Source organism: Lithobates pipiens, unplaced genomic scaffold (assembly GCF_037356315.1).
Source record: "Lithobates pipiens isolate NorthernLeopardFrog02 unplaced genomic scaffold, aLitPip1_a1.2 Scaffold_8, whole genome shotgun sequence".
In the NCBI taxonomy this organism is placed as follows: domain Eukaryota; kingdom Metazoa; phylum Chordata; class Amphibia; order Anura; family Ranidae; genus Lithobates; species Lithobates pipiens.
Window position 1 is genome coordinate 642,956,351 of NW_027507903.1, and position 144,179 is coordinate 643,100,529.

Below are 144,179 nucleotides of genomic sequence, written 5' to 3' on the forward strand. Positions count from 1 at the left end.
CGGTTCGCGGCGAATTTTGCGTGTTCGCGATTCGCCAAACCGGCTGACTTTTGGCGCTGTTCGCCCGACGGACATATGCGTTTACATTGTGAAAATACTTTGACCCATGATGACACATCCATCATGGGGTACAGGAAAGACAATTGAGACATTTCAGCACATGGACAATTGGACATTCCCCCTACCTTATAAATAGACCCGATCAGGCGGCCATTTTACATTCTGTCTTATGTCAGTGTAGGGACAGGATGCTGTGTGGAGCAGGGACAGACTGTAGTGACACAAATCACTAGCTATTAGGTCCACAAAAGTCCTTTTAAGGACTGGTATAGGTGTAGTACAGTATATAGGGTTAAGTGCACTGCTGTGCTGGTGATTGCTGAGTGCACTGCTGACTGATTCTGCTGCTGTCTTTTGTCAGTGTAGGGACAGGACGCTGTGTAGAGCAGGGACAGTCAGGTTAATCACTAGCTATTACTATTAGGTCCACAAAGGTCCTTTTAAGGACTGATATAGGTGTACAGTATATAGGGTGCTGGTGCACTGCTGCTGACTGCTGTGCTGGTAATTGCTACCCGATTCTGCAGCTGTCTTTTATCAGTGTAGGGACTGAGGGACAATCTGCAAATCACTAGCTACTGGGTCCACAAAGGTCCTTTTAAGGACTGGTATAGGTGTACAGTATATAGGGTTGTACACGTATAATATACTTTCTTCCAAATATAGAAAGAATATTATACTTGACTGCTGCCCGATTCTGCAGCTGTCTTTTATCAGTGTAGGGACTGAGGGACAGTCTGCAAATCACTAGCTACTAGGTCCTTTTAAGGACTGGTATAGGTGTACTATTTGGTGTGCATTATATAGGGGTGTATTACACGTATAAAATACTTGCACATATAGAAAGCATAGTATAGTACATTTCCACTGTGCAGCATTGTGACTGCTGAGTGGTTCTAAGTTATAAAAGTATTGTAACTGGTGTGATAGACCAGTGGCCCCCAAAAATGACAGATTGAAGCAGGGTGTTATATACCTTCTTCCACATACATACTGCACTTCTCTAGAGACTTTTGTCACAGGGTCATTTAAAAAAATTACAGGCAAAGGAAGAGGCAGGCCCTTCCGCAGGGGTGGTAGGGGTAGGGCAGGAGCAACAGGCTTGAGCCAAAGTGGGAAATTGCAGAAGGTGCGTGCGATTACGTCAAAGGACGCACCAGACTTGGTTGAGTGGCTCACTCAGCCTTACTCTTCTGCACCCTCCTCATCCTCTCGATCTGCACCCTCTTCACTCTCTGCTGTGTGCACCCCCAAAGACACTATCTTCTGCTTGAGTCACAGGAATTATTTTCCGATCCATATCAAGACATTTCCGATGCGCAGCCACTCTTGGCATTGGATCAGGAAGAGGAGGTAGCAACAACTGCCACTTAGCAGTCTGACGACAGTACCCAGATCAGCCCAAGGAGGAGGTTGGTCCCGGTGTTGCTGCCTACTCTGAGATCTCTAATTATAGCGGTGGGGAAGGTGACGTCGATGATGACGTGTCTAGTGATGTCACGTGGGTGCCCACAAGAGAGGAAGAGGATGGGAGTTCAGAGGGAGATATGGACCAGCAGATAGGGAGGAGAAGCAGGTGGAACTTAGAGTGCACAGGAGGGACAAAGCAGACTGCTAATGTATCAGGAGCGAGGCATCAACCATGTACGGTCACATCTGGCACTCCCAGGACACCGGCACATGGCTCCGCAGTGTGGGCTTTTTTTAACGTGTCCACTGCTGGCAATAGTGTTGCCATCTGCAATCTTTGCAGTCAATGCATAAGTCGCGGTAAGCCCAACACTCACCTAGGGACGACCGCCTTAAGAAGGCACATGAGCTGCCATCACCGAGCCCAGTGGGAGCAATGGAACCGACAAAGCCACACTCCAGGCTCTCACCGTCCAGCCTCGTCTTCTAATTCTCCTTCTCCTCTCTCCTCACAATTGTCCTCCACTCCACCTTCCATCATGCCATCCTCATGTTTTTCTGGAAAAAGGCAGGCTTCCATGGGCCAAATGTTTGAGCGTAAAAAAAAGAGAACGCCGGATAACTCTCTTGCCCAACGGTTGACGGCTGGCTTGTCAAAACTGATAGCCCGCCAACTACTGCCATATAAACTGGTGGACTCAGAGGCCTTTTGAAAATTTGTGGCCATTGGAACACCACAATGGAAGGTCCCAGGAAGGAAGTATTTCTCACAGAAGGGCATCCCAGAGCTATATGGCCATGTTCAGCAGCAAGTGAATGTATCTCTGGCACACAGTGTCGGTGCCAAGATACATCTGACCACAGACACGTGGTCTAGCAAACACGGGCAGGGAAGATATATCACTTTTACTGCCCACTGGGTGAACCTTCTGACGGCCGTCAAGCATGTAACCCGTGGCACCCGTGTAGATTTGGTTTTACCGCCACGGATTCCATGCAGGCCTGCCTCTTCTTATCCTCCTCCTCGTCTGACTCCTCTTTTTCCGCTGCTAGCGTCTCTTCTGCTGCGCCGCCCAAGCTCTCCAGAACCTATTCGACATGCCAGGTGAGACATTGCCATGCTGTGCTGCGTCTGTTGTGCCTGGAAGCCAAGAGCCACACTGACCCTGCACTCCTTTCAGCTCTGCGTTCACAGGCAGATCAGTGGCTAACACCACTCAATTTGACAGTTGGTAAAGTGGTGTGTGACAAAGGTGCCAATCTGCTTAGTGCATTGAAACAGGGCAAAATTACGCACGTGTCATGCATGGCACACATCTTAAACTTGGTCGTGCAGCGATTTGTTGTCAAATACCCTGGGGTACAGGACATCTTGCGGCAGGCAAGGAAAATCTCGGCCCATTTCAGAAGATCTTACACGGCCATGGCTCGCCTTGCTGACATTCAGCGGAAACACAATCTGCCGGTCAGACGTCTTATTTGCGATTGCCCGACACGATGGAACTCAACCTTCTATATGCTTGATAGGCTGCTCCAGCAGAAACACGCAGTTAACGACTACCTGTACGAACTCTGCGGCAGAACAGGTTCTGGGGAGCTTGTTTTTTTTTTTAACCATGCCAGTGGCTGCTCATGTGTGAAGCATGCAGAATTCTGCATCAATTTTGATGAGATCACCAAACTGGTCAGTCGCAGCCATGGCACCATCAGTGACATGGTACCTTATGCCTTCTTTATGGAGCGTTGTGTCATTGATCAAGCCGTGGAGGAGCAGGAAGATGAGGAAGTTGCAATGCTGGATGAATTCCCAGGGGGGGCTACTCTATCTGAGACAAGTCAACAACAGGAGTCTGAAGAGGAGTCAGAGGAGGATGGTGCCAGGGCGGATGAGGAGGAGCAAGAAGAGCATGGGATCCCTGTTGTGCGTGGATGGGGAGAGGAGAACAAGGAGGATGACATTATCCTGGATGATGAGCAGGAGCCAGGCCACCACATCGCTTCCAGTTTAGTGCAAATGGGAGCCTTCATGCTCCAGTGTTTTAACAGGGACCCCCGTATAAAAAGCATAAAGGTCAAGGACCAGTACTGGGTGGCAACCTACTTAGACCCCTAGTACAAACACAAAATGGCGGAAATGTTACCACCATCACAGAGGGCTGTCAGAACGGAGCACTTACAGGCCTTTCTTCGAGAAATGCTGCATTCTGCTTTTGCGTGCGCTGGCAGAGGAGGAATTCCCACTCCCAGAGAAAGAGTTGCGGGTACCAATCCAACAGCGCCTGCAAGAAGAGGGCGGTTTGAAGATGTGTTGGTGACTTCTGATATGAAGTCATTCTTTCAGCCGACCCATCGACAGGTGTCATCTGGATCCAGCATCAGGGAACGCCTAGATCGACAGGTGTCCGACTACATCGGGTTAACGGCCGATGTGGACGCTCTGAGGAGTGATGAACCCCTGGACTACTGGGTGGGCAGGCTTGACCTCTGGCCAGAGCTTGCCCAATTTGCAATGGAACTGTTGGCTTGCCCCTTGTCCAGTGTCCTGTCCGAAAGGACATTCAGCGCAGCAGGGGGATCGTGACCGATAAGCACACTCGCCTAGCTCACGACAGTGTTGACTACCTGACATTTATAAAAATGAATGAGGCATGGATCTCAGAGGAATTCAACACATGTGACCAGTAGACCATGTATATGCATAACGCTATAAACTATTTATTTAATCGAGCACACGAACCTTTTTTCTACCTTTGGCTCACTTCCTTGTACAAAAAAAGCACACCGTACTATATGCCCGTACCCTCCTGTTTGAAGAGGTTGAGCGGTGTCATATTTTTGGGTCCTACAGCGAGTTGCTGGTATCAGTGCTGCTGTCAGTGCTCTCTATCTCGGTGCTGGTGTCAGTGCTCTCTCTCTATCTCGGTGCTGGTGTGGTGTCAGTGCTCTCGATCTCGGTGCTGGTGTGGTCTCAGTGCTTTCTATCTTGGTGCTGGTGTGGTCTCAGTGCTCTCTATCACGGTGCTGGTGTCAGTGCTCTCTATCAGGATGCTGGTGTCAGTGCTCTCTATCTCGGTGCTGGTGTGGTGTCAGTGCTGTCTATCTCGGTGCTGGTGTGGTCTCAGTGCTCTCAATCACGGTGCTGGTGTGGTGTCAGTGCTCTCTAACTCGGTGCTGGTGTCAGTGCTCTCTATCTTGGTGCTGGTGTCAGTGCTCTCTATCTCGGTGCTGATGTCAGTGCTCTCTATCACGGTGCTGGTGTGGTGTCAGTGCTCTCTATCTCGGTGCTGGTGTGGTGTCAGTGCTCTCTATCATGGTGCTGGTGTCAGTGTTCTCTATCTCGGTGCTGGTGTCAGTGCTCTCTATCTCGGTGCTGGTGTGGTGTCAGTGCTCTCTATCTCGGTGCTGGTGTCAGTGCTCTCTATCACGGTGCTGGTGTCAGTGCTCTCTATGACGCTGCTGGTGTCAGTGCTCTCTATCTCGGTGCTGGTGTGGTGTCAGTGCTCTCTATCTCGGTGCTGGTGTGGTCTTAGTGCTCTCTATCACGGTGCTGGTGTGGTGTCAGTGCTCTCTATCTCAGTGCTGGTGTCAGTGCTCTCTATCAAGGTGCTGGTGTGGTCTGAGTGCTCTCTATCACGGTGCTGGTGTGGTGTCAGTGCTCTCTAACTCGGTGCTGGTCTCAGTGCTCTCTATCTTGGTGCTGGTGTCAGTGCTCTCTATCACGGTGCTGGTGTGGTGTCAGTGCTCTCTATCACAGTGCTGGTGTGGTGTCAGTGCTCTCTATCTCTGTGCTGGTGTGGTCTCAGTGCTCTCTATCCAGGTGCTGGTGTCAGTGCTCTCTATCAAGGTGCTGGTGTGGTGTCAGTGCTCTCTATCTCGGTGCTGGTGTGGTCTCAGTGCTCTCTATCATGGTGCTGGTGTGGTGTCAGTGCTCTCTATCACAGTGCTGGTGTGGTGTCAGTGCTCTCTATCACGGTGCTGGTGTCAGTGCTCTCTATCTCGGTGCTGGTGTCAGTGCTCTCTATCTCGGTGCTGGTGTGGTCTCAGTGCTCTCTATCACGGTGCTGGTGTGGTCTCAGTGCTCTCTATCATGGTGCTGGTGTGGTGTCAGTGCTCTCTATCTCGGTGCTGGTGTCAGTGCTCTCCATCTCGGTGCTGGTGTGGTGTCAGTGCTCTCTATCACAGTGCTGGTGTGGTGTCAGTGCTCTCTATCTCGGTGCTGGTGTGGTGTCAGTGCTCTCTATCTCGGTGCTGGTGTCAGTGCTCTCTATCAAGGTGCTGGTGTGGTGTCAGTGCTCTCTATCTCGGTGCTGGTGTGGTCTGAGTGCTCTCTATCATGGTGCTGGTGTGGTGTCAGTGCTCTCTATCACAGTGCTGGTGCTGGTGTCAGTGCTCTCTATCTCGGTGCTGGTGTGGTGTCAGCGCTCTCTATCTCGGTGCTGGTGTGGTCTCAGTGCTCTCTATCACGGTGCTGGTGTGGTGTCAGTGCTCTCTAACTCGGTGCTGGTGTCAGTGCTCTCTAACTCGGTGCTGGTGTCAGTGCTCTCTAACTCAGTGCTGGTGTCAGTACTCTCTATCACGGTGCTGGTGTGGTATCAGTGCTCTCTATCATGGTGCTGGTGTGGTGTCAGTGCTCTCTATCACGGTGCTGGTGTGGTGTCAGTGCTCTCTATCTCGGTGCTGGTGTGGTATCAGTGCTCTCTATCTCGGTGCTGGTGTCAGTGCTCTCTATCACGGTGCTGGTGTGATGTCAGTGCTCTCTATCTCGGTGCTGGTGTGGTCTCAGTGCTCTCTATCATGGTGCTGGTGTGGTGTCAGTGCTCTCTATCACATTGCTGGTGTTAGTGCTCTCTATCACGGTGCTGGTGTCAGTGCTCTCTATCTCAGTGTTGGTGTCAGTGCTCTCTATCATGGTGCTGGTGTCAGTGCTCTCTATCATGGTGCTGGTGTCAGTGCTCTCTATCACGGTGCTGGTGTCAGTGCTCTCTATCATGGTGCTGGTGTCAGTGCTCTCTATCTCGGTGCTGGCGTCAGTGCTCTTTATCAAGGTGCTGGCGTCAGTGCTCTCTATCATGGTGCTGGCGTCAGTGCTCCCTATCACGGTGCTGGTGTCAGTGCTCTCTATCATGGTGCTGGTGATCATCTCCTGCACCCTCTTCATAGCCTGCCCTGAGCTTTCCTCTCCTCCATGGCCTTCATGCTCTCCTGAATTGTCAAAATTTCACACATAAAAAAAGAATGCTTGTCGTTGTCGATCCCAAATTCACTTCATACATGTGTTATGTCAGTGTCCATGTGGTGGGACTATGTGTGCACAGCTAGTAAGTATTTTGTGGCTGAAAATATGACCTGTAGGTTTTTAAGGTTCGCCTGCCATTAAAGTCAATGGGGCCCGCCGCGAACTTTGCGGTTCGCAAACTTTTGGCCGTGTTCGCGGTTTGAGTTCGCGAAACGTCCCATCGGAAATACGTCCATCTCTATTCAAGACAAGGGACTGTAAAGACCTTCATCAGACCTTTCACGGAACTTAGGCCGCGTACACACGGGCGGACTGTTCGCCCAACTTAGTTCGTCAAACAATCCGACAAACAGTCCGCTCAAAATTTGAATGAACGGACTTGACCACACACGATGAGCAGACAGTCCGCTGAAAGCGTGCACGATGACGTCTACAGCACGTACGACGGGACTAGAAAAACGACGTCCTATACACTGCAATGCAACCTTCGCCCGTGTAAATCCTTTCTGAGCATGCGCGATACTTAGTCCGTCCAACTTGCCTACACACGAGCGGACTGTCCGCTGAAACCAAGTTTGGACGGACAAAACCAAGTTTCAGCGGACTGTCTTACGGAAATTCCGAAAAACTTTGTTCGTCAGACTGTCCGCTGAAACAGTCCGCTGAAGCCCACACACGAGCGGACTGTCCGCTGAAACACTGTTCAGCGGACAAAGTTGGGCGAACAGTCCGCCCGTGTGTACGCGGCCTTAGTCTGCTCTTACCCTTTGGAGAATTAACTTGTTTGCCTGCGCTGCTGGATCCTACCTGTGACTTCAAGAAGAAAGTGTCTTGGACTTAAGTTGACGTAACTTGAAGACTTAATTCAAGAGTTATTGTTATTGCATTATATGCATGTTCTTTTTATGTCTTTCAGGTCTTTAAGACATCTAGCAAATTACACTGTTTGTTTGCAGTTGCATAACTACTGTTCTGATGTATATAGTGACATTTACCATGCCAGACGGGGAGTGTGCTGCCCCAACAGGGCATAGAATTTATATAGATTGTTCCTTAACCATTTTCTATGGACGTTTATATTCAGTTCACATGCCATCTAGTGACCTTTTGTGGTAATGCACTTGTTTTCTCAAGTTTATTTTTCCCTCATGTTATGACATACTTCCTTTATATGTAATGCTCCACCCTTCTTCCTGTGTTTGTACTTCCTGTGTAATGGATACAGCTACAAGCCACATGTAGCAAGGCACATGTATTCTGCATTGTAAGCTACAGACAATATCATCTTTTGACCACATAAATACTAGAACCTATTCATCTGTTTGTATCCTGTCATCTGCTGTAACCCGATGTTCAGAATAAAAGCACCTCTGTGGATGGAATCGGTATTTGGTGAGTTCAAACTATCTGATGAGTATTGTCCTTAGTGATTATATCTTATACAGGCCAAGCATAGAGGTCTCACAAGGAATAAATCACTTCACAACAATCAGAGTCAGAATAATATGTTCAAACATTCCCCACTAAAGACCAACAAGCTTCAACCATAGCCAAAGTCCTGTCCATTATAGATTGCCTCAATGCATCCATTCAGATCAAGGGAGAGATTTTGAGAGATAACTTATCAAGGAGCTGATAATAATGGTACATATCCAAAAGAATGATCCCTTTATTACCCCAAAGGGTACCCCAAGCCTGAATGCTTCAGTCGAACCTTGTTAGATATGCTTGGGACACTCTCTATGGAGAAGTAACAGCACTGGAGCCGTCACATTGCAGCAGTAGCCCATGCCTACAACAGTATGGAAAATGATGTCACAGGCTTCTCTCCTTATCTGTTAAAGTTTGGGACAGAGGCACCACTACCAGTTGACAAAATGGTATTACGTAACATGGGCCTACCCAGCAAACACAAAGTTACTGACTGCTGGAAGTCTTCTTTCTGGTTTGCAAGTAGGTACCAGGGATGCCTGCATACCAGATTCATCCTGAGGCATAGGCGAGCCTTTAAAGATTTGACATTAAAACCACCTTTTGCCAATCGCACATGCAGTACGGGTACCACAGCCACCAACCAATGGCACTCCACAGAGGAAACCCAGAGAGTCCTTCCTATGACCTAGTCCCCTTGAGGCTGTTTTGGAGTCTGGGGACAGTGATGATGAGAAGGCCCATTTAGACTGGCTGTGGCCACTAAAGCCTAAAAAGACTAGCCCTTCCCAAGAGGTACAGTAGGGCAAAAAATTATTTAGTCAGCCACCAATTGTGCAAGTTCTCCCACTTAAAAAGATGAGAGAGGCCTGTAATTGTCATCATAGGTATACCTCATCTATGAGAGACAAAATGTGGAAACAAATCCAGACAATCACATTGTCTGATTTGGAAAGATTTTATTTGCAAATTATGGTGGAAAATAAGTATTTTGTCAATATCAAAAGTTCATCTCAGTACTTTGTTATATATCCTTTGTTGGCAATGACAGAGGTAAAACGCTTTCTGTAAGTCTTCACAAGGTTATCACACACTGTTGCTGGTATGTTGGCCCATTCCTCCATGCAGATCCCCTCTAGAGCAGTGATGTTTTGGGACTGTCGCTGGGCAATACGGACTTTCAACTCCCTCCAAAGGTTTTCTATGGGGTTGAGATCTAGGGACTGGCTAGGCCACTCCAGGACCTTGAAATGCTTCTTACGAAGCCACTCCTTCATTGCCCAGGTGGTGTGTTTGGGATCATTGTCATGCTTAAAGATCCAGCCACGTTTCATCTTCAATGCCTTTGCTGATGGGAGGAGGTTTGCACTCAAAATCTCACGATACATGGCCCCATTCAATCTTTCATGTACACAGATCAGTGGTCCGGTTCCCTTTGCAGAGAAACAGCCCCAAAGCATGATGTTGTCACCCCCATGCTTCACAGTAGGTATGGTGTTCTTTGGTTGCAACTCTGCATTCTCTCTCCTTCAAACATGATGAGTTGTGTTTCTACCAAACAGTTCTACTTTGGTTTTATCTGACCATATGACATTCTCCCAATCCTCTTCTGGATCATCCAAATTCTCTCTAGCAAGCCTCAGATGGGCCCGGACATGTACTGGCTTAAGCAGGGGGACACATCTGGCACTGAAGGATCTGAGTCCCTGGCGGCGTAGTGTTACTGATGGTAGCCTTTGTTACATTGGTCCCAGCTCTCTGCGGGTCATTCTCTAGGTCCCCCCCCCCCATGTGGTTCTAGGATTTTTGCTGACCGTTCTTGTGATAAATTTGACCCCATGGGGTGAGATCTTGCGTGGAGCCCCAGATCGAGGGAGATTATCAGTGGTCTTGTATGTCTTCCATTTACCTAATTATTGCTTCCACAGTTGATTTCTTCACACCAAGCTGCTTGCCTATTGCAGATTCAGCCTTCCCAGCCTGGTGCAGGTCTACAATCTTGTTTCCGGTGTCCTACAACAGCTCTTTGGTCTTCACCATAGTGGAGTTTGGAGTGTGACTGTTTGAGGTTGTGGACAGGTGTCTTTTATACTGATAACAAGTTCAAACAGGTGCCCTTAATACAGGTAATGAGTAGAGGACAGAGGAGCCTCTTATAGAAGAAGATACAGGTCTGTGAGAGCCAGAAATCTTGCTTGTTTGTAGGTGGCCAAATGATGAACTTTTGATATTGACAAAATACTTATTTTCCACCATAATTTGCAAATAAATTCTTTCAAAAAATCAGACAATGTGATTGTCTGGATTTGTTTCCACATGTTGTCTCTCATAGTTGAGGTATACCTATGATGACCATTACAGGCCTTTCATCTTTTTAAGTGGGAGAACTTGCATAATTGGTGGCTGACTAAATACTTTTTTGCCCCACTGTATGCTCAGAGATGTCTGACACACCCCGTTGGACCATATCAACGTTAGTGGCCCATCAATACACATATCCTACCTCTTCCTAGTGGGGAGATCCTCTATCAATGGTGAGAGAGTATGAGGATTATTGATACCTTTGTGTCTGATTAACTTTGTGAATAATTGCTATGTTTCCTTGTAAATTCTACCATGATAAATAATTATCATAGAATTATGTTTATCTTTGGGGACCAAAGAGATTTAGTGGTTGGAGTATGTATCCAGGTACTGGCACAAAGGTTCTTAAGAAAAGACTAATTGTTTATATCAACCACTATGTCTCAGTATGTCCATATATTAAGTTTCTATTCGCTTTCATTGCCCCCCTTCTGATTGGCCCAAACCCAGTGTCAGGGAGTACAAAAGAGAAGGATCATGGGATATGTATTTTCATCGCCTCCAAGCAGAACTACTTTGTGTTGAAAAAGAAACTACAGCTGCCAAGGGTACCTGCAGAGAGAGAATACTTTTACAACACTGCCTGGGAAAACCAGGGGAACTTGGTGCCAGACCAAGAAAGGAGACTGAGTGCTGAGACTGTAGCACTTGTGTGTCTGTGTGGCCTATCCTCAGTGCTCCAGAGACACCAAGTGCAACCTGCCTTTAGCTACACAAGAGGCACAGAGTGGAGCCGCAGGTCCAACTTCTGTTAAACCTAGCCTGTTCGTCACGGGTCACGTGACTTCATCAGGGGATCCCCTGATGAAGTCACGTGACCCGTGACGAATACGCGTCAGGACCGCTTACCGGAAGGGATGTTTACCTGAGCTCAATATTCGTTCATACACTGCTCTGTTACAAATACTTGTATTGTGAGTACCTGTCTGCTTATTTTAAATTAATAAATATTCGTTTTAAACTACTACACAATGAGGCACCCATCCTCTTTGCTCTAATCCTTCCATGTCATACTTTGGTGAGCCTTCCCATCCTGAGCAGCCCTAGATCACTCTTAAAGGGGACCACACACCACCTGTAATAGGCAGGGTGAAAACGCCAACCAGGATCTGGGGGACCCTAATAGGAAGCTAAGGACCACCAAGGACCCTACAAGTTACATATATTTATGCTGTAACCTTACAGCTGTAAGGTAAGGGGACACCCATATATTTACCACGCAGGAGTGCACGGGATTCTCACCATCTACAGCACTTTACTGAATGTTATTCATTGGCACCAAGCACCTTATATATCGGACACAGATGACTGTTACATTGTGCACCTAATGTGATTTACGTTGTTTGAGTTGGACACTGTTTGTGTTTTTCTTACATATGTAATTAGTTTTCAATCATGGCACCAGTGGAATGAACTGTGATATGCACTGTTGTCACTTTAATGATTGCACGTTGAGCATTTGCACTTTAGTATTTATTTCCCAGCATGTGGGCTCATTATTATTGGCACTTTTACCCATTTTGATTGTGTACCAGCATCATATATAATTTTTTGAACATATATTGACCATAAATTGGTACCGTCTATATTTATTTTATTTTCCTTTACTATAGTGCACATTTATATACCAGGCACAGATTTATTTAGCTATACCTCAGCTTTATTTGTATACTGTATTTTCATCTGAAGTATTCGATCCTTTTTTGGATCAGATCACTTCTTGTCAATACTTGGTACAGCACACCACTACCCTTTATTTTTTATTTTATACAACCGCTTTAATGGAGGCACAGACAGCAATGAAAAATTACAAGTGTTCTAATCTCTCTCCACTCTATCCAAATATAAAAAAAAAAAGTTTTGCCTTTAGCTATATGTTAACTACTAATCACTGGATGGTGGAATCTGCTCTCAACAGTGCTGATAATGGTTCTATAGCCAGGACAAACAGGAGAGGTGACAAAGGACATCCCTGTCGCATGCCGTGGGCAACAGAGAAGGGGGGTGAAATGTTATGCCCTGTACACACGGTCGGACTTTCCGATGGAAAATGTGCGATCAGATCGTTTTGGCGGAAAAATCTGATTGTGTGTGGGCTCCATCGAACTTTTTCCGTCAAAGTTTGAGAGCAGGATCTAAAATTTTCTGACAACAAGATCCGATCGTTTAAATTCCGATCGTGTGTAGACAATTCCGAAGGACAAAGTGCCACACATGCTCAGAATAAATGAAGAGACCACAGCTATTTGCTACTGACCCATTTATAGTCCCGACATACGTGTTTGACGTCACCTAGTTCAGAAACGATCAGATTTTCCGACAACTTTGTGCGACCGTGTGTATGCAATACAAGTTTCAGACAAAATCCGTCTGAAAAAATCAGACAGATTATGTGGTCGGAATGTCCGACCGTGTGTACAGGGCATTATTGTTAACATGTATGCAAGCACTAGGGTTTGAATCAGGGACGAATCCAGGGGGGGGGGGGGGTGGCGCAGCAGGGCAATTGTACCCCCGAGAAAATGGTGAGCAGGCTATTGGTGACTTAGCGGGCAGGCTGCTGAGCGGGCCGCCTCCGCAGGTGAGGGAGCAGGCTGCTGAGCGAGCAGAGAGATGACATCATCTCTCACCAGTGGCGACATTATATTGTGCCCCCCAATTAAAATGTTTTTTTTTTATGTAGCGGGTGCTGATGCTGACCCCCCCATCCGCCACTGCTGCCACAGGACACAGGGCAGCGTCACCGAAACTAACAGGCTCTGTGAAGGAACATAGGCAGAGCTACATCTGTGGTGTATCCTCCTTCTCCTCCTTGAGCCAAGCAGCTCTCATTCTCCCAGCAATGCTCGCTCCTATTGGCTGCATTCAGGGCCAGTGCCTGGGAAACTAACAACTAGAGGATTATGGGACATGTAGTCCCAGATACCAGCAGGTCCAGGACGATTCCCTGAAAGTGCACTGCAGCCCCCAACATACCGAGCGGGAGGAGGGGAGAGGAGGTGAGAGAGGATCGTGAGAGGATAAGAGGGACCACGAGACTGCCGGGTGGAGGGAGCCAGAGAGAAAGTGCCAGTCATTCTACTATATATCTCCCAAGGTAAGAATTTACCTCCAGGTTGGGGGAGCGAGGGGACGGGAATGCAGGCTTCCATAGAGGTACAGGACATTATCACTGGCTGCTCCCACCCTGTGCTCCCTTCCACCTGGCTGTATCCACCTTGTCCTTCCCTCCACCTGGCTGCATCCACCCTGTCCTTCCCTCCACCTGGCTTCATCCACCCTGTCCTCCCCTCCACCTGGCTGCATCCACCCTGTCCTCCCCTCCACCTGGCTGCATCCACCCTGTCCTCCCCTCCACCTGGCTGCATCCACCCTGTCCCCCCCTCCACCTGGCTGCATCCACTCTGTCCTCCCCTCCACCTAGCTGCTCCCACTCTGTCCTCCCCTCCACCTGACTGCAACCACCAATACTTTTTCAAGACACTGTGTATTTATATGTGTGTGTATATAATTGCAATTTATAGTTGGCCCCCCTACTTTTGTCCCTGTCCTCCCATGTGCCCCCCTAAATATGAAAGCTGGAGACACCACTGTCTCTCACCGCCCCCCTGCATCACTGCCATTACTGTGCAGGCCGCGGGCAGCAGAGAGATGACATCATCTCTCACTGCCCGCCCTTGCTCTGGGACAACAGGGACACTGTCACTGGCAAGTGACAAGCGGCATCTGGTGGCAGGCAACAATGGCAAGTGACATGCTGCATCAGATAACAGGCAACGTAGAAAGTGACAATCCCCATCTGGTGGCAGGCAACTGTGGCAAGTGATACGCTCAGGGCTCGCACTGATTCTGCATTATGGTGAGTTGAACTTGTTCATTAAACATTACAATGTAATAATAGAAATAATGCTCTTCAATCATCCTGACACCATACAACCATGCTACCATGATGATTGAAGCACCGACTCCAGCCATTGCCCCAACAAATTGCCCACGAAAATATTGGCAGTGCCCCTCCCGAGATTAGACTCTGGATCCGCTCCTGGTTAGAATACAAGAGTTGCATCCAGCAAAGGAAAGAGGGCCCAAACCCAAATTTAGCCAGAATTTCATGTAAGTATGGCCATTCGACAGACTTTAATGATTGACGAGTGTCCAAAGCAAGCAACAACAAGTCTGGAGCCCATTTGTTCATGGGTAGCCTGCATGTTGGTAAAGATTCTTTGAAGATTAGTGTAGGTGAAGTGCCTAGGAATAAAGCCAGTTTGAATTGAGCCAACCGAGGTGGTAATCATGTCATTGAGTCTATGGACCAGGGCTTTTGCTACGATTTTAATATCTGAATTTATTAAAGAAATAGGCCTATAAGAGGCACAAAGTAAATAGTCCTCCAGGGTTTGTGGATAAGCATAATGAGAGCTTCTGAAATAGAGGGGGGAAGACACCCCTTCTCAAATGCATAGGTATAACCCTGGAGTAAATGAGGGATTAGAAGTTCCTTATACTCAATAAACCATTCAAAGGGGAAGCCGTCCAACCCCTGGTGTTTTAGGAGAGATCATATTTTAATCTCATCAGCTGTTAATGGGGCTTCCAACTCTGAAACCTGAAAGCTCAGGAACAGATAGATAGATAGATAGGACATGATCGTCTTGTCCTAGTGACTCTCCAATATCAGTGACTCCTGTATTTGGTTAGTTATTCCAGCCAATCACAGTGATCTGTGAGGGTGGGAGAAATCTCACCTAATGGTTCCTAATAAATGATCTTTCCACCAATCCGACCCCCTCTCACTGTGATGTCACCAATCTCTGGGTCAAGTTTTCACTTCTAATTTCCCCCACATATCTTTATAGAACCTCTCCATACACCAAACCCAGCATGGAGGGGCTCAGTGAAGGTGGTGGTGAAGGTGTGGAGATGTCGGATCGGGTCACACAGATCATAAAAGGAGATCCGTCCGACCTCATAATCCAGATATATCCTGACTCTGTTACTGGAGATGTTGGGGGGTAAGAAAATTGATTCACTGTCATGTGCCACCCAATTCTCGTTAGCATCCCTGTACAAACCCCAGGACTTGTTGTTATTTCCAATCTCTGACTGCTCTCCTCTTCTGCCTATACTGGGGTAACACATCCCGACTATCCATTTATCTGATCCCCCGACATCCACTTCCCAGTAATGTCTCCCTGAGGAGAAACTCCGACTGCTCAACACCTGAGAATAACCCTGAAATCTCTCTGGTGTTTCTGGGCGATTCTTTTTTCTATCTGACCAGGATGCTATTTTCCTGTCATCTGATATATGGAGATTATTATGAGCTGTATTTACATCCAGTAATATGTCTGCAGCTCCCTGTATATAGAAGTATACATTTACCCCTCTTATTATATCAGATAATGTGTGTAATGTGTGTGATATCCCATCCACATCCAGACCCCCTCCATCATGGAGGAGCTCCTCATGTCTCTCTCTGTCCTCATTATCTCCATCCTCAGTATCACACAAGTCACCTGTGTCTGATTCCTGTAAGACAGTCAGTGGATCCGTCACGTTACACAGCTCCTCAATGTGACGCAACTTCCTGGACAGCTCCTCCTTCTTTATTTCCAGATCCCGGAGGGAGATGGAGATCCGCTCTGCCCTCCTGGAGATTTCCCTCAGGACTCTCTTCTCCAGGTCTTCCAGACGTCTCCTGAGATCTCTAAACAGGACAGTGACTCTCTCGGTGTCACCAGCTGCTTCTTCCTCTACTTTCCTCCTGTGTTCCTGCAGACTCTGGACTCTTTCCTCCATCTCCTCTCTCTTTGTCAGAAGTTTCTGCAGAACATTCATCAGTGTCTTCTTCTTCTTCTCAGAAGCCTCATCCAGTGACTCCATCTCATGTCCTTTATGTCCTCCAATCACACAAGACACACAGATACAGGTCTCATCCTCAGTGCAGTAATACTCCAGGATCTTCTTATGGACGGAGCATTTCCTGCTCTCCATGGACAAGGTGGGGTCACATAAGACGTGTTCTGGGGACTTTTTGTGGACTCTCAGGTGTTTATCACACAGAGAAACCTCACAGTGCAGACAGGATCTAACAGCAGGTACAGGAAAGTCCACACAGTAAGTACAGAAGACCCCGGACTCCTCCTGATGTGGCTGAGCAGACAGGAAATTCCCCACTATGTTACGTAGTGTTATGTTCCTCTGCAGTACAGGCCGATCCGGAAACTTCTCTCTACAGTCAGGACAGGAATATCCTCCAGACCCCCTCTGTGTATCCAGCACACGATCAATACAGACCCGGCAGAAGTTGTGTCCACATCTCAGGTTTACAGGATCTGTATAAATGTTCAGACAGACGGAACATTCCAACTCAGCTCTCAGATCTGCAGACGCCATCGCTGACAACTGACACACGGAGAAGAATGCAGTTGGGAGGGGTCACATCCTCCTACACAGGGTGAGGCCAAGCTGTGACTTTTACTGTATTCATAAAATTCATTATATTATATAATAAAACTATAATATGAAGAACATTATGCTTGTTTCAGAAACAAATCTCATTGTGTGTTGCATTCTGGCTGTTTCCATAGCCAGGTGCATATCTAGAGACGTGCTACATATAGTACTGGGTGTCCCAGGACCAAGTACTGCACTTGACTGCCCACCATATATTAATTTCCACCACCGGTCAGACCTGCCGTTCAGACCCCAGGGAACTGCTCTGAAACTCTTCCTCAGCTTTGTGTTCCAGGTCAGACAGGCGGGTGGTGGGAAGAGGAGCTGGAAGCCGGGTGTGTCCTCCCACACTCCAACTCAGGGCTTGCAGTGATATCATGCACAGCCATACACTGAACATGTGGAGAGGGTTGTAAGGGCAAAAGATCCAAAATGGCTGTTTGATGCCAGACTCTGGATGGGTTGTGTAGGCACTGGGCACCAGCAGCTGATTTTAAAAATACAGCCTGCAGTTGTCTGTCAGCTCAGTTGCTATCTTCTGGCACATTGCCTGACTGTTGTGGAGACCAAGCTTGGTGACAGCCCCAGGATGAGTGAGCTGTAAACACATTGTGAGTTTTTTCCTAAAACCAGAGAGTGCAAAATCTGGTGCAACTCTGCATAGAAACCAGCTTCCAGGTTTTATTGTCAAAGATTCATTTAACAAACTGAAGGGAGAAGCTAATTGGCTACCACGCACAATCCGACCCCCCATAAACAATGACCAGACTATGTTTGGAGTAAATGGCCATCCGGCCTTGATTTATTAACCAAAATATATATATATATATATATATATATATATCAATATAAACTTTTTTCATAAATAACTTTATTAACATGTAAACAACCTTCCATTTGTATTGTATCATGGGTCATAAGCATACCCAATCACCTACTGGTCACTGCACACTACATCAGTCATTACTTTAACCTCTTGACCTCCAGACGGAATCCCCTGTCTCGGAGGCTATACCCAAACCAGTGCAGTGACCTACCCCTTTTACCCTTCGTGGTTAACCCCATGTAACCGGGAAGTACAGATCCAACCCCCCCCATCACCATGGATGGGTACAAACATATTCTCTACCTGCACCAGTTAAAGCGGGAGTCCGCCGGGAGTCCGGCGTTTTTTTATGTTTTTTTAAAAGTCAGCAGCTACAAATACTGCAGCTGCTGACTTTTAAAATAATGACACTTACCCGCCCAGCGCGCCCGCGATGTCGGTACCCGAAGCCGATCTCTCGATCGTCTCTCGGGTGCTGCCACCGCCATCTTGGGTATGGGAATCAGGAAGTGGAGCCTTTCGGCTTCATTTCCCGGTTCCCTACTGCGCATGCGCGAGTTGCACTGCGCAATAAGTATGGTCCCCGCTGTCTCTGGGATCCGTGTGTTTCCCAGCAGGCAGCGGGGGACCTTTGTAAAGGAGCGTAGATTCTGCGGAAAGGGGCGTACCTTCTGCAGAATCTACGCCGGAAGTGGGTGCAGCTACCTGTACTGTACAGGTACCTGCAGCCCCCTCCCCCCTGAAAGATGCCAATTGTGGCGCCGGAGGGTTGGAGGGTTCCAATGAGCAGAAGGTCCACTTTAGGGTGGACCTCCGCTTTAACCTCCTCAAATGAACCCAACAACTGCCACAGCTCGAAAGATGGTAAAGCCTTACCCTTTTCGAGCATCGCCACACGCACAACCCACGCTGAATCACCTCCTGGAGGCCCAACGCCCACAGGTCCGTCCCAACATCGTTTAAATGTACCCCATCACTCCTTAAATACCTCTCAAACTCCAACTCCCAATGGCGAATAGCCAGGCCCCCATTCCTGATAAAAAATCTACTCACTCACTTCTTTATTAACCTTTATCCTAGTCCTGTCCAACTTTTTGTCCGACAGCGCCCACCTCCACGACGTCCTGCTTACCATATCCGACCACACCAATACCATCCCCGGGTAAGAAGCCTTTAACCGAAGAAAATCACACTTTATGTCCCTGATGAGGTCCCTCATGGACCTCACCCCCATGTCATTGCCCCCCACTTGCAGAAGCAAGACGTCTTGCGGCAGGTCCAGGCGAGAGAATCTATGCACCTTGCCCAAAACACTATACACCGCATACCAGGGACACGAATCCACCGAACCTGCGCCTTGTCCCTGGGTATCCAAAGTTGTCTGCCATTCGGCCAAATGTCATCTCTCTTTGAACCCCAAAAAACGTATGAATGGCCCAGAATCCATACCAAGCCAGCTTCATACCCTGCAAACAAGAAAAATTAGATACACGGAAAAAAAACAGACTTCCGCATGAACAATAACCCCCCAACCCATTCCAAACCTCAAGCCAACAGTTGCGGAAGAACATACAGCTTAAACCTCTCTGAATCCCACCTCCCAATTCTCCTAACCGCCTCCGAACTTAGCCCGGCCCTGGATGCCTCGGTAGCCACACCAATGCGGAAGGAATGGGATGAAAAGTTCCGCGGATCGAACCCCACTTGCACCACACACTTCTTAAGGACGGCACTGAACTGGAATTTGGACAGAAAAGAACCATCCATGTGCACGAAAAAGGGGCCCAGGACCCACGGCCTCAGGTGCAAAAAAGCCTCCACCGCCCTTACCGGGCAGATGCCGCTCTCAGCTATTTAACCCACCTCCACGAGTACCCCTTTTGCCTACTGGTCCGTTTTGGACCTTCTTAACCAAATCCAAACCACATTTTGGCCCAGCTCGACATCGCCCACCTCCAGAACCCCATGTTTGTGCCTGGCTGGGCAAAACAGTTCGATAATCCTGAAAGCCCCGAAAAAGATTAGGGAAAAAGCCACTCAAAAAAGGACCTGCTCATACAAAGAACTACAGACTGTCCCTACCACGCGACAGGCCGCGGAGCACATTAAAGGAAACCGTACGCCTCCCATCCCTCTGCCTATGGGCCTTCCAGTAGCCCTTAACCGCCTGCCGCAGCCAGAACTCCTTTGTATAGTCACATTGCCCTCCCCATTTAAACAGAAAGGCCAACCCTGCAAGCTTTCTGTCAATAGAGGCTGCCAAAACTCCCCGTTCCATAGCCTTGCTAAGTAGAACACAGCCTGAGCCATTCCCGCATCACCCGGGGCCATGCCAATCACTGCTAAGCACTCCGACCATTCCTGCCATACCCTCGAATAGGTCTTCCAGGTAGCCCTGCTCACGGACAATTCGATCAACTTTGTGACGACTCCAACGCTATGCCCCAAATCCACGTTGGGCCGCTGATCCCGTGACGCTCCACCTCCGGTGCCAGTCCCCAGAACCTGTCCCACTGAAAACGAGACAGAGCGTTAGCCAACGACTTGTCAACCCCCGGCAGATGCACAGCATAGATGAAAGCATTCACCTGCAAGCAGCGCAGAACCAAATGGCGTAGAAGCCTGGTCACCAGCCCAGAGGCCGCTGTCAGCCGATTGACCACTTGCACCACCCCTAAGTTGTCGCAATTGAAGTGCACCTTCAGGTTCCGAAAAGAAGAAATGGTAAGAGAAGGGTTACACTCACCGGGTTGCCCAGGACCGGGCCTCGCAGCTGCCTCCCGCGTACCCACCGCCGACTCCATTCCTCGATTCTCGCCTCCGTCAGACTCAGACAATTCCACGGGCCTGCGGTGCTGAGCTCTGGAGTCCCAGCCCCACCTCCAGCCAGCCCTGCCCCCGCGTCCTGAAGAAGGGCTCCTGCACCTCCTGTCCCGGTGACTCCGCACCTCATGCACCCCCCCAGTGACTCCTCCAGGTTCCTGGCTTGCGGCCCGACCACTGCTAGAGCGCCTGGGACTGGGAGCCACCCTGACAGGTCGGACCTCCACCCACTGGATAACCAACCTCCCCTGATCTACATCCTCCGCCCCCTCTGCAGCCACCCCTTGGTCAAGGCACTGACGCCGTACCTGCTCCTCCCATCCTCCATTGGGGTGGAGGCTGGTGTCACGGGTGCTGAACTGGCCGCCTGTGGTGGGGTGAGGTGCGCCATGCTCCGGGGGCCCCTCCGGCCTGCATCTGGGCTGAAGCACTTGGGCGGTCTGGATCGCCGCGCCCGAGGAGTCAACACCGCCCCCGCTCGCCACCGCATCTCGTTCCGCTACAATGGCCGCGATCTGTGCTTGTAGCCATGCGGCGCCTTCCCGCTTTAAAGCCGCCCTGAGCTGGGCTACCAAACCGGCGGACGCCATTAGGATGCGTCCAATCTCTTCCTCCTCCGCTCTCCGACTGCCTTGGCTTCCACTCGGCTTCCCGGCGATAACCTAAGCTCCGCCCATGGCCCCTCCTACCGGTCCTCTCTTAAAGTGGCCCCCCCTATTCTAATTAAAACGGCGACAGTGCAGTCATAGCAACTTTCATGCCGTCCCTGCGCTCACAGCCTGCGGCTGCAGCTCCGTGGCCTTCCTTTAGTTATGGAGAAAGGTTGCGAGCACTGAACTTATTCTCTCTGGAAAAGAGACGTTTGAGAGGGGATATGATTTCAATTTACAAATACCATACTGGTGACCAGACAATAGGGAGAAAACTTTTTCACGGAAGGGAGTTTAACAAGACACGTGGCAACTCATTAAAATTAGAAGAAAAGAGGTTTAACCTTAAACTACGTAGAGGGTTCTTTACTGTGGAGCGGCAAGGATGTGGAATTCCCTTCCACAGGCAGTGGTCTCAGCAAGGAGCATCGACAGTTTCAAAAAACTTAGATAAGTACCTGAACAACATACAGGGATATACAATGTAATACTGACATATAATCACCCACATAGGTTGGACTTGATGAACGTGTGTCTTTTTTCAACCTCACCTACTATGTAACTATGTCCCCACAGTCTTCCATTGATTGCCATGGCTGCCTTCTCTTCTGTGTGTCCAGCATCCTCCAAGGATTGCCTTACCTGGATCCCTCGACACCATGGCCACCACATCCACTATTTAGGACAGTTGGACTTCCACAGCATGAGTCTTTAAACTCTTCTGTCCCTTATCTCCCATCACTGCGCCACATTACCCCGAGGATCATCTCCTTTTGCTGTGCAAAATAATCACTCCATGGACTGTTTTTATCCACGCTGTGCCATATTACTACCCCGTGATCTGTCTCTCTGTGCTGTGCCCTAATGCCGCCTCTTATTGTTTTGTGAGGTTTTGGGGTTCTGTTCTATATGTGCAAAGAAAGATCACAAAATACTTCAAAGTATAACATTTATGAAAAGTAATTATAGAGATAATGAAAATATGACAAGAATACTTAACCAAAGATGCTGTTTTCACCACGGAGTCCCATCTGCATAAGCAGCGTGGTATACAGGTGACCACAGACGCATGCATTATGCAGCTCTGGCATGAGACTGAGGTCGTATATGCTTTGGCTGTGGTAATATAGGACTTGAATGTAAGGAAATGGTCAACCCCTCCCTCAGGGAAGTATAACCTTCTAAGGAAAATGGCACATTCCTGAAGAAAAGGGGTTTGGCTTGTCCATTTATAGCATCGGTCTCAAACTGGGGGCCCTCCAGCTGTTGCAAAACTACAAGTCCCATGAGGCATTGCAAGGCTGACCGTTACAAGCATGAGTCCCACGGGTAGAGGCATGATGGGACTTGTAGTTTCGCAACAGCTGGTGGGCCGCCAGTTTGACACCCCTGATATAGGCAGTTCACATTCCTGTAAGATGAGTCATTCAAGCTAACCAGAACAACCAGGATATTAGAGGCTTTATTAGATATTTGTGAGGCCAACATTAAGAAGAAATATGAAATATTAAATCTCCCAATCAGTAATGTACACCCAAGTTCCCCAATAAATGCCCGCATGTTGGGTTCCATGTGATTTGCCTCTGTGTGCTCTCTGTGCTCCTAGTTTATCACACTATCATTCTTCTATAAGCTCATGGTCACTTCACTGACCATAAACTGGGGGCACCCCGAAATATATGCCCGGCCCGGAGCTGAGGCAGGAAGACCCAAACCAGATCAAGGGGTCAGCCAAATGGCAGGTCAGGCCATCACAATACAATCCCTGAGAGGGTGGATAATCTTGAACAATCCGCATCAATCTTAGAGATAACGATTGTATGGTGAATGGTGTATTAAAATGATGAAATGTGAAAATATATATTTAAAAAATAGTAAGAAAAAAATGATGATATGTGAAAAATGTATTAGTGTATAAAATGTGAAAGATTAATGGGAAGAAAAATAAACCCCAAACAGGAAATAGGGAAAAAAGTGTGAATGGTGTCACAGGAGATCCCTGCCTACCTTGTATGGTATACACCGTTCACCATACAATCGTTATCTTCCAGATTGATGTGGATTGTTTAAAATGATCCACCCTCTCAGGGATTGTATGAAACCATCCATTTGGCTGACCTCTTGATCTGGTTTGGGTCTTCCTGCCTCAGCTCCGGGCCGGGCATATGTTGGGGTGCCCCCTCTTCCATTCCCTTTGTCCTCATGTGAGCCGGTATAGTTCTCGAGCTGATCTGTAAGCATCAGTTTACTCATATTCTTAGGGGAACTTTTTGGGAATTTTCAGAAATTTTCCCCTCCCTCGATTGTTACAAAGGGTTTATTGTTTTTTATATCTTAGCTTTTCTGTACTTACAGTGCATTATTGCATCTATACTCCCGATGAGTGAACGTGATTCACGGAACGCGTAGAGTTCTTTATTCATGTGATGCCAAGACAGTTTAGCTTTTTATCCAGCATGTATCTAGTTGTGTGTGTGTGTGTGTGTGTGTGTGTATATGTATTATGCCCCATACACACGATAGGATTTTCCAATGCAAAATGTGTGATAGGACCTTGTTGTCGGAAATTCCGACCATGTGTAGGCTCCATCACACATTTTCCATAGGAATTTCCGTCACACAAAATTTGAGATCTGGTTCTCAAATTTTCCGACAACAAAATCTGTTGTCGGAAATTCAGATCGTGTGTAGACAATTCCAACGCACAGTTCCACACATGCTCGGAATCAAGTAGAAGAGCCGCATTGGCTATTGAACTTCATTTTTCTTGGCTCGTCATACGTGTTGTATGTCACCGTGTTCTTGACGTTCGGAATTTCCAACCAACTTTTTGTGACCGTGTGAATGCAAGACAAGTTTGAGCCAACATCCGTTGGAAAAAATCCCATGAATTATGTTGTCGGAAAATCCTATCGTGTGTACAGGGCATAACTATGTATCATCATCATATACAATGTATATGTCCATGGTATATTTGTATTATTATGTCAACCTATTTGTATATGGATGTGTTTATGTTTTGAAAACCTTATCATGCATTTCAAAACCAAGGAACTGCATTTGATACAATAAAGGTTTTATCGTTATATATACTCCATACACTTATTTTTACAGCAACAAACCTCATTTAAAGTCCCACTCTTTGTCTCAAATGGAATTAGACCTTTCATATGATCCATGCACAGTATCTATGCCTCCCTTGTTGAGTCCCTAGATGTTTTATTGAGGAATAGAGCTGGGCCTTCCATATAAAGTCTCAGCCACTACGTCCTATCCTTTCCCTCCACCCAGAATTTATTGCTTCAGCTGTGATTGGGATCGCCACCACTTCAGGATGCCAAGATGAAATTGAGTAGAAATTGTATGACAACGGGCAGCAGGGAAAGGCACTGGCACAGCCAGCATCGCTATCTTCTTTTCAGATCCCAATAGTGACTACAACCAACACATTTACACTTGCTTCAACTTCAACACACATTAAAGAGCCTACCGCTTCAACATGCTTTTTATTTATTTATTTTAACCATAGCTTTTTATTGATTTTCACAGTGTGCATTACAATATAAGTTGCATTTCTTACAAAATATTAGTTATATAAAGTATTAACACAAGAGAGGTTTTCAATGTTGAAACATAGCTTATTGCATGCCGGTCTCTTATAATGCAATAGAAAATGGTTTCGCTTCTCACCCCATCTGTGTTGACACTGTGAGCAGGCTTTTGGTCATACATTAGTAAAAGGCCCGGCCCGACCCTTGAAGATGGGCTCTGGAGCTCGTTCACCTCAATGCTGCTTGTGCTTAGTGGTATTTGTTGATAGGCAAATACATAAACTCATGCTTAGGGTGTGGAGCTATACACATTTTCTAGCAATTCTCAGTTCATATATTCATGACTAGGACAGGCCAGATACCTTACTACCCAAAACCATACATGCATGGACTTACTTACTACTATCTATAATAAAGACACCGACACCTGCTGGATGTAAATGGCCTGTCCGGCCTTTATTAACAATAAACCCAATTATCAACTTTATTCAAAATTTTAACCTTTTCTACTTATAACCATTTATTTTAAATCTATATCTATTCCATGTCATTCAGCTTATTAGTTGCAGATCCCTGACGACCCACTTCTCTTTTGAGCCTGTAATCCCATTTTCTGTTGGCATTCGTCCCCAGCCACCAACTCACCTCGGAGACTTGCCAACTGACCACAGACCCCCAACTTATTAACCCGTCAGTCTGGCCAACCGCTAGACCACCCGAGAGGACTCCATACCTGTGATGGGTCCTAACTTTATCAATACCTCATCTTAACTGGGTAACTGTTTATCTGCCGTCAAGGAACCAACTGCAACCCGTCCATCCACAAACCACCCCCTAACCCCTACTTATCTTAGGGTGGGCGGGCGGGAACTTCTCTCCTATCCTGCTGACTCCGGACTGCTGACCTTCCAGCCCTCCCCTTACAACACTATCTCCTATACTCCACCCCTCCAGACACTACTCCAATAAGGTAAGCTCCCTTATTCATTAACCACACCTATTAGCACCTAATCCCAGTAAGACTTGCACCCTGTCATGTCTGCACTACGCCTACATTCCACTGCAGCTACGTGCATGTCTTACTGTCGCCTCAAGCAAGCTGGAGTTATCATCAATCAAGTACTGCCACTGGAGGGTTAACACTTTATACGTTTATATCAGTTATCATCATTCTGTGGATGAATAAACCTTACATCATATATGTGAAGAGACTTTTGGAGAATTCCTCCACATATCCCAATGTTTATGGAATCCCAAGGCTCTTCCTTCTTTATGTGCAAACAACTTTTCCATTGTGTATTCTGTATTCATTCTGGAGATTACCTTCTCAATTTTTGGGGATGTCTCCATACACATAATGGGATTTTCCGACAACAAATGTTGGATGTGAGCTTGTTGGCGGAAAGTTCGACTGTGTGTATGCTCCATCAAACATTTGTTGTTGGACTTTCCGCCAACAAATGTTGGCTAGCAGGTTCTAAAAAATTTTCCGCCAACAAATGTTTGTTGTCGGACTTTCCGATCGTGTGTACCCAAGTCTGTCGGACAAAAGTCCATGCATGCTCAGAATCAAGTACGAACCAGAGATATAACTAGCATTCATAATGGAGATATAATGTACGTCTTGTACGTCACTACTTTCGTAATTGTTGGCCAACATTTGTGTGACCGTGTGTATGCAAGACAAGTTGGAGCCAACATCTTTCGAACAAAAATCCACAGTTTTGTGGTCAGAAAGTCTGATCGTGTGTACGGGGCATTAGAGTGCAATTCCTTCGCTAGGGTGATACATGTGGCAAAGAGTATATGAATGACCACTTTCCTCATTAGAGGGGGGAAATTGCTCAACCCCCAGGCTCAGTAGGGCTAATGATTGGGGTTAAGGTGCACTTGTGCCCTGTAATTTCTTGGATAAGGGATGAGACCTCTTCCAAAAAGGACATATCACTACACAGCTCCAGAGTGTATGCAGAAGATTGCCAGTACCATAGCAATCTCGCTAGCTTAATGGTGAGGTATTTGGGTCCATTTTGTTTATACGTAAAGGTGTGAGGTACCATGTGTGGAGTATTTTCTGAGTGTTGTCCCAGTGGTCTACACCCGCTGAGGATTTACTGCTATAATGTATAGCTAACTGCCATTGGTGTAATGCAAGTTCTTTTTGTAGATCTCATTCCCATTTTAGCATGTTTGGTAGTTTAGCTTGTATGCATAGAGAGGAGGCAGCTTTGTAAAATAAGAATATCCCTTTAGTTTTACTTGGATTTATGTTCCTTAAGTAGTTCCATATTGGTAGAGGAATTTCTATGGGGTGGACTTGGTTCGAGGTTTTGTAGTGCTGTATTTGGTAAATTTTGTACCTATCTCATGTGTCCGGATCTAATATATCCACTGTGGAGAAGTGTGCCCTCTTTTTTGCCCAGGATTGAGTGGATAACCCCGGGATTAGGTAGTCATAGGATGCTAAGGGTATTGTAAGTTTACAAACTGGTGTGTCAGCAAATGTTTGCCTCATCGGTGAAGACCACACTGCCGTAGTGGCTTGAATGGTCAAGTAAGGAGGAATTGATGGGCTATGGTGTAGACTAGCCCCCATTGCTAAAGCAGGAAGATTATGTCCTGGCGTAATCTCTCTTTCAAGTTGAGTCCACCTATTGTCTGTTTGGCAAGAGAACCAGTACTTCATTTGGTCTAGTTGCGGCTTTGTAGTATTCTTGACCTACTCCCCCAAGAAGTTTAGGATTATACAAATTCGTTGGAGCTATGCTTTTTGAGTTTGCTGTTTCCTCTGGTATGTTTACAGTAAGGGCATAACATTTAGTTGTGCTAACTTTATAAAGGGAGACCTCTCCAAATTTGTTTAGTAAGGATTGTATTTCTGGGATAGATGATTCTGGTTTTGTTATGGTCAGTATGATATTGTCTGCAAATAAACCTATTTTGTGGGTTTCACTGGCTATTTTGATACCTTGTACCATCTTATGGGATTTTATGTATTCCGCTAATGGTTCTATAACAAGCGAGAAAATGATCGAGGATAATGGGCATCCTTGACGGGTCCCATTTGAAAGCATAAATGGGTCAGATAGTATGCTGGTGGTATAGACTTGGGCATTGGGGTTGGAGTATAGTGAAATAATCGCTGAGTGGGTCAGACCAGATATACCAAATGTATGTAAGGTCTTAGACAGGTATCTCCAGTGGACGCCTTTTCTGCGTCCAGAGCTAGAAATACGCTAGGCTCTTTAGTTACCTCTGCAAAGTGCAGTGGGTTTAGCATTCTCCTAGTCCCGTCAGGCGCCTGTCTGCCCTTTACAAACCCAACTTGGTCTAGAGCTATGAATGATGGGGTGATTTCCATTAACATATTAGCTAAAATTTTGGCGTATATTTTAAGATCCGTGTTCAGTAGAGATATGGGCCTAAGATTTTGGGGAAGTGACGGGTCTTTGCCTGGTTTGGGTATAGTGACTATGACTGCTTGGAGCATTTCACTCGGGAAAGAGCTAGACTTTGCTGCTGCGTTGCAGACATCGACTAGTTTGGGAGTAAGGTGATTGATAAAAAGCCTTATAGTATTCAGCGGAAAACCAGTCCGCTCCGGGTGATTTGTGCATAGCGAGAGTTTTTATAACTGACTCAACTTGTTGTTTTGTGAGTAGAATGACATTTTCATTCTTTTAAGATATGTATCCTATTCCGCCCTAAGTTCTTGCCGTAGCCCCTCACGATAGGAGTTAAGGCTTTTTAGTAGGTAGGTGGAGGAGGAATTGGGATTTTTGTGTTGTGCTTCAATGGTGAAGTTTTGGTGCAGTTTTGTTATAGGCTGCAGTTTCTTTTCCCTAGAAGCAATCTGAATAAGGTTTCCTCTGATGAACACTTTGTGAGCACATCAAACTGTCATGGAGGAACACTCTCAGTATCATTAATTTGGATATATTCCTGTATTTTTCCTTTGATCTCATCTCTTATTTTGGGGTGCGATGGAAGGAAAGTATTGTTTGGTCATAGGGGTTTGTGGGTTATGGTTCTTGTGTCCACAACCTCAATAGTTACCCGTGCGTGATCTGACCATGTGATGTTGTGGATATCAGCTTTACATACATTCTGCAAGGTGTACACATCTGTAAAAAAGAAATCTATTCTTGAATAGCTGTTATGGGCCTCTGCTTTCGTGGCTGTCCAGAAAAAGGTACCTATATACATACCTGGTGGCATTGCTCAATTGTACAATCATTTTGGAAAAAGATCTTTCTGATAATTACAAAATGTTTTGATCGTCCAATTTTTCCAGACCCAATTATAGCTCTCCTTAATTTAAAACCAGCCTTTCTGAATCAGAAACAATTCAAATTAGTTCTTACACTCCTGATAGCCGCAAAGCAGACTATAGCCAATGCGTGGAAAACAGATGTGGTGAATATTGCAGAAACCAAACGTAGAATGAATCAATCTTTCATCCATGCTAAAATGGACGCTATCGATAAAAACCAGATGACAAAGTTTGATATCATATGGAAACCCTGGATTAAATATTATACGTCAGATAATATTGACAACCGAGTTTTACTGTTATGGTGATTAAGATTTTTTATAGAATTACAACATTAGATGATATATAAAACCTCCTCCGGAGAATTATTCCCTCCCCTTCCCCTCCTATATACCTTTTCTGTTCTTCCCTTACTATATAGTACTTACTATAAACATACTTTAGAAGTTATGGTCAAAACTTTAAAATCATTTATTTTATTTTAGACATATTTATATTTTCTTGGGATTAAAATGTTTAAAACTCAGCTATAAGAATGTTTTCAAATTCTAAAATATATAAGGCCATTTATTATCATTCCCACAAGAATATCTTGAAATTCTTCTTTGCTTTGTATCATCCGTACTTCAATGTCTACTTTTTATTTCTGGTATCACATAATTTGTCTTATATTCTGTACATGTAATTTATTTTAACATAAAATAAAAATTTTTGAACGAGAATAGCTGTTATGAGCCATTGAATAGTGCATGTAGTCCCTCTCAGTGGTACGGAGGCAACGCCATGGGTCATAGAGTCTCTTTTCTAAGCTTAGAGATCCCAAAGTAGGCCTCCACTTCCGAGCCACTGAGGAGGAGTCAAGGTCATTGTTCAAGATCATATTGAAGTCATCACACGATAATAAATTAACCTTCAGCATTTGCTTAGAAGTCTTTACGGATAAAATTCAGGGTTTTTTTTTTTTTTTAATTCTTCTTTATTTCAAAACATGAAAGAAGTGCATAACATTAGCCATATTCAATAATGATACAAAACACGTGTCAAGTCAGAAAATCGGATTACAATACAATATTTAGTCAGCAGTTTAAAGTACTCCAACCTACAACCTTTGCAAGGCACAGTAAAAGAATATTCCATCATAGTAGTGCTTACAACATGTCGGGGCCTCAAAGGCTGATTAATCATCATTATTACTGACCCAAGTCCGACAGAGGCTTATACCAAGTTATGCAATGCAGCAACATGGAAAAACATTTTTTGTTTAAATGGGGAAGTATAATAATTTAACTAACTGGTAGGCCCAAACAGGAGACATCTGCTAATACATTTGCGTCAACTTCAGGGGTTTGATGTTGGGTGCGTACATGTTCACCAGGGTGTAGGTTTTATGATTAAGTTCTGCAACCAGTATGATGAAGCGGCCTTGAGGATCAATATGCTTTTGTAATAGGGAAAAGGATATAGAGTCCTTGACAGCAGTTAGTACTCCATTCCTTTTGGCTGAGTCATTGGCTGTAAAGACGTGCGGAAACTTGACATGTGATCATTTCGGAGGGTTGGCACTGGAGAAGTGTGACTCACATTGTAAGTCTATTGCCGTCTTCCAGAGAGCTCTGCGCTTGTATGGGCTATTCAGGCCTTTCACATTGAATGTCATTATTCATTTGCGTGGTAAGAGGTGTTTTGCCTCCATCCAGTGGCAGATTTTGGTATGAAAAAAGATGAAACTTTAGTGCTGGAAATGTGCATGTGCTGAAGAAAATTATTTTGCATAACCATCAAGGAACATGCAAAAATACTAAACCAAACTTAGACAGGAACTTGCAAAATGCAGTTTTCAACTGTTGAAGAGAACAGCATATGGGATACATCACAAATATGAAAGTGGGGATATTAACAGAACTTGAATCAGCCGAACAACGGGCGGTACCTTAGGTGTCACAGAAACATGTGACAAACCCGAAAGGTACTAAGGGTTTAGGCACCCTGAGGAGGGTAATAACGCTTGTATGTAAGTTGTGAAGCTCTTGCGGTGGAGCATTTCCTGTTTTGGCAGTGGTGTTGACGTTGTTTTAGGAGGGGTTAAGGATCAGCAGGGTTGCCCTTCATAGGGAGTAGATGCCATTTCTGGAGGAGTTCTATGCCTCTTTCCAGCGAAATGATCGAGTGTGACTCATTGTGCATTTCTACTAGTAGTTTGGCCGGGAAAACCCCACTTGTATAAGATTTTATGGTTTTGCAGGATTTTTGTAATTGGCGCCAAGTTGTGCCTCGCCGTCATGGTAGCTTGCGACAAGTCGGCATATAATGCGATTCCTGCAAAGGGGTCTGAGATTGCAAGGTGTTGTCTGGAGCAGTGCATCAGTTGATCCTTCACATGGAAGAAATTAATTCTCGCTATTACATCTCATTTGTTTCAGGTAGGTATGACGGTTTTGGCAGTCTATGGGCTCTGTCAATAATGATGTCAGAAGGCCCCAGAGATGGGAAAGCTGTGGTCATAAGCTTTTGTAGGTATGAGTGCAAGTCATCCGGTTTAATGGATTCGGAGATCCCCCTGAATTTGACGTTATTCCTGTGTGACCTGTCCTCAATATCAGCCATTTTGAGGCACATGGTTTTGATTTCAGCTTCTACATCAAAGTGGGCATCCACTAGCTCATTGTGTGCCAGAGTAAATTCCTCTATTTTCCTTTCAACATACTCCACTCTGTTGCTAACTGCTGTCATCTCTTTTTTTGTGGATTTAATGAAAGATGCCATGTCTTGCTGGAGGGCCCCCCTTAATGTTTGCAGCATCTCCTTCATGGTAGAGTCTACAATGGGCTGTCCTGTGGTAGGGAATGAATCTAGATGCTGGCTGTATGATGCTTCGGTGGTGTTTTGATGATGCTTCCATGGAGCTTTGATGATGCTTCCGTGATGCTTCGATGATGCTTTGGTGGTGCTTCAAGCAAAGTTTTCAGACTTCTATGGAGACTTTGAAGACACATTGAAGCACCATTAAAGCGACATGGAATATCATTTTTGAAGCAAAGCCAAAGCAAAAGCAAGGTGTAAATAGGACTGTAAGCTAACCATTTTATTAAGGCTGCTTTCACACTGAGGCGCTTTGCAGGCGCTATAACGCTAATAATAGAGCCTGCAAAGTGCCTTTAAAGCGCCTCTCCTCTCATGCCAATGTGAAAGCTGGAGAGATTTCACACTGAAGCGGTGCGCTGGCAGGTCGGTAAAAAAAGTCCTGCTAGCCACATCTTTGCAGCGCTGTAGGAGCGGTGTATACACCGCTCCCAAAGCACCCCTACCCATTAACCCTTTTTTGCTCGCTAGCAGGGGTTAAAAGCGCCCCCCACTAGCAGCCGCAAAAAGACAGTAAAAATAGCGGTGCTATACCGCCGATGCCCCCAATGCCTCGGTGTGAAAGTAGCCCTAGTGACAGAAGCTTAAACAGGACTGTAAGCTAACCATTTTATTTAGTGACAGGAGCTTTGATTGGCGTTCAGAGAGCTTTACCAAAGCATGTCCGAAGCCTTGTTTTGAAGCAAGTGTAAACTAGCCCTAATACCTCAGTAAGCACCTGCTCTTGCCTTTCACACAAAATAGACTGTGCATGTCATTATAGGGTTTGGTAAGTGATCTGTTCTCCTCCTCCCAGGCCAGAGGGCATGTTACCTGAGGAGAGATGAAAGATTGGAGGTAATAAGGTAGAGGCATCGGTTTACATTAACCCTTACACGCCATAGGAAGGATACATGAAACAGAGGGACTGGCAGTGATTTGTTTTAACTTTAAAGTACGCTGACAGGGCTGTCCCAAGAGATTGGGGGTCTCCTGGGCTGGGAGTGCAGGGGGCCTATGTAATGTTAACGGAGGGCTGTGTAATGTAAATGTGGGTCTGTGTAATATAAATAGGGGCTGTGTAATATAAATGGGGGGCCGTTTAATATAAATGGGGGGCCGTTTAATATAAATGGGGGGCCGTTTAATGTAAATGGGGGGCCGTTTAATGTAAATAGGGGCTGTGTAATGTAAATGGGATGTGTAATGTTAACAGGAGGCTGTGTAATGTAAATAGGGACTGTGTAATGTAAATGGTATGGGCTGTGTAATGAAAATAGTATGTGCAATGTAAATGGAAGCTGTGTAATATATATGGGCTGTGTAATGTAAATGGAAGCTGTGTAATATATATGGGCTGTGTAATGTAAATGGAAGGCTGTATAATGTAAATGGGAGCTGTGCAATTTATATGGGCTGTGTAATGTAAATGGAAGTTTGTATAATGTAAATGGAGGCTGCTGTGTAATGTAAATGGTGGGCTGTGTAATGTAAATGGTGGGCTGTGTAATGTAAATAGACTGAGTAATGTAAATGGGGGGCTGTGTAATGTAAATGGGGGGCTTTGTATTGTAAATGAGGGGCTGTGTAATGTATATGGCCTGTGTAATGTAAACGGGGGGCTGTGTAATGTAAACGGGGGGCTGTGTAATGTAAACGGTGGGCTTTGTATTGTTAATGAGGGGCTGTGTAATGTATATGGCCTGTGTAATGTAAATGGGGGGCTGTGTAATGTATATGGCCTGTGTAATGTAAATGGGGGGCTGTGTAATGTAAATGGGGGGCTTTGTATTGTAAATGAGGGGCTGTGTAATGTATATGGCCTGTGTAATGTAAACGGGGGGCTGTGTAATGTAAACGGGGGGCTGTGTAATGTAAACGGTGGGCTTTGTATTGTTAATGAGGGGCTGTGTAATGTATATGGCCTGTGTAATGTAAATGGGGGGCTGTGTAATGTATATGGCCTGTGTAATGTAAATGGGGGGGCTGTGTAATGTAAATGGGGGGCTTTGTATTGTAAATGAGGGGCTGTGTAATGTATATGGCCTGTGTAATGTAAATGGAGGGCTGTGTAATGAAAACGGGGGGATGTGTAATGTAAACGGGGGGCTTTGTATTGTAAATGAGGGGCTGTGTAATGTATATGGCCTGTGTAATGTAAATGGACTGTGTATTGTAAATGGGGGCTGTGGAATGTAAAGGGGGCTGTTTATTGTGAAGGGGCAGTGCCAGTTAGTATTTACTCGTTTATATAATACTGTTGTCTGTTGTGTTCATACTTTGTTACATGCAGGGAGTGTCCTTTTTTATTTTTTTATTTTATTTAGAGTCAATAAAAAAAAAATGGAGTTCTTCTGACTGCTTTGAATTTTTTGATAGAAACCACAGGCAGTAATCGTGATGCATCGTGGAATCAATTTGAATCGTTGACAAGATAATGGAATCGTGAGACCAGTGAAGATGCCCACCTCTAGTCTCTGTGCCAGTAGTCATAAAGACCCCCAAAGGAGCAGCTGATTTGATTGGGCTTACCGTTACCTTCTTGACCTCGTGTATGTCTAGGGGTTTCCCGAGGTATATGGCCCAAGAACTGCAGAGACTGACAACAGACCCATGCTATAGATTTCTATTTTCAGGGAAGAATAAACGGAACACAGTCTCTCAAAGTAGGGTTAGAATGTTTAGGTAGAAAGTCCAGGTACTCTTGGAACTTAGTCAGTTAGAAGAGAGTCTCTCACATTAGAAAATCCAGAGAATAGCCATTCACAACTGGATCCTCACCCTTATCGGATAGCCCTTCTCTCACTAGGCCTAGCAGCCGATAGAGTGCTCAAACAAAGCGAAGTCTCTGCCACAGACTTGCTATAGGACACTTGAATAAAGTCTCTGCCACAGACTTGTTGTAGAACACTTGAATAACTGAAAGATGTAAACAGCTTAGAGAACCCTCGTACAGCACCAGTACTTGCAGCCAGTCCGGCGATACCATACGAGATCAGATTCGCTTGGGGTCTTTCAACTAAGCCTCCAGGCTCCTTCTGAGAATCCAACCTTTGCATGGCCTTCTCCCAAAGAATCCTTCCCTGGTTGCTTCCCCAGTTGCTGGGCCTCTCTACAAACCCGAGTCGGCACCGGACCACCTCTGAATCCTTCTTTCAGTTGCTTTGCCTCGGGTCAGCCAGCCCCGAGACTTGGACTTGGGTGGATCCGCACCCCAGGCCATGAAAGCCCTGGCGGGTGGTCAGGAGGACCAGGACCAATCAGACAGAAAGATCTTCTGGACCGGAACCCCGAAGCACGTGACATCAGCACCTTAAGTACCCTCTCCCAGAATGCACAGCAAGAGGAAACTCCCACTGGGCTGGTTCAGAGAAAGAATGGACACTTAATGCACCTAACTAGACTGCGTTCTATCACCTGCCAGAGATGACAGCGCCACCTATGGCCAGGCAAAACACCATGCAATCCAGCCAGATCTGGCTGGTACTGAGGCCAAAATTTAATGTAATTGAACCCAAAACCAAACTGTGGTTCCAGGAATATTAAATGACAAAAACACATAGCACATGCTCTTCAGGAGCCAGCTCTACCGAGGTGATCCGTGTATTCCTGCTCTGTGACCTCATCTCACCAGTTCCCATCCTGTCCCTGAACCATTTATCAGGCGGTCTTCCTATGTCTTCCTTCAGCCAAGTGACCTGATAAAGAAGGGAGATCTCAAGAAATCTGAACTCAATAATTCCACTGTGAAGGAAGCCATAGATGACCAATGGTCTCAAGTGATTTTTTGAGCAATGCTAGTCATTATTGGACCCAATTCTGAACTGTATTGATTTGCATCAGGGCCACCGATAGGAGGGTACAGGTGGTACTCCTGTACCAGACCCCAGCCCCATTGGGTCTGCAGAGGGCCCCTTCCATTCCTCCTCTCCTCCACTTTTGGTTTGCAGCCCTCTGCCAAGTGAAACATGGCCTCCAATCATGTGAGCTGTAGAGCAAGATGGTGGTGATGTGAGCAGAAGATTCAGTTGGATGGAGAGTGGGGAGGAGCGGAACATTGCTGTGTAGGGATTTCTCAGAGCCGGATGCCCTTTGCATAGTGCTGTGCCTCACCAACAACGACACCAGCGAAGCTAAGGAGCTGTCAGATATGGGGATAGGTGCAGTAATCATGTAACAGGAGGGGGCGCTGTCAGGTAGGCTGTATAGGCCCTTAGGTCTGCTATGGATTTTAAGGGGAACCCCACGCCAATAATTTTAATAAAACTGCAGTGGGGTCCCCCCCAAAATCCATACCAGACCCTTATTCGAGCATGCTACTCGGCAGGCCGGGGAAGGGGGGAGCAAGTGTGAAAGTCGCATTGTGGAGTCTCACTAGTAAGAATGAAGCCTATATCATTTTCTAACAAAAAAATTTGATGTTTATGTTTATGAGAGAAATGTCAGAATTGGCCTGGGGGGGTCAAAGGAACAATCGTCATAAGATTTCCTCATTCTTCTCACTGAGAGCAACATTCTTCATAAGAACTTCCTCCTCCAATGTGTCCGACCTTCCTTCATATATATGTGATCCCAACATAGGGAGCAACTCACCTTTCCCAGCAGGGCAGAGTATTTCAGGAGAGGAGAGTTATAGAGGAAGGAGCAGAGTCCTCCAGAAGTGCAGAATATTTCAGGAGAGGAGAGTTATAGAGGAAGGAGCAGAGTCCTCCAGCAGAGCAGAGTATTTCAGGAGAGGAAAGTTATAGAGGAAGGAGCAGAGTCCTCCAGCAGTGCAGAGTATTTCAGGAGAGGAAAGTTATAGAGGAAGGAGCAGAGTCCTCCAGCAGAGCAGAGTATTTCAGGAGAGGAAAGTTATAGAGGAAGGAGCAGAGTCCTCCAGCAGAGCAGAGTATTTCAGGAGAGGAAAGTTATAGAGGAAGGAGCAGAGTCATCCAGCAGTGCAGAGTATTTCAGGAGAGGAGAGTTATAGAGGAAGGAGCAGAGTCCTCCAGCAGAGCAGAGTATTTCAGGAGAGGAAAGTTATAGAGGAAGGAGCAGAGTCATCCAGCAGTGCAGAGTATTTCAGGAGAGGAGAGTTAAATAGAGGAAGGAGCAGAGTCCTCCAGCAGTGCAAATTGAACCAAAAAAATCACCAAAACCTCCTAGTCCCTTAAAGGGGCTCCACCCATCTTTGGTAATATCTCTGGCTTCAGCTTGGAGGTTTGACACTCAACTTCTTTGGTGGACCATGGCGAGGCCTGTTATGAGTGGAACCCGTTTTGTTAAACCGCTGTATGGTCTTGGCCACCGTGCTGTAGCTCAGTTTCGGGGTCTTGGCAATCTTCTTAGAACCTAGGCCATATTTATGTAGAGCAACATATATATTTTTTCAGATCCTCAGAGAGTTCTTTGCCATGAGGTGCCATGTTGAACTTCCAGTGACCAGTATGGGAGAGTGAGAGTGTTAACACCAAATTTAACACACCTGCTCCCCATTCACACCTGAGACCTTGTAACACATAATGCTGGGGAGGGAAAATGGCTAATTGGGCCCAAATTGCACATTTTCACTTAGGGGTGTACTCACTTTTGTTGCCAGAGGTTTAGACATTAATGGCTGTGTGTTGAGTTATTTTGAGGGGACAGCAAATTTACACTGTTATATAAGCTGTACACTCACTACTTTACATTGTAGCAAAGTGTAATTTCACATGAAAAGATAATAATAAATATATATATATATATATATATATATATAGTTATATGTAGCACTCTCTACCTTATGTAAGTTTCTAGAGGTTTGTGTTTTTTTTTTATAGCCAGAGCAGGTAAATATTGGCAGGCCTAGCTGTGAGCTAGGCCTGTTTGTTTTGATCTGGGGGCTGGGGCAGGGTTGCCACCTGTACGGGATTCACCCGGACAGTCCAAATTCTGAATCATTTGCCTGGTTTTCAGACTGGGTGAAACAGACCATTCGGGCAGGGGGGGTCTCCATTAGCATACTTGCCACTGTGGAGACAGTCACAGCAGCAGTGTCATTGCTTCTCCATAAATACACTGTGCTGGTGTTTGTGTTGTAATCTGAAGCCCCTTTCTGTTTCCTTCCTCCAGGCTCCGTTTCAGCAGAACTCAGTCAGAAAAAACGTCAGAGTTTATTCTGACCGAAAAAACGGTTGTGTGTAGGCGGCATCAGAGCTTGGATAACACAGGGTTATATGAGTGGTCATCGATTACCTTCACATCATCTGGACATACAGGGTGCTGGCATCCTATAACAGGAGGTTGTTTTCATTGAGTAGTCCAGTTGTATGATTTATTGTTGTATAAATTAGTGGATGAGTGTGGTGGAGAGATTGGCTATACACAGGGCTTTTTTTCAGGGGGAACCTGGTGGAACTCAGTTCCACCACCTCTGGCTCAGACCCTTGGTGGGGGGGGCCTGCTCACCACAATCACTTGTAAACACAGAAGTCCGGTTTTTGTGTTTACAAGTAACAGCTCTGCACTCTGTGTGTAACCCCCCCTTAACTCTGCACTCTGTATGTAATGCAATCCTGGTATTTAATGCCCCTTTAAGACCCTCCTACTGTTCGTGAAATTTGACTGACCACACCCACTATTTGATGTGACTTGGAGGGTGTGTGTGGGTGGAGGGGTTTTGGGTGGTCGTGGTTGAGTTCCAGCACCTATTTGAGAAAAAAAAGCCCTGGCTATACATTACCAATCTCACCTGCGCTAACACATGCCCCTTCACCATAATGATATAATGCATCTCTAAATAACCCATGTCTCCCCTTTTCCCCAGTAAACAGCCATAATCACCATCTTAGCTCCATCGTTCCTTCATCTGCCCAGCAGGGCGGAGACTCTTGGCTTTTTATTCACACACAAACAGGAAGCCAGAAACAGGATGTGACCTCACAGGATATGACCAAATAAGGATATGACAACACAGAAACTCATGGCCCCAACAGCCAATCGGTTCCTCCATGCAAATTGACATCACAGGAAATGAGACTAAAGGGGAGGGCATCCACAGTTTGAGGGAGAAGTGTACATGTCTCATCCATTTGAGGCATGTACACTGCCCCCTCCGCCCAGCCACATGCATGCACATCCACCATCTTTGTCAGGATGGATCCCACTAAATACTGCTCAGAGTAACCAGTATCTAGTAAGATCATTCTACTTGTTCTTACAGGCTTGAGAAGATCTGCGGAGATATTGCTACTGCTGTTGTCAATATACGGTACGAGTATACCAACATAGCAGATATCAATGTTCTCTTATAAAAGCAGATATGTATACAAAAGGGATAGCGTAGCCATAACGGAGATATAATGTTTCTCTCGTTATGCGGACTTTGCTTCTCTAATGTGCATAGACATTTGAAGGCAGGAAGCCCAGCGCATTGCGCTTGATACTTACAAGCCGGCGAAGGCCCACACACACAGAGAACACGCCTCCAAGACCATGAGAAGGTTTTCATACTGACGGTTTTACCGCTGGTCCCGATTCAACCCAAGTGCGCTCCCCGATTAAATCAGACACAGGGAGACAGATGACAACAATCCATAAAACACACACCCTAGAATAAAATGTCCACATGAGTCCATATAATAAAATTTCCACAGCAATGAGCACAATAGCTTTTTTTATTACAGACATCTATATCTGACCACTTCTCAGCCCCCAACTCCACCCCCAGCTTATATCACCCCCAGACCACTTCATATACCCACCTGGCAGACATCAGTCAGAGCTGCTTCTTAACCCCAGCTGAGGGACATCATCCCATAGTCACCCCACAGACACTGCAAGAAATCCCTCCCCATACTGCCCCCATCATACACTCCGCAATCCTCTCCTGTACATACTGACCCCATCATACCCTCCGCACTCTTCTCCTGTACATACTGACCCCATCATTCCTTCTGCACTCTTCTTCTGTACATACTGACCCCATCATACCCTCCGCTCTCTTCTCCTGTACTAACTGACCCCATCATACCCTCCGCACTCTTCTCCTGTACATACTGCCCCATCATACCCTCCTCACTCTTCTCCTGTACATACTGCCCCCAACATACCCTCCGCACTCCTCTCCTGTCATACTGCCCCATCATACCCTCCACCCTCTTCTCATGTACATGCTGACCCCATCATACCCTCCTCAATCTTCTTCTGTACACACTGCCCCCATCATACCCTCCTCACTCTTCTCCTGTACATACTGCCCCCAACATACCCTCCGCACTCCTCTCCTGTCATACTGCCCCATCATACCCTCCACCCTCTTCTCATGTACATGCTGACCCCATCATACCCTCCTCAATCTTCTTCTGTACACACTGCCCCCATCATACCCTCCTCACTCTTCTCCTGTACATACTGCCCCCAACATACCCTCCGCACTCCTCTCCTGTCATACTGCCCCGTCATACCCTCTTCTCATGTACATGCTGACCCCATAATACCCTCCACACTCTTCTCCTGTACATACTGCCCCATCATACCCTCCGCACTAATCTCCTGTACGTACTGCCCCCATCATACCCTCCACACTCTTCTCCTGTACATACTGCCCCATTATACTCTCCACACTCCTCTCCTGTACATACTGGCCCCATCATACCCTCCAGAAATGTTATTTAATCACAACATTTTATGTATAGTGTATACTACATAAAAAAATTACCATTCATTGCATTGTACAGGGGTAATAAATTTAAAGAGGAGGTCCACCTAAACAAATATATTAAAAGCCAGCAGCTGCAGTATTTAAAAAATGGACACTTACCTGTCCCAGGGTCCAGTGATGTTGGCAGCCAAAGACGATCAATCGCTCGGCTCTCTGCAGCTGCCACCGGCATCCTTGGTGAGGGAATCGGGAAGTGAAACGTTGCGGTTTCACTTCCCGGTTCCCTACTACGCATGTGCGAGTCGCCCTGCGCATCCTAACTAGTCCCTGCTATCTCCTGGGACCCATGTGTGTCCCAGCAGACAGTGCGGGGAGATGGGAAGAGGTCTAGACTCCCTTGGGAGTCTATTCCCAGAAGTGCCTGCATCCCCCTCCCCCCTGAAAGGTGCCAAATGTGACACCAGAGGGGGGGAGGGTTCCGAAAAGAGGAGGTTCAATTTTTGTGTGAACCTCAGCTTTAAGGTACTGCAAAAAAAAAAAAAAATTGCCGTGCGCTGCTAATGTGTTCAGGTTTGGCTTGAAGAAAAGGTGGCAACCGTAGGCTGGGGAGTGGCATGGAGTGTATCTGGGAGCCCTGACCAATCCCCAACTAGGATTGGCAGGGGGCAGGCCTCTTATATATATATACTCATGGTCAGCCTGCTGTGGGAGGAGTTGTCGGGGGGAACAACTGAGTGATGGAGTGTTAGGCTGTAGTGGCCCTTGATGGAACCCCCTTTCTGGGGAGGGGGTGACCTTAGGCCTGGAGCTCGGGAGCTGGGAAGGAACCTCTCCATACAGGGTCATCGAGAGGTGTCTGGAACAGGAGCAGGTGGAGTTCAATGAGGAGCACTGCTGGGAAAGTCATTCAGGAGGGATCCATTCCGGGGTCGGTGAGTGAGAATCACATTGAGAAGCTCTGGGAGAGACATACCAATATTGGATGTGAAGTCAGAGGGAGAGACTGTGGTGTCGTTGAAGTTGAAGTCAAGTTTCTGCAGCCAAGAGGGTTGTCAGGATTTGCACAGGACTTACTGGGATCAGTAGTCCACCAAGTTTCAGTTAGCACAAATGTACTCTTTCATCGTTATTGGTTGCTACACCAAAGGGGACTGCAGACCCCTGCCAGCAAATGGTGGATATCGAACAGTTGGGACTTATTCAGAGTGAGGCCTAACCATGTGCTAACTGTGACAGGAATCTAGGATTGCGCCGTAGAGAAAGTGGAGTGAACTCAAGTAGAGCGCTGGAGGAGTGTGGAGCTTTAGAGACTGCCCATATAGATTCAACAATCTTTTGTTCAAACTAAGTAAGATTCATCACTTGGGCATCCCATGTCCCTTTCCCCTATCCAAGTTAAATCTCCCAATAAAAACAACAAAAACAAGCTGAAGGACTGTTCATTTGTCTGGCAACGTGTGTCTGGAAGTGAATGCCTGGCCTAGCAGGGTGACGGGTGGAACTACCACACTCAGCGACCACACGTTGGGCACCACTACATATATTGGCGTCCTTTTTTTCCCACAAATAGAGCTTTCTTTTGGTGGTATTTGATCACACCTGCGTTTTTTATTTTTTGCGCTATAAACAAAAATAGAGCGACAATTTTGAAAAAAAAGCATTATTTTTTACTTTTTGTTATAATAAATATCCCCCAAAAATATATAAAAAAACATTTTTTCCCTCAGTTTAGGCCGATGCGTATTCTTCTACTTATTTTTGGTAAAAAAAAAAATCGCAATAAGCGATTATTGATTGGTTTGCGCAAAAGTTATAGCGTTTACAAAATAGGGGATAGTTTTATGGCATTTTTGTTAATAATTTTTTTTTTTTACTAGTAATTGCGGCGATCAGTGATTTTTATTGTGACTGCGACATTATGGCAGACACATCGGACATTTTTGACACATTTTTGGGACCATTGTCATTTATACAGCAATCAGTGCTATACAAATGCAGTGATTCCTGTGTAAATGACAGTAGCAGTGAAGGGGTTAACCAGTGGGTGGCAGTGTAGGGGTTAAGTGTTCCTAGGGGTGTGTTACTAACTGTGGGGGGCTGGGCTTTCATTTAGTGAACACTGATCTCTGCTCCAATCACATAGAGCAGAGATCAGCATCACTAGTTGCTAGGCAGAATGGGGAAATGCTGTTTACAACGGCATTTCTCCATTCAGCCACCCCCTGAGATGATCGCGGGTATGCCAGCGATGATCGAGACCGCAGGACCCGCAACCAGACTCACGGGGGTCCCGCCGGTGGCGCGCTCATGATGGCAGGGCGGCATTAAAGATTGGACGTACCTGTACGGCGTACGACAATATGCCTGCCCGTGGCATTCTGCCGACGTACATCGGCGTGCGCTGGTCGGGAACCGGTTAAAGTCTATGGGACACGAACATGAAAAATCAAAAGTGATCATTTTAAAGGCTTAAATGCAAGTTATTGCCATAAAAAGTGTCTGGGGACCCCGGTACTGCCCCAGGGGACATGTATCAATGCTAAAAAAAAGTTTTAAAAATTTAATTTTTTTCAGGAGCAGTGATTTTAAAAATGCTTAAAGTGAAACAATAAAAATGAAATATTCCTTTAACCCCTTGCCGCCCGCCCATTGTCAAATGACGGCTACAAAGTGGTTTCAAAATCCTGACTGGACGTCATAGACCGTCCTCAGGATTTTCAGCCGCTGCGCGTCCCTGGGGGTGTGCATCGCAGCGATCGTTGTTTTGCGGGGTGTCAGTCTGACACCCCGCAACTACGATCTCAGTAAAGAGTCTCCGACGGAGACTCTTTACCATGTGATCAGCCATGTCCAATCACAGCTGATCACAGTGTAAATAGGAAGAGCCGGTGATTGGCTTTTCCTCACTCGTGTCTGTGAGACGCGAGTAGAGGAGAGCCGATCGGCTGCTCCTCTGACATGGGGGGTCTGTGCTGATCGATTATCAGCACAGCCCCCCGAGGATGCCCACACTGGACCAGCAGGGATGCCACCAGACCACCAGGGATGCCCATCAGCAGGTATGCCACCCTAGACCACCAGGGATGTCAGTCAGTGCCCACGATGGATGCCAATCAGTGCCCACAATGGATGCCAATCAATGCCCACAATGGGCATCACTGATTGCCATGCATTATTGTTTGGCACTGATTGGCATCCATCAGTACAATACAATGCCACCTATCAGTGCCCATCCATGCCAATGATCAGTGCCCATCCATGCTGCCTGTCAGTGCCCATCCATGCCCATCTGTGCCACCTAGCTATGCCCATCTGTGCCGCCTATCCATGCCCATTCGTGTCGCCTATCCATGCCAATCCGTACCATGCCAATCCGTACCAGCTATCCATGCCAATCCGTGCCAGTGCCAATTTGTGCCACCTATCAGTGTCCATCCGTGTCGCCCATCAGTGCCACCTATCAGTGCCCATCAGTGCCACATATCAGTGCCCATTAATGCCACCTCATCAGTGCCACTTCATTGGTGCCAACTCTTCAGTGCCACCTTATCAGTGCCCATCAGTGTAGCCTCATCAGTGCCCATCAGTGAAGGAGAAAACTTACTTATTTACAATGTTTTGAAACTGAAACAAAAAAAAAATATATATTTTATCAAAATTTTCTGTCTTTTTTTATTTGTTTAGCAAAAAATAAAAGCCGTAGAGGTGATCAAATACCACCAAAAGAAAGCTCTATTTGTGGCAAAAAAATGATAAAAATTTCATTTGGGTACAGTATAACATGACCACGCAATTGTCATTCAAATTGCAACAGCGCAGAAAGCTCAAAATTGGTCTGGGTGGGAAGGTAAGTGCCCGGGGGGGGGGGGGGGGGGTCTCCTTAGTATGCCTGTAAAGTAGTGTATCTGTCCAATGTTTATAACAGTACCACAGCAAAATGACATTTCTAAAGGAAAAAAATGTAATTTAAAACTGCTTGCGGCTGTAATGTATTGCCGGATCCCGGCAACATAGATTAAAATCATTGAAAAAAAACGGCATGAGTTCATTGAAACTTGTCCGGTCCTTGCTGGACCAGTTACATTTCCATCCATCTATGGGCAGGTTTAGTAGCTCCTGATGTTTTCTTATGCCTGGGGAGCTCACTAAGCCTCCATGTACAGGAGTTCTTTAGGGTCCATTCACATGTGGAGCAGACATGTGTGTCCTGTGCAGGGCTCTCTTATCAGCACAGGGATGGATGGGCATTGTGTGCATATCACTGTGCCAGCGCCCCATTCACTTCTATTGGGACCCACACCTGTATGTTATATTAGGATACAGAGGCTGTGTCCATGCAGCCTCATGTCCAAGTAGATATGAATGGGGTGCTGACATGGGGATGGGCACAACACCTATGTGCTGATAGATGACAGCCCTGCATGGGAGATGCATGTTTGCACCTCTTGTAAATGGACCCTTACTAAAAATTAATCGCCAAGAATCATTAACGCGATCTTGACTAAAGTGTTTCACAATTCTTTCTATTCAAAGCATTCTCTCTGCTCTTCTGAAGCCACAGCCCTCAGAAGAAAGGAAGAGAAAAACAGTCTGCCAAAAATCAAAGCATTCTTTATCAGTTGAACTTAAGTATAAACATTGTAACAATTTGTCAATGGAATAGACTTTGTGTGTAAGTGAAAAAAGTTTAACCACTTAACCTTTTTCTGACATTTGTTGGTTTCAAGTTAAAATCATTTTTTACTTTGCTAGAAAATTACTTATAACCCCCAAAGAATATATGTTTTTTTTTAGTAGAAACCCTGGAGAATAAAATGGTGGTTGTTGTAATATTTTATGTCACACTGTATTTGCGCAGCAATCTTTCAAATGCAATTTCTTTTTTTTGAAAAAATGACTAATGAATTTAAAGAAAAAAAAACTGACCAGTAAAGTTTGCCCATTTTGTTTTTTGTGTAATGTGAAAGATTTTATGTCGCGAGAATCGTGATCTTTTTATTCTAAGAAAAAAAACGTGATTCTCATTTTGGACAGAATCGTGCAGCTCTACTAAAAATAGAATCTGAAATTACAGGTGTCTCCACAACAATTAGCAGTCATATGAATCCTGAAAGTATGTTACTGTTACCTGTTGGCTGAGTAGAGGCAGTCTTAGCAGCACAGAGGAGAGGACACCACTCCGTTTGGCTGTGCAGGTAGAGAGGAAGGGGGGTCCGAGAGAAGGGCACAGGAGGGGAGGGGGTCCGAGAGAAGGGCACAGGAGGGGGTCCTAGAGAAGGGCACAGGAGGGGAGGGGGTCCAAGAGAAGAGCACAGGAGGGGAGGGGGTCTGAGAAAGGGCACAGGAGGGGAGGGGGTCCGAGAAAGGGCACAGGAGGGGAGGGGGTCCGAGAAAGGGCACAGGAGGGGAGGGGGTCCGAGAAAGGGCACAGGAGGGGAGGGGGTCAGAGAGAAGGGCGCAGGAGGGGAAGGGGTTCGAGAGAAGGGCACAGGAGGGGAGGGGGTCCGAGAGAAGGGCGCAGGAGGGGAGGGGGTCCGAGAAAAGGGCGCAGGAGGGGAGGGGGTGCGAGAAAAGGGCACAGGAGGGGAGGGGTACCCAGAAAAGAGCACAGGAGGGGAGGGGATCCGAGAGAAGGACACAGGAGGGGAGGGGGTCCCAGAGAAGAGCACAGGAGGGGAGGGGGTCCCAGAAAAGAGCACAGGAGGGGGTCCGAGAGAAGGGCGCAGGAGGGGAGGGGGTCCGACAGAAGGGCGCAGGAGGGGAGGGGGTCCCAGAAAAGAGCACAGGAGGGGAGGGGGGTCGGAGAAAAGGGCACAGGAGGGGAGGGGGGTCCGAGAGAAGGGCACAGGAGGGGAGGGGGTCCGAGAGAAGGGCACAGGAAAGGAGGGGGTCAGAGAGAAGAGCACAGGAGGGAAGGGGGTCCGAGAGAAGGGCACAGGAGGGGAGGGGATCCGAGAGAAGGGCACAGGAGGGGAGGGGTCCCAGAGAAGGGCACAGGAGAGGAGGGGATCCGAGAGAAGGGCACAGGAGGGGAGGGGTCCCAGAGAAGGGCACAGGATGGGAGGGGGTCTGAGAGAAGGACACAGGAGGGAAGGGGGTCCGAGAGAAGGGCACAGGAGGGGAGGGGGTGGGAGAGAAGGGCACAGGAAAGGAGGGGGTCCCAGAGAAGGGCACAGGAGGGGGTCAGAGAGAAGAGCACAGGAGGGAAGGGGGTCTGAGAGAAGGGCACGGGAGGGGAGGGGAGGGGATCACTATAGAGAGCAGGAATATGCTCTGAGATGTCTAAACTGGAGCAGGGAGAGATAACAGGAGGGGGGGTGATGGTCTCCCACAAACATTGTGAGAGATAAATCAGGAGTGATAGAAATGAGTGGAGAGGGGGAGAAGCTGCTGTCCAGGAGAGGGAAAGTTGTATACATGTAGACTGAATCAGGAAAGTGCTGATACCTTCCCAACCTCACGTGCCTCGCCTGCTTCCCTCTACTGTTGCTGAAAGACAAGTACTGTGTACTGTGCAGGCAGGGGGGGGTGTAGTGCTACGATCTACATGTAGGGGCAAAGCCGCTCTCTGCCTGTATTATATGCTGCACATTAAATAATCCCACCCAGGGCAGATGCCCCTTCTGCCCATCCCTAGAACTGGCCTTGCACATGAGACCGGAGAACATGCTGCACAGGAATGTCCATCTTAGTGCCCCCAACACCAACACTGACACCACTCCTCAGTGTACATGGAATAGGAGGAGGAAAGAGAGGAGAGGTGACCACATCCTATCCCTTCACAGCAACCGCACTGCATCCTCAGAATCTGATCTTTGCTGCCACCCAACACAGAGAGACCACATGTGGGGCAGAGGGTGGGGGAGGGGAAGGGGGAAAGGTTCCCAGTGTCACTCACTGTGATAACTTCCTGGTTAGAGAATTAGAGGAAAACAAATGTTGGATAGATAGATCATCTTGTCTTAGTGACTGTCCAATAGCAGTGACTCCTGTAGTTGGTTAGTTATTCCAACCAATCACAGTGAACTGTGAGGTAGGAAGAAATATCACCTAAATGTCCGCAATAAATGATCTTTCCACCAATCTGACCTCAATCTGACCCCCTCTCACTGTGACATCACCAGTCTCTGGGAGGAGTTCTCACATCTCCTGTTTCCCCCCACAGATCTTTATACAACCTCTCCATATCCATATCCCAGCATGGAGGGGCTCAGTGAAGGTGGTGGTGAAGGTGTGGAGATGTCGGATCGGGTCACACAGATCATAAATGGAGATCCGTCCGACCTCATAATCCAGATATATCCTGACTCTGTTACTGGAGATATTGGAGGGTAAGGGGATCTGTTTACTGTCATGTATCACCTTATACTGATCACCTTTCCTGTACAAACCCCAGGACTTCTTATTACATCCAATCTGTGACTGCCCTCCTCTCCTGTCTATACTGGGGTAACACATCCCGACTGTCCAGTAATCTGATCCCCCGACATCCACTTCCCAGTAATGTCTCCCTGAGGAGAAACTCCGACTGCTCAACACCTGAGAATAATACTGAAATCTCTCTGGTGTTTCTGGATGATTCTGGTTTCTATGTGACAAGGATACAGTTTTCCTGTCATCTGATATATGTATTTTATTATGAGCTGTATTTACATCCAGTAATATGTCTGCAGCTCCCTGTATATAGGAGGATACATTTACCGCTGTTATTATATCAGATAATGTGTGTAATGTGTGTGATATCCCATCCACATCCAGACCCCCTCCATCATGGAGGAGCTCCTCATGTCTCTCTCTGTCCTCATTATCTCCTTCCTCAGTATCACACAAGTCACCTGTGTCTGATTCCTGTAGGACAGTCAGTGGATCCGTCACGTTACACAGCTCCTCAATGTGACGCAACTTCCTGGACAGCTCCTCCTTCTTTATTTCCAGATCCCGGATGGAGATGGAAATCCGCTCTGCCCTCCCGGAGATTTCCCTCAGGACTCTCTTCTCCAGGTCTTCCAGACGTCTCCTGAGATCTTTAAACAGGGCAGTGACTCTCTCGGTGTCACCAGCTGCTTCTTCTTCTACTTTCCTCCTCTGTTCCTGCAGACTCTGGACTCTTTCCTCCGTCTCCTCTCTCTTTATCAGAAGTTTCTGCAGAACATTCCTCAGTGTCTCCTTCTTCTTCTCAGAAGCCTCATCCAGTGACTCCATCTCATGTCCTTTATGTCCTCCAATCACACACAACATACAGGCACAGGTATTATCCTCAGTACAGTAATACTCCAGGATCTTCTTATGGACGGAGCATTTCCTGCTCTCCATGGACAAGGTGGGGTCACATAAGACGTGTTCTGGGGACTTTTTGTGGACTCTCAGGTGTTTATCACACAGAGAAACCTCACAGTGCAGACAGGATCTAACAGCAGGCGTAGGAGAGTCCACACAGTAAGTACAGAAGACCCCGGACTCCTCCTGATGTGGCTGAGCAGACAGGAAATTCCCCACTATGTTACGTAGTGTTATGTTCCTCTGCAGTGCAGGGCGATCCGGAAACTTCTCTCTACATTCAGGACAGGAATATCCTCCAGACCCCCCCTGTGTATCCAGCACACGATCAATACAGACCCGGCAGAAGTTGTGTCCACATCTCAGGTTTACAGGATCTGTATAAATGTTCAGACAGACGGAACATTCCAACTCGGCTCTTAGATCAGAAGACGCCATCGCTGACAGCAGACGAGGAAATGAAATGAAGTTCTCTGACACCGGAGAAGAATGCAGTTGGGAGGGTCACTTCCTCCTACACAGGGCGAGGCTGGGCTGTGACTTGTACTTTATTCATAGGGTTAGGTAGGTATATGATTGGATACAGATAATAAGAAATTCTCACTAATAATAATTTACCTATTTCAGAAAAATGCTCATCCTGTATTTAGGGTTGCCACTTTTTCTTCAAGCCAAACCCGAACACTTTAGCGGTGCACAGTTTTTAGTTTTTTTCCTAAACACTATAGCGGGGGTCTCCAAACAAAGGGCCAGATTACTGTCCTTCACACTTTAGAGGGGCCGGACTGTGCCCATTGGGAGTAGAAAATGCCCTGATGTCAGTGGGAAAAAATAATGCCCTATCGTTTGTTTCAATGGGAGTAATTGCGTCTCGGTGGGAGGAACTGTGCCCCTTCATTGGTCTCGGTGGGAGGAATGGTGCCCCATCATTGGTATCAGTGGGAGGAATTGTGCCCCATCATTGGTGTCAGTGGGAGGAATAGTGCCCCATCATTGGTATCAGTGGGAGGAATTGTGCCCCATCATTGGTATCAGTGGGAGGAATTGTGCCCCTTCATTGATGTCATTGGCCCTGATTGCTGCTGTCATTGAAAGAAATTGTGCCCCATTTTTGCTGTAATTTGAAAGATGTGTGCCCCCATCATTAGTGTCAGTGGGGGGGGGATCATGCTCCATTGTTTGTATCATTGAATGAAATAGTGCCCCAAGGGCTGGATAAAAGCAAGCAAAGGGCTGCATTGTGGAGACCACTATAGGATTGTAACAGACCTGGGACACCTTTGGGCACTCCAAAGAGAATAGTAATGCGGCACATCTGAGCCCCCTCTCCCTCCTGTCAGGCCCTATCCCGAGCCACATTCTTGTCTGAATAATGTATCCGGGTTTCAGGTGGACTGAAACCTTGGCACATAATTCCAAACCCGGACTGTCCGGGTGAATCATGGACAGGTGGCAACCCTACCTGTATTGCATATCCACTGTGTCCATAGGAAGACACATGCCCCTCATTTAGTACTGGGTGCCTGTGCCTCACATCCCAGCACTGCTCCTGATCACCAACCATTTCTTCTATTCTGCCACCTATCAGAGCTCAAACACACATGTATGTGTATATATATATATATATATATATACTCACACACACATGTGCACATTAAGAAATAAATGTAAACAAACATTTTAAAATGTATTAAAACATGTTTTAATTAATCACTTACCAACCAGGCCAATTCTGACATTTCTCTCCTACATGTAAAAATCCAAATTTTTTTGCTAGAAAATTACATAGAACCCCCAAACATTATATATATATATTTTTTAGCAGAGACCCTAGAGAATACAATGGCGGTCATTGTAACTTTTTATCTCGCATGGTAATTGCGCAGCAAATTTTTAAATGCGTTTGTTTTGTGCTTTAAAAAAATACAAAAGAGTAAAGTTAGCTCAATTTTTTTGGCATAATGTGAAAGATGAAGTTACGCCGAGTAAATAGATACCTAACATGTCACGCTTCAAAATTGCAAACGCTCGTTGGAATGGTGCAAAATCTACTTAAAAATCTCCATAGGCGACTCTTTACTGGTTACAGTTTACTGATTACAGAGGAGGTCTAGGGCTAGAGTCATTGCTCTCGCTCCAACGTTCGCGGCAATGCCTCACATGTGCGGTTTGAACACCGTTTTCATATGTGGGCGGGACTTACGTATGCGTTCGCTTCTGTGTGCGAGCACACGGGGGCAGGGGCACTTTAAAAAAAAAAAAAAAATCTTTTATTGTTAATTTTACTTTACAAATTTTTAGTTTGACACTTAAAAAATTGATCACTTTTATTCTTATTAAAAGGCATGTAAACATCCCTTGTAATAGGAATATGGCATGACAGGTCCTCTTTACAGTAAGATATGTGGTCAGTAAGACCTCACATCTCACCTCTAGGCTGGGAACTCTGAAATAAAATAAAAAAATAACGATCTTGGCTTGCCAGCCGAGGCGGCGCCATTTGTTTGAATGCAGAGGCCGGGCATGACGTCATAAAATCGCGCCCGGCAGCCGACGATCATAGAGACTCCGGCGACCATCTGGTCCACCGGAAATATCTATGGTCACCATCCGGGGCTGGCAGATCTGTTCTCTGACTCAGCGATCGCAGCAGAGAGTCGGCAAAGCACGGGGGGGGGGGGCATCCCCTTCCGCCGCCCGTAAGAATGATCAAGCAGCTACCCAGCCGCTATGATCATTCTTATGGTGTAGGGAATCTCTGGCTGAAAAAGCTGACATCTGAATGATGCCTGTAGCTGCACCCATCATTCAGATATACCTCCACAAAGCCCAGGACGTCATATGGTGGCCGGCAGACGGTAAGTGGTTAAATAAGCATGTATCAATGTACAAAAAAAAGAAACTTTTTTAAAATTGATTAAAGCATTTAATTGTTGAGGTGCAGTAAAACCCTGCTGTTGAGCTGTGCTTTTACTGCCCCTTAACCACCATGTTTTAGCTGTAGAGGCAGCAGCTGGGCATGTTCACCAACTATACCCCCTGTTGCTTTCAGCAGGTATAGCACCCACTGACTGTGACCCATTCAAGTGCAAGGCAGCACTCTGCAAGCAGCCCCACCACTGTGTGCAGCATGGAGTTCAAAGGGTTAAAGCCGATACAACGTCTCCTCACCACCTCTCAAATGCTCTCTGCCTGCGTGGGAGTGACGTCATTGTGGGCTCCAGCCACACATACAGCTGGAGCCCCCAAACCCAGAGGGAAGGCCAGGGGAGGAAGAAAGCCCTGTTAGCCCCTGTACACGCGGTCGGAGATTTCCACAACCAAATCCGTCGGATTTTGTCCGTCGGATTGTGTCCGAAACTGTTGCATACACACGGTCGGACTAAGTTGTCAAAAAATCCGATCTTTCAGAACGTGATGACGTAATTTCGTTACGATGGGACTACGTTCAGGCTAGTAGCCAATAGCTTTGATGTAGGAATTTGATCTGAGCATGCGTGGCACTTTGTCCGATCAAAATTCTCTACACATGATCGGAGTATGTCCGATCGAACCAGTTGGTCGGGAACTATTTCCAACATATTGGAAAATTGGGTCCGACGGATATTCGGATGGAATCAGTCTGATGCATACCACACACAGTCGGATTATCCGACAACACGGTCCGATAGGACACATTCCGACGGATTCTCCGACCGTGTGTACGGGGGCTTAGAGTGCTCCGTTCTATGGCATACTAGCACATTATGGGGAAAAGGTTTTTGTTTTTTTTTTCTTTAAATGCTGTGGTTTACAACTGCTTTAAAGTGGTTGTAAACCCTTACAACACACTTTTTGCTACAGGGAAGGCTGTAATAAGTGTAGCGCAGGGGTTTTGCCACCCAAGTTACTATGTTAAACAATGTGATGTTCTTTAACCACTACAATACTGGGCACTTAAACCCCCCTCCTGCCCAGACCAATTTTCAGCTTTCTGCGCTGATGCACTTTGAATGACAATGACAATTGCGCGGGCATACAACACTGTACCCAAATGAAATTTTTATCATTTTTTTCCCACAAATAATGCTTTCTTTTGGTGGTATTTAATTACAGCTCGGAGTTTTATTTTTTGCTAAACAAACAAAAAAAGATGCAAAATGAAAAAAAATAAAAAATCATGTTTAATAGTTTGTTATAAAATTTTGCAAACAGGTCATTTTTCTCCTTCATTGAAATGCGCTGATGAGGCAGCACTGGTGGGCACTGATAGGCGGCACTGGTGGGCACTGATAGGCACAGTTAAGGCGACACCAATAGGCACAGATAAGGTGGCACCGATAGGCACAGATAAGGCAGTACTGATGGGCACAGATAAGGCGGCACTGATGGGCAAAGATGGGCACAGATAAGATGGCACTGATGGGTGGCATGGATGGGTGGCACTAAGGGGCACTGATAGGTACCACTGATAGATGGGACTGATGGGCACTGATAGGTGGCTCTGATAGGTGGCACTGCTGGGCACTGATGGGCACTGGTAGATGACACTGATGGGCACGGATAAGTGGCACTGAGGTGCAGCACTATTGTTGAGGCAGATTGTGGGCACTGATAGGTGGCACTGTGGGCACTGATAGGTGGCACTGTGGGCACTAATGTATGACACTATGGGCACTGATGGGTGTCACTGCTGGGTGGCACTTTTTTTAATAACTGGCAGGGGGCAGGTGGGCACTGATAAGTTGGCCGTGATCGGGACACCGCCGGTGATCTGCTTTTTTTTTCTCTCCTCGCGCTGTCAGCGCGAGGAGGAAAAATAGCCGATTACCGGCTCTGTTTTGTCACATGATCAGCTGTCATTGGCTGACAGCTGATCACGTGGTAAGGAGTCGGGATCGACCCCTTGCTCAGATCCGTGATCAGACGAGTCTCATAGACTCGCTGATCTCAGGGGGCGCGCAGGCCGCTCGTGCACAGGACGACATCAATAGACGTCGTCCCGGCAAAGCAGGTCCGCGCTGCAGCCGTCATTCAGCTATAGCGCGGATCTCTAGTGGTTAAATAAGAGTTTGGGTCCCTCTAGTGTCCTATTTAATGCTATTAAGACTTTTGTTTGGTTTCATTAAAGCCACACTCCAAAGCATTGTGGGAGATGTAGTGAATGAGGAAGTGACTCATGTGCTAAAACTCAGTCTGTGAACTACTGACCCACAATGCCCAGTTCACCTACCCATAATGCCAGGTCACAGAACAGCCTGCTGGGTAGGGACATAAAAGGGGCAGCGTGGGCATTTTCCGCCTTCTTAGGACGCCATTTAAAGCCTGACTGTAGGAAGGTCTGTGTGTGACCAACGGACTGCGGCCTGGAAAGCGCAGAGCACAATCGTTGGCCTCTGAGGACTTCCAAAGCACAGTCAGCTGGACCAGAGTGCGGATGGACCGGAGGATCCAAGTTTTCTAAAGGTTTCCTGCATTACAGTTATATCAGTCATCAGAAGGAGCGGTGCGGTGTGACGGCACCAACTTGGACCGGGACTGAGATACCAGGATAGGAGTCTTGCAAGCATCTGGGCCTGTTGTGGCGAGCGGGCACTTGCCCAGATCAATATAGTTCACTGTTGCCGTGTTATTTAGTTACAGACTTCTGGTGAGACTTGTAGTCCCACAGAAGTGTTCTCATTTATCTATACCCTGCATACAGTGTAACTTCAGGGTTGCTTTCCCTGTGCTATAAAGTTAATTCTGCATCACAACCACTGCTAAGGAGGAAGTATTATAAGTGCCTTCTGTTTTCCAAGTACACTATTATCAGCACATCACCTATCATACAGTCTGCTGTACACTTGTTTTCCCTGTTGGATTTACAAATACTGCAGTCTAATATCCTGAGCTAGCTGAAGACCAAGAAGACAAGGGACTTCTATCACTTTCTACAAAGTACTGTAGTTCACTTTGCAGAAGCGAACATTGCATTACAACCTGCATTAAAACCTAGGGGGAGCCCTTGAGCACAGGATATATTTATTGTTTTTACTAGTGTGTTCACAACAGTTATTGTAGATCTGGAGTGCATGCTTGGTGTTCAGTGGGAAGGCGCTCAATATAAGTGTTTGAGGATATTGGGCGTCTGTCTAAAGCCCCGTACACACGATCAAACAATCCGGTGGAAAAGTCCGGCGGACTTGTACGGCCGAGTGTGTGCTAGTCCTGCAGACAATAAGGCCGTGTGTGTGCTAGTCCTTTTGAAATGAATGGACTTTTCCTGGCCGGAGAAAAGTCCGCTCATTTTGAGTGTGGCTCCAGGTAGCCGGGACCAGCGAAGGAGGCGTCGTTGGCCCCGTCACCTGATATGGACTTAAAGGGGAATCCCTACGCTGAAAAAACGGCGTGGGGGTCCCCCCAGGTTCATATCAGACCCTTATCCGAGCACGCTACCAGGCCGGCCAGGAAGGGGGGTGGGGACAAGCGAGGGCCCCCCCCCGAGCCGTACCAGGCCGCGTGCCCTCAACATGGGGGGGTGCCTTGGGGAAGGGGGGCCGTGCAGCCCCCCAACCCAAAGCATCTTTTCTCCATGTTGATGAGGACAAGGACCTCTTCCCGACAACCCTGGCCGTTGGTTGTCGGTGTCTGCGGGCGGGGGGCTTATCGGAATCCAGGAGCCCCCTTTAATAAGGGGCCCCCCCACCCTATGTGAATGAGTATGGGGTACAATGTACCCCTACCCATTCACCTGTGAAAATTTTTTAAAAAAACACAACACACAAGGGTTAAAATAGTTTATTGCACAGCTCTGGGGGTCTTCCTCCATCTTTGGAGGGTCTTCTTGCCGGACTCCTCCGCTATCTTCTGCTAGCTCTTTTACTAGCGGAGGAGCCCGGCTTTCTTCTTTGCCGCCACCCTCTTCTTCAGACTTCAGGGGTCTTGTCCCCCTCTTTGGTTCTTCTTGCCGGGCCACCGCTCCTTCTTCTAGCTCTTTTACAAGTGGCGGCCCGGTCTTCTGTCGCCGCTGTCTTCTGGCCTTCTGTTCTTCTCTTCTTGAGCTGTTGCCTCGTCGCTGTCTCTGGTCACAATGACAGGAACACGGCGTGCGCCGACTTATATAGGGACATCGACGGATGATGTCCCCGCCCATTATGATGTCAGAGTCCCAGAGGATGCTGGGACTGTGACATCATAATGGGCGGGGACATCATCCAGCGATGTCCCTATATAAGTCACCGCACGCCGCGTGCCTGTCATTGTGACCAGAGACAGCGACGAGGCAACAGCTCACGAAGAGAAGACAGCGGCGACAGAAGACTGGGCCACTGCTTGTAAAAGAGCTGGAAGAAGGCGCGGTGGCCCGGCAAGAAGAACCGAAGAGGGGGACAAGACCCCCGAAGAGGGGGACAAGACCCCCAAAGTCTGAAGAAGAGGGCAGCGGCGAAGAAGAAAGCCGGGCTCCTCCGCTAGTAAAAGCGCTAGCAGAAGATAGTGGAGGAGTCTGGCAAGAAGACTCCCAAAGACGGAAGAAGACCCCCGGAGCTGTGCAATAAACTATTTTAACCCTTGTGTGTTGTGTTTTTTTTACATTTTTTTCACAGGTGAATGGGTAGGGGTACATTGTACCCCACACTCATTCACATAGGGTGGGGGCCCTCCTTATTAAAGGGGGCTCACGGATTCTGATAAGTTTCCCGCCCGCAGACCCTGACAACCAACGGCCAGGGTTGTCGGGAAGAGGCCCTTGTCCTCATCAACATGGGCACCAAAGCACCCCCCCATGTTGAGGGCACGTGGCCTGGTACGGCTCGGGGGGGGCGCTCACTCGTCCCCACCCCCCTTCCTGGCCGGCCAGCTGGCGTGTTTGGATAAGGGTCTGATATGGACCTGGGGGGGACCCCACGCCGTTATTTCTGCGTAGGGATTCCCTTTTAAGTCCATACCAGGTGATGGGGCCAGCGACGCCTCCTTCGCTGGTCCCGGATACCTGGAGCCACGCTCAAAATGAACGGACTTTCCTCCGTGTGTGTGTGGGTGAGTCGTTCCTTTCAAAAGTACGGCGGATAGTCCGGCGGTACGACGGACCTAGTCCACCGCAAAAGTGCTGTGTGTGGGCAGGTAGCTCGTTCGGAAAGTCCGGCGGACAGTCTGGCGATTTGTCCGCCAGACTAAGTCCGCCAGATAGTCTGATACGTGTGTACGCGGCATTACTGTGCGCCTGTCTGCATGTACATCCTTATGGTGGTCATTGAATTTTGAAGTTTCATGTACACATTGACTGTTATCTATTGACATTCTTTATATGTAAATTACCACTTTGTTTATTGTGCTAAGTATTTTCTCAGTAAACTTCTTAAGTGGTTAATTGACAACTTGTGTGTGACTCATTCTATTGCTACAGCTGGCGAAGTGACGAGTTCCAAGGCTATGGTAAATATACTACATAGTGCACCATTATTGTATTTCTTCTTACTGTTAAGTTTTGCATAGGGATGAGCCGAACACCCCCCGATTCGGTTCGCACCAGAACCTGCGAACGGACCGAAAATTTGGATGAACTTTAGAACCCCATTAAAGTCTATGGGACTCAAACATTCAAAATCAAAAGTGCTAATTTTAAAGGCTAATATGCAAGTTATTGTCCTAAAAAGGGCTTGGGGACCTGGTTCCTGACCCAGGAGACATGTATCAATGCAAAAAAAGTTTTAAAAACTGCAGTTTTTTCAGGAGCACTGATTTTAATGACGCTTAAAGTGAAAAAAGGTGAAATATTCCTTTAAATATCGTGCCTGGGGGGTGTCTATAGTATGCCCGTGAAGTGGCACATGTTTCCCGTGTTTAGAACAGTCCCTGCACAAAATGACATTTCTAACGAAAAAAAGTCATTTAAAACTGTTTGCGGTTTTAATGTAATGTCTGGGCCCGGCAATACGGATCAAAATCTTTGAAAAAAAAATGGCATGGGTAGCCCCCCCTGCCCATTAACAGCCCCTTTGGGTCTTGTATGGATATTAAGGGGAACCCGTACCCAAATTAAAAAAAGGAAAGGCGTGGGGCCCCCACGTCCTATATACTCAGAACAGCAGTATACAGGCGCAAACAAGACAGGGACTGTGTAGGTTTGTTGTGTTAAGTAGAATCTGTTTGAAATTTTGAACTGGTACATTTTTAAAGTGTAGCCCCAGTCAAAAAATCTATTTTTAAGATTTTTGGAAAACATAGGGACATAGGGAAGGGTTATCACCCCTGTATAGTTTTTTTGCCATCCATCTTTTTTTCATCTCACTTCCTGTTCTCTCCTTCCGTTTGCAAGTAGGAGACATTTGTAAGTTGGATGTTTGAAAGTAGGGGCCTGTCCTATATGCTATGCAGAAATTTGGGCCTAAGGTGTTGGTGTTGCCACAACACTGTAAGCCTTCAAAGTGACTCTTGGTGGGCGCTGGAATGCCCTGCTGTGAACTATTATATCAAGAATTGTAATTACATGCCATTGTTGAACAGTGGTAGAAAAATTGGGCCTTTGGTGGTGCTGGTGCCACAACACTATAAGTCCTCACAGTTACTCTCGGTGGGTGCTGGAATGGGCCCTGCTGTGAAATATTATATCAAGAATTGTAATTACATGCATCTGTTAACCAGGGGCTGAAAAATTGGGCCTTAGGTACTGGTGGCACAACACTGCAACACCTCACAGAAACTCTAGTTGAAGAGCAGGAATGAGCCCTGCTGCAATGTATTGCATCAAAAATTGTATTTACACGCCCCTGTTAAACAGGGGCTGATAAATTGGGCCTTAGGCACTGGTGCTGATGCCACGACACTGCAGCCTCTCATAGATACTCTGGTTGGAGTGCAGGAATGAGCCCTGCTGCAAAGTACTGCATCAAAAATGGTAATTACATGCCCCTGTTAAACAGGGGCTGAAAAATTTGGCCTTAGCCACTGGTGGCGGTGCCCAGAACCAAAAATGTTCTTCCAAACTATCAGCAGGATCATTGAGGAAGAAGAGGATAGTCAGTCAGCATAACAGGATAGTCACTCAGCATCAGCATAGGCAGTCTTGAAGGGATGCGACATTTAAAAAAAAATAATTTGGTTACATCAGCTTCAGGTGCTTGGTAGCTGGTGGTGATCGAAGACTGATTCATCTTTATGAAGGTCAATCGATCAACTGAGTCGGTGGACAGGCGCACCCTGTGATCGATTACAAATCCTCCAGCCGCATTGAATGTGCGTTCTGAAAGCACGCTGGATGCAGGACAGGCCAGTAGCTCAATTGCATACTGTGCAAGCTCTGGCCAGTGATCCATCCTCAAGACCCAGTAACTCAGAGGATTTTCGGTGGGAAAGGTGTCCAAGTCTGACCTTGCCCTTGGGTATTCCTGCAGCATGTAAATCAGACGCTGGCAATGGTTGTTGAAACCAATAATACCTTGGGGCTGCAGACTATAAAATGGTCTGAACGCATCGGTCAGATGGCCACCTTCTCCACCGCTCCTTCTGTGACTGACCGCAGCCTCAGCAACACATTGTGCAGGACCAGGAATTTGTAACCTCCCAGTCTCTGGGAACGTGTTGCACAGACCTTTCTGCAAGGCCTCCTGGAGATGTCTCATCCTCTGCTCCCTCTGCGACGGCAAGATAAGGTCCGCAACCTTACCCTTGTACCGTGGATCAAGGAGATTTGCCAGCCAGTAATGATCCCTCTCATTGATCCGCTGAATACGAGGATCCTTCCGCAGGCTTTGCAGGATCAGGGAGGCCATGCAGCGTAGGTTAGTTGAGGCATTCGGTCCGGAGTCCTCTGGGTCACTAAGGACGACATGATTCGCAGCCACCTCCTCCCTGCCACGTACAAGTCCACGGGTTTCTTGGGACTGTAAATCATCCCTAAAAGACTTATTACATTATCTTCACAGCAGCCCCGGTGTGTGGCTAGGAAGGCATTGAGGGGTGGTTTTCTTCTCCCCCTCTACCTCAAGGATAGGTCGGAAACCATTGGGAAATAGCTGGAAGATCACGGGTTATACAACCCTTCTCCCTTTTTCTTATCCTATATTTCCGGAGTCTTTGCTTCCTTTTGTGCCTCTTTATATATGATATACGGGCTACACTACTGCCTTACCCCTGTGGAGACGCTTTTTTTTTTTGGGCTATCCATAGGGAATAAAAAGTTATAAGCTCCTGATGAAGCGTTATGGTGAACACGAAACATGTAGAGCATTTGAGTATCTCTCAGCTGATTCGTCTGTGATATACTGTCTGCATAAACTATTTTTTGTATTGATGGTTGTTTGTTCCTTGATGCCCCCCACGTTGGATGCTTATGGGAATATATGTAGAATATGATGTACTTACAATACGCTAGACAGTGAAAGATTATGCTCTGAGGCATTGAGATTTTGTTTGCTTTTTAGAAATAAAAATTGTTAAAATTACCCCCCTCTTTTTGTTATATCTATATTTATGCCTAAAAAGTCCATTATTGTCAACATTATTCGTTGAGTTTTTTTAGTAAATCCCTAAAAGACTGCTGCTGATGCTGAGTGCCAGGCTCCACCTCCATGCTGACACAAATTTTCCTCCTCCTCCTCCTCTTCCTGTGTGATTGGAACACTGTCTGGATAAAGGGGGCCTTGAGAGGCTTGGAAATCCTCCTCTTCCTGCCTCTGTTCTGCCTCAAGTGCCCTGTGTATTATTCCACACAGCGTGTGCTCCAACAGGTGGACAAGAGGTACAGTATCACTGATGCATGCACTGTCACTGCTCACCATCCTCGTGGCCTCCTCAAATGGTTACAGGACAGTGCATGCATCCCTGATGGCGTGAGGAAAAAAACGAGCTCCTCTGACCCTGACCTGGTGCCGTAGTTGCACGGGTACTCATTGATGGCCCTCTGCTGCATGTGCAGCAGCTGCAGCATGGCCAACGTTGAGTTCCACCTGGTGGGCATATCACAGATAAGGCAGTTCATGCACAGGTTCAATTCCTTTTGGAGCTCAGACAGCCGAGCACTGGCATTATATGACCGGCGGAAATGAACACAGACTTTCCTGGCCTGCCTCAGGACATCCTGTAAGCCTGGGTACCTGCCCAAGAATCGCTGCACGACCAAGTTAAGTACGTGAGCCACACAGGGCACATGGGTCAGTTGTCCCTGTCGGAGGGGGAGAGGAGGCTGGTGCCATTGTCGCAAACCACCATTCCTGGCTTAAGCTGGTGTGGCATCAACCACCTCTTAGCCTGCCCCTGCAGAGCTGACAGAATATCTGCCCCAGTGTGGCTCCTGTCCCCCAAGCACACCAGCGCAAGCACAGCATGGCATCTTTTTGCCTGCGTACTTGCGTAGCCCCTTGAACGCCTACGGAGCACCGCTGGGAGTGAACTTCTTTCGATGGTCCAGCAGCTGGGGCAGGGAAATTTGCCTGCTACAATCGGATGTCGGTGTACTGCTAGCAGAGTGCCCGCAAGTACTTGCCTCTGACGCACCTAATTCTACACCTTCATTCCTCTCAGTGCAGGCCCCGGTGAAGGAGTCAACCGGGTGCCCTGCTGCATTAGCTATCTTTAGAAAACCAAGTAACATGAAGAGACCGAGGGAGAAATCCAAACCCTTACAGAGGGCTCCTGTGGTCACCTCTGAGCAACCTAGAGTCCCACTCCCTTTAACCCAGGCTACCCGATGTCGGAGAGTCAATGCACACCAGACTCCCAGAATTCAAAACGGGAAAGGAGAGCAAATACAAGCCACCAAACAGGCAAAGCCTGCCACTTCCTATAAATTCCCTCCCAAGTTAGTGGGACCCTCTACAGTTGTCTCCATCCAGGTAGAGGGGATCTTTACCAAGGCCCTCTTGGATATTGGAGCTCAAGTGACTTTTCTTTATAGAGACTACTATAACAAGCACCTCAAGCACTTGCCACTACAGAAGTCCGAAGAGCTGGAGATATGGGGCCTCGGGACTCAGGACTTCCCTTATGATGGCAATCTACCAATAAAGCTGGCCTTTGGCCCCTCCATGGCAGGAAAGGTAGAGACCTTTGATACATTGGAGGTGGTCTTTCCTCATCCTCCAGGGGCTGGAAAAAGTTCCCTCATCATAGGGACTAATACTGATCTAGTGAGAAGGCTGCTAAGACCTCTCATTCAAGAGCAGAGCCCTTCAAACCCCAGTGTGCACCCTATGCTGAGACAAGTCTATCAATACCTGGTGCAGGAAGAAAAGGCCCCAGCTGAAGGAGTGGGAAAAAATCTGGCAGTTGGACCGGAACGAGAAGACATTACAGCCCGGTGAGGTAGTTTGTTTGAAGCGTCCGTCAAGTTGAATTGGAAGCAGCCAGGCCCTTTCATTGAAAGTGAAAAAATAGCCCTTCGCGCTACTATTTAAGGTGAAAAATATGAATAAAAAACAGGGTAATAATATGTCTCATATATGAAATCAGTATGCAAATAAAATAAAATACGTAAAACAAATAATGCAATAAATAAGTGCACGTGCAAATATCACAATAAAGTGCTAAAAACTGCAGCTGGACCTGATAGCATTACACAAAACTACCAAACAAAAATTAAAAGTAAAAAATGGTCCTGCGCAAATCGACTATAATCATAAATAAAGTGCTACGTGCTTTAAACACAAATAATATATATTATTGAGTATATAGAAAGCAGGCACAAAATAAAGTCCATATAATAGATCTCAAAGTCTTGTTCAATGGCGCCAGAAGTATTCAAAAAAATTATTTAGGAAAACAGCAGGTAAAAGGTACTTCTAAAACACGGGAGACTAAGGGCTCCCAGAACTCTCACCTCCAATTGTAGAAAAGTAGGCACATCAAGCAAAGCAAACAACCTGCATTCTTGTTATTAGCCACCAGGGGGTCTTCAGTTATGGCTGATTAGGGAACAATAATCTCCACACTGGGCCACAAAGGGGCCATATATCCCTGTGTAGACTGTCTTGTAACTGCGGTGGTGGTTTCCACAGGAGTATGCAGCTCAAAAAAATATTAGCATGGAGAGAAGGAAAAGGCTCTGATAGTGTAGTATTTAATTAAAAATATAAAGTTTAATCAATAAAAAATATAAATCGGACTCTCACATCTTAAACAATAAAACAGCACACAAAGTAAAATGGTGTCCTGGCGTTGTCCGCCAGTCCTAATTCACTTCCGGTACGACGTCACGGCCATTGCTGTGTAGGGACTTCTCAGAGCCGGATGCCCTTTGCATAGTGCTGTGCCTCGCCAACGACACCAGCGAAGCTAAGGAGCTGCCAGATATGGGGATAGGTGCAGTAACCATGTAACAGGAGGGGGCGCTGTTGGGTAGGCTGTGTAGTCCCTTAGGTCTGCTATGGATTTTAAGGGGAACCCCACACCAATATTTATAATAAAACTGCAGTGGGGTCCCCCCCAAAATCCATACCAGACCCTTATTCGAGCATGCTACTCGACACGTCCAGGAGAGGGGGGAGCAAGTGTGAAAGTCGCATTACGGAATCTCACTAGTAAGAATGAAGCCTATATCATTTTCTAACAAAAAAATTTGATGTTTATGTTTATGAGAGAAATGTCAGAATTGGCCTGGGGGGGTCACAGGAACAATCATCATAAGATTTCCTCATTCTTCTCACTGAGAGCAACATTCTTCATAAGAACTTCCTCCTCCAATGTGTCCGACCTTCCTTCATATATATGTGATCCCAACATAGGGAGCAACTCACCTTTCCCAGCAGGGCAGAGTATTTCAGGAGAGGAGAGTTACAGAGGAAGGAGCAGAGTCCTCCAGCAGAGCAGAGTGTTTCAGGAGAGGAGAGTTATAGAGGAAGGAGCAGAGTCCTCCAGCAGTGCAGAGTATTTCAGGAGAGGAGAGTTATAGAGGAAGGAGCAGAGTCCTCCAGCAGTGCAGAGTATTTCAGGAGAGGAGAGTTAAATAGAGGAAGGAGCGGAGTCCTCCAGCAGTGCAGAGTATTTCAGGAGAGGAGAGTTAAATAGAGGAAGGAGCAGAGTCCTCCAGCAGTGCAGAGTATTTCAGGAGAGGAGAGTTAAATAGAGGAAGGAGCGGAGTCCTCCAGCAGTGCAGAGTATTTCAGGAGAGGAGAGTTATAGAGGAAGGAGCCGAGTCTTCCAGCAGTGCAGAGTATTTCAGGAGAGGAGAGTTATAGAGGAAGGAGCAGAGTCCTCCAGCAGTGCAGAGTATTTCAGGAGAGGAGAATGAAATAGAGGAAGGAGCAGAGTCCTCCAGCAGAGCAGAGTGTTTCAGGAGAGGAGAGTTATAGAGGAAGGAGCAGGGTCCTCCAGCAGTGCAGAGTGTTTCAGGAGAGGAGAGTTATAGAGGAAGGAGCAGAGTCCTCCAGCAGTGCAGAGTGTTTCAGGAGAGGAGAGTTATAGAGGAAGGAGCAGAGTCATCCAGCAGTGCAAAGTATTTCAGGAGAGGAGAGTTATATAGAGGAAGGAGCGGAGTCCTCCAGCAGTGCAGAGTATTTCAGGAGAGGAGAGTTAAATAGAGGAAGGAGCCGAGTCCTCCAGCAGTGCAGAGTATTTCAGGAGAGGAGAGTTATAGAGGAAGGAGCAGAGTCCTCCAGCAGTGCAGAGTATTTCAGGAGAGGAGAGTTATAGAGGAAGGAGAAGAGTCCTCCAGCAGAGCAGAGTATTTCAGGAGAGGAGAATAAAATAGAGGAAGGAGAAGAGTCATCCTGCAGAGCAGAGTGTTTCAGGAGAGGAGAGTTATAGAGGAAGGAGCAGAGTCCTCCAGCAGTGCAGAGTATTTCAGGAGAGGAGAATTAAATAGAGGAAGGAGCAGAGTCCTCCAGCAGTGCAGAGTATTTCAGGAGAGGAGAGTTATATAGGAAGGAGCAGAGTCCTCCAGCAGTGCAGAGTATTTCAGGAGAGGAGAGTTATAGAGGAAAGAGCAGAGTATTTCAGGAGAGGAGAGTTATAGGGAAATGTAAAGGGTAAATTTGCTTAGACCTGGACAATCAATGAGAAATTCTGTCAGAGCTCTGGAAGCATTCACTGCACAAGACAAAATAGCCGTTTCAATGAATGCTTAGTTTTAATGGTAAGGGTTGTACCTTTATACAAAATATGGACAAAGAATATTGTGCAACTTAAAGAGAAAGGAGGGAGGGAGGACAAAGTTCATCACATGACACATAACATCTCAGACAGAATTTAACCACTTGCTTACTGGGCACTTAAACCCCCCTCCTGCCCAGACCAATTTTCAGCTTTCGGTGCTCTCACACTTTGAATGACAATTACTCAGTCATGCAACACTGTACCCAAATGAATTTTTTGTCCTTTTTTTTCCCACAAATAGAGCTTTCTTTTGGTGGTATTTGATCACCTCTGGGGTTTTTATTTTTTGCGCTATAAATGAAAAAAGACCGAAAATTTTGAAAAAAAACGCATATTTCTTTGTTTCTGTGACAGAATTATGCAAATTATTAATTTTTCTTCATAAATTTTGGCACAATTTATACTGCTACATATCTTTGGTAAAAATAACCCAAATTAGTGGATATTATTTGGTCTTTGTGAAAGTTAGAGAGTCTACAAGCTGTGGTGCGAATCGCACAAAATTGATCACATCTGATGTACTGGTGGCCGATCTCGCTTCTTGTGCCCCGAACAAGTCAGGAAAGTACAAATACCCCCCAAATGACCCCTTTTTGGAAAGTAGACATTCCAAGGTATTTAGTAAGATGCATGGTGAGCTTTTTGATGTTGTCATTTTTTTCCCACAATTCTTTGCAAAATAAAGATTTTTCATTTTTTTTTCTCCACAAAATTGTCATTGTAATAGGTTATTTCTCTCACGTGGCATGTGTATACCACAAATGACACCCCCCAAAAAATTCTGCTACTCCTCCTGAGTATTACAATACCACATGTGTGTGACTTTTTCACAGCCTGGCCACATAGAGAGGCCCAACATGCAGGTAGCGCCATCACGTGTTCTAGGAACATAAATTACACATCTAACTTGTTGACTATTTATTACACTTTTGAAGCACCAGGACAATGACACGTGACACTGATGACAGATGGCACTGATACGTGGCAATGATGACACTTATACGTGGCACTGATGACAGGTGGCACTGATGACAGGTGGCACTGATGACAGATGGCACTAATATGTGGCACTGATGACATGTGGCACTTATACGTGGCACTGATGACACGTGGCACTAATACGTAGCACTGAAGACACGTGGCACTAATACGTGGCACTGAAGACAGATGGCACTAATACGTGGCACTAATACATGGCACCGATGACGCGTGACACTGATGACAGATGGCACTGATAAGTGGCATTGATGACACGTGACACTGACAACAGATGGCACGTGACACTGACAGGTGGCACTGATGACAAATGGCACTGATACGTGGCACTGATGACAGATGTCACTATGTGGCACTGATGACACATGGCACTGATGACAGATGGCACTGACGACAGGTGGCACTGACAACAGGTGGCACTGGGGGCAGGTAGCACTGGGGGCAGGTAGCACTGGGGTGGATGGCACTGGGGGCAGGTAGCACTGGGGTGGATGGCACTGGGGGCAGGTAGCACTGGGGTGAATGGCACTGGGGACAGGTAGCACTGGGGTGAATGGCACTGGGGGCAGGTAGCACTGGGGTGGATGGCACTGGGGCAGATGGCACTGCTGGGGGCGGATGGCACTGCTGGGGGAGGATGGCACTGCTGGGGGAGGATGGCACTTTTTATTTTAATTTTTTTACTTTTTTTTTTTTTACTACAGGCAGAACGGCTGCCGCTGCAGCCGTTCATCTCTCCCCTCTCACACTGTCTGTGCGAGGAGGGAGAGCGGCGCTGAGAGATGATCTCATATGTTTACATATGAGATCATCTCCCATTGGACACGCCGATCACGCTGTAAACGGCCGCTGTGATTGGCCGTTTACAGCGATCTGTGTTTGCCTGTCCCCGGGGGACACGGCGAACACAGAACTTCTGCGATGCGTGCCCGCGGCGGCGCGCATTGCGGAAGTAAACATCAGGATGTCCAGGGACGAGCACCCGGACGAACGCGCCTGCTCTACGGCCGTCATTCGGCCATAGGGCGGGCGCGAGGTGGTTAAACTAATGCTGATGTTTTGACTTTGTCTGAAGACATAATTTCAAAACCAGTTCTTACCAGACCTTATCTATCCTGTGGTCATCGTGACAAATCAGACCCTAAAATAAAGATATTTGCCTGTCAGCAATTTACAGAATGTCTAAGTCTTGTTAACTCTTTCTCACCCTTCAATCCCCTCTTAAATCACAAAGTGATTTCATCATGATCACTTAATATTCTCTGTGTAGGATCATTCCGTTGTGTTGTATAATTACAGATACATTGAATAAGCTTGAACAATGTATATATAACAAGGATAAAAAACAGGCACATTAAAATTAACATTTCTGTCTGTCGGAACCAAGAGAAAATTGAACCAAAAAAATCACCAAAACCTCCTAGTCCCTTAAAGGGGTTCCACCCATCTTTGGTAATATCTCTGGCTTCAGTTCGGAGGTTTGACACTCAACTTCTTTGGTGGACCATTGCGAGGCCTGTTCTGAGTGGAACCCGTTTTGTTAAACCGCTGTATGGTCTTGGCCACCGTGCTGCAGCTCAGTTTCAGGGTCTTGGCAATCTTCTTAGAACCTAGGCCATCTTTATGTAGAGCAACATATATATTTTTTCAGATCCTCAGAGAGTTCTTTGCCATGAGGTGCCATGTTGAACTTCCAGTGACCAGTATGAGAGAGTGAGAGCGATAACACCAAATTTAACACACCTGCTCCCCATTCACACCTGAGACCTTGCAACACATAATGCTGGGGAGGGAAAATAGCTAATTGGGCCCAGCTTGGACAATTTTACTTAGGGGTGTACTCACTTTTGCTGCCAGTGGTTTAGACATTAATGGCTGTGTGTTGAGTTATTTTGAGGGGACGGCAAATTTACACTGTTATATAAGCTGTACACTCACTACTTTACATTGTAGCAAAGTGTCATTTCACATGAAAAGATATAACAAAATATTTACAAAAATGTGTGTGTGTGTATATATATGTATATATATATATATATATATATATATATATATATATATATATATATAGTTATATGTAGCACTCTCTACCTTAGGTAGGTTGCTAGAAGTTTGTGTTTTTTTTTTTATAGCCAGAGCAGGTAAATGTAGGCAGGCCTAGCTGTGAGCTAGGCCTCTTTGTTTTGATCTGGGGGCTGAAGTAGGGTTGCCACCTGTACGGGATTCACCCGGACAGTCCGGATTCTGAATCATTTGCCCGGTTTTCAGACTGCCTGAAACAGACCATTCGGGCAGGGGGGTCTCCATTAGCATATTTGCCACTGTGGAGACAGTCACAGCAGCAGTGTCATTGCTTCTCCATAAATACACTGTGTTGGTGTTTGTGTTGTAATGTGAAGCCCCTTTCTGTTTCCTTCCTCCAGGCTCCGTTTCAGCAGAACTCCGTCAGAAAAACCGTCAGAGTTTATTCTGACCGAAAAACCGGTCGTGTGTAGGCGGCATCAGAGCTTGGATAACACAGGGTTATATGAGTGGTCATCGATTACCTTCACATCATCTGGACATACAGGGTGCTGGCATCCTATAACAGGAGGTTGTTTTCATTGAGTAGTCCAGTTGTATGATTTATTGTTGTATAAATTAGTGGATGAGTGTGGTGGAGAGATTGGCTATACACAGGGCTTTTTTTTCAGGGGGAACCTGGTGGAACTCAGTTCCACCACCTCTGGCTCAGACCCTTGGTGGGGGGGCCTGCTCACCACAATCACTTGTAAACACAGAAGTCCGGTTTTTGTGTTTACAAGTGACAGCTCTGCACTCTGTGTGTAACCCCCCCTTAACTCTGCACTCTGTATGTAATGCAATCCTGGTATTTAATGCCCCTTTAAGACCCTCCTACTGTTCGTGAAATTTGACTGACCACACCCACTATTTGATGTGACTTGGAGGGTGTGTGTGGGTGGAGGGGTTTTGGGTGCTCGTGGTTGAGTTCCAGCACCTATTTGAGAAAAAAAAGCCATGGCTATACATAACCAATCTCACCTGCGCTAACACATGCCCCTTCACCATAATGATATAATGCATCTCTAAATAACCCATGTCTCCCCTTTTCCCCAGTAAATAGCCATAATCACCATCTTAGCTCCATCGTTCCTTCATCTGCCCAGTAGGGCGGAGACTCTCGGCTTTTTATTCACACACAAACAGGAAGCCAGAAACAGGATGTGACCTCACAGGATATGACCAAATAAGGATATGACAACACAGAAACTCATGGCCCCAACAGCCAATCGGTTCCTCCATGCAAATTGACATCACAGGAAATGAGACTAAAGGGGAGGGCATCCACAGTTTGAGGGAGAAGTGTACATGTCTCATCCATTTGAGGCATGTACACTGCCCCCTCCGCCCAGCCACATGCATGCACATCCACCATCTTTGTCAGGATGGATCCCACTAAATACTGCTCAGAGTAACCAGTATCTAGTAAGATCATTCTACTTGTTCTTACAGGCTTGAGAAGATCTGCGGGGATATTGCTACTGCTGTTGTCAATATACGGTACGAGTATACCAACATAGCAGATATCAATGTTCTCTTATAAAAGCAGATATGTATACAAAAGGGATAGCGTAGCCATAACGGAGATATAATATGTTTCTCTCGTTATGCGGACTTTGCTTCTCTAATGTGCAAAGACATTTGAAGGCAGGAAGCCCAGCGCATTGCGCTTGATACTTACAAGCCGGCGAAGGCCCACACACACAGAGAACACGCCTCCAAGACCATGAGAAGGTTTTCATACTGACGGTTTTACCGCTGGTCCCGATTCAAACCAAGTGCGCTCCCCGATTAATTCAGACACAGGGAGACAGATGACAACAATCCATAAAACACACACCCTAGAATAAAATGTCCACATGAGTCCATATAATAAAATTTCCACAACAATGAGCACAATAGCTTTTTTTATTACGAACATCTATATCTGACCACTTCTCAGCCCCCAACTCCACCCCCAGCTTATATCACCCCCAGACCACTTCATATACCCACCTGGCAGACATCAGTCAGAGCTGCTTCTTAACCCCAGCTGAGGGACATCATCCCATAGTCACCCCACAGACACTGCAAGAAATCCCTCCCCATACTGCTCCCATCATACCCTCCGCAATCCTCTCCTGTACATACTGACCCCATCATACCCTCCGCACTCTTCTCCTGTACATGCTGACCCCATCATACCCTCCGCACTCTTCTCCTGTACATACTGATCCCATCATACCCTCCACTTTCTTCTCCTGTACTAACTGACCCCATCATACCCTCCGCACTCTTCTCCTGTACATACTGCCCCATCATACCCTCCTCACTCTTCTCCTGTACATACTGCCCCCAACATACCCTCCGCACTCCTCTCCTGTCATACTGCCCCATCATACCCTCCACCCTCTTCTCATGTACATGCTGACCCCATCATACCCCCCTCACTCTTCTCCTGTACATACTGCCCCCAACATACCCTCCGCACTCCTCTCCTGTCATACTGCCCCATCATACCCTCTACCCTCTTCTCATGTACATGCTGACCCCATAATACCCTCCACACTCTTCTCCTGTACATACTGCCCCATCATACCCTCCGCACTAATCTCCTGTACGTACTGCCCCCATCATACCCTCCACACTCTTCTCCTGTACATACTGCCCCATTATACTCTCCGCACTCCTCTCCTGTACATACTGGCCCCATCACACCCTCCAGAAATGTTATTTAATCACAACATTTTATGTATAGTGTATACTACATAAAAAAATTACCATTCATTGCATTGTACAGGGGTAATGAATTTAAAGAGGAGGTCCACCTAAACAAATATATTAAAAGCCAGCAGCTGCAGTATTTAAAAAATGGACACTTACCTGTCCCAGGGTCCAGTGATGTTGGCAGCCAAAGACGATCAATCGCTTGGCTCTCTGCAGCCGCCGCCATCCTCGGTGAGGGAATCGGGAAGCGAAACGTTGCGGTTTCACTTCCCGGTTCCCTACTACGCATGTGCGAGTCGCCCTGCGCATCCTAACTAGTCCCTGCTATCTCCTGGGACCCATGTGTGTCCCAGCAGACAGTGCGGGGAGATGGGAAGAGGCCTAGACTCCCTTGGGAGTCTATTCCCGAATGTGCCTGCACCCTCCTCCCCCCTGAAAGGTGCCAAATGTGACACCAGAGGGGGGGAGGGTTCTGAAAAGCGGAGGTTCAATTTTTGTGTGAACCTCAGCTTTAAGGTACTGCATTTAAAAAAAAATTTGCCGTGCGCTGCTAATGTGTTCAGGTTTGGCTTGAAGATAAGGTGGCAACCCTAGGCTGGGGAGTGGCATGGAGTGTATCTGGGAGCCCTGACCAATCCCCAACTAGGATTGGCAGGGGGCAGGCCTCTTATATATATACTCATGGTCAGCCTGCTGTGGGAGGAGTTGTTGGGTGGAACAACTGAGTGATGGAGTGTTAGGCTGTCGTGGCCCTTGATGGAACCCCCTTTCTGGGGAGGGGGTGACCTTAGGCCTGGAGCTTGGGAGCTGGGAAGGAACCTCTCCATACAGGGTCATCAAGAGGTGTCTGGAACAGGAGCAGGTGGAGTTCAATGAGGAGCACTGCTGGGAAAGTCATTCAGGAGGGATCCATTCCGGGGTCAGTGAGTGAGAATCACATTGAGAAGCTCTGGGAGAGACATACCAGTATTGGATGTGAAGTCAGAGGGAGAGACTGTGGTGTCGTTGAAGTTGAAGTCAAGTTGCTGCAGCCAAGAGGGTTGTCAGGATTTGCACAGGACTTACTGGGATCAGTAGTCCACCAAGTTTCAGTTAGCACAAATATACTTTTTCATCGTTATTGGTTGCTACACTAAAAGGGGACTGCAGACCCCTGCCAGCAAATGGTGGATATGGAACAGTTGGGACTTATTCAGAGTGAGGCCTAACCATGTGCTAACTGTGACAGGAATCTAGGATTGCACAGTAGAGAAAGTGGAGTGAACTCAAGTAGAGCGCTGGAGGAGTGTGGAGCTTTAGGGACTGCCCATATAGATTCAACAATCTTTTGTTCAAACTAAGGAAGATTCATCACTTGGGCATCCCATGTCCCTTTCCCCTATCCAAGTTAAATCTCCCAATAAAAACAACAAAAACAAGCTGAAGGACTGTTCATTTGTCTGGCAACGTGTGTCTGGAAGTGAATGCCTGGCCTAGCAGGGTGACGGGTGGAACTACCACACTCAGCGACCACACGTTGGGCACCACTACATATATTGGCGTCCTTTTTTTCCCACACATAGAGTTTTCTTTTGGTGGTATTTCATCACCCCTGCGGTTTTTATTTTTTGCGCTTTAAACAAAAATAGAGCGACGATTTTGAAAAAAAACGCATTATTTTTTACTTTTTGTTATAATAAATATCCCCCAAAAATATATAAAAACAATTTCCCTCAGTTTAGGCCGATACATATTCTTCTACTTATTTTTGGTAAGAAAAAAATCGCAATAAGCGATTATTGATTGGTTTGCGCAAAAGTTATAGCGTTTACAAAATAGGGGATAGTTTTATGGCATTTTTATTAATATTTTTTTTTTACTACTAATGGCGGCGATCAGCGATTTTTATTGTGACTGCGACATTATGGCAGACACATTGGATATTTTTGACCCATTTTTGGGACCATTGTCATTTATACAGCAATCACTGCTATACAAATGCAGTGATTCCTGTGTAAATGACACTGGCAGTGAAGGGGTTAACCAGTGGGTGGCAGTGTAAGGGTTAAGTGTTCCTAGGGGTGTGTTACTAACTGTGGGGGGCTGGGCTTTCATTTAGTGAACACTGATCTCTGCTCCAATCACATGGAGCAGAGATCAGCGTCACTAATTGCTAGGCAGAATGGGGAAATGCTGCTTGAGACGATCGCGGGTATGCCCGTGGCGATCGAGTCTGCGGGACCCGCGACCAGACTCACGGGAGTCCCGCCAGCGGCGCGCTCATGATGGAAGGGCAGCATTAAAGGTTGGACGTACCTGTACGCCAATATGCCTGCCCGTGGCATTCTGCCGACGTACATCGGCGGGCGCCAGTCGGGAACCGTTTAAAGTCTATGGGACACGAACATGAAAAATCAAAAGTGCTCATTGTAAAGGCTTAAATGCAAGTTATTGCCATAAAAAGTGTCTGGGGACCCGGGTACTGCCCCAGGGGACATGTATCATGCTAAAAAAAAGTTTTAAAAATGTATTTATTTTCAGGAGCAGTGATTTTAAAAATGCTTGAAGTGAAACAATAAAAATGAAATATCCCTTTAACCCCTTGCCGCCCGCCCATTGTCAAATGACGGCTGCAAAGTGGTTTCAAAATCCTGACTGGACGTCATAGACCGTCCTCAGGATTTTGAGCCACTGCGCGCCCCTGGGGGTGTGCATCGCGGCGATCGTTGTTTTGCGGGGTGTCAGTCTGACACCCTGCAACTACGATCTCAGTAAAGAGTCTCCGAGGGAGACTCTTTACCATGTGATCAGCCATGTCCAATCACAGCTGATCACAGTATAAATAGGAAGAGCCGGTGATTGGCTTTTCCTCATTCGTGTCTGTGAGATGCGAGTAGAGGACAGCTGATCGGCTGCTCCTCTGACATGGGGGGTCTGTGCTGATCGATAATCAGCACAGCCCCCCCGAGGATGCCCACACTGGACCAGCATGGACGCCACCAGACCACCAGGGATGCCCAGCAGCAAGTATGCCACCCTAGACCACCAGGGATGCCAGTCAGTGCCCACGATGGATTCCAATCAGTGCCCACAATGGATGCGAATCAGTGCGCACAATGGGCATCACTGATTGCCATGCATTATTGTCTGGCACTGATTGGCATCCATCAGTACAATACAATGCCACCTATCAGTGCCCATCCATGCCAACGATCAGTGCCCATCCATGCTGCCTGTCAGTGCCCATCCATGCCCATCTGTGCCACCTAGCCATGCCCATCTGTCCCGCCTATCCATACCCATTCGTGCTGCCTATCTATGCCAATCCGTACCATGCCAATCCGTACCAGTTATCCATGCCAATCTGTGCCAGCTATCAGTGCCAATTTGTGCCACCTATCAGTGTCCATCCGTGTCGCCCATCAGTGCCACCTATCAGTGCCCATCAGTGCCACATATCAGTGCCCATCAATGCCACCTCATCAGTGCCACTTCATTGGTGCCACCTCATCAGTGCCACCTTATCAGTGCCCATCAGTGAAGGAGAAAACGTACTTATTTACAACGTTTTGAAACTGAAACAAAAAAATATATATATTTGTTCAAAATTTTCTGTCTTTTTTTATTTGTAAAAATGTAATTTGGGTACAGTGTAACATGACCACGCAATTGTCATTCAAATTGCAACAGTGCAGAAAGCTCAAAATTGGTCTGGGTGGGAAGGTAAGTGCCTGGTATTGATGTGGTTAAATATCGTGCCGGGGGGGGGGGGGGGGGGTCTCCTTAGTATGCCTGTAAAGTAGTGTATCTGTCCAATGTTTATAACAGTACCACAGCAAAATGACATTTCTAAAGGAAAAAAATGTCATTTAAAACTGCTTGCGGCTGTAATGTATTGCCGGATCCCGGCAACATAGATTAAAATCATTGAAAAAAAACGGCATGAGTTCATTGAAACTTGTCCGGTCCTTGCTGGACCAGTTACATTTCCATCCATCTATGGGCAGGTTTAGTAGCTCCTGATGTTTTCTTATGCCTGGGGAGCTCACTAAGCCTCCATGTACAGGAGTTCTTTAGGGTCCATTCACATGTGGAGCAGACATGTGTGTCCTGTGCAGGGCTCTTATCAGCACAGGGATGGACGGGCATTGTGTGCATATCACTGTGCCAGCGCCCCATTCACTTCTATTGGGACCCACACCTGTATGTTATATTAGGATACAGAGGCTGTGTCCATGCAGCCTCATGTCCAAGTAGATATGAATGGGGTACTGACATGGGGATGGGCACAACACCTATGTGCTGATAGATGACAGCCCTGCATGGGAGATGCATGTTTGCACCTCTTGTAAATGGACCTTTACTAAAAATTAAAGCTGCACAATTAATTGCCAAGAATCATTAACGCGATCTTGACTAAAGTGTTTCACAATTCTTTCTATTCAAAGCATTCTCTCTGCTCTTCTGAAGCCACAGCCCTCAGAAGAAAGGAAGAGAAAAACAGTCTGCCAAAAATCAAAGCATTCTTAATCAGTTGAACTTAAGTATAAACATTGTAACAATTTGTCAATGGAATAGACTTTGTGTGTAAGTGAAAAAAGTTTAACCACTTAACCTTTTTCTGACATTTGCTGGTTTCAAGTTAAAATCATTTTTTACTTTGCTAGAAAATTACTTCGAACCCCCAAAGAATATATGTTTTTTTTTAGTAGAAACCCTGGAGAATAAAATGGTGGTTGTTGCAATATTTTATGTCACGCTGTATTTGCGCAGCAATCTTTCAAATGCAATTTCTTTTTTTGAAAAAATGACTTGAATTTAAAGAAAAAAAAAAACTAACCAGTAAAGTTAGCCCATTTTTTTGTGTGTAATGTGAAAGATTTTACGTTGCGAGAGTCCTGAAAGTATGTTACTGTTACCTGTTGGCTGAGTAGAGGCAGTTTTAGCAGCACAGAGGAGAGGACACCACTCAGTTTGGCTGTGCAGGTAGAGAGGAAAGGGGGTCCGAGAGAAGGGCACAGGAGGGGAGGGGGTCCGAGAGAAGGGCACAGGAGGGGAGGGGGTCCGAGAGAAGGGCACAGGAGGGGAGGGGGTCCGAGAGAAGGGCACAGGAGGGGGTCCTACAAGAGGGGAGGGGGTCCGAGAAAGGGCACAGGAGGGGAGGGGGTCCGAGAGAAGGGCCCAGGAGGGAGGGGGGGTCCGAGAGAAGGGCGGAGGAGGGGAGGGGGTCTGAGAGAAGGGCGCAGGAGGGAAGGGGATCCGAGAGAAGGGCACAGGAGGGGAGGGGGTCCGAGAGAAGGGCACAGGAGGGGAGAGGGTTTGAGAGAAGGGCACAGGAGGGGAGGGGGTTCAAGAGAAAGGCACAGGATGGGAAGGGATCCGAGGGAAGGGCACAGGATGGGAGCGGGTCTGAGAAAGGGCACAGGAGGGGAGGGGGTCCCAGAGAAGAGCACAGGAGGGGAGAGGGTCGGAGAGAAGGGCACAGGAGGGAAGGGGTCGGAGAGAAGGGCACAGGAGGGGAGGGGGTCTGAGAGAAAGGCACAGGAGGGGAAGGGGTCCGAGAGAAGGGCACAGGAGGGGAGGGGGTCACTATAGAGAGCAGGAATATGCTCTGAGATGTCTAAACTAGAGCAGGGAGAGATAACAGGAGGGGGGGGGGGGTGGTGATGGTCTCCCAAAGACATTGTGAGAGATAAATCAGGAGTGATAGAAATGAGTGGAGAGGGGGAGGGGGGAGAGAAGCCGCTGTCCAGGAGAGGGAAAGTTGTATACATGTAGACTGAATCAGGAAAGTGCTGATACCTTCCCAACCTCACGTGCCTCGCCTGCTTCCCTCTACTGTTGCTGAAAGACAAGTACTGTGTACTGTGCAGGCAGGGGGGGGGGGGGGGGGTGTAATGCTACGATCTACATGTAGGGGCAAAGCCGCTCTCTGCCTGTATTATATGCTGCAGAATGGGAAGGGGTTGTACCCAGCAAACTGCGTCCTCTTCTCACATTAAATAATCCCACCCAGGGCAGATGCCCCTTCTGCCCATCCCTAGTACCCGCCTTGCACATGAGACCGGGGAACATGCTGCACAGGAATGTCCATCGTAGTGCCCCCAACACCAACACTGACACCACTCCTCAGTGTACATGGAATAGGAGGAGGAAAGAGAGGAGAGGTGACCACATCCTATCCCTTCACAGCAACCGCACTGCATCCTCAGAATCTGATCTTTGCTGCCACCCAACACAGAGAGACCACGTGTGGGGCAGAGGGTGGGGGAGGGGAAGGAGGAAAGGTTCCCAGTGTCACTCACTGTGATAACTTCCTGGTTAGAGAATTAGAGGAAAACAAATGTTGGATAGATAGATCATCTTGTCTTAGTGACTGTCCAATAGCAGTGACTCCTGTAGTTGGTTAGTTATTCCAACAATCACAGTGAACTGTGAGGTAGGAAGAAATATCACCTAAGTGTCCCCAATAAATGATCTTTCCACCAATCTGACCCCCTCTCACTGTGACATCACCAGTCTCTGGGCGGAGTTCTCACATCTCCTGTTTCCCCCCACATATCTTTATACAACCTCTCCATACACGTATCCCAGCATGGAGGGGCTCAGTGAAGGTGGTGGTGAAGGTGTGGAGATGTCGGATCGGGTCACACAGATCATAAAAGGAGATCCGTCCGACCGCATAATCCAGATATATCCTGACTCTGTTACTGGAGATATTGGGGGGTAAGAGGATCCATTTACTGTCATGCATCACCTCATACTGATCACCAGTCCTGTACAAACACCAGGACTTCTTATTACATCCAATCTGTGGCTGCCCCCCTCTCCTGTCTATACTGGGGTAACATATCCCGACTGTCCATCCATCTGACCCCCCGACATCCACTTCCCAGTAATGTCTCCCTGAGGAGAAACTCCGACTGCTCAACACCTGAGGATAACGCTGAAATCTCTCTGGTGTTTCTGGACGATTCTGTTTTCTATCTGACATGGATACAGTTTTCCTGTCATCTGATATATGGAGATTATTATGAGCTGTATTTACATCCAGTAATATGTCTGCAGCTCCCTGTATATAGGAGGATACATTTATCTCTGTTATTATATCAGATAATGTGTGTAATGTGTGTGATATCCCATCCACATCCAGACCCCCTCCATCATGGAGGAGCTCCTCATGTCTCTCTCTGTCCTCATTATCTCCATCCTCAGTATCACACAAGTCACCTGTGTCTGATTCCTGTAAGACAGTCAGTGGATCCGTCACGTTACACAGCTCCTCAATGTGACGCAACTTCCTGGACAGCTCCTCCTTCTTTATTTCCAGATCCCGGATGGAGATGGAGATCCGCTCTGCCCTCCCGGAGATTTCCCTCAGGACTCTCTTCTCCAGGTCTTCCAGACGTTTCCTGAGATCTCTAAACAGGACAGTGACTCTCTCGGTGTCACCAGCTGCTTCTTCTTCTACTTTCCTCCTGTGTTCCTGCAGACTCTGGACTCTTTCCTCCGTCTCCTCTCTCTTTGTCAGAAGTTTCTGCAGAACATTCCTCAGTGTCTCCTTCTTCTTCTCAGAAGCCTCACCCAGTAACTCCATCCCATGTCCTTTATGCTTTCCAGTCACACAAAATTTACAGATACAGGTCTCATCCTCAGTGCAGTAATACTCCAGGATCTTCTTATGGACGGAGCATTTCCTGCTCTCCATGGACAAGGTGGGGTCACATAAGACGTGTTCTGGGGACTTTTTGTGAACTCTCAGGTGTTTATCACACAGAGAAACCTCACAGTGCAGACAGGATCTAACAGCAGGTACAGGAGAGTCCACACAGTAAGTACAGAAGACCCCGGACTCCTCCTGATGTGGCTGAGCAGACAGGAAATTCCCCACTATGTTACGTAGTGTTATGTTCCTCTGCAGTGCAGGCCGATCCGGAAACTTCTCTCTACATTCAGGACAGAAATATCCTCCAGACCCCTTCTGTGTATCCAGCACACGATCAATACAGACCCGGCAGAAGTTGTGTCCACATCTCAGGTTTACAGGATCTGTATAAATGTTCAGACAGACGGAACATTCCAACTCGGCTCTTAGATCAGAAGACGCCATCGCTGACAGCAGACGAGGAAATGAAATGAAGTTCTCTGACACTGGAGAGGAAGGCAGTTGGGAGGGTCACTTCCTCCTACACAGGGCGAGGCTGGGCTGTGACTTGTACTTTATTCATAGGGTTAGATAGGTATATGATTGGATACAAATAATAAGAAATTCTCACTAATAATAATTTACCTATTTCAGAAAAATGCTCATCCTGTATTTAGGGTTGCCACTTTTTCTTCAAGCCAAACCCGAACACTTTAGCGGTGCAGTTTTTTTTTTTTCGTAAACACTATAGCGGGGGTCTCCAAACAAAGGGCCAGATTACTGTCCTTCACACTTTAGAGGGGCCGGACTGTGCCCATTGGGAGTAGAAAATGCCCTGATGTCAGTGGGAAAAAATAATGCCCTATCGTTTGTTTCAATGGGAGTAATTGTGCCCCATCATTGGTCTCAGTGGGAGGAACTGTGCCCCATCATTGGTGTCAGTGGGAGGAATTGTGCCCCATCATTGGTATCAGTGGGAGGAATTGTGCCCCATCATTGATATCAGTGGGAGGAATTGTGCCCCATCATTGGTGTCAGTGGGAGGAATTGTGCCCCGTCATTGGTATCAGTGGGAGGAATTGTGCCCCGTCATTGGTATCAGTGGGAGGAATTGTGCCCCATCATTGGTATCAGTGGGAGGAATTGTGCCCCATCATTGGTATCAGTGGGAGGAATTGTGCCCCATCATTGGTATCAGTGGGAGGAATTGTGCCCCTTCATTTATGTCATTTGCCCTGATTGCTGCTGTCATTGAAAGAAATTGTGCCCCATTTTTGCTGTAATTTGAAAGATGTGTGCCCCATCATTAGTGTCAGTGGGGGGGAATCATGCTCCATTGTTTGTATCATTGAATGAAATAGTGCCCCAAGGGCTGGATAAAAGCAAGCAAAGGGCTGCAGTTTGGAGACCACTATAGGATTGTAACAGACCTGGGACACCTTTGGGCACTCCAAAGAGAATAGTAATGCGGCACATCTGAGCCCCCTCTCCCTCCTGTCAGGCCTTATCCCGAGCTACAGTCTTGTCTGAATAATGTATCCGGGTTTCAGGTGGACTGAAACCCTGGCACATAATACCAAACCCGGACTGTCCGGGTGAATCATGGACAGGTGGCAACCCTACCTGTATTGCATATCCACTGTGTCCATAGGCAGTGGCATAACTAGAGTCAGGCTCATCGGACACATGCCCCTCATTTAGTACTGGGTGCCTGTGCCTCACATCCCAGCACTGCTCCTGATCACCAACCATTTCTTCTATTCTGCCACCTATCAGAGTTTAAACACATATGTATGTGTGTATATATATATATATACACTCACACACACATGTGCACATTAAGAAATAAATGTAAACAAACATTTTAAAATGTATTAAAACATGTTTTAATTAACCACTTACCAACCAGGCCAATTCTGGCATTTCTCTCCTACATGTAAAAATCCAAATTTTTTTGCTAGAAAATTACATAGAACCCCCAAACATTATATATGTTTTTTTTTTTTTTTTAGCAGGGACCCTAGAGAATACAATGGCGGTCATTGTAACTTTTTATCTCGCATGGTATTTGCGCAGCAAATTTTTAAATGCGTTTGTTTTGTGCTTTAAAAAAAATACAAAACAGTAAAGTTAGCCCAATTTTTTTGGCATAATGTGAAAGATGAAGTTACGCCGAGTAAATAGATACCTAACATGTCACGCTTCAAAATTGCAAACGCTCGTTGGAATGGTGCCAAGCTACTTAAAAATCTCCATAGGCGACTCTTTACTGCTTACAGTTTACTGATTACAGAGGAGGTCTAGGGCTAGAGTCATTGCTCTCGCTCCAACGTTCGCGGCAATGCCTCACATGTGCGGTTTGAACACCGTTTTCATATGTGGGCGGGACTTACGTATGCGTTCGCTTCTGTGTGCGAGCATACGGGGGCAGGGGCACTTTGTTTTTAAAAAAAGAATAACTATTGTTAATTTTACTTTACATTTTTTTAGTTTGACACTTTCAAAAAAAATAAATAAAAAATGTGATCCCTTGTAATAGGAATATGGCACGATCGGTCCTCTTTACAGTGAGATATGGGGGGGGGGGGTCAGTAAGACCTCACATCTCACCTCTAGGCTGGGAAGTCTGAAATAAATACAAAAAAAATAACGATCTTGGCTTGCCAGCCGAGGCGGCGCCATTTGTTTGAATGCAGAGGCCGGGCGTGACGTCATAACATTGCGCTCGGCAGCCGACGATCATAGAGACTCCGGCAACCATCTGGTCCACCGGAAATATCTATGGTCACCATCCGGGGCTGGCAGATCTGTTCTCTGACTCAGCGATCGCAGCAGCGAGTCGGCAGAAGCACGGGGGGGGTCCCCTTTCGCTGTCTGTAAGAATGATCAAGCAGCTACCCAGCCGCTATGATCATTCTTATGGTGTAGGGAATCTCTGGCTGAAAAAGCGGATATCTGAATGATGCCTGTAGCTGCACCCATCATTCAGATATACCTCCACAAAGCCCAGGACGTCATATGGTGGCCGGCGGGTGGTAAGTGGTTAAATAAGCATGTATCAATGTACAAAAAAAAGAAACTTTTTTAAAATTGATTAAAGCATTTAATTGTTGAGGTGCAGTAAAACCCTGCTGTTGAACTGTGCTTTTACTGCCCCTTAACCACCATGTTTTAGCTGTAGAGGCAGCAGATGGGCATGTTCACCAACTATACCCCCTGTTGCTTTCAGCAGGTATAGCACCCACTGACTGTGACCCATTCAAGTGCAAGGCAGCACTCTGCAAGCAGCCCCAACACCGTGTGCAGCATGGAGTTCAAAGGGTTAAAGCCGATACAACGTCTCCTCACCACCTCTCAAATGCTCTCTGCCTGCGTGGGAGTGACGTCATTGTGGGCTCCAGCCACACATACAGCTGGAGCCCACGATCCCAGAGGGAAGGCCAGTGGAGGAAGAAAGCCCTGTTAGCCCCTGTACACGCGGTCGGAGATTTCCACAACCAAATCCGTCGGATTTTGTCCGAAACTGTTGCATACACACGGTCGGACTAAGTTGTCAAAAAATCTGATCATTAAGAACGTGATGACGTAATTTCGTTACGATGGGACTACGTTCAGGCTAGTAGCCAATAGCTTTGATGTAGGAATTTGATCTGAGCATGCGTGGCACTTTGTCCGATCAAAATTCTCTACACATGATCGGAGTATGTCCTATCGAACCAGTTGGTCGGGAAATATTTCCAACAAGTTGGAAAATTGGGTCCGACGGATATTCAGACGGAATCAGTCCAATGCATACCACACACAGTCGGATTATCTGACAACACGGTCCGATAAGACGCATTCCGACGGATTCTCCGACCGTGTGTACAAGGGCTTTAGAGTGCTTCGTTCTATGGCATATTAGCACATTATGGGGAAAAGGTTTTTTTTTTTTTCTTCTTTAAATGCTGTGGTTTACAACTGCTTTAAAGTGGTTGTAAACCCTTACAACACACTTTTTGCTACAGGTAAGGCTGTAATAAGTGTAGCGCAGGGGTTTTGCCACCCAAGTTACTATGTTAAACAATGTGATGTTCTTTAACCACTTGCTTACTGGGCACTTAAACCCCCTCCTGCCCAGACCAATTTTCAGCTTTCAGCGCTGATGCACTTTGAATGACAATGACAATTGTGCGGTCATACAACACTGTACCTATCATTTTTTACCACAAATAGAGCTTTCTGTTGGTGGTATTTAATTCCAGCTGGGAGTTTTATTTTTGGCTAAACAAACAAAAAAAGATGCAAAATAAAAAAAATAAAAAAATCATGTTTAATAGTTTGTTATAAAATTTAGCAAACAGGTCATTTTTCTCCTTCATTGAAATGCGCTGATGAGGCGGCACTTGTGGGCACTGATAGGCGGCACTGGTGGGCACTAATAGGCGGCACTGGTGGGCACTGATAGGCACAGTTAAGGCGACACTAATAGGCACAGATAAGGTGGCACCGATAGGCACAGATAAGGCAGTACTGATGGGCACAGATAAGGCGGCACTGATGGGCAAAGATGGGCACAGATAAGATGGCACTGATGGGTGGCACTAAGGGGCACTGATAGTTACCACTGATAGATGGGACTGATGGGCACTGATATGGCACTGATATGGCACTGATAGGTGGCACTGATGGGCAGCACTGATGGGCACTGGTAGATAACACTGATGGGCACGGATAAGTGGCACTGAGGTGCATCACTGTTGTTGAGGCAGATTGTGGGCACTGATAGGTGGCACTGTGGGCACTGATGTATGGCACTGTGGGCACTGATGTATGGCACTGTGGGCACTAATGTATGGCACTATGGGCACTGATGGGTGGCACTGCTGGGTGGAACTTTTATTAATAACTGGCAGGGGGCAGGTGGGCACTGATAAGTTGGCCGTGATCGGGACACCGCCGTTGATCTGCTTTTTTTTTTTCTCTCCTCGCGCTGTCAGCACGAGGAGGAAAAATAGCCGATTACCGGCTCTGTTTTGCACACGATCAGCTGATCACGTGGTAAGGAGTCGGGATCGACCCCTTGCTCAGATCCGCGATCAGACGAGTCTCATAGACTCGCTGATCTCAGGGGGCGCGCAGGCCGCTCGTGCACAGGACAACATCAATAGACGTCGTCCCGGCAAAGCAGGTCCGCGCTGTAGCCGTCATTCGGCTATAGCGCGGATCTCTAGTGGTTAAATAAGAGTTTGGGTCCCTCTAGTGTCCTATTTAATGCTATTAAGACTTTTGTTTGGTTTGATTAAAGCCACACTCCAAAGCATTGTGGGAGATGTAGTGAATGAGGAAGTGACTCGTGCTAAAACTCAGTCTGTGAACTACTGACCCACAATGCCGCTCATTTTGAGTGTGGCTCCAGGTAGCCGGGACCAGCGAAGGAGGCGTTGTTGGCCCCGTCACCTGGTATGGACTTAAAGGGGAATCCCTACGCTGAAAAAACGGCGTGGGGGTCCCCCCAGGTTCATATCAGACCCTTATTCGAGCACGCTACCAGGCCGGCCAGGAAGGGGGGTGGGGACGAGCGAGCGCCCCCCCCTGAGCCATACCAGGCCGCGTGCCCTCAACATGGGGGGGTGCCTTGGGGAAGGGGGGGCCGTGCAGCCCCCCCAACCCAAAGCACCTTGTCCCCATGTTGATGAGGACAAGGACCTCTTCCCGACAACCCTGGCCGTTAGTTGTCGGGGTCTGCGGGCGGGGGGCTTATCGGAATCCAGGAGCCCCCTTTAATAAGGGGCCCCCGGATCCCGGCCCCCCATCCTATATCAATGAGTATGGGGTAAAATGTACCCCTACCCATTCACCTGTGAAATTTTTTTTAAAAAACACAACACACAAGGGTTAAAATAGTTTATTGCACAGCTCTGGGGGTCTTCCTCCATCTTTGGGGGTCTTCTTGCCGGACTCCTCCACTATCTTCTGCTAGCTCTTTTACTAGTGGAGGAGCCTGGCTTTCTTCTTTGCCGCCGCCCTCTTCTTCAGACTTCAGGGGTCTTGTCCACCTCTTCGGTTCTTTTTGCCCGGCCACCACTCCTTCTTCTAGCTCTTTTACAAGTGGTGGCCCGGTCTTCTGGCCTTCTGTTCTTCTCTTCTTGAGCTGTTGCCTCGTCGCTGTCTCTGGTCACAATGACAGGGACACGGCGTGCGCCGACTTATATAGGGACATCCACGGGTGATGTCCCCGCTCATTATGATGTCACAGTCCCAGAGGATGCTGGGACTGTGACATCATAATGGGCGGGGACATCATCCAGCGATGTCCCTATATAAGTCACTGCACGCCGCGTGCCTGTCATTGTGACTAGAGACAGCGACGAGGCAACAGCTCAAGAAGAGAAGACAGCGGCGACAGAAGACTGGGCCACCGCTTGTAAAAGAGCTGGAAGAAGGCGCGGTGGCCCGGCAAGAAGAACCGAAGAGGGGGACAAGACCCCCGAAGAGGGGGACAAGACCCCCAAAGTCTGAAGAAGAGGGCAGCGGCGAAGAAGAAAGCCGGGCTCCTCCGCTAGTAAAAGCGCTAGCAGAAGATAGCGGAGGAGTCCGGCAAGAAGACTCCCGAAGACGGAAGAAGACCCTCGGAGCTGTGCAATAAACTATTTTAACCCTTGTGTGTTGTGTTTTTTTTACATTTTTTTCACAGGTGAATGGGTAGGGGTACATTGTACCCCATACTCATTCACATAGGGTGGGGGGCCCCCCTTATTAAAGGGGGTTCACAGATTCTGATAAGTTTCCCGCCCGCAGACCCTGACAACCAATGGCCAGGGTTGTCGGGAAGAGGCCCTTATCCTCATCAACATGGGCACCAAAGCACCCCCCCATGTTGAGGGCACGTGGCCTGGTGCGGCTCGGGGGGGGGGGGGGGGGCGCTCGCTCGTCCCCATCCCCCTTCCTGGCCGGCCGGGTAGCGTGTTTGGATAAGGGTCTGATATGGACCTGGGGGGGACCCCACGCCGTTTTTTCTGCGTAGGGATTCCCCTTTAAGTCCATACCAGGTGATGGGGCCAGCGACGCCTCCTTCGCTGGTCCCGGATACCTGGAGCCACCCTCAAAATGAACGGACTTTCCTCCGTGTGTGTGTGGGTGAGTCGTTCATTTCAAAAGTACGGCGGATAGTTCGGCGGTACGGCGGACCTAGTCCACCGCAAAAGTGCCGTGTGTGGGCAGGTAGCTCGTTCGGAAAGTCCAGCGGACAGTCTGGCGATTTGTCCGGTAAGTCTGCCGGATAGTCTGATACGTGTGTACGCGGCATTACTGTGCGCCTGTCTGCATGTACATCCTTATGGTGGTCATTGAATTTTGAAGTTTCATGTACACATTGACTGTTATCTATTGACATTCTTTATATGTAAATTACCTCTTTGTTTATTGTGCTAAGTATTTTCTCAGTAAACTTCTTAAGTGGTTAATTGACAACTTGTGTGAGACTCCATCTATTGCTACAGCTGGCGAAGTGATGAGTTCCAAGGCTACGGTAAATATACTACATAGTGTACCATTACTGTATTTCTCCTTACTGTTAGGTTTTGCATAGGGATGAGTCGAACACCCCCCGATTCGGTTCGCACCAGAACCTGCAAACGGACCGAAAATTTGGATGAACTTTAGAACCCCATTAAAGTCTATGGGACTCAAACATTCAAAATCAAAAGTGCTAATTTTAAAGGCTAATATGCAAGTTATTGTCCTAGAAAGGGTTTGGGGACCTGGGTCCTGACCCAGGAGACATGTATCAATGCAAAAAAAGTTTTAAAAACTGCAGTTTTTTCAGGAGCACTGATTTTAATTACGCTTAAAGTGAAAAAAGGTGAAATATTCCTTTAAATATCGTGCCTGGGTGGTGTCTATAGTATGCCTGTGAAGTGGCACATGTTTCCCGTGTTTAGAACAGTCCCTGCACAAAATGACATTTCTAACGAAAAAAGTCATTTAAAACTGTTTGCGGTTTTAATGTAATGTCTGGGCCCGGCAACACGGATCAAAATCTTTGAAAAAAATGGCATGGGTAGCCCCTCCTGGATATTAAGGGGAACCAGTACCCAAATTAAAAAAAGCAAAGGCGTGGGGCCCCCAGGTTCTATATACTCAGAACAGCAGTATACAGGCGCAAACAAGACAGGGACTGTGTAGGTTTGTTGTGTTAAGTAGAATCTGTTTGCAATTTTGAACTGGTACATTTTTAAAGTGTAGCTCCAGTCAAAAAATCTATTTTTAAGCTTTTTGGAAAACATAGGGAAGGGTTATCACCCCTGTATAATTTTTTTGCCATCCATCTTTTTTTCATCTCACTTCCTGTTCTCTCCTTCCGTTTGCAAGTAGGAGACATTTGTAAGTTGGATGTTTGAAAGTAGGGGCCTGTCCTATATGCTATGCAGAAATTTGGGCCTAAGGTGTTGGTGTTGCCACAACATTGTAAGCCCTCAAAGTGACTCTTGGTGGGCGCTGGAATGCCCTGCTGTGAACTATTATATCAAGAATTGTAATTACATGCCATTGTTGAACAGTGGTAGAAAAATTGGGCCTTTGGTGGTGCTGGTGCCACAACACTATAAGTCCTCACAGTTACTCTCGGTGGGCGCTGGAACGGGCCCTGCTGTGAAATATTATATCAAGAATTGTAATTACATGCATCTGTTAAACAGGGGCTGAAAAATTGGGCCTTAGGTACTGGTGGCACAACACTGCAACACCTCACAGAAACTCTAGTTGAAGAGCAGGAATGAGCCCTGCTGCAAAGTATTGCATCAAAAATTGTATTTACACGCCCCTGTTAAACAGGGGCTGAAAAATTGGGCCTTAGGCACTGGTGCTGGTGCCACGACACTGCAGCCTCTCATAGATACTCTTGTTGGAGTGCAGGAATGAGCCCTGCTGCAAAGTACTGCATCAAAAATGGTAATTACATGCCCCTGTTAAACAGGGGCTGAAAAATTTGGCCTTAGCCACTGGTGGCGGTGCCCAGAACCAAAAATGTTCTTCCAAGCTATCAGCAGGATCATTGAGGAAGAAGAGGATAGTCAGTCAGCATAACAGGATAGTCACTCAGCATCAGCATAGGCAGTCTTGAAGGGATGCGACATTTCAAAAAAAATGATTCGGTTACATCAGCTTCAGGTGCTTGGTAGCTGGTGGTGATCGAAGACTGATTCATCTTTATGAAGGTCAATCGATCAACTGAGTCGGTGGACAGGCGCACCCTGTGATCGATTACAAAGCCTCCAGCCGCATTGAATGTGCGTTCTGAAAGCACGCTGGATGCAGGACAGGCCAGTAGCTCAATTGCATACTGTGCAAGCTCTGGCCAGTGATCCATCCTCAAGACCCAGTAACTCAGAGGATTTTCGGTGGGAAAGGTGTCCAAGTCTGACCTTGCCCTTGGGTATTCCTGCAGCATGTAAATCAGACGCTGGCAATGGTTGTTGGAACCAATAATACCTTGGGGCTGCGGACTATAAAATGGTCTGAACGCATCGGTCAGATGGCCACCTTCTCCACCGCTCCTTCTGTGACTGACCGCAGCCTCAGCAACACGTTGTGCAGGACCAGGAATTTGTAACCTCCCAGTCTCTGGGAACGTGTTGCACAGACCTTTCTGCAAGGCCTCCTGGAGATGTCTCATCCTCTGCTCCCTCTGCGACGGCAAGATAAGGTCCGCAACCTTACCCTTGTACCGTGGATCAAGGAGATTTGCCAGCCAGTAATGATCCTCTCATTGATCCGCTGAATACGAGGATCCTTCCGCAGGCTTTGCAGGATCAGGGAGGCCATGCAGCGTAGGTTAGTTGAGGCATTCGGTCCGGAGTCCTCTGGGTCACTAAGGACGACATGATTCGCAGCCACCTCCTCCCTGCCACGTACAAGTCCACGGGTTTCTTGGGACTGTAAATCATCCCTAAAAGACTTATTACATTATCTTCACAGTAGCCCTGGTGTGTGGCTAGGAAGGCATTGAGGGGTGGTTTTCTTCTCCCCCTCTACCTCAAGGATAGGTCAGAAACCATTGGGAAATAGCTGGAAGATCACGGGTTATACAACCCTTCTCCCTTTTTCTTATCCTATATTTCCGGAGTCTTTGCTTCCTTTTGTGCCTCTTTATATATGATATACGGGCTACACTACTGCCTTACCCCTGTGGAGACGCTTTTTTTTTTTGGGCTATCCATAGGGAATAAAAAGTTATAAGCTCCTGATGAAGCGTTATGGTGAACACGAAACATGTAGAGCATTTGAGTATCTCTCAGCTGATTCGTCTGTGATATACTGTCTGCATAAACTATTTTTTGTATTGATGGTTGTTTGTTCCTTGATGCCCCCACGTTGGATGCTTATGGGAATATATGTAGAATATGATGTACTTACAATACGCTTGACAGTGAAAGATTATGCTCTGAGGCATTGAGATTTTGTTTGCTTTTTAGAAATAAAAATTGTTTAAAATTACCCCCCCTCTTTTTGTTATATCTATATTTATGCCTAAAAAGTCCATTATTGTCAACATTATTCGTTGAGTTTTTTTAGTAAATCCCTAAAAGACTGCTGCTGATGCTGAGTGCCAGGCTCCACCTCCATGCTGACACAAATTTTCCTCCTCCTCCTCCTCTTCCTGTGTGATTGGAACACTGTCTGGATAAAGGGGGCCTTGAGAGGCTTGAAAATCCTCCTCTTCCTGCCTCTGTTCTGCCTCAAGTGCCCTGTCCATTATTCCACACAGCGTGTGCTCCAACAGGTGGACAAGAGGTACAGTATCACTGATGCATGCACTGTCACTGCTCACCATCCTCGTGGCCTCCTCAAATGGTTACAGGACAGTGCATGCATCCCTGATGGCGTGAGGAAAAAAACGAGCTCCTCTGACCCTGACCTGGTGCCGTAGTTGCACAGGTACTCATTGATGGCCCTCTGCTGCGTGTGCAGCAGCTGCAGCATGGCCAACGTTGAGTTCCACCTGGTGGGCATGTCACAGATAAGGCAGTTCATGCGCAGGTTCAATTCCTTTTGGAGCTCAGACAGCTGAGCACTGGCATTATATGACCGGCGGAAATGAACACAGACTTTCCTGGCCTGCTTTATTACATCCTGTAAGCCTGGGTACCTGCCCAAGAATCGCTGCACGACCAAGTTAAGTACGTGAGCCACACAGAGCACATGGGTCAGTTGTCCCTGTCGGAGGGGGAGAGGAGGTTGGTGCCATTGTCGCAAACCACCATTCCTGGCTTAAGCTGGTGTGGCATCAACCACCTCTTAGCCTGCCCCTGCAGAGCTGACAAAATATCTGCCCCAGTGTGGCTCCTGTCCCCCAAGCACACCAGCGCAAGCACAGCATGGCATCTTTTTGCCTGCGTACTTGCGTAGCCCCTTGAACGCCTACGGAGCACCGCTGGGAGTGAACTTCTTTCGATGGTCCAGCAGCTGGGGCAGGGAAATTTGCCTGCTACAATCGGATGTCGGTGTACTGCTAGCAGAGTGCCCGCAAGTACTTGTCTCTGACGCACCTAATTCTACACCTTCATTCCTCTCAGTGCAGGCCCCGGTGAAGGAGTCAACCGAGTGCCCTGCTGCATTAGCTATCTTTAGAAAACCAAGTAACACGAAGAGACCGAGGGAGAAATCCAAACCCTTACAGAGGGCTCCTGTGGTCACCTCTGAGCAATCTAGAGTCCCACTCCCTTTAACCCAGGCTACCCGATGTCGGAGAGTCAATGCACACCAGACTCACAGAATTCAAAATAAATTCCCTCCCAAGTCAGTGGGACCCTCTCCAGTTGTCTCCATCCAGGTAGAGGGGATCTTTACCAAGGCCCTCTTGGATATTGGAGCTCAAGTGACTCTTCTTTATAGAGACTACTATAACAAGCACCTCAAGCACTTGCCACTACAGAAGTCCGAAGAGTTGGAGATATGGGGCCTCGGGACTCAGGACTTCCCTTATGATGGCAATCTACCAATCAAGCTGGCCTTTGACCCCTCCATGGCAGGAAAGGTAGAGACCTTTGATACATTGGCGGTGGTCTGTCCTCATCCTCCAGGGGCTGGAAAAAGTTCCCTCATCATAGGGACTAATACTGATCTAGTGAGAAGGCTGCTAAGACCTCTCATTCAAGAGCAGAGCCCTTCAAACCCCAGTGTGCACCCTATGCTGAGACAAGTCTATCGATGCCTGGTGCAGGAAGAAAAGGCCCCAGCTGAAGGAGTGGGAAAAATCTGGCAGTTGGACCGGAACGAGAAGACATTACAGCCCGGTGAGGTAGTTTGTTTGAAGCGTCCGTCAAGTTGAATTGGAAGCAGCCAGGCCCTTTCATTGAAAGTGAAAAAATAGGCCTTCGCGCTACTATTTAAGGTGAAAAATATGAATAAAAAACAGGGTAATAATATACCTCATATATGAAATCAGTATGCAAATAAAATAAAATAGGTAAAACAAATAATGCAATAAATAAGTGCACGTGCAAATATCACAATAAAGTGCTAAAAACTGCAGCTGGACCTGATAGCATTACACAAAACTACCAAACAAAAAATAAAAGTAAAAAATGCTCCTGCGCAAATCGACTATAATCATAAATAAAGTGCTACGTGCTTTAAACAAAAATAATATATATTATTGAGTATATAGAAAGCAGGCACAAAATAAAGTCCATATAATGGATCTCAAAGTCTTGTTCAATGGCGCCAGAAGTATTCAAAAAAATTATTTAGGAAAACAGCAGGTAAAAGGTACTTCTAAAACACGGGAGACTAAGGGCTCCCAGAACTCTCACCTCCAATTGTAGAAAAGTAGGCACATCAAGCAAAGCAAACAACCTGCATTCTTGTTATTAGCCACCAGGGGGTCTTCAGTTATGGCTGATTAGGGAACAATAATCTCCACACTGGGCCACAAAGGGGCCATATATCCCTGTGTAGACTGTCTTGTAACTGCGGTGGTGGTTTCCACAGGAGTATGCAGCTCAGAAAAATATTAGCATGGAGAGAAGGAAAAGGCTCTGATAGTGTAGTATGTAATTAAAAATATAAAGTTTAATCAATAAAAAATATAAATCGCACTCTCACATCTTAAACAATAAAACAGCACACAAAGTAAAATGGTGTCCTGCCGTTTTCCGCCAGTCCTAATTCACTTCCGGTACGACGTCACGGCCATTGCTGTGTAGGGACTTCTCAGAGCCGGATGCCCTTTGCATAGTGCTGTGCCTCGCCAACGACACCAGCGAAGCTAAGGAGCTGTCAGATATGGGGATAGTTGCAGTAACCATGTAACAGGAGGGGGCGCTGTCAGGTAGGCTGTATAGTCCCTTAGGTCTGCTATGGATTTTAAGGGGAACCCCACACCAATATTTATAATAAAACTGCAGTGGGGTCCCCCCCCAAAATCCATACCAGACCCTTATTCGAGCATGCTACTCGACACGTCCAGGAGAGGGGGGAGCAAGTGTGAAAGTCGCATTGTGGAATCTCACTAGTAAGAATGAAGCCTATATCATTTTCTAACAAAAAAATTTGATTTTTATGTTTATGAGAGAAATGTCAGAATTGGCCTGGGGGGGTCAAAGGAACAATCGTCATAAGATTTCCTCATTCTTCTCACTGAGAGCAACATTCTTCATAAGAACTTCCTCCTCCAATGTGTCCGACCTTCCTTCATATATATGTGATCCCAACATAGGGAGCAACTCACCTTTCCCAGCAGTGCAGAGTATTTCAGGAGAGGAGAGTTATAGAGGAAGGAGCGGAGTCCTCCAGCAGAGCAGAGTATTTCAGGAGAGGAGAGTTATAGAGGAAGGAGCAGAGTCCTCCAGCAGTGCAGAGTATTTCAGGAGAGGAGAGTTATAGAGGAAGGAGCAGAGTCCTCCAGCAGTGCAGAGTATTTCAGGAGAGGAGAGTTATAGAGGAAGGAGCAGAGTCCTCCAGCAGTGCAGAGTATTTCAGGAGAGGAGAATGAAATAGAGGAAGGAGCAGAGTCCTCCAGCAGAGCAGAGTGTTTCAGGAGAGGAGAGTTATAGAGGAAGGAGAAGAGTGTTTCAGGAGAGGAGAGTTATAGAGGAAGGAGCAGGGTCCTCCAGCAGTGCAGAGTATTTCAGGAGAGGAGAGTTATAGAGGAAGGAGCAGAGTCCTCCAGCAGTGCAGAGTATTTCAGGAGAGGAGAGTTATAGAGGAAGGAGCAGAGTCCTCCAGCAGTGCAGAGTATTTCAGGAGAGGAGAGTTATAGAGGAAGGAGCAGAGTCCTCCAGCAGTGCAGAGTATTTCAGGAGAGGAGAGTTATAGAGGAAGGAGCAGAGTCCTCCAGCAGTGCAGAGTATTTCAGGAGAGGAGAATGAAATAGAGGAAGGAGCAGAGTCCTCCAGCAGAGCAGAGTGTTTCAGGAGAGGAGAGTTATAGAGGAAGGAGAAGAGTCCTCCAGCAGAGCAGAGTGTTTCAGGAGAGGAGAGTTATAGAGGAAGGAGCAGGGTCCTCCAGCAGTGCAGAGTGTTTCAGGAGAGGAGAGTTATAGAGGAAGGAGCAGGGTCCTCCAGCAGTGCAGAGTGTTTCAGGAGAGGAGAGTTATAGAGGAAGGAGCAGGGTCCTCCAGCAGTGCAGAGTGTTTCAGGAGAGGAGAGTTATAGAGGAAGGAGCAGAGTCATCCAGCAGTGCAAAGTATTTCAGGAGAGGAGAGTTATATAGAGGAAGGAGCGGAGTCCTCCAGCAGTGCAGAGTATTTCAGGAGAGGAGAGTTAAATAGAGGAAGGAGCCGAGTCCTCCAGCAGTGCAGAGTATTTCAGGAGAGGAGAGTTATAGAGGAAGGAGCAGAGTCCTCCAGCAGTGCAGAGTATTTCAGGAGAGGAGAATAAAATAGAGGAAGGAGAAGAGTCATCCAGCAGTGCAGAGTATTTCAGGTGAGGAGAGTTATAGAGGAAAGAGCAGAGTATTTCAGGAGAGGAGAGTTATAGAGGAAAGAGCAGAGTATTTCAGGAGAGGAGAGTTATAGGGAAATGTAAAGGGTAAATTTGCTTAGACCTGGACAATCAGTGAGAAATTCTGTCAGAGCTCTGGAAGCATTCACTGCACAAGACAAAGTAGCCGTTTCAATGAATGCTTAGTTTTAATGGTAAGGGCCGGTTCACACTGCGAGCCGCGGCGAGGCGTCTCCGACTTCCTCGCCGCGACTTGCAGGGGGGGTCAGCGGCGACTTGCAGAGGACTTATGCATAGAAGTCAATGCAAGTCGCCCCCGAAGTAGTACAGGAACCTTTTTTCTGAGTCGGAGCGACTCGAGTCGCTCCTCTCAGAACGGTTCCATAGCACTGAATGGGGGCGACTTGCGGGAGCGAGGCGAGGCGAGCCGTGTCGCCTCGCCTCGCGTCGCAGTGTGAACCGGCCCTAAGGGTTGTACCTTTATACAAAATATGGACAAAGAATATTGTGCAACTTAAAGAGAAAGGAGGGAGGGAGGACAAAGTTCATCACATGACACATAACATCTCAGACAGAATTTAACCACTTGCTTACTGGGCACTTAAACACCCTTCCTGCCCACACCAATTTTCAGCTTTCGGTGCTCTCACACTTTGAATGACAATTACTCAGTCATGCAACACTGTACCCAAATGAATTTTTTGTCCTTTTTTTCCCACAAATAGAGCTTTCTTTTGGTGGTATTTGATCACCTCTGGGGTTTTTATTTTATGCGCTATAAATGAAAAAAGACCGAAAATTTTGAAAAAAACACATATTTCTTTGTTTCTGTGACAGAATTTTGCAAATTATTAATTTTTCTTCATAAATTTTGGCCACAATTTATACTGCTACATATCTTTGGTAAAAATAACCCAAATTAGTGGATATTATTTGGTCTTTGTGAAAGTTAGAGAGTCTACAAGGTGTGGTGCGAATCGCACAAAATTGATCACATCTGATGTACTGGTGGCCGATCTCGCTTCTTGTGACCCGAACAAGTCAGGAAAGTACAAATACCCCCCAAATGACCCCTTTTTGGAAAGTAGACATTCCAAGGTATTTAGTAAGAGGCATGGTGAGCTTTTTGATGTTGTCATTTTTTTCCCACAATTCTTTGCAAAATTAAGATTTTTCATATTTTTTTTTTCTCCACAAAATTGTCATTGTAATAGGTTATTTCTCTCACGTGGCATGTGTATACCACAAATGACACCCCCCCAAAAAATTCTGCTACTCCTCCTGAGTATTACAATACCACATGTGTGTGACTTTTCACAGCCTGGCCACATAGAGAGGCCCAACATGCAGGTAGCGCCATCATGTGTTCTAGGAACATAAATTACACATCTAACTTGTTGACTATTTATTACACTTTTGAAGCACCAGGACAATGACACGTGACACTGAGGACAGATGGCACTGATACGTGGCAATGATGACACTTATACGTGGCACTGATGACAGGTGGCACTGATGACAGATGGCACTAATATGTGGCACTGATGACAGATGGCACTAATATGTGGCACTGATGACACGTGGCACTTATACGTGGCACTGATGACACGTGGCACTAATACGTGGCACTGAAGACACGTGGCACTAATACGTGGCACTGAAGACAGATGGCACTAATACGTGGCACTAATACGTGCCACCGATGACAGATGGCACTAATACATGGCACCGATGACGCGTGACACTGATGACAGATGGCACTGATAAGTGGCATTGATGACACGTGACACTGACAACAGATGGCACGTGACACTGACAGGTGGCACTGATGACAAATGGCACTGATACGTGGCACTGATGACAGATGTCACTATGTGGCACTGATGACACATGGCACTGATGACAGATGGCACTGACGACATGTGGCACTGACGACAGGTGGCACTGGGGGCAGGTGGCACTGGCGGCAGGTAGCACTGGGGTGGATGGCACTGGGGGCAGGTAGCACTGGGGTGGATGGCACTGGGGGCAGGTAGCACTGGGGTGGATGGCACTGGGGGCAGGTAGCACTGGGGTGGATGGCACTGGGGCAGATGGCACTGCTGGGGGCGGATGGCACTGCTGGGGGAGGATGGCACTGCTGGGGGAGGATGGCACTTTTTATTTTAATTTTTTTACTTTTTCTTTTTTTTTACTACAGGCAGAACGGCTGCCGCTGCAGCCGTTCATCTCTCCCCTCTCACACTGTCTGTGCGAGGAGGGAGAGCGGCGCTGAGAGATGATCTCATATGTTTACATATGAGATCATCTCCAATTGGACACACCGATCACGCTGTAAACGGCCGCTGTGATTGGCCGTTTACAGCGATCTGTGTTTGCCTGTCCCCGGGGGACACGGCGAACACAGAACTTCCGCGATGCGTGCCCGCGGCGGCGCGCATTGCAGAAGTAAACATCAGGACGTCCAGGGACGAGCACCCGGGCAAACGCGCCTGCTCTACGGCCGTCATTCGACCATAGGGCGGGCGCGAGGTGGTTAAACTAATGCTGATGTTTTGACTTTGTCTGAAGACATAATTTCAAAACCAGTTCTTACCAGACCTTATCTATCCTGTGGTCATCGTGACAAACCAGACCCTAAAATAAAGATATTTGCCTGTCAGTAATTTACAGAATGTCTAAGTCTTGTTAACTCTTTCTCACCCTTCAATCCCCTCAAAAATCACAAAGTGATTTCATCATGATCACTTAATATTCTCTGTGTAGGATCATTCCGTTGTGTTGTATAATTACAGATACATTGAATAAGCTTGAACAATGTATATATAACAAGGATAAAAAACAGGCACATTAAAATTAACATTTCTGTCTGTCGGAACCAAGAGAAAATTGAACCAAAAAAATCACCAAAACCTCCTAGTCCCTTATAGCGGTTCCACCCATCTTTGGCAATATCTCTGGCTTCAGCTCGGAGGTTTGACACTCAACTTCTTTGGTGGACCATGGCGAGGCCTGTTATGAGTGGAACCCGTTTTGTTAAACCGCTGTATGGTTTTGGCAAATTTAAACTGTTATATAAGCTGTACACTCACTACTTTACATTGTAGCAAAGTGTAATTTCACATGAAAAGATATAACAAAATATTTACAAAAAGGTGTCTGTGTGTATATATATATAGAGCACTCTCTACCTTAGGTAGGTTGCTAGAGGTTTGTGTTTTTTTTTTTATAGCCAGAGCAGGTAAATGTAGGCAGGCCTAGCTATGAGCTAGGCCTGTTTGTTTTGATCTGGGGGCTGAAGTAGGGTTGCCACCTGTACGGGATTCACCCGGACAGTCCGGATTTTGAATCATTTGCCCGGTTTTCAGACTGCGTGAAACAGACCATTCGGGCAGGGGGGTCCCCATTAGCATAATTGCCACTGTGGAGACAGTCACAGCAGCAGTGTCATTGCTTCTCCATAAATACACTGTGCTGGTGTTTGTGTTGTAATCTGAAGCCCCTTTCTGTTTCCTTCCTCCAGGCTCCGTTTCAGCAGAACTCCATCAGAAAAACCGTCAGAGTTTATTCTGACCGAAAAACCGGTCGCGTGTAGGCGGCATCAGAGCTTGGATAACACAGGGTTATATGAGTGGTCATCGATTACCTTCACATCATCTGGACATACAGGGTGCTGGCATCCTATAACAGGAGGTTGTTTTCATTGAGTAGTCCAGTTGTATGATTTATTGTTGTATAAATTAGTGGATGAGTGTGGTGGAGAGATTGGCTATACACAGGGCTTTTTTCAGGGGGAACCTGGTGGAACTCAGTTCCACCACCTCTGGCTCAGACCCTTGGTGGGGGGGCCTGCTCACCACAATCACTTATAAACACAGAAGTCCGGTTTTTGTGTTTACAAGTGACAGCTCTGCACTCTGTGTGTAACCCCCCCCTTAACTCTGCACTCTGTATGTAATGCAATCCTGGTATTTAATGCCCCTTTAAGACCCTCCTACTGTTCGTGAAATTTGACTGACCACACCCACTATTTGATGTGATTAGGAGGGTGTGTGTGGGTGGAGGGGTTTTGGGTGGTCGCGGTTGAGTTCCAGCACCTATTCTTTGGGAAAAAAAAGCCCTGGCTATACATAACCAATCTCACCTGCGCTAACACATGCCCCTTCACCATAATGGTATAATGCATCTCTAAATAACCCACGTCTCCTCTTTTTCCCAGTAAACAGCCATAATCACCATCTTAGCTCCATCGTTCCTTCATCTGCCCAGCAGGGTGGAGACTCTTGGCTTTTTATTCACACACAAACAGGAAGCCAGAAACAGGATGTGACCTCACAGGATATGACCAAATAAGGATATGACAATACAGAAACTCATGGCCCCAACAGCCAATCGGTTCCTCCATGCAAAATGACATCACAGGAAATGAGACTAAGGGTAGGGCATCCACAGTGGGAGGGAGAAGTATACATGTCTCATCCATTTGAGGCATGTACACTGCCCCCTCCGCCCAGCCACATGCATGCACATCCTCCATCTTTGTCAGGATGGATCCCACTCAATACTGCTCAGAGTAACCAGTATCTAGTAAGATCATTCTACTTGTTCTTACAGGCTTGAGAAGATCTGCAGAGATATTGCTACTGCTGTTGTCAATATACGGTACGAGTATACCAACATAGCAGATATCAATGTTCTCTTATAAAAGCAGATATGTATACAAAAGGGATAGCGTTAGCCATAACGGAGATATAATATGTTTCTCTCGTTATGCGGACTTTGCTTCTCTAATGTGCAAAGACATTTGAAGGCAGGAAGCCCAGCGCATTGCGCTTGATACTTACAAGCCGGCGAAGGCCCACACACACAGAGAACACGCCTCCAAGACCATGAGAAGGTTTTCATACTGACGGTTTTACCGCTGGTCCCGATTCAACCCAAGTGCGCTCCCCGATTAAATCAGACACAGGGAGACAGATGACAACAATCCATAAAACACACACCCTAGGATAAAATGTCCACATGAGTCCATATAATAAAATTTCCACAACAATGAGCACAATAGCTTTTTTTATTACAGACATCTATATCTGACCACTTCTCAGCCCCCAACTCCACCCCCCAGCTTATATCACCCCCAGACCACTTCATATACCCACCTGGCAGACATCAGTCAGAGCTGCTTCTTAACCCCAGCTGAGGGACATCATCCCATAGTCACCCCACAGACACTGCAAGAAATCCCTCCCCATACTGCCCCATCATACACTCCGCACTCTTCTCCTGTACAAACTGACTCCATCATACCCTCCGCACTCTTCTCCTGTACATACTGCCCCATTATACTCTCCGCACTCCTCTCCTGTACATACCGGCCCCATCACACCCTCCAGAAATGTTATTTAATCACAACATTTTATGTATAGTGTATACTACATAAAAAAATTACCATTCATTGCATTGTACAGGGGTAATGAATTTAAAGAGGAGGTCCACCAAAACAAATATATTAAAAGCCCTACTGCACATGTGCGAGTCGCCCTGCGCATCCTAACTGGTCCCCGCTATCTCCTGGGACCCATGTGTGTCCCAGCAGACAGCGCGGGGGGGGTGGAAAGAGGCCTAGACTCCCTTGGGAGTCTATTCCCGGAAGTGCCTGCACCCTCCTCTCCCTTGAAAGTGCCAAATGTGACACCAGAGGGGGGGAGGGTTCCGAAAAGTGGAGGTTCAATTTTTGTGTGAACCTCAGCTTTAAGGTACTGCATTAAAAAAAAAAATTGTAGTGCGCTGCTAATGTGTTCAGGTTTGGCTTGAAGAAAAGGTGGCAACCCTAGGCTGGGGAGTGGCATGGAGTGTATCTGGGAGCCCTAACCAATCCCCAACTAGGATCGGCAGGGGGCAGGCCTCTTATTTATATATATATATATATACTCATGGTCAGCCTGCTGTGGGAGGAGTTGTTGGGTGGAACAACTGAGTGATGGAGTGTTAGGCTGTCGTGGGCCCTTGATGGAACCCCCTTTCTGGGGAGGGGGTGACCTTAGGCCTGGAGCTTGGGAGCTGGGAAGGAACCTCTCCATACAGGGTCATCAAGAGGTGTCTGGAACAGGAGCAGAGGGAGGACAGTGGGGAGCACTGCCAGGAAAGTCATTCAGGAGGGATCCATTCCGGGGTCGGTGAGTGAGAAGCACATTGAGAAGCTCTGGGAGAGACATACCAATATTGGATGTGAAGTCAGAGGGAGAGACTGTGGTGTCGTTGAGGTTGAATTCAAGTTGCTGCAGACAAGAGGGTTGTCAGGATTTGCACAGGACTTACTGGGATCAGTAGTCCACCAAGTTTCAGTTAGCACAAATGTACTCTTTCATCGTTATTGGTTGCTACACCAAAGGGGACTGGAGACCCCTGCCAGCAAATGGTGGATATCGAACAGTTGGGACTTATTCAGAGTGAGGCCTAACCATGTGCTAACTGTGACAGGAATCTAGGATTGCACAGTAGAGATAGTGGAGTGAACTCAAGTAGAGCGCTGGAGGAGTGTGGAGCTTTAGAGACTGCCCATATAGATTCAACAATCTTTTGTTCAAACTAAGTAAAGCCCCATACACACGGTCGGACTTGTACAAACTTTTCCGTGGACTTTTGTACAAAGTGTGTTGTCCACATGTTTGTATTGCATACACACGGTCGGACTTTTTGACAACAAACACGAACGTGGTGACGTCACAACGTACGGACGCCACTTCAAAAGAGGACGTTCAATGACTCCAGCGCCACCTTTGGTCAACTTCTGTATTGTAGTCTGATCGTTTGCAATGGTTCTGAGCATGCGTGTTTGTACCTTGTACAAAAGTCCGATGCTTTTGCATACACACGATCGGACTTTGCTCCATCGGACTTCTGTTGTCAAAAAGTTTGTCCGTTCGCAGAGCCAACAAAAGTCCGATGAAAACAGAAAAAGTTTGTCCGATGGAGCGTACACACAGTTGGATGTTGCTCCAAAACAGCTAATTTGCATGTTTGTTGTCAAAAAGTCCGACCGTGTGTACGGGCCTTAAGATTCATCACTTGGGCATCCCATGTCCCTTTCCCCTATCCAAGTTAACCACTTGCTTACTGGGCACTTAAACACCCTTCCTGACCAGACCAATTTTCAGCTTTTGGTGCTCTCACACTTTGAATGACAATTACTCAGTCATGCAACACTGTACCCAAATGAATTTTGTGTCCTTTTTTTCCCACAAATAGAGCTTTCTTTTGGTGGTATTTGATCACCTCTGGGGTTTTTATTTTTTGCGCTATAAATGAAAAAAGACCGAAAATTTTGAAAAAAGACCGAAAATTTTGAAAAAAAACGCATATTTCTTTGTTTCTGTGACAGAATTATGCAAATTATTAATTTTTCTTCATAAATTTTGGCCACAATTTATACTGCTACATATCTTTGATAAAAATAACCCAAATTAGTGGATATTATTTGGTCTTTGTGAAAGTTATAGAGTCTACAAGGTGTGGTGCGAATCGCACAAAATTGATCACATCTGATGTACTGGTGGCCTATCTCGCTTCTTGTGACCCGAACAAGTCAGGAAAGTACAAATACCCCCCAAATGACCCCTTTTTGGAAAGTAGACATTCCAAGGTATTTAGTAAGAGGCATGGTGAGCTTTTTGATGTTGTCATTTTTTTCCCACAATTCTTTGCAAAATGAAGATTTTTCATTTTCTTTATTTTTCTCCACAAAATTGTCATTGTAATAGGTTATTTCTCTCACGTGGCATGTGTATACCACAAATGACACCCCCCAAAAAATTCTGCTACTCCTCCTGAGTATTACAATACCACATGTGTGGGACTTTTTCACAGCCTGGCCACATAGAGAGGCCCAACATGCAGGGAGCGCCATCACGTGTTCTAGAAGCATAAATTACACATCTAACTTGTTGACTACTTATTACACTTTTGAAATACCAGGACAATGACACGTGACACTGATGACAGATGGCACTGATACGTGGCAATGATGACACTTATACGTGGCACTGATGACACGTGGCACTGATGACAGATGACACTAATATGTGGCACTGATGACACGTGGCACTAATACGTGGCACTGATGACACGTGGCACTAATACGTGGCACTGATTACACGTGGCACTAATATGTGGCACTGATGACACGTGGCACTAATATGTGGCACTGATGACACGTGGCACTAATACGTGGCACTGATGACATGTGGCACTAATACGTGGCACTAATACGTGCCACCGGTGACAGATGGCACTAATACGTGGCACCAATGACGCGTGACACTGATGACAGATGGCACTGATAAGTGGCATTGATGACACGTGACACTGACAACAGATGGCACGTGACACTGACAGGTGGCACTGATGACAAATGGCACTGATACGTGGCACTGATGACAGATGGCACTAATACGTGGCACTGATGACAGATGGCACTATGTGGCACTAATAACACGTGGCACTGATGACAGATGCCACTTATACGTGGCACTGATGACAGATGGCACTGGGGACAAATGGCACTGACAACAGGTGGCACTGGGGACAGATAGCACTGCGGGCAGGTGGCACTGGGGTGGGGTGGATGGCACTGGGGCGGATGGCACTGGGGCAGGATGGCACTGGGGCAGGATGGCACTGGGGGGGGCATGGCACTGGGGGGGGGGTGGCACTGGGGGAGGATGGCACTTTTTTTTAAACTTTTTTTTTACTTTTTTTTTTTTTTTTCTTTTATACACTGACGGCTGCTGCAGCCGTTCTTCTCTCCCCTCTCACACGCTGTCTGTGTGAGGAGGGAGAGCGGCGCTGAGAGATGATCTCATATGTTTACATATGAGATCATCTCCCATTGGACACGCCGATCACGCTGTAAACGGCCGCTGTGATTGGCCGTTTACAGCGATCTGTGTTTGCCTGTCCCCGGGGGACACGGTAAACACAGAACTTCCACGATGCGCGCCCGCGGCGGCGCGCATTGCGGAAGTAAACACCAGGCCGTCCAAGGACGGCCAGGCGAGGGAAGCCGCCCGCCCTAAGGCCGTCATTCGGCTATAGGGCGGGCGGGAAGCGGTTAAATCTCCCAATAAAAACAACAAAAACAAGCTGAAGGACTGTTCATTTGTCTGGCAACGTGTGTCTGGAAGTGAATGCCTGGCCTAGCAGGGTGACGGGTGGAACTACCACACTCAGCGACCACACGTTGGGCACCACTACATATATTGGCGTCCTTTTTTTCCCACAAATAGAGCTTTCTTTTGGTGGTATTTGATCACCCCTGCGGTTTTTATTTTTTGCGCTATAAACAAAAATAGAGCGACAATTTTGAAAAAAACACATTATTTTTTACTTTTTGTTATAATAAATATCCTCCAAAAATATATAAAAAAAATGTTTTTTCCCTCAGTTTAGGCCAATACGTATTCTTCTACTTATTTTTGGTAAAAAAAATCGCAATAAGCGATTATTGATCGGTTTGCGCAAAAGTTATAGCGTTTACAAAATAGGGGATAGTTTTATGGCATTTTTGTTAGAATTTTTTTTTTACTAGTAATGGCGGCGATCAGCGATTTTTATTGTGACTGCGACATTATGGCAGACACATCGGACATTTTTGACACATTTTTGGGACCATTGTCATTTATACAGCAATCACTGCTATACAAATGCAGTGATTCCTGTGTAAATGACACTGGCAGTGAAAGGGTTAACCAGTGGGTGGCAGTGTAGGGGTTAAGTGTTCCTAGGGGTGTGTTACTAACTGTGGTGGGCTGGGCTTTCATTTAGTGAACACTGATCTCTGCTCCAATCACATGGAGCAGAGATCAGCATCACTAGTTGCTAGGCAGAATGGGGAAATGCTGTTTACAACGGCATTTCTCCATTCAGCCACCCCCTGAGATGATCGCGGGTATGCCCACGGCGATCGAGACCGCGGGACCCGCAACCAGACTCACGGGGGTCCCGCCGGTGGCGCGCTCATGATGGCAGGGCGGCATTAAAGATTGGACGTACCTGTACGGCGTACGCCAATATGCCTGCCCGTGGCATTCTGCCGACGTACATCGGCGTGCGCCAGTCGGGAACCGGATAATGTTTGGGGGTTCTATGTAATTTTCTAGCAAAAAAATTTGGATTTTTACATGTAGGAGAGAAATGTCAGAATTGGCCTGGTTGGTAAGTGGTTAATTAAAACATGTTTTAATACATTTTAAAATGTTTGTTTACATTTTTTTCTTAATGTGCACATGTGTGTGTGAGTGTATATATATATCATATGTGTTTAAACTCTGATAGGTGGCAGAATAGAAGAAATGGTTGGTGATCAGGAGCAATTCTGGGATGTGAGGCACAGGCACCCAGTACTAAATGAATGAATGAATGAATGAATGAAATACTTGTATAGCGCACAATGCGAACTGAATCGCCTCTAGGCGCTAAATGAGGGGCATGTGTCTGTTGAGCCTGACTCTAGTTATGCCCCTACCTATGGACACAGTGGATATGCAATACAGGTAGGGTTGCCACCTGTCCATGATTCACCCGGACAGTCCGGGTTTGGAATTATGTGCCAGGGTTTCAGTCCACCTGAAACCCGGATACATTATTCAGACAAGAATGTGGCTCGGGATAAGGCCTGACAGGAGGGAGAGGGGGCTCAGATGTGCCGCATTACTATTCTCTTTGGAGTGCCCAAAGGTGTCCCAGGTCTGTTACAATCCTATAGTGGTCTCCAAACTGCAGCCCTTTGCTTGCTTTTATCCAGCCCTTGGGGCACTATTTCATTCAATGATACAAACAATGGAGCATGACCCCCCCCCCCCTCCCCACTGACACTAATGATGGGGGCACACATCTTTCAAATTACAGCAAAAATGGGGCACAATTTCTTTCAATGACAGCAGCAATCGGGGCCAATGACATCAATGAAGGGGCACAATTCCTCCCACTGATACCAATGATGGGGCACAATTCCTCCCACTGATACCAATGATGGGGCACAATTCCTCCCACTGATACCAATGACGGGGCACAATTCCTCCCACTGATACCAATGATGGGGCACTATTCCTCCCACTGACACCAATGAAGGGGCACAATTCCTCCCACTGATACCAATGATGGGGCACAATTCCTCCCACTGATACCAATGATGGGGCGCAATTACTCCCACTGACACCAATGATGGGGCACAATTCCTCCCACTGACACCAATGATGGGGCACAATTCCTCCCACTGACACCAATGACGGGGCACAATTCCTCCCACTGACACCAATGATGGGGCACAATTCCTCCCACTGAGACCAATGATGGGGCACTATTGATCTTTTATTAAAAAGAATCAAGCGACCAATTTTATACAAAAGTAAAAAACAAAACCATATTATAAAACGTCAACAGAAAACAAAGGAATACACATCAACGTCCAGAATATATACAATATATACATAGTCCATAAGCAAAACCTGTTTAGAAAAACTATTTACATAAAGCAGCAGAAAGGGCCTAAGAGGCACAACCCATCACCTATGTACGCAGCCATTTATCAAAAATGAATCATAAATGAAAAAATTTAGGGTGACAAGAGACAGACAGCCGCACCCGGGAAAGAGACTCCTGGCAGTCAGGGAGGCTTGAAACCCCTCCACGCCTTCAACCAAGCCCCCCGACTCCGCTTATCTCTCTCAAGCCCCCGAATCTTCCCCACCTCATGCAGAATGTCATACACCACCACCTCAACAGGAAGGATTTTACGCCGAATGCTGACCTGACACCGTGCGTTCCAGGTGAAATAACGGACCACTAGGCTAACTAGAAAAAGTGTATCCAAACAAAAAACCCCACCAGTATTGAATGCTCCATACACCCACTCAGCATAACCCAGCCTGGAGAGGAAAGGGACACCGAGGGCCCGCCCCACCTGTTTGTACACCTCCTATGTTAAAGGGGCAATGAAGCAGAAAATGGTCCATAGTCTCCTCCTTATCTGCACACCCCTCCCGAGGAAAGCGGCGATCCATCTCACTGCGGAATTTCAAATTGCCCCGAACATAGAGCCTCCCATGGAAGCACAACCAGGCCAGATCCCTAAATTTAAGGGGGACTCTATCTAAATTAATCAATCTTAACCCCACCCTCAAAACTGAGCCTGGGCAATCCCTTAAGGCCAGTGGGTCATGAAAGACTTCGCTCAAGACTTGACTCATAAGGACTTTCCTCGGAACCGATCTGAGATCTTCAGCCGACAATCGCCACTGCCGCAGTAACTTCAGGCACGGAGCAACATAGGCTGGTAGCTGACCACAATGACCCCTGAGATTCTTCACTTGGCCACCTTCTTCCCAAAGTCGCAGAAAAGGCCTAAACCAAGATCTAAATATGCCTACCCATCCAGGAGGTTCCACTGCAAGCATATTACCAATGTTAAATTTGAGAAATAGCAGTGAAAAGAAAAGAACTGGGTTGACCATACCTAAGCCACCCTCCCTCCTGGATAGATAGGTGACATTCCTCTTGATGGGGTTCAGTCTGTTCCCCCACAGCATCTGGAAGAAAACACTACTGACCCTAGCATAGAGAGACACCGGCAAGATGCAGACAAAGCTGACATACAAGAAGATCGGAATCAGGTAAGTCTTAATCAGATCAACCCTTTCCCTCAGAGATAAATTCCATCTCTCCCAGCTGACCACCTTAGTATTGGCAATTTCCAGTCTGCCTTCCCAGCTTTTGAGGCCATAATCGCCAGGTCCAAATTCAATGCCTAGAATCTTAATTCTTTCCTGGGGCACTGGAAAGGTGTCCGGGAGATAAAAGCCCTCACCTTCCCTTCCCATCCAAAAAACGTCATTCTTTTCCTGATTGATCTTGGAGCCTGATGCTTCAGAATACCGTGATGTCAGAGAGACCACCTCCTCTGCTTCATCTGCCCCAGTGACAATCACCGACACGTCGTCTGCATAGGCAACAACCCTCAAAGGTGGCTCACCCGGGAGCCCCACTGGCACCCCACACAACATGCCGCTCTCTAGCCTCCTGATGAAGGGGTCGATTGCAAACACATAGAGCAGGGGACTCAGAGGACAACCCTGGCGCACCCCGGAGCCAACCTCAAAGGACTGCCCAACCCAACCATTAACAAGAGGAAAGCTTTCTGCCCCCTTATACAAGACCTTTAACCAATCGATAAAACCACCCGGCAGACCGTACTTACTAAGGAGCAACCACAGGTACTCATGGTTAACACGATCAAAAGCCTTTGCCTGATCCAATGTCAGCAAATACTTTCCCCAGCCTGCAGCCCTGCACCGCTCCAAGGCCTCCCGGACAGCTAAAACCGCTGAGAAGGTGCTTCTACCCTGGACCGAACAGTGCTGATGGCGAGAAAGCAAAGACTCTGCTACTGACGATAGGCGCCAGAAAAGAATCTTTGCCAGTATCTTTCTATCGACATTAAGAAGGCTGATGGGGCGCCAATTCTCAATCATCGAAGGATCTTTACCCTTTGAAAGAAGAATCACAGCCGAGTGCCTCATGGAAGGGGAAAGCACCCCCTCAGCAAGGCAACTGTTAAAAACCTCTACCAAGTGTGGGGCCAGAATAGACTTAAAGGCTTTGTAAAACTCAGCCGTCAAGCCATCTGGTCCAGGTGACTTTTTGATGGCAAGCTGATCAATCGCCCTCATCACCTCTTCAACTGTGATCTCCTCTGTCAAATTCATCAATGGAACATCTCCACCATTTAGACCTGGAGTAGAGTCCAAAAAGCTGTCCATCTTGTCACGGTCAAGCTCTTTCCTCCCAAGAAGGTCAGCATAAAAAGACCTCACGACCTCCAGGATCCCTGACCTGGACTTTGTCAAGGAACCTGTACTGTCCTTAAGGCCAACAACCGTTTTAACAGCTACACCGTGTTTGCAGTTCTGGTAAGGGTCAGGCGAGTGGTACTTCCCATAGTCCCTCTCCAGAACCAAAGAGGCATGCCGGTCATATTGACACTTCCTGAGGAGGAGTTTCACTTCGGAGATTGCCCCAGGATCTCCTCCTCTCGAGACAAGAATATCCAGCTTCCTCCGTAAACGTTGGTAGGTCATGTATTTATTAAACTGTTTTCTATTGGCTAGGCCCCTGAAGAATCCAGCAATCCTCTTTTTGGTCAGTTCCCACCACTCAGCCTTGCTGCTACAAAAGTCCAGGATGGTCACCTGAGCCTGAAAGAATTCCTCAAAGGATTGTCTAACATGTTCTTCCTTGAGTAGAGTCGAATTCAATCTCCAGATGCCCTTGCCCCTCTGAGGGGCGTCTGAAGCATTCAGGACCACAGATAGCATACAGTGATCAGAGAACTCTACTGCCTGCACCACTGGGGGCGAGAAAGCAGAGGTCTCCTTCAAAAAAAACCTATCTATCCTACTCTGACTACTACCACGATGAAAGGTGAACCCAGTGTCATCCGGGAGGTGCTTAATGTGCACATCCACAAGACCAGCATCCCTAACCATACTATTTAAAAAAACGCTATCATATCCCAGCCTGTCCTTGAAGTCCTTCCTGTCCTTGGGCCTAGTTACTGTATTCAAGTCACCTCCAAAGACCACTTGCCGGGATGTAAAAAGAAATGGCTTGATCCTTGTAAAAAGGCATTTCCTGTCCCACTTTGTGTGCGGCCCATAAACATTAATTAGGCGCAGGTCCTGCCCCCCCACAAGGACGTCTAAGACCATACATCTCCCAATCTCCACCTCAATAACCCGCCGGACATTTACCATACCGGTTTTAAACAACACCGCCACACCGCCGTGAGGCTCGGCCGCAAGAGACCAGTAAGATGGACCATACCTCCACTCTCTCTTGGCCATATGAATATCTGCCAAGGAGGTGAGCCTAGTCTCTTGCAAAAATAAAATTTCAGCGTCTAATTGGCTGAACAAAAAGAAGGCCATGGAACGAGCTCTTACTGACTTAATGCTGGCAACATTTATTGTCACCGCTTTTAACGGAGGGGGAACCGCCATCTGGGTTATTGAGTGGATTGTTTCTTAGCTCCCCTCTGCTGCTCATCACCAGAAGCCTCTCTCTTTCTTGAGGCCGCCTCAAACTCCATTTCAGAATCGGAACTTCGTTCCGAAGAAGCTCCAGATGAAGAAACATACCATCCAGAGGACCTACGATGGTTGGAGACAGGCACTGGAGCCCGTTCCATCCTCACCACCTGCTTCCGCTTCCCAACCTTCCTTCTCTCCTCCAGGTACTGCAGGTCAGCTTCAGAGACACCATCATCTCTGTTTTTTTTCTTTGGAGTCTTCACAGAAGACTCCTTTATAGAGGAAGAAATGACCTTTTTAGTACCTACTACCACTCCTGGTGGGGGTGGTGTTCCCTTTGAGACAGACTTGGGGGGGGTAACTGACACGTGGGGCACAGACTTGGAAGGTTCTGACACAAGAGGAGATGATACAGTAGGCTGGGGGGACACAGAGACAGATACAGAAGGAATACTTACAGACACAGGAGGGGTGGCCACAGGAACTGGAGAGGGATCCTGAGCAGGACCAGGGGAGTCAGTCACCGCAGAGGAGGGTGGTACACCAGGGGCCTCACCCTCCATCCTGTCCAGCCCTGACAAGTCATCCATTACCGCCGTCTCCATATTGTGCCAGGCTTCAGGACATTTGCTGTAAGGATGGCCAAGGCGCAGGCACAGGTTGCACCTGATCATATCGGTGCAGTCCTTGGCCATGTGACCCTGACCCCGACACACTGAACATATCAAGGCTGAACAGGAGGAGCTCAAATGCCCCTTTTCTCCACAGCGGTGACACAGCTTCGGCTGACCAGGGTAGAAAATAGCCATCCTATCCCTCCCTATAAAAGCCGAGGAGGGCAGGTGACGGACAACATTCCCATCCCTGGCCAACCTGACTGTTACTGACCAACCCCCAGTCCAGATGTTACGCTTATCAAGGATTTTGCTGGGCTTAATCAAAACCTCCCCATAGTTCCGCAACCAAACCTCTAAATCCCGAGCGGGGACGCTCTCATTGGTCAGAATGATGGTGATTTTTTTAACAGTTGACCTCTGAGAGATTGCAACTGGGGCCAGACCTTCCCATTCAGGTCTTGACCTGCACCGAGCCTCATATCGCTCCCAGAACAGGTCAAGACCCTCTGGCCTGGTGAAGCTAACCGTATAATCCCTCGTCCCCCGCTACATGTATAAAGGCATACAAGTCATTTGCCCTAAAACCCATTTCTAAAATAAGATCCACCACCGTACGCCGCGCTGGAGGGACTGCACCACCTTCCCATTTTAGAATCACTACATTACGTCTGGGACCCCCAGCAGAAGCCAGAGACCCAAGACCAGGTCCTGGGGTGCCCAAAGTGGTAGCCTGTAGGGGAAAACCCCGCTTGGGAGCGGAGCTACCAGGAGCTGAGCGTACCACCTGAGCAAACGTGGGTTTATTAGGGCCAAGGCTCCACACTGAAGTCACATTGGTCTTTAAATTATTAGCATCATCAACTGTCTGAACTGGATTAGCAGAATCCGCAGCCAGACGATTGTCCATCACACTGGTGCTGGGGTGATTGTTATCAGTCACAGAAATTTTCCCATCAGGAATAGTCATAGTTTCTGCTGCAGTACCAGCTGTCCCATGATGCTGCGCTGTAGAGTCCTCAGCAGCAGTGGGGCAAACAGCTTTGGACTCTGCTAAAGAAGGGTTAATTGGCTCTGCTGACACCTGTAGTTCATCCACTGAAATTACACTTTTTAAATGTAAGTTTTGCTGCATTGTAGCATCATCATCCGGCACAACACGGCTGCATACAACATCAGCAGTCTGACTGTTATCAGGCACATTGTCCTTATCAGTAAAAGATACAAACACAGTCTTGTCCACAACATGGGGCTTCACTGGCTTTACATTATCAGGTACATTGTCTGTAATGTCCTCCTCATTGAAAACCAACCGATCCCCCCGCATAGGAGACTCCATTACCTGGATGGCCCTCAGCATGCCTCCTGAGTCCTGGGAAGGCATGGGGCTGCTTACCTCTCCTTGGGGGAGCAGGGGGGCGGAATTGGGGGTCTCCTCCTCCTCCACCTCCATCTTTGTCACCCTTCCAAACCTCCTGTCGTTACCAAACTTCTCCCTGAAGGGCCCCTCTCTACCTTCCATCATGGCCACGATGGTCTCCTGGTGGTCCACACGCACTTTAGCCAGTTGGATCTCTGGATCCATGGATCCTCTCTTCCGGCTGTGTAAGCCCTCACGCTGCCTTCTCAGGCGCTTCAGCTCCGCACGCAGCTTGTACAACTTATCCCTCTCCCTATTCAGGACCTTTATCCCGGCCACCACTCGCTCCCGAATGGCATGCGAGCCTTCGTCCTCTCCAGGGGCAGAGAGATCCGCTTGTCCACCAGAAGGCATGTCACCCGACGGCCCAGGAGAAGGCTGAGAACCTCCCGCAGGAGAGGCCCTGCTGGCCTCCATAGCTTCCCCAGAAAGGGGCCAGGAGAGCTGGGAGAGATTTCCTCACCACTCCCCTCTCACACCGATCACCTGGAGGAGCTGCAGACACCTTCCACCTGACACAGCTGTGCTCAATGATGGGTGGGGCACTATTCCTCCCACTGACACCAATGATGGGGCACAGTTCCTCCCACCAAGACCAATGATGGGGCGCAATTACTCCCATTGAAACAAACGATAGGGCATTATTTTTTCCCACTGACATCAGGGCATTTTCTACTCCCAATGGGCACAGTCCGGCCCCTCTGAAGTGTGAAGGACAGTAAACTGGCCCTTTGTTTGGAGACCCCCGCTATAGTGTTTACGAAAAAAAAAAACTGTGCACCGCTAAAGTGTTCGGGTTTGGCTTGAAGAAAAAGTGGCAACCCTAAATACAGGATGAGCATTTTTCTGAAATAGGTAAATTATTATTAGTGAGAATTTCTTATTATTTGTATCCAATCATATACCTGCCTAACCCTATGAATAAAGTACAAGTCACAGCCCAGCCTCGCCCTGTGTAGGAGGAAGTGACCCTCCCAACTGCATTCTTCTCCGGTGTCAGAGAACTTCATTTCATTTCCTCGTCTGCTGTCAGCGATGGCGTCTTCTGATCTAAGAGCCGAGTTGGAATGTTCCGTCTGTCTGAACATTTATACAGATCCTGTAAACCTGAGATGTGGACACAACTTCTGCCGGGTCTGTATTGATCATGTGCTGGATACACAGGAGGGGTCTGGAGGATATTCCTGTCCTGAATGCAGAGAGAAGTTTCCGGATCGGCCTGCACTGCAAAGGAACATAACACTACGTAACATAGTGGGGAATTTCCTGTCTGCTCAGCCACATCAGGAGGAGTCCGGGGTCTTCTGTACTCACTGTGTGGACTCTCCTGTAACTGCTGTTAGATCCTGTCTGCACTGTGAGGTTTCTCTGTGTGATAAACACGTGAGAGTCCACAAAAAGTCCCCAGAACACGTCTTATGTGACCCCACCTTGTCCATGGAGAGCAGGAAATGCTCCGTCCATAAGAAGATCCTGGAGTATTACTGCACTGAGGATGAGGCCTGTATCTGTGTGTCTTGTTGTATGATTGGGGGACATAAAGGACATGAGATGGAGTCACTGGATGAGGCTTCTGAGAAGAAGAAGGAGACACTGAGGAATGTTCTGCAGAAACTTCTGACAAAGAGAGAGGAGACGGAGGAAAGAGTCCAGAGTCTGCAGGAACACCGGAGGAAAGTAGAAGAAGAAGCCGCTGGTGACACCGAGAGAGTCACTGTCCTGTTTAGAGATCTCAGGAGACGTCTGGAAGACCTGGAGAAGAGAGTCCTGAGGGAAATCTCCGGGAGGGCAGAGCGGATCTCCATCTCCATCCGGGATCTGGAAATAAAGAAGGAGGAGCTGTCCAGGAAGTTGCGTCACATTGAGGAGCTGTGTAACGTGACGGATCCACTGACTGTCTTACAGGAATCAGACACAGGTGACTTGTGTGATACTGAGGATGGAGATAATGAGGACAGAGAGAGACATGAGGAGCTCCTCCATGATGGAGGGGGTCTGGATGTGGATGGGATATCACACACATTACACACATTATCTGATATAATAACAGAGGTAAATGTATCCTCCTATATACAGGGAGCTGCAGACATATTACTGGATGTAAATACAGCTCATAATAATCTCCATATATCAGATGACAGGAAAACTGTATCCTTGTCAGATAGAAAACAGAATTGTCCACAAACACCAGAGAGATTCCAGTATTATTCTCAGGTGTTGAGCAGTCGGAGTTTCTCCTCAGGGAGACATTACTGGGAAGTGGATGTCGGGGGATCAGATGGATGGGTAGTCGGGATGTGTTACCCCAGTATAGAGAGGAGAGGAGAGGAGTCACAGATTGGATATAATAAGAAGTCCTGGTGTTTGTACAGGAATGGTGATCAGTATAGGGTGAGACATGACAGTAAACAGATCCCCTTACCCTCCAATCCCTCCAGTAACAGAGTCAGGATAGATCTGGATTATGAGGTCGGACGGATCTCCTTTTATGATCTGTGTGACCCGATCCGACATCTCCACACCTTCACCACCACCTTCACTGAGCCCCTCCATGCTGGGATATGGGTATGGAGAGGTTGTGTAAAGATCTGTGGGAGGAATAGGGAATAATTTTAATAGTCAGAACTCTGCCCAGAGACTAATGATGTCACAGTGAGAGGGGGTCAGATTGGTGGAAAGATCATTTATTGGAGACACTTAAGTGATATTTCTTCCTACCTCACAGTTCACTGTGATTGGTTGGAATAACTAACCAACTACAGGAGTCACTGCTATTGGACAGTCACTAAGACAAGATGATCTATCTATCCAACATTTGTTTTCCTCTAATTCTCTAACCAGGAAGTTATCACAGTGAGTGACACTGGGAACCTTTCCTTCCCCTCCCCCACCCTCTGCCCCACATGTGGTCTCTCTGTTTTGGGTGGCACCAAAGATCAGATTCTGAGGATGCAGTGCGGTTGCTGTGAAGGGATAGGATGTGGTCACCTCTCCTCTCTTTCCTCCTCCTATTCCATGTACACTGAGGAGTGGTGTCAGTGTTGGTGTTGGGGGCACTAAGATGGACATTCCTGTGCAGCATGTTCTCCGGTACTAGGGATGGGCAGAAGGGGCATCTGCCCTGGGTGGGATTATTTAATGTGAGAAGAGGACGCAGTTTGCTGGGTACAACCCCTTCCCATTCTGCAGCATATAATACAGGCAGAGAGCGGCTTTGCCCCTACATGTAGATCGTAGCACTACACCCGCCCCCCCCCGCCTGCACAGTACACAGTACTTGTCTTTCAGCAACAGTAGAGGGAAGCAGGCGAGGCACGTGAGGTTGGGAAGGTATCAGCACTTTCCTGATTCAGTCTACATGTATACAACTTTCCCTCTTCTGGACAGCGGCTTCTCTCCCTCCTCCCCCCTCCTCCACTCATTTCTATCACTCCTGATTTATCTCTCACAATGTCTGTGGGAGACCATCACCCCCCCCCTGTTATCTCTCCCTGCTCTAGTTTAGACATCTCAGAGCATATTCCTGCTCTCTATAGTGACCCCCTCCCCTCCTGTGCCCTTCTCTCGGACCCCCTTCCCTCCTGTGCCCTTCTCTCGGACCCCCTTCCCTCCTGTGCTCTTCTCTCTGATCCCCTCCTTTCCTGTGCCCTTCTCTCCCACCCCCTCCCCTCCTGTGCCCTTCTCTCGCACCCCCTCCCCTCCTGTGCCCTTCTCTCGGACCCCCTCCCCTCCTGTGCCCTTCTCTGGGTCCCCTCCCCTCCTGTGCCCTTCTCTGGGACCCCTCCCCTCCTGTGCCCTTCTCTCCGACCTCCTCCCCTCCTGTGCTCTTCTCTGGGACCCCCTCCCCTCCTGTGCCCTTTCTTGGACCCGCTCCCATCCTGTGCCCTTCTCTCAGATCCCCTCCCATCCTGTGCCTTTCTCTCGGATCCCCTCCCATTCTGTGCCTTTCTCTTGAACCCCCTCCCCTCCTGTGCCCTTCTCTCAAACCCTCTCCCCTCCTGTGCCCCTTTCTCGCACCCCCTGCCCTCCTGTGCCCTTCTCTCGGACCCCCTCCCCTCCTGCGCCCTTCTCTCGGACCCCCTCCCCTCCTGCGCCCTTCTCTCGGACCCCCTCCCCTCCTGCGCCCTTCTCTCGGACCCCCTCCCCTCCTGTGCCCTTCTCTCGGACCCCCTTTCCTCTCTACCTACACAGCCAAACTGAGTGGTGTCCTCTCCTCTGTGCTGCTAAGACTGCCTCTACTCAGCCAACAGGTAACAGTAACATACTTTCAGGATTCTCGCGACATAAAATCTTTAACATTACACACAAAAAAAAAAGTGCTAACTTTACTGGTTAGTTTTTTTTTTCTTTAAATTCATTAGTCATTTTTTCAAAAAAAGAAATTGCATTTGAAAGATTGCTGCGCAAATACAGCGTGACATAAAATATTGCAACAACCACCATTTTATTCTCCAGGGTTTCTACTAAAAAAAAAACATATATTCTTTGGGGGTTCGAAGTAATTTTCTAGCAAAGTAAAAAATGATTTTAACTTGAAACCAACAAATGTCAGAAAAAGGTTAAGTGGTTAAACTTTTTTCACTTACACACAAAGTCTATTCCATTGACAAATTGTTACAATGTTTATACTTAAGTTCAACTGATAAAGAATGTTTTGATTTTTGGCAGACTGTTTTTCTCTTCCTTTCTTCTGAGGGCTGTGGTTTCAGAAGAGCAGAGAGAATGCTTTGAATAGAAAGAATTGTGAAACACTTTAGTTAAGATCGCGTTAATGATTCTTGGCGATTAATTTTTAGTAAGGGTCCATTTACAAGAGGTGCAAACATGCATCTCCCATGCAGGGCTGTCATCTATCAGCACATAGGTGTTGTGCCCATCCCCATGTCAGCACCCCATTCATATCTACTTGGACATGAGGCTGCATGGACACAGCCTCTGTATCCTAATATAACATACAGGTGTGGGTCCCAATAGAAGTGAATGGGACGCTGGCACAGTGATATGCACACAATGCCCGTCCATCCCTGTGCTGATAAGAGAGCCCTGCACTGGACACACATGTCTGCTCCACATGTGAATGGACCCTAAAGAACTTCTGTACATGGAGGCTTAGTGAGCTCCCCAGGCATAAGAAAACATCAGGAGCTACTAAACCTGCCCATAGATGGATGGAAATGTAACTGGTCCAGCAAGGACCGGACAAGTTTCAATGAACTCATGCTGTTTTTTTCAATGATTTTAATCTATGTTGCCGGGATCCGGCAATACATTACAGCCGCAAGCAGTTTTAAATGACATTTTTTTCCTTTAGGAATGTCATTTTGCAGTGGTACTGTTATAAACATTGGACAGATACACTACTTTACAGGCATACTAAGGAGACCCCCCCCCCCCCCGGCACGATATTTAACCACATCAATACCAGGCACTTACCTTCCCACCCAGACCAATTTTGAGCTTTCTGCGCTGTTGCAATTTGAATGACAATTGCGTGGTCATGTTACACTGTACCCAAATGACATTTTTATAATTTTTTTTGCCACAAATAGAGCTTTCTTTTGGTGGTATTTGATCACCTCTACGGCTTTTATTTTTTGCTAAACAAATAAAAAAAGACCGAAAATTTTGAAAAAATATATTTTTTTTTTGTTTCAGTTTCAAAACGTTGTAAATAAGTACGTTTTCTCCTTCACTGATGGGCACTGATAAGACGGCACTGATGAGGTGGCACCAAAGAAGTGCCACTGATGAGGTGGCATTGATGGGCACTGATATGTGGCACTGATGGTCACTGATGGGCGACACGGATGGACACTGATAGGTGGCACAAATTGGCACTGATAGCTGGCACGGATTGGCATGGATAGCTGGTACAGATTGGCATGGATAGGCGGCACGAATGGGCATGGATAGGCGGCACAGATGGGCATGGCTAGGTGGCACAGATGGGCATGGATGGGCACTGACAGGCAGCATGGATGGGCACTGATCATTGGCATGGATGGGCACTGTATTGTACTGATGGATGCCAATCAGTGCCAAACAATAATGCATGGCAATCAGTGATGCCCATTGTGGGCACTGATTGGCATCCATTGTGGGCATTGATTGGCATCCATCGTGGGCACTGACTGGCATCCCTGGTGGTCTAGGGTGGCATACCTGCTACTGGGCATCCCTGGTGGTCTGGTGGCGTCCCTGCTGGTCCAGTGTGGGCATCCTCGGGGGGGCTGTGCTGATAATCGATCAGCACAGACCCCCCATGTCAGAGGAGCAATCAATCGGCTCTCCTCTACTCACGTCTGACAGACGCGAGTGAGGAAAAGCCAATCAATGGCTCTTCCTCTTTATACTGTGATCAGCTGTGATTGGACATGACTGATCACATGTTAAAGAGTCTCCATCGGAGACTCTTTACTGAGATCGTAGTTGCGGGGTGTCAGATTGACACCCCGCAACAATGATCGCCGCGATGCGTGCCCCCGGGGGCGAGCAGCGGCTCAAAATCCTGAGGACGGTCTATGACGTCCAGTCAGGATTTTGAAACCACTTTGCAGCCGTCATTTGACAATGGGCGGGCGGCAAGTGGTTAAATATGTTTTTTTTTTAGCAGAGACCCTAGAGAATACAATGGCGGTCATTGTAACTTTTTATCTCGCATGGTATTTGCGCAGCAAATTTTTAAATGCGTATGCTTTGTGCTTTAAAAAAATACAAAAGAGTAAAGTTAGCCCAATTTTTTTGGCATAATGTGAAAGATGAAGTTACGCCGAGTAAATAGATACCTAACATGTCACGCTTCAAAATTGCAAACGCTCGTTGGAATGGTGCCAATCTACTTAAAAATCTCCATAGGCGACTCTTCACTGGTTACAGTTTACTGATTTACAGAGGAGGTCTAGGGCTAGAATTATTGCTCTCGCTCCAACGTTCGCGGCAATGCCTCACATGTGCGGTTTGAACACCGTTTTCATATGTGGGCGGGACTTACGTATGCGTTCGCTTCTGTGTGTGAGCACACGGGAGGCAGGGGCACTTTGTTTTAAAAATAATAATAATTTTTTTATTGTTAATTTTACTTTACATTTTTTTTAGTTTGACACTAAAAAAAAAAATGTGATCCCTTGTAATAGGAATATGGCACGATCGGTCCTCTTTACAGTAAGATATGTGGTCAATAAGACCTCACATCTCACCTCTAGGCTGGGAAGTCTGAAATAAAATAAAAAAATAACGATCTTGGCTTGCCAGCCGAGGCGGCGCCATTTGTTTGAATGCAGAGGCCGGGCATGACGTCATAACATCGCGCCCGGCAGCCGACGATCATAGAGACTCCGGCGACCATCTGGTCCACCGAAAATATCTATGGTCACCATCTGGGGCTGGCAGATCTGTTCTCTGACTCACCGATCGCAGCGGTGGGTCAGTAGAAGCACCGGAGGTGGGGGGTGTCCCCTTCCGCCGCCCGTAAGAATGATCAAGCAGCTACCCAGCCGCTATGATCATTCTTATGGTGTAGGGAATCTCTGGCTGAAAAAGCTGACATCTGAATGATGCCTGTAGCTGCACCCATCATTCAGATATACCTCCACAAAGCCCAGGACGTCATATGGTGGCTGGTGGGTGGTAAGTGGTTAAATAAGCATGTATCAATGTACAAAAAAAATAAACTTTTTTAAAATTGATTAAAGCATTTAATTGTTGAGGTGCAGTAAAACCCTGCTGTTGAGCTGTGCTTTTACTGCCCCTTAACCACCATGTTTTAGCTGTAGAGGCAGCAGCTGGGCATGTTCACCAACTATACCCCCTGTTGCTTTCAGCAGGTATAGCACCCACTGACTGTGACCCATTCAAGTGCAAGGCAGCACTCTGCAAGCAGCCCCACCACTGTGTGCAGCATGGAGTTCAAAGGGTTAAAGCCGATACAACGTCTCCTCACCACCTCTCAAATGCTCTCTGCCTGCGTGGGAGTGACGTCATTGTGGGCTCCAGCCACACATACAGCTGGAGCCCACAAACCCAGAGGGAAGGCCAGGGGAGGAAGAAAGCCCTGTTAGAGCGCTTTGTTCTAAGGCATGCATACTAGCACATTATGGGGAAAGGTTTTCGTTTTTTTTTCTTTAAATGCTGTGGTTTACAACTGTTTTAAAGTGGTTGTAAACCCTTACAACACACTTTGCTACAGGGAAGGCTGTAATAAGTGTAGCGCAGGGGTTTTGCCACCCAAGTTACTATGTCAAACAATGTAATGTTCTTTAAATAAGAGTTTGGCTCCCTCTAGTGTCCTTTCTATTTAATGATTATTATTATCAAGACTTTTGTTTGGTTTCATGAAAGCCACACTCCAAAGCATTGTGGGAGATATAGTGAATGAGGAAGCGACTCGTGCTAAAACGCAGTCTGTGAACTACTGACCCACAATGCCCAGTTCCCCTACCCATAATGCCAGGTCACAGAACAGCTTGCTGGGTAGGGACATAAAAGGGGCAGCGTGGCCATTTTCCTGGCTTCTTGGGATGCCATTCAAAGCCTGACTGTAGTAAGATCTGTGTGTGACAGACGGACTGCGGCCTGGAAAGGGCGGGGCGGAATCGTTGGCCTCTGAGGAGTTGCAGAGCACAGTCAGCTGGACCAGCGTGCGGATGGACTGGAGGATCCAAGTTTTCTAAAGGTTCCCTGCATTACAGTTATATCAGTCATCAGAAGGAGCGGTGCGGTGTAACGATGCCAGCTTGGACCGGGACTGAGATACCAGGATATGAGTCTTGCAAGCATCTGGGCCTGTTGTGGTGAGCGGGCACTTGCCCAGATCACTATAGTGCACTGTTGCTGTGTTATTTAGTTACAGACTGCTGGTGAGACTTGTAGTCCCACAGAAGTGTTCTCATTTATCTATACGCTGCATACAGTGGAACTTCAAGGTTGTTTTCCCTGTGCTATAAAGTTAATGCTGCATCACAACCACTTCTAAGGAGGAAGTATTATAAGTGCCTTCTGTTTTGCAAGTACACTATTATCAGCACATCACCTATCATACAGTCTGCTGTACACTTGTTTTCCCTGTTGGATTTACAAATACTGCAGTCTAATATCCTGAGCTAGCTGAAGACCAAGAAGACAAGGGACTTCTATCACTTTCTACAAAGTACTGTAGTTCACTTTGCAGAAGCGAACATTACATTACAACCTGCATTACAACCTAGGGGGAGCCCTTGAGCACAGGATATATTTATTGTGTGTACTAGTGTGTTCACAACAGTTATTGTAGATCTGGAGTGCATGCTTGGTGGTCAGTGGGAAGGCGCTCAATATAAGTGTTTGAGGATATTGGGCATCTGCCTTACTGTGCACCTGTCCTCATGTACATCCTTATGGTGGTCATTGAATTTTGAAGTTTCATGTACACATTGACTGTTATCTATTGGCATTCTTTATATGTAAATTACCACTTTGTGTATTGTGCTAAGTATTTTCTCAGTAAACTTCTTAAGTGGTTAATTGACAACTTGTGTAAGACTCCATCTATTACTACAGCTGGCCAAGTGACGAGTTCCAAGGCTACGGTAAATATACTACATAGTGTACCATTACTGTATTTCTCCTTACCTGTTAGGTTTTGCATAGGGATGAGCCGAACACCCCCGATTCGGTTCGCACCAGAACCTGAGAACGGACCGAAAATTTGTATGAACTTTGGAACCCCATTAAAGTCTATGGGACTCGAACATTCAAAATCAAAAGTGCTCATTTTAAAGGCTAATATGCAAGTTATTGTCCTAAAAAGGGTTTGGGGACCTGGGTCCTGCTCCAGGGGACATGTATCAATGCAAAAAAAAAGTTTTAAAAACTGCATTTTTTTTTACAGGAGCACTGATTTTAATGACGCTTAAAGTGAAAAAAAGTGAAATATTCCTTTAAATATTGTGCCTGGGGGGTGTCTATAGTATGCCTGTGAAGTGGCACATGTTTCCCGTGCTTAGAACAGTCCCTGCACAAAATGACATTTCTAACGAAAAAAGTCATTTAAAACTGTTTGCGGTTTTAATGTAATGTCTGGGCCCGGCAATACGGATGAAAATCATTGAAAAAAATTGCATGGGTAGCCCCCCTGCCCATTACCAGCCCCTTTGGGTCTTGTACGGATAGTAAGGGGAACCCGTACCCAAATTAAAAAAAGAAAAGGTGTGGGGCCCCCAGTTCCTATATACTCAGAACAGCAGTATACAGGCGGTGCAAACAAGACAGGGACTGTGTAGGTTTGTTGTGTTAAGTAGAATGTGTTTGCAATTTTGAACTGGTACATTTTTAAAGTGTAGCTCCAGTCAAAAAAATCTATTTTTAAGCTTTTTGGAAAACATAGGGAAAGGTTATCACTCCTGTATAATTTTTTTGCCATCCATCTTTTTTTCATCTTACTTCCTGTTTTCTCCTTCCGTTTGCAAGTAGGAGACATTTGTAAGTTGGATGTTTGAAAGTAGTGGCCTGTCCTATATGCTATGCAGAAATTTGGACCTAAGGTGTTGGTGTTGCCACAACACTGTAAGCCCTCAAAGTGACTCTTGGTGGGTGCTGGAATGCCCTGCTGTGAACTATTATATCAAGAATTGTAATTAAATACCATTGTTGAACAGTGGTAGAAAAATTGGGCCTTTGGTGGTTGTGGTGGTGCTGGTGCCACAACACTGTAAGTCCTCATAGATACTCTGGTTGGAGTGCAGGAATGAGCCCTGCTGCAAAGTATTGCATCAAAAATTGTAATTACATGCCCCTGTTAAACAGGGGCTGAAAAATTGGGCCTTAGCCACTGGTGGCGGTGCCCAAAACCAAAAATGTTCTGCCAAGCTATCAGCAGGATCATTGAGGAAGCAGAGGATCGTCAGTCAGCATAACAGGATAGTCACTCAGCATGAGCATAGGCAGTTTGAAGGGATGTGACATTTCAAAAAAATTATTCGGTTACATCAGCTTCAGGTGCTTGGTAGCTGGTGGTGATCGAAGACAGATTCATCTTTATGAAGGTCAGTCGATCGACTGAGTCGGTGGACAGGCGCACCCTGTGATCGATTACAAAGCCTCCAGCCACACTGAATGTGTGTTCTGAAAGAACCATGGATGCAGGACAGGCCAGTAGCTCAATTGCATACTGTGCAAGCTCTGGCCAGTGATCCAGCCTCAAGACCCAGTAACCCAGATGATTTTCAGTGGGAAAGGTGTCCAAGTCTGACCTTGCCCCTAGGTATTACTGCACCATGTAAATCAGTCGCTGGCGATGATTGCTGGAACCAATAATACCTTGGGGCTGCGGACTATAAAATGGTCTGAACGCATCGGTCAGATGGCCACCTTCTCCACCGCTCCTTCTGTGACTGACCAAAGCCTCAGCAACAAGTTGTCCAGGACCAGGAATTTGTAACCTCACAGTCTCTGGGAACGCGTTGCACAGACCTTTCTGCAAGGCCTCCTAGAGATGCAACCTTACCCTTGTACCATGGATCAAGGAGAGTTGCCAGCCAGTAATGATGTCTCTCATTGATACGCTGAATACGAGGATCCTTCTGCAGGCTTTGTAGGATCAGGGAGGCCATGCAGCGTAGGTTAGTTTAGGCATTCGATCCAGAGTCATTAGTCACTAAGGACGACATAATTCGCAGCTACCTCCTCCCTGACTGTAAATCATCCCTAAAAGACTGCTGCTGATGCTGAGTGCCAGGCTCCTCCTCCATGCTGACAGAATCCTCCTCCTCCTCTTCCTGTGTGATTGGCGGGACAGCAGGAACACTGTCTGGATAAAGGGGGCCTTGAGAGGCAAGGAAGTCCTCCTCTCCTGTGTGATTGGAACACTGTCTGGATAAAGGGGGCCTTGAAAGGCTTGGAAATCCTCCTCTTCCTGCCTCTGTTCTGCCTCAAGTGCCCTGTCCATTATTCCACACAGTGTGTGCTCCAACAGGTGGACAAGAGGTACAGTGTCACAGATGCATGCACTGTCACTGCTCATCATCCTCGTGGCCTCCTCAAATGGTTACAGGACAGTGCATGCATCCCTGATGGCGTGGGGAAAAAAATGAGCTCCCCTGACCTGGTGCCATAGTTGCACAGGTACCCATTGATAGCCCTCTGCTGCGTGTGCAGCAGCTGCAGCATGGCCAACGTTGAGTTCCACCTGGTGGGCATGTCACAGATAAGGCAGTTCTTGGGCAGGTTCAATTCCTTTTGGAGCTCAGCCAGCCGAGCACTGGCATTATATGACCGGTGGAAATGCACACAGACTTTCCTGGCCTGCCTCAGGACATCCTGTAAGCCCAGGTACCTGCCCAAGAACCGCTGCACAACCAAGTTAAGCACGTCAGCCACACAGGGCACATGGGTCAGTTGTCCCTGTCGGAGGGGGGAGAGGAGGTTGGTGCCATTGTCGCAAACCACCATTCCTGGCTTAAGCTGGTGTGGCATTAACCACCTCTCAGTCTGCCCCTGCAGAGCTGACAGAATATCTGCCCCAGTGTGGCTCCTGTTCCCCAAGCTCACCAGCGCAAGCACAGCATGGCATCTTTTTGCCTGCATACTTGCGTAGCCCCTTGAACCTACGGAGTACCACTAGTTCAGAGGACAAAGCACAGGAAGAGGCCATGGAGGAAAAAGAAGAGGAGGGGGTGGAGGAGAGAGGTGTGTCACAACCAGTAGTAGCATTTTGGAGGTGTGGTGGTGGAACAACCTCCAACACTACTGCACCTTGTCCTGCATCCTTCCCAGCTGCCAGAAGAGTCACCCAATGCGCCGTGAAAGATAGGTAACGTCCCTGTCCATGCCTGCTGGACCATGAGTCAGCAGCAATATGCACCTTACCACTGACCGCCCTGTCCAGCGAGGCAAGGACATTGCCTTCCACATGCCGGAAGAGAGCCGGCATCGCCTTCCGTGAGAAAAAGAGGCGTTTGGGAACCTGTCACTGAGGAACCGCACATTGTACAAACTCACAGGTCTACCAACTGAAAAGGCAGCAGTTGAAGTGCTAGCAATTTAGCGAAGCTAGCATTCAACCGCTGGGCATGTGGATGGCTGGGAGAGAACTTCTTTCGGTGGTCCAGCAGCTGGGGCAGGGAAATTTGCCTGCTACAATCGGATGTCGGTGTACTGCTAGAAGAGTGCCCGCAAGTACTTGGCTGTGACGTGCCTAATTCTACACCTTCATTCCTCTCAGTACAGGTTTCAGAGAGGACTGAAGGTATAGTGGGGTTGGAGATCCCAGCATATGAGGAGCAAGGAGAGGTCCGCTTTGTTCTTTGGTGTGAGTCTTTAAGGTATGCCTGCCAACGAGCTGCATGGCAGGTCAACATATGTCTGGTCAAGCATGTGGTGCCCAAGGGGCTGATGTTTTGGCCACGTGAGATAGGCTTGAGACATATGTTGCAAATAGTATCGGTGTGATCTGATGCACTCGTCTGCACTGGCGGAGCTCTGCGGTGTGATTCAGTCGTTGTGCTGCCCTTAAGCTGGCCCCCTGAAGGGCATTCTGCCTTGTTGGAGATGTGCCACCTCCTCTCTCCTATCAGGTACCAACGTGGAGTCAGTGACCTCATCATCCCCTCCTTCCTCATCACTGGAGCAAACCTGGCAGTATGCTGCAGCTGGTGGAACATGACTGCCAGATTGCTGTCCTTCTTGGGCATCCCCTCTCTCTGGGCTCATGCTACTGCCTTCCTCTAGCTGGGTATCATCATCAGAGCTTTCAAAACGCTTCCTCCTGAAGCATGTACCCAACACTGTGCTCAAACAGTTCGGGGGACTCCTCAGGAGGACATAGTGGGTCTAAGGAAGGAGTGACTGATGCCATTGAGACGAGGAAAGAGGGCACGTTGGCAGCTGCTTTGCCAGTACCCTGAGCCTGGGTGAGAAAGGATAAGGAGAGCTTGGTCATCCACTCTACCAAGTCTTCAGCTCAACACGTCCAGCTGTCGAAAATAAGGACAAGCGTGTCCCATTGCCACTTGCTGATGATGATGCACCGCGTCCATGACCTGTACTGTTGCCTCTAGACAAGGATCCTGCTTGCCCTCTTTTATTGGCTTGTGACTGTCTGCCTCTCCTTGTTCTTCCAGACATACTAATGGCCTGCAGGGAGATGAGAACACCAGCAATTGGGGTAACTTTACGTGCACACTGAGCAGATGACACAGTACACTGACTGTAACTGCTGCAGCTGCCTGTGGTATAGGACTAGAACAACACAAGCAATTGGGGTAGCTTCAGGTGTACTCTGTGCAGGTGGCACAATACACTGACTGTAACTGCTGCAGCTGCCTGTGGTATAGGACTAGAACAACACCAGCAATTAGGGTAGCTTCAGGTGTACTCTGTGCAGGTGGCACAATACACCGACTGTAATTGCACTAGGTTCAAAAGAAATTTAGACACTGTCTCTGCCTATCTGTCTCTGAGCCACCTGCAACACACTACGCAAGGCCGCCGTGCAGGCAGCCTTATATAGTGTGGGGCGTGTACTAAACCCCCTGAGCCATAATTGGCCACGGGCATCCTGCCTGTGGCCAATTATGCCTCTCCTCGCTGCCGGCGCTGTGATTGGCCAAGCATGCGGGTCATAGTGCATGCTTGGCCAATCATCAGCCAGCAATCACAGCAGTGCATTATGGGCCATGAGCTCCACTCAAATATTGCACAAATGGCCCATAACATTCAACTGGAACACCCAGCTCATCCCTAGTTTTGCACTAACATCACCATAGAGGTGTGCCAGAGGAGTTGAGTCTATTCTTGGAGTTGATAGGCAGAGTACAGGATGAAACATTCATCAGCAGCTCCTACTGGGGTGAGTGCTACACGTGGGGGCTCATCCGGGATCCTGTTATTCTACAATTAACCCCCCCCCAGAGGACACCCTTATGAACACCAGAATGAATCCTACCCTGTGAGTGATTCAGTGATGCGAGGCAGAAGGCGCCCCAACTCAGAAGCGAGCATGACAATTGAGCTCCCAGGGGAGGCATGGGAGGAAAAACAAATCAGTCAAGTTGTAAAGGCACTGTCCCTGGACCAGAAGGCATGGGTGATCGCTGTCAGACCAGATCGTGGGACCTCCAACACTCATGCACTGTTGGAGTGGAGAAAGGGGGTACCTGAAAATTTCAAAGGCACAAGTGTGCAACTGGCCAACAAGACAAAGTTTTGTCTAAAACACCCAAAGGTTCCGGACAAGGGTCCTACCAGCTCCACACAGGCGAAAGTAGCTACAGCGAAAATTCCCTCCTGGCAGCCCTAGGGGACTTTGTGTCAAGATGCCAGATGGACACTCCAATATATTCTGGAACTGTATATCCGCTTTCTCTGGAAGGCAACCCGTGCCTCCAGAAGAGGACAACTTTGAAGAGTGGCTAGACCAGACCATGCAATCCCTGGATGAATGGGACATTCCTGAGACTCACAAGAAACAGAGAATCACAGAGAGAGCCTAAGAGGACCTTCCTCAGAGGCAATCCACAATTTGAAGCTCAGCAAGCGAAATTGTGTTTCCCCAAGACTACTTGGGCATTCTGCAGGATGCGTTGGGTGAACAGAGAAGGTCTCTGATCTTATCTACCGTTTGGACATGATTATACACCAGATCTTGTTGAAGAAGGGTCTAGATCCCTGGAAGGTGGATGAAATCCAAGCCCAGTAAGTTTTGAGGAGCTCTCAGCCTTTAGACCCCATCACCCTTCTCTTGAGAACCCGTCAAGATGGTGGCCTCTTGAAATATCTGGACCTGATCCGGATTGTACGTGAAAAGGAGGCCATACTGGAAAAAGAGAAGAAACTAGGCCAGAGGCCAAGATCTGTCGCTGAAGTCAGGGCAGCCAATGCAGTTGATGGCGACCCTTAGATTGAGCTCCTCAAAACACAAGTGTCACAGCTCATAGAAATGGCTCCCTTGACCACCAGACCCGTTATTCCACCCACTGAGGGAGTTCCAATGCCCAAGAAGTCGTTAAGCTCTACAGTTGCAGCGGGGAGAAGTCAGTAAATCACGGGACCTGTTTCAACTGCGAAGGAGTTGGACATTATCGACGGGTATGCCCGAGCCCAGCCAAGCCTGAGGCGCAATGGCAGAAACCAGCGGGAAACTCCAGAGGGCCCTGGTGAAGGAGTCAACCGGGTGCCCTGCTGCATTAACTAACTTTAGAAAACCAAGTAACACAAAGAGACCGAGGGAGAAATCCAAACCCTTACAGAGGGCTCCTGTGGTCACCTCTGAGAAACCTAGAGTCCCACTCCCTTTAGCACAGGCTACCTGATGTCGGAGAGTCAATGCACACCAGACTCCCAGAATTCAAAACAGGATCCAGTCAGATCAGAAAAAAAAGCAGGAAAGGAGAGCAAATACAAGCCACCAAACAGGCAAAGCCTGCCACTTCCTAAAAATTCCCTCCCAAGTTAGTGGGACCCTCTCCAGTTGTCTCCATCCAGGTAGAGGGGATCTTTACCAAGGCCCTCTTGGATAATGGAGCTCAAGTGACTCTTCTTTATAGAGACTCCTACAACAAGCACCTCAAGCACTTGCCACTACAGAAGTTCGAAGAGCTGGAGATATGGGGCCTCGGGACTCAGGACTTCCCTTATGATGGCTATCTACCAATCAAGCTGGCCTTTGACTCCTCCGTGGCAGGAAAGGCAGAGACCTTTGATACATTGGCGGTGGTCTGTCCTCGTCTTCCAGGGGCTGGAAAAAGTTCCCTCATCATAGGGACTAATACTGATCTAGTGAGAAGGCTGCTAAGACCTCTCATTCAAGAGCAGAGCCCTTCAAACCCCAGTATGCTCCCTATGCTGAGACAAGTCTATCGATGCCTGGTGCAGGAAGAAATGCCCCAGCTGAAGGAGTGGGAAAAATCTGGCAGTTGGACCGTAACGAGAAGACATTACAGCCCGGTGAGGTAGTTTGTTTGAAGCGTCCGTCAAGTTGAATTGGAAGCAGCCAGGCCCTTTCATTGTCCTTGAAGCAGACAGTCAGAAGGAAGACAGAGGGTTGGAGATAATTCCAGAGGTGATCTCAACCCGGGTACTACAGAGAAGTCACGGAAGGATCTTGGTTAGTGTTTGTAACACTACAGCCTCACCGGTGAAGATGCCATCTAGGATGTTACTGGGGAAAGTAAACACAGCCATTCCAGTCTCACCGTGTGATTTGAGGGACAAAGGGAAAGATGAAATCCCAGTGAAAGAATTTTAGCCAAAAAAACACTCCTCTCACACCCGTCTGGATGGAAAGGGCCAAGACTCAGCTCCAAAAATGGCAAGCTGCGTTCTCGAAAGGGGGGGGGTTTGACGTTGGGTGCACAAAAAGTTCCCAACACCGGATCTGCCTGGAGGAAGACAAGCCTTTCTGAGAAAGTCAGACGGATTCCTTTAGGAGATTTGGAAGACCTGTGAGAACAGCTGGCCGAGCTGAAGAGAGCAAGAGTTATCCGAGAGTCTCGGAGCCCATAAGCTTCCCCAATAGTAGTGGTAAGGAAAAAGAATGAGGTTGTGTATCGACTACAGGACACTAAACCGAAGGACCATTCCGGATCAATATACCACACCCAGGATAGAAGATGCCCTACAGAGCCTGTCAGGGACGAAGTGGTTTAGCGTGCTGGATCTGAACAGTGGATACTATCAAATCCCCATGCACCCTGAAGATCGGGAGAAGACCGCTTTCATTACCCCGTTAAGATTCTTCTAATTCGACCACATGCCTCAAGGCCTGTCTGGCGCCCCAGTCACCTTCCAGAGATTGATGGAAAAGACTGTGAGTGACATGAACCTGATTGAAGTATTGGTATACCTAAATGATATCATCGTGTTTGGTAAGACTTTGAAGGAGCATGAAAAGCACCTGGAGAAGGTCCTGAAGAGGCTCCATGATGAAGGCTTGTAGCTCTCCATGGAAAAGTGTCAATTCTACAAATCTTCAGTCAGTTACCTGGGTCCCATTGTGTCTGCCAAAGGAGTGGCCACAGACCCTCAGAAGCTGGAAGCTGTCACCTCCTGTCCGAGACCCACTAATGTGACAGAGTTTAGGTCATTCCTGGGTTTCTGCTCGTATTACCAGAGAATTGTTGAGGGATTTGCCAAAATAGCCCGTCCACTCACTGAGCTATTGAAGAGGGAGGAAGACAATGATCCAGACTCAGTTAAGTCTGAAAAACCAGCAGGAGGGGCCAGGAAGCCCAAAGAGTCCATACAAGAACAGTGGGCCACCCAGTGTGAAGAGGCTTTCAGGCAGTTAAAGTGGAGCCTTACAACTGCTCCAGTTTTGGACTATGCAGAACCAGACAAGCCATACAAACTGCACGTAGATGCCGGCCGAGATGGGTTGAGCAGAGTGCTGTACCTAGAACATGACGGACACTTAAGGCCTGTCGCTTATGTGAGTCAGAGTTTGGCACCTGCTGAGAGGAACTATCCCACCCACAAGCTTGAATTCCTGGCCCTGAACTGGGCAGTAGTTGACAAACTGAGAGACTACCTGTATGGTGCAGAATTCATAATCAAGACAGACAACAACCCCCTAACATACTCACTACTTTAAAGCTGGATGCCACGGGCCATAGATGGATGGCCGCCCTCTCGAGTTTCACCTTCAGTCTGAAGTACCGGCTGGGGGTTGGGAACAAGGATGCAGATGCTTTGTCAAGAAGACCCCACTGTTCCCGGAACTCCCCAGTAGAGAGGACCCAGGTAACCCCTGAAGGAGTGAGAGCCCTTTGTGAGGGAGGAGAACAGTAAGCAAGGGATGGGGCCAGAGCTGAGGAGATTGGAGTGCCAGCTGCTGGAGTGCCCAGAAGCTACTGCCACATCACCCAAATCGGGGATGAAGGTCTGCCAAAACTTTCAAAAAAGGACCTGCGTAGGCATCAGCTGGAAGACCCCCTCTGCAGTTTGGCATTGAGAGCACTAGAGTCAGCGTCCCGACTTGATTCTTACTGATTCAAGAAAAGAGGGCTGTTTACTACATCGAGAGTGGGATCGGCTGCAGTTGCAGCAAGGGGTGGTCTACCGAAGGGGCCCCTCCTGAACATTTTGAAGAGAAATGGCAGTTGTTCTTACCAGAGAAACACAGGGAGAAGGTGTTAATTGCTCTACACGATCATCATGGCCATCTAGGATCAGAGAGGACTTTCCAACTGGAGAGAGACAGATTCTATTGTCTCTGCATGCGGACTGAAGTCGAGGGCTACTGCCATTCTTGCCTTGGGTATATTCAAAGGAAGACTTTACCTCAACGAGCCACCCCAATGGGTCATCTAGGGAGTCAGTGTCAGAAACCATGAACCAGACCGAGACAGAGGTACAATTAAATCACACTTGTTTATTAATAAAAAGGTAAATAGAGTAAGCGTAGTCAAAGCATAGCTAGAGTCCAGTAACTGGATTGAGTAGTCAGCCAGGCCAGAGTACAATAACCAGATCGGGTAATCAGCCAGGCCAGAAGCCAGGGATCCAAGTAGAGGAAATACAAGCAGGATAAGGAGTCAGAAGGGATGTCAGCAAGCCAGTCTTTAAACAGGCCCCCAGAAGATGGTTTCTTGTGATCTGACCAAGGTGAAGGCAGAGATGAAGTGAGCTGGACAGCTTTAAGTAGGCAGGTCAGAGGAGCAGGATCAGGAACAGCTGGGTAACTGCAGAGAGAGATGAGAGCTGGCAATTAGCCGACAGCTGAGCAGCCAGCCCAGAGAAGGAAGGTGTGACAGACCTAGCCGGGACACAGGCTTTTTGAGAGGACTGAATGCAAGCCTCTTGCCGATCGATTATGGGCCCTGGATTTTAAGGGGCACAGGGTGAATGAGAACCCCACTATAATCTGTGCTAGTCAGATTCAATGCTGTATATATGTATATATGATGTGTGTTGTCTCATGCTGTTGGGATACACACTGTCAGATGCTAATGTCATGAACTCTAGCCACCTGTCTGTTGTGTAAATGAGTCTGGCTTGTAAGGACATTCCAAACGTTGTTGTTTGTGCTAATTAACCCTTTGTTTATGTTTATAGTAATGTTTATTGAATTGTTAGTGAGCTAGGAGCCATAAAGTCTTATCCCTTCAGTCAAACTAGCCTGAGTGTTGATTAGATAATTAGCTCATGCTAATTAGGTTAGGTTTTAGTCACCCCGCTGTATATATATTTTGTGTGAGATCTCAAAGGTCATTACTGATGTCCTCCAAGACTGGTGTCGCCTAGTCTCTTGGGGGTTCCTATAGCCAGATCCATTAGACTTGTGTTCCAGGACTTAGGAAGCGGTATGTACGGCGGAAGCACTCAATCGGAGTGTGGGATCGGTTCCGTCACAGAAGGCCTAAGCCAGCCCTGACAGTACCCCCTCTTCAACGACCCCTCTCCTCGGGACCACTGCGGTTGAGGGGAAAACATCTATGGAAATTGCGGAGGAGGGCAGGGGCATGTACATCCAAGGATGAAACCCAGGAGTGTTCCTCCGGACCATACCCCTTCCAATGTACCAGGTACTGTATGCGCCTACGGAACCTTACGGAGTCAACAATGGATTGTACCCCATACTCCTCATGGTTCTCAAACTGTATAGGGTAAGGACGTTTCAATAAGGAGACATGAAACACATTTTAGATGCGCATACCAAGAGGAAGGTCCAACGCGTAAGCCACTGGGTTTATCCTGCGAAGGATACCGAAAGGCCCAATGAACCGAGGTGCAAACTTCAGTGAGGGAATACGAAGTCGGAGGTTGCGGGATGATAAGCCAGACCCTGTCCCCAACCTGGTAGGAAAAGCGCAGACAGGCGTCTGCAGTCAGAATGGAGTCTGTACCTATCATTAGCATGACGCAAAGCCTCCTGGACTTGTACCCAAGAGAAACAAAGACCACGGAGATGCTCCTCTAACGCAGGAATACTCTGCGGAACAAATGAGTCAGGCAACATGGAAGGTTGGAAAGCATAATTCGTCATAAATGGAGACAAAGGGGAGGCAGAATTCAAGGCACTGTTGTGAGCAAACTGCCCATGGTAATAGGTCTGACCAGTTGTTATGATGGTCAGAAATATAGCAACATAGGAATTGCTCCAAGGACTGATTAGCTCGCTCTGTGGCCCCATTAGACTGCGGGTGATACGCAGAAGAGAAAGCAAGCTGAATCCCCAACTGTGCACAAAAGGCTCCCCCAGAACCGGGAGACAAACTGACTGCCCCTGTCCAAGACAATCACCTTGGGTAGCCCTTGTAAGAGGAAGCACTCACAAGCAAAAATGGAAGCCAGTTCCTTAGAAGTAGGCAACTTCTTAAGTGGAATACAATAACACATCTTTGAGAACGACAATGAAATCCATAGACAGGTGGGTCCAGGGCCTCTCTCCATTGGGGATGGGTTGTATTAGGCCCACTGGAAGGTGTCGTGGGGTCTTACTCTGAGCACACACGGAACAGGCAGCTACGAAGGCAGCTATATCAGCCCATAGACTAGGCCACCAGAATTGTTGGGAAATGGCCCAAATTAGTTGATTCTTCCCAGGATGGCCAGCTGCCTTGGGAGAATGGTAAGTCTGGAGCACAGCAGTATGGAGACTCTCTGGGACAAAGCAGCGGTCACAAGGTTTCTCAGGAGGAGCATGGACCTGAGCAGCAAGAATTTTTTCACCCAAAGGAGAAGTAAAACTGGTGCGAACCATAGCTAGGATATGATCAGGAGGAATCACAGGACCCAGAACCGATTCCAACTTGGAAGTGGAGGATAATTGTCGTTTCAAGGCATCAGCCCTTACATTCTTAGTACCGGGTAAGAATGAGACAATGTAATTAAGACTTGACAAGAAAAGAGCCCATCACGCCCTTCTGAGAGAGGCGCTTAGCCTCAGATAAGAATGTGAGATTCTTATGGTCAGTAAGAATGAGAACCGGCACAGTGGTACCTTCAAGGAGATGTCTCCATTCTTTCAGGGCTAAAATTATGTCACCAATCTTGTAATTGCACCCAGCAGGTGACAATTTCTTGGAAAAGTAGCCACACAGATGCATAGCGCTCTCAGGGTTAGGACGTTGAGACAGAAAGGCGCCAACTCCAGTCTCAAAAGCATCAACTTCTAGGATAAAAGGCAACATAGGATCAGGATGTGCCAACACAGGAGCAGAAACAAAAGCAGCCTTGAGAGTCTCAAAGGCCTTAATGGACTCCGGAGATCAACTCTGTGGCTTACCGTCCTTTCTGGTCATATCAGTCAGGGGTTTGACCAGAGACGAGAAGTTACGAATAAACTTCTGATAATAGTTGGCAAAGCCCAGGAAATGCTGCAGAGGGCATAAACCCATGGGTCGAGGCCACTGCAGGATTGTCGAAAGTTTCTCTGGGTCCATCAAAAAACCAGCAGTGGAAATTACAGAGTCCAGGAATTTAACCTCTTCACGATGGAACTTGCACTTCTCCGGTTTACAATAGAGATTGTTTTCTCTTAGTTTCTGAAGCACATGACAGACATCTGTGTGGTGGCTCTCCAGGGACTTGGAAAATATGAGGATATCATCGCGATAAACCACCACACATAACTTCAACAAATCTCGGAGGACATTGTTAATAAATTCCTGGAAAACTGCCGGGGCGTTACAAAGGCCAAAAGTCGTTACCAGGTACTCATAATGGCCTGTTCTGGTATTAAACACAGTTTTCCACTCTTCGCCCTCCTTAATCCGCATGAGGTTGTATGTTCCTCTCAAATCGTGCTTTGTGAAAACCGTTGCTCCCTTGGAGGCGGTCAAATAACTTTGTAAACAACGGAATCGGATAGGCATTCTTAACCAGTTCCCGACCGGCGCACGCCGATGTACGTCGGCAGAATGGCACGGGCAGGCATATTGGCGTGCAGGTACGTCCAATCTTTATTGCCGCCCTGCCATCGTGAGCGCTCTGCCGGTCGGGACCCCTGTGAGTCCGGTCATGGGTCCCATGGCCTCGATCGCCGCGGGCATACCCGCGATCGTCTCATGGGGTGGCTGAAAGGAGAAATGCTGTTGTAAACAGCATTTCCCCATTCTGCCTAGCAAATAGTGACGCTGATCTCTGCTCCATGTGATTGGAGCAGAGATCAGTATTCACTAAATGAAAGCCCAGCCCCCCACAGTTAGTAACACACCCCTAGGAACACTTAATCCCTACACTGCCACCCACTGGTTAACCCCTTCACTGCCAGTGTCATTTACACAGGAATCACTGCATTTATATAGCAGTGACTGCTGTATAAATGACAATGGTCCCAAAAATGTGTCAAAAATGTCCGATGTATCCGCCATAATGTCGCAGTCACAATAAAAATCGCTGATCGCCACCATTACTAGTAAAAAAAAATTATTAATAAAAATGCCATAAACTATCCCCTATTTTGTAATCAATAAACGCTTATTGCTTTGTTTTTTACCAAAAATATGTAGAAGAATACGTATCGGCTTAAACTGAGGGGAAAAAATGTTTTTTTATATTTTTTTGGGGGATATTTATTATGACAAAAAGTAAAAAATAATGCGTTTTTTTCAAAATTTTCGCTCTATTTTTCTTTATAGCGCAAAAAATAAAAACCGCAGGGGTGATGAAATACCACCAAAAGAAATCTCTATTTGTGGGAAAAAAAGGACGCCAATTTTGTTTGGGAGCCACGTCGCACAACCGCGCAATTGTCAGTTAAAGCGACGCAGTGCCGAATCGCAAAAAGTGGTCTGGTCTTTGACCAGCAAAATGGTCCGGGGCTGAAGTGGTTAATCATGACACGATTGAGACCCCTATAATCAATACAACGTCTCAGTTCCCCGCTCTTCTTCTTCACAAGAAGAAACCAGCACCAGCAGGAGATGAGGATTTGCGGATGAAGCCTCGAGAAAGTGCGTCTGCAACATACTCCTCCATGGCCTTATCCTCCAAGACAGACAAAGGGTAAACCCGGCCACGAGGGGGGATGGCACCAGGTTGAAGGTCAAGTGCGCAATCATAAGGCCGGTGTGGAGGAAAACTACTGGCTTGACCTTTGTCAAAGACATTGCTAAAATCAAGCTACTCCTCCAGCAGGGAGGAGAGTGAAGAGGTGCACAGGACCTTGGATACCTTCAGGAAGCATGTCTCTCATTGTGGTGACCAGGAGAGAACCTCAGCATGGAGCCAATCAAAAGAGGGGTTGTGCCTCTGTAACCAAGGATAATCAATAACCAGTGGAAACCTGGGTGAGGAAATAACTTAGAATTGGATTATCTCACGGTGAAGAGCCCCTACGGCCATGGACAACAGAACCGTCTCATGAGTCACATGGGCAGACTGTAAAGGTCTCCCATCAAGACTCTCAATGGCAAGTGGAGTGTCACGCAGCTGCAGCGCAATCGAGTGCTGCGATACAAAGGCAGTATCAATGAACAGGCCTGCAGCCCCAGAGTCTATTAGAGCGTGTATCTCGATGGACGACTCAGCCCAAGAAAGGGTGACCCGAAACCAAGGGCTTATCCTTCTGGATTACTGGGGACGAAACAATGCCATCTAAGGTCTGTCTGTAACGTACAGGAGGCTTCCGCAAGCACTATTTAAAAGAAAGTCTTTCTCTGAGTCTGGAGTCAATGAGGATGGCAAACGAGATCAAGCTCTCCAGCTCAGTGGGTATATCTTGGGCTGCTGTCTCATCCTTGATGGAATCCGAGAGACCATGAGAAAAAGCAGCCATGAGGGCCTCATTGTTTCAAGCAACCTCTGCTGCCAGAGTACAGAATTCAATGGTGTAGTTGGCAACAGTTCTCGTACTCTGTATGATGGACATGAGGCACTTGGCAGCAGAAGCGGAGCGTGTGGGAGCGTCAAATACCCTTTTAAAGGAGGCCACAAAGTCAGGGTAACTCAAGACAACAGGTTCTTGTGTCTCCCATAGAGGGTTTGCCCAGGTAAAGAAAGCAAAGATATCACGAAACCTACTTTGCTTCTGTCCATGGGAAATGCCTGGGGCAGCATCTCAAAGTTAATCTCAACCTGTTTGAGAAACCCTCTGCATTGAACTGGATCGCCCCAAAATCTCTGGGGAAGCAGATCGGAACCAGACATACCTCTTATAGAGGTAATAATCGAGGCGGGTGCCTGCACAAAGACTGGAGCAGCAGCAGGGACAGCCTTCAACCCAGGTTGTACCGGAGCAGCCACAGTGGGGGGATTCCAGGTGAGCCGCGCGACTCAGGAGTGTTTGTAACGCCATGGCAAACTGATCCATGCGGTGATCTTGCTCATCCAATCTGGAAAAAATATTCCCGACAAGTGGATTCTGAAGTATCTTCTGAATTCATGGCCTTCGCCTATTATCAGAGACCATGAACCAGACCGAGACAGAAGTACAATTAAATCACACTTGTTTATTAATAAAAAGGTAAATAGAGTAAGCATAATCAAAGCATAGACGGAGTCCAGTAACCGGATCGAGTAGTCAGCTAGGCCAAAGTTCAATAACCAGATCGGGTAGTCAGCCAGGCCAGAAGTCAGGGATCCAAGTAGAGGAACAGCAAGCAGGATAAGGAGCCAGAAGGGATGTCAGCAAGTCAGTCTTTAAACAGGACTGCAGGAGATGGTTTCTTGTGATGTGACCAAGGCGAAGGCCAAGATGAAGTGAGCTGGCCAGCTTTAAGTAGGCAGGCCAGACAAGCAGAATCAGGAACATCTGGGTAATTGTGGAGAGAGATGGGAGCTGGCAAATAGCTGACAGCTGAGCAGCCAACCCAGAAAAGGAAGGGCTAAGCCAGCCCTGACAGTCAGGGACCATTGGATCTGGTGTGCATTGAATTCCTGTATTTGGAGTCTGACCTGAGTAGGCAGGGAAACATCCTGGTGGTAACCGACCATTTCACCCGTTACGCCCAGACATTTCCCACAAGACATCAACAGGCATCCACAGTGGCTAAAAATCCTAGTGGAAAAATTCTTTGTCCATTATGGCCTGCCCCAGCGTATCCACTCCAGAAATCTAGAGCTACCCCTTATCATCCTCAAGGAGATCCTCAACCAGAGAGATTCATTTGAAGTCTCTTAAACATGCTGGGAACTCTAACCTCTGAACAGAAGCAACACTGGAGCAAGCACATAGCGGCCATAGTGCATGCTACAACAGTACTACAAGTGATGCCACCGGATACGCCCCATATCACCTGATCTTTTGGAACATCCCTGGACCACACCTCAGCAACTTCCCACAAAGGGTATTTGGACAGCTTGCGTAAAAGTCTGAAAACTGCTTATGGTAAGGCCCAAGCTGTCTCAGATGCCCAAGGACAGAGGAACAAAAGAAATTTTGACCTCAGGATACGAGTACAAGATTTACAACCAGGAGACAGAGTTTTGCTGAAAAATCTGAGCATACCTGGGAAACACAAATTGGCCGATTGTTGGAAGTCACGGCCTTATGTTATATGCAAAACAACTCCCAGGGTTGCCAGTGTACCAGATTAGGCCAGAAGGAAACACAGGGCCATTAAAGACTTTGCATCGTAATCACCTTTTGCCTCTATCAAAATCAGTCAGGGTAACTTCCCAGCAAGATTCATCATCCACATCTACCATCTCTCAGGGACCTCGACCAGTGATTAGGTCCCAGTCTAGGCCTCTTGCTACAAATGAAAGTAGCGAAGAAGAAGAGATGGGAATAGGCTGGTTGTGGTCATCCCACATGCCAGAGGCTGATACAAACCCTTTCCCTGATCCCAAGGTGAAAGACAGTGGAACTCTCGTCAGAGGCCCCTGAATTTGTACCAAAAGATACGTCTCCTGAAGATCCCGAAGACCCTCCACATTCCTTGCAGGGTACAGACTCTGAGAGTTCTCTTTCCTCCAATGAAGCCAAGATACAAGATACTGAGGTACCGGAGGCTGAAGTGGAGAAGGACAGTGTCAGTGTGCAGGTAGCACCAAAACCAACAGAGAGCAAAAAGAATCAACCACCCAAGAGACTGGCCTATGACATTCTAGGCGAGTGCTCCAACGAGATGTGTCCATTTCCCAATAGAGCTTCTGAAATGCCTGGTCCCTCCACCGCTGACAACCTCATCTCACCCTCTGGAACATCTATACAAGACACCACGGTGTCAGTAGCAGGTATACAGAACAGTCTCCCTTCATATGATAATTGCTGGGAGGCTCCTCTGTCAGTTCTGTGTCATCGCTTGAATGCAAAAACATGTAACAGGTCACGAATTTTGACTATCTTTGGGGACCAAAGATTTAAAGCGGGGGAGTATGTAGCGCAGGGGTTTTGCCACCCAAGTTACTATGTTAAACAATGTGATGTTCTTTAACCAGTTGAGACCCGTGCTATAGCCGAATGACAGCTACAGCGTGGATCTCCTTTGCCGGGACGACGTCTATTGACGTTGTCCCGTGCACGAGCGGCCTGCGTGCTCCCTGAGGGGCGCACGCGGCGCGCTCTGTGATCGGCGAGTCTATGAGACTCGCCTGATCACCGATCCGAGCAAGGGGTCGATCCCGACCCCTTATCACGTGATATATGTGATATATCACGCCAATGACAGCTGATCATGTGATATAACTGAGCCGGTAATCGGCCATTATTCCTCCTCGCGCTGACAGCGCGAGGAGAAAAAATAAGAGCCGATCACCGGCGGCCGTGATCGGGACATCAGTCCTGATCACGGCCAGCCCTGCCAGTGCCCACCTGCCCCCTGCTTTGCCACATAAATAAAAAATGTGTCCCCTCTGTCAGTGCCACCCAGCAGTGCCCACAGTGCCACTCAGCAGTGCCCACAATCTGCCTCAACAAAGGTGCTGCACCCCAGTGCCACATATCCGTGCCCAGCAGTGCCGCCCATCAGTGCCCAGCAGTGCCGCCCATCAGTGCCACCTATCAGAGCCACCTATCAGTGCCACCTATCAGTGCCCATCAGTCCCATCTATCAGTGGTACCTATCAGTGCCCCTTAGTGCCACCCATCCGTGCCACCCATCCATGCCATCTTATCTGTGCCCATCAGTGCCGCCTTATCTGTGCCCATCGGTGCCGCCTTATCTGTGCCAATTAGTGTCGCCTTAACTATGCTTATCAGTGCCCACCAGTGCAGCCTATCAGTGCCCACCAATGCAGCCTATCAGTGCCGCCTCATCAGCGCACTTCAATGAAGGAGAAAAATTACCTGTTTGCAAAATTTTATAACAAACTATTAAACATGATTTTTTTTTTTGCATATTTTTTTGTTTGTTTAGCAAAAAATAAAACTCCGAGCTGTAATTAAATACCACCAAAAGAAAGCTCTATTTGTGGGAAAAAAATGATAAAAATTTCATTTGGGTACAGTGTTGTATGACCGCGCAATTGTCATTCAAAGTGCATCAGCGCTGAAAGCTGAAAATTGGTCTGGGACTGAGGGGGGTTTAAGTGCCCAGTAAGCAAGTGGTTAAATAAGAGTTTGTCTCCTTCTAATGTCCTTTCTTTTTAATGCTATTAAGGCTTTGGTTTGGTTTCATTAAAGCCACGCTCCAAAGCATTGTGGGAGATATAGTGAATGAGGAAGTGACTCATGTGCTAAAACTCAGTCTGTGAACTACTGGCCCACAATTCCCAGTTCACCTACCCACAATGCCAGGTCACAGAACAGACTGCTGGGTAGGGACATAAAAGGGGCTAAGCGGACATTTTCCGGACTCTTGGGATGCCATTCAAGGTCTGACTGCAGTAAGGTCTATGTGTGACCGACGGACTGCGGCCTGGAAGTCACAAAGCGGAATCGTTTTCCTCTGAGGAGTTCCAGAGCACAGTCAGCTGGACCAGCGTGTGGATGGACCAGAGGATCCAAGATTTCTAAAGGTTTCCTGCATTACAGTTATATCAGTCATCAGAAGGAGCAAGCGGGCGACGCCAGCTTGGACCAGGACTGAGATACCAGGAAAGGAGTCTTGCAAGCATCTGGGCCTGTTGTGGTGAGCGGGCACTTGCCCAGATCAATATACAGGTAGTGCACTGTTGCCCTGCTATTTAGTTACAGACTGCTGGTGAAACTTGTAGTCCCACAGAGCTTTACCAAAAAGCTCTATCTTGGTCTCATCTGTCCACAAGACGTTTTCCCAGAAGGATTTTGGCTTACTCAAGTACATTTTGGCAAACTGTAGTCTTGCTTTTTTATGTCTCTGTGTCAGCCGTGGGGTCCTCCTGGTCTCCTGCCATAGCGTTTCATTTCATTTAAATGTCGACGGATAGTTTTCGCTGACACTGATGCTCCCTGAGCCTGCAGCACAGCTTGAATTTCTTTGGAACTTGTTTGGGGCTGCTTATCCACCATCCGGACTATCCTGTGTTGCAACCTTTCATCCATTTTTCTCTTCCGTCCACGCCCCCAGAGAGATTAGCTACAATGCCATGAGTTGCAAACGTCTTCATAATGTTGCTCACTGTGGACAAAGGCAAATCTAGATCTGTGGAGATGGACTTGTAACCTTGAGATTGTTGATATTTTTCCACAACTTTGGTTCTCAAGTCCTCAGACAGTTCTCTTCTCCTCTTTCTGTTGTCTATGCTTAGTGTGGCGCACACAGACCCACAATGCAAAGACTAAGTGAACTTCTCTCCTTTTTACCTGCTTTCAGGTGTGATTTTTATATTGCCCACACCTGTTACTTGCCCCAGGTGAGTTTAAAGGAGCATCACATGCTTGAAACAATCTTATTTATCCACAATTTTGAAAGAGTGACAAGAATTTTGACCAGCCCATTTTTGGAATTTTGTGTGACATTATGTCCAATTTGCTTTTTTTCCTTGCTTTTTTTGTTTTGTTCCAATACACACAAAAGGGAATAAACATGAGTATAGCAAAACATGTGTTACTGCAATACTTTTCTGTGAGAAATACTTGATTTTCTGGAAAGAATTATGGGGTGCCAACAATTTCGGCCATGACTGTATATATATATATATATATATATATATATATATATATATATATATATATATATACACACACACACACTATATCATATTAAAAAAATGATGATTTTAATAAGATATAGTGTGAATGTTGAATACATCTATGTAACAGAAGTCCCAGTAATTCTTATCCTATGCAAGAAAGTTACTTTCTCGTTCAGTAAATAGTCCCTGCAAGGTGCAGGGAAGGTTGCAGCATTGTATAGAAGGCAGAGAAGGTCAGGACTCACATGTTCATGTGGTTGTAAACTCACTTTGAAAAACAAAACAAAAAAACTAACACCTGAAAGACAAAGGCATAATGAGCTAGTATGCATAGCATACTAGCTCATTATGTAATACTCACCTGAGATCGAAGCCCTCGCTGTGGTGCCCGTACACAGCACCGGCCGGCGACATCACTCCCAGGAGGTTACTTCCGGATATCGCGGCTCCGGCAATTTGATTGGCCGCATGCGCGTGGGAGCCGCAGGTAACGGCACACTGAAGCAGTGCTCATATGCCGATGACATTGGCACATGCAAATACAGGGGATATCTCCTAAACCGTGTAGGTTTAAGAGAGATCGTGGGTAGCTACAGGTAAGCCTTATTATAGGCTTACCTGTAGCAAAAAATGTGTTGTAAGGATTTATAACCACTTTAACCGCTTGCCGACCGCCGCATGTACAAACGTCGACAGAATGGCACGGCTGCGCAAATTGGTGTACCTGTATGTCCCTTTAAATGTGCCGCCATGCCATCACGTGCACGCCGGCCGCGAGCTCCGTGAGTAGGATCGCGGGTCCCGCGGACTCATCGCAGCGGGGATACCCGCGATCGTCTCACAGAGAGAAAGAACGGGGAGATGCCAATTTAAAAAGCATCTCCCCGTTCTGCCTAGTGACTGTGACACTGATCTCTGCTCCCTGTAATCAGGAGCGGTGATCAGTGTCGTGTCACACGTAGCCCCTCCCCCCCACAGTTAGAATCACTCCCTAGGACACGCTTAACCCCTTCACTGCCCCCTACTGGTTAACCCCTTCACTGCCAGTCACATTTACACAGTAATCAATGCATTTTTAATCACACTGATCGCTGTATAAATTACAATGGACCCATAATAATGCCAAAAGTGTCCGATGTGTCCGCCATAATGTCACAGTCATGATAAAAATTGCTGATCGCCACCATTAATAGTAAAAAAAAAAAATTATTACTAAAAATGCCATAAAACTTTCCCCTATATTGTAGATGCTATAACTTTTGTGCAAACCAATCAATAAACGCTTATTGCAATTTTTTTTTACCAAAAATATGTAGAAGAATACGTATCGGCCTAAACTGAGGGAAAAAAAAAAATCAAGTTGTCACAAACACATTCTGACCCTAGAGTGTTTCTGAGCATTAGGGTGTGCCCAGGCACATCCGGCACACCTTGTGCGCACGCCTATGACTCTGGAGCAGATGTATGGGCATCAGCAACAGTTTTAAAAAAAAAACACAGCCTGCAGTGTTCTAAGTCAGCACAAATACTACCTGCTGGCACACTGCCTGACCATGGCAGTGACCAAGCTTGGTGAGTGAGCTGTAAACATTTCTGTACTATAAACTCTCTTCTCCTTAATCTCTCCCACTCCCCCTCCTTCCCTCACCCGCCTCTCTCTCTGCCCCCTTTCTCTTTTTATCTTTCTCCTCATTTCTCTAAGTAGCAAGGTCCCAGGCATCCTTTGGTCTAATGAGAACCTCCAGGGCCAGAGATAGCTGACATCCTTCTGTATATATGGTGGGTTGTGAGACATGGTGGGTCCAATGCAAAGTAATTTCATTGGGCGCCAGACACTTCTTGAATGCAAAAGAGATTTTATTTCTCTTAACAGAACTTTGGGAGAGAGGGTTGGAGCGAGGACACCCTTAGGTAGTTGCAAGAATAATTGGCAGACTCTGCGACTTCAACAGGAGGACAGTCATGCAAGGAAAGGCATCCAGCAAGACGCTACATCTGCATGTGTAGGAGCGCTGTCTCCTATGGCAACAGTCTTTATCAGTTTCTAACACAAAATGTAACAGTTCCTTCACTTCCACTACAATCACTTCTTGTAGTTCTTCAGCCAACTGAGCTCCCAGTCTCTCTTTCACTAGACCCACTGATTCACTGTCACTGAATCCCTTGAGCTCCTCCAAACTTCACTGTAGTATCTTCCTCAAGTGCCACCCCTGCCTCTCTGCTGGGTCCCTAGCTTGGCACTCCAGATACCTCTCAAGCTCCACCCCACTGGCCTGCTCGGTCCCTAGCTTGGCACTCCAGATACCTCTCAAGTCCCACCCCACTGGCCTGCTCAGTCCCTAGCTTGTCACCCCAGATACCTCTCAAGCTCCACCCCACTGGCCTGCTCAGTCCCTAGCTTGGCACCCCAGATACCTCTCAAGCCCCACCCCACTGGCCTGCTCAGTCCCTAGCTTGGCACTCCAGATACCTCTCAAGCTTGACCCCACTGGCCTGCTCAGTCCCTAGCTTGGCACTCCAGATACCTCTCAAGCTCGACCCCACTGGCCTGCTCAGTCCCTAGCTTGGCACTCCAGATACCTCTCAAGCTCGACCCCACTAGCCTACTCGGTCCCTAGCTTGGCACTCCAGATACCTCTCAAGCTCAACCCCACTGGCCTGCTCGGTCCCTAGCTTGGCACTCCAGATACCTCTCAAGCCCCACCCCACTGGCCTGCTCAGTCCCTAGCTTGGCACTCCAGATACCTCTCAAGCTCGACCCCACTGGCCTGCTCGGTCCCTAGCTTGGCACTCCAGATACCTCTCAAGCTCCATCCCACTGGCCTGCTCTGTCCCTAGCTTGGCACTCCAGATACCTCTCAAGCCCCAGCCCACTGGCCTGCTCAGTCCCTAGCTTGGCACTCCAGATACCTCTCAAGCCCCACCCCACTGGCCTGCTCACTCCCTAGCTTGGCACTCCAGATACCTCTGAAGCTCGACCCCACTGGCCTGCTCGGTTCCTAGCTTGGCACTCCAGATACCTCTCAAGCCCCACCCCACTGGCCTGCTCAGTCCCTAGCTTGGCACTCCAGATACCTCTCAAGCTCGACCCCACTGGCCTGCTCACTCCCTAGCTTGCCACTCCAGATACCTCTCAAGCCCCACCCCACAGGCCTGCTCAGTCCCTAGCTTGGCACTCCAGATACCTCTCAAGCCCCACCCCACTGGCCTGCTCAGTCCCTAGCTTGCCACTCCAGATACCTCTCAAGCCCCACCCCACTGGCCTGCTCAGTCCCTAGCTTGCCACTCCAGATACCTCTCAAGCCCCACCCCACTGGCCTGCTCAGTCCCTAGCTTGGCACTCCAGATACCTCTCAAGCTCCACCCCACAGGCCTGCTCAGTCCCTAGCTTGGCACTCCAGATACCTCTCAAGCTCCACCCCACTGACCTGCTCGGTCCCTAGATTGACACACAAGGCTGCTTTGCAAGTGTCACCGTCGTTGGTTGGGTCCCTGGCATGATACCCGCTGAAGTTTCCTGATTCTTCGCCATCCCCGTCTGGTGAGAATACTGCTCTGGTACTGGCTTCAGTGGTAATAAGGTGGTCGGTCCCTTACTGGCGACAGCTTCCCCTCTACCTCTAACCACGACAGGTTCTCCAGCCGAAAGAACCGTCACTTCTGGTTGGACTGGAAGCCGCAATCTCAACCCTGAGCTGCTCTCCTGCTTCTGGGTAGGCCCTCAGACAGCCTAGCAGCCATATGTGCCTGGGATAGGCCCAATCTCCAGCCTAGCAGCCCGGGCAATACAGCACATGTCCACCCAGACAGCCGTCCAGGAGGCACAGAACACCGATCACCTGACTCCACCCAAATATATAGATTCACCCAGCAGGCCAAGGGATTCAAGAAAACCCCTGCCCATTGGCTGAGATACCCCATATACCCATAACCTGACCTTGCATTGCCCTTCTCGTATCTAATGCCACCAGAT

The 144,179-nt window shown here is 47.3% G+C and overlaps 3 protein-coding genes across 3 annotated transcripts; 1 reads left to right on the forward strand and 2 right to left on the reverse strand.

Annotated features, from left to right (window-relative positions):
* Positions 1-11,958: 11,958 nt before the first annotated feature.
* LOC143962440 (uncharacterized) lies at positions 11,959-49,549 on the reverse strand. The gene is made up of 6 exons (XM_077471714.1): positions 47,683-49,549; positions 31,485-32,027; positions 19,707-19,785; positions 19,398-19,520; positions 19,112-19,249; positions 11,959-16,936 (listed from the first exon to the last, which is right to left on the reverse strand). Exons 1-6 carry the CDS (start codon positions 49,254-49,256, stop codon positions 15,332-15,334), a joined length of 4,062 nt encoding a protein of 1,353 aa, XP_077327840.1. The 5' UTR covers positions 49,257-49,549; the 3' UTR covers positions 11,959-15,331.
* On the reverse strand, positions 45,133-78,752 carry LOC143961623 (E3 ubiquitin-protein ligase TRIM39-like). The gene is made up of 2 exons (XM_077470946.1): positions 76,544-78,752; positions 45,133-47,113 (listed from the first exon to the last, which is right to left on the reverse strand). Exon 1 carries the CDS (start codon positions 78,715-78,717, stop codon positions 77,143-77,145), a length of 1,575 nt encoding a protein of 524 aa, XP_077327072.1. The 5' UTR covers positions 78,718-78,752; the 3' UTR covers positions 45,133-47,113; positions 76,544-77,142.
* Positions 78,753-111,053: 32,301 nt separating this feature from the next.
* Positions 111,054-119,798, forward strand: LOC143961624 (E3 ubiquitin-protein ligase TRIM39-like). The gene has a single exon (XM_077470947.1). The coding sequence runs from the start codon at positions 111,329-111,331 to the stop codon at positions 112,901-112,903; it is 1,575 nt and encodes a 524-aa protein (XP_077327073.1). The 5' UTR covers positions 111,054-111,328; the 3' UTR covers positions 112,904-119,798.
* The last annotated feature ends 24,381 nt before the right edge of the window (positions 119,799-144,179 follow it).

What these genes read in the sequence shown, in the direction of transcription:
- LOC143962440 (XM_077471714.1), bottom strand. Translation starts at nt 49,256, where the DNA reads ATGGCGTCTTCTGATCTAAGAGCCGAGTTGGAATGTTCCGTCTGTCTG. An exon ending in GGGGGGAAACAGGAGATGTG is followed by an intron (nt 32,028 to 47,682) that starts AGAACTCCTCCC and finishes CTTTGCTTGAAG; the next exon opens with CACCACCAAAGCATCATCGA. An exon ending in TCGGTGGATTCGTGTCCCTG is followed by an intron (nt 16,937 to 19,111) that starts GTATGCGGTGTA and finishes AGGATGTGACCC; the next exon opens with CTCCCAACTGCATTCTTCTC.
- LOC143961623 (XM_077470946.1), bottom strand. Translation starts at nt 78,717, where the DNA reads ATGGCGTCTTCTGATCTAAGAGCCGAGTTGGAATGTTCCGTCTGTCTG.
- LOC143961624 (XM_077470947.1), top strand. Translation starts at nt 111,329, where the DNA reads ATGGCGTCTTCTGATCTAAGAGCCGAGTTGGAATGTTCCGTCTGTCTG.